Raw genomic sequence first — 102,035 nt, 5'->3', positions numbered from 1 at the left:
TTTCCACTTGTGCATGACCTGGCTTTGGAATCCAACCTTATCATAGCAGTAAATCTCTTCCTTATGTAAATGCTGCTGCTCTGCTCATTCTGCCAAAGTGTGTGATGGTTTCCCAACGTGTGCAGCAGCCACTTCTGGCAGCACAGATAAATGCCATAGGATACCATGCAAGTCCTGGAGCAGAGCTTAAAACAGTCAATCCAGGTGCTGCTCTGCAAGTGCATTTATTCCCATTTTCCTTTTATAAAGGGATTAAAGCTGGCAGCCCAGATGTGTGTGTGTGTTTTATGTTAATGAAAGGAGACATGCACTGAGTTTTCTGAAGCCATTGCAGCTTTGCATTCATCTTATCCATAAGGTAAGCTGAGAATTTGGGTCCAGCCCTGACTGGTCTGGCAACTGACTACAGATGTTACTGTTCATCTTTTTAATAATAATAATAATAATAAATGTTATTATACCCAGTGCATTAAACAGCAGGGTTGAAAAGTTTATTTTTGGAGTGTTTGGAATTTTGTGTTAAAACTTAATTTCGAGGTGTCCTGATCTGAAGCTGCCAAATTTCTGCTCAGCATGGAGGTGTTTTATAGGCTGCTGTACGTTGCCTTCTGGTCTGGTTGGAGGTGTAGCTTGGATGAGCTATGAAGGAAGTGCTGTTTGAGGGAGCATTCTAACAACAGAAATCCTGCTCTCTCTGCAGCTGTAAAATTGTGGCAGTGCTTTTTTTTATGACTCAGATACTGAAAGTGGAAGCAATGGTTCCTGTGATGACTTTGGTTAATCGACTTGTGAGGTAAATTGTAAATTGCTGTGTGTCTCTGCAGGAATTCTGGGAAGGTAATACTAATGCTTTTTGCTGGAGGAAAGCCATTCAGTGCTGTCACCCTGCCTAAATGTTACTGTTTCAGGTTCTTTCTTCCTGAAGTGGGCCAGTGAGACCATTTCTGAGGCAAAGATCTTACGCCCTGCTCTTGGAAAAGATGATTTTGCAATTCAGTCCAGTGCATCACGATAGGCTACTGCTGCTTCATCCTGTACAGCTCCTCCTGGAGGAATCCTCCATTATAAATAGAAACCTTCTGCCTCTTCCATGTGCTGTCTTGAGTGAGTATCCCTTTGCCAGCTGCCCTAAGCCCACTGGGTGGCAGCAACAGTTTCTGACTGGCTGTGACCCAAAGCGGTCCATAACCAGGGCGGAGATGATGGGTTTCTTCTCTCCAGACAAAAATGCTTACAGCCTTTTGGACAGACGGAGCATTTAGCTCTGATTGCTTAACTCACTGGCACTGTTGAAGCTCAGTGTATGCTTTGGTGTGGAATTGTTGGCTTGGAAATCTTCAGCCTGTGAAAGAAGCTGCAGTAGCTCTGGGGTCTCGTAGGTGTGTCTCAGCACGGCTGAGTGTAGCATCCTCATCTGTGAGCTGCTGTCATCTGGGAGTCTTGAGTGGATGAGAGAGAAAAGCACACAGGATAAACTTTAAGGCAAGCAAACTTTAATAACAGCGACAACACCTCTGATAAAGACTTGTCAGAAAAACGTAGGAGGTGCTGCTCAGGCATTTATTTATTCATTCATGTAAAAGACTATAAAGTCTCAGCCAGCTTAATTTGGCAGCTGGAGGTTCTTAGGCCATCTCTCACTGACTGAAGTGAATGGCAAAAGGGGAGCAGGGCTCTGCAATGTTTTGGTTCCCCCTTGTGAGAGCTGTGGGTAATACAAGTTTTTTCATCAGCTGTTAATTGAGTGTGTAGGAGGGATAAAAAAATACTGATCTGTGACTGTACTGTTTGTGACTATATGAAAAGTAGAGGTGAAGTACTCTGCATTGCAAGTGGGATTTGGGCTTCAGCTGATCCTTGTTTGACTTTGGTAACTTGACCTGTTACCTGTTTAGGGGCTGGGGTGGATTGTTTTGTAGGATAACTTGATTGGCCTAAATGAATTACATAGGGAACAGAAATGGGCTGATTTGTTATATCAACCTCAAAGAGGAATGTGTGAGATTTAGAAACGTCGTACAATCGTAATGCAAGACAATTTCTTGACAGCATCAAATAGTTCAGGCTTGGAATCTCAGTAGATGTTACAAGGCACAAACTCAAAGGCAGCTTCATCAGCAAGAGATGGCCTGACTCAAACAAGAATTCAAGTGCCAAGACCTGAAAGCCTGCCCTGGTAGGTCAGGTTTGGCACTCTTGTTGCCCTTCGTCCCATCGAGGTTTTCTATTACTTGCTGCATGCACAGCTTTGAGCAGCTGCTCCATGGACCTGGGGGTTATGCAGCTGAATTCTTTGTCTCCATAAAGTTTGTGCCTATAAATACATGCTGAGATTCAGGTGGTTTTTATTACTAATTTTTTTTTTTGCTGTCTCATGAGCTGGTTGCCAAATGCAGACGGTTGGGTTTCTTTTTGTGAGGTAAGCTACTGCTGCTCTTTCTTGAGTGCCTCTGAAGATGCACATAAATACAGGGATGCAGTCTCCTGCAAGCCCAGAGATTGAGGGTCATTTTCTCTCCATCGTTCTGCATTGCAGGTCATTTCTCCCCCTACTCCCATGGAAACTGAATGGTTCATTTCTTCTCGAAGGTTTTTGAAACAGAAACAAAATAGGACATAACCTTGCTGAGTTTGCTGGCTGCAGTGTTTTTGCAGTAGAGATAAGTGGAGTAATCAGTGTATTGCCAGCCTGAAAGCAAGCCCTAGCTATGCAGGTGCAGGTGTGCTCAGCACCAGTGGTAAATGGCCCTACTTTGCTCATGTTGTAATAGTGCCTCCTGATTCACAAGTGCTGCTTGTTAAGAAATTGATACTCTAGTCATCATTACCTCTTTAATAAATAGGGTGCAATCCTAATCGTCTGTAATGCTGTACTGTTGAAAGCTCAGGTTGTACCTTTTGTCACCAGGATGGTGCTGTGCCATTGGCTGCACACAGGGAGCTGTGCATTGCAGGCCCTGCCTGAGCAGTGCTGCAGTCCTGCATTAGGAGCACTGTGGTCCTCTGATGTGCACTGGGATGGCAGCCAAGAAGATAAGTGTGTCTGCATTGCATATTAAGAAGGGCTTTGCAAGAGGGGATGGGGACAAATACAGCTTAAACACTAATTCAGTACAGATGTGTTCATTTCAGACTCTGAGCTATAAAGTGCTTTTTGAACTGGGAGCTCAGAGGCTGCTTGGTCCTTTCTTCACGCTGGTGATGAGTTTGTGTGCTCCTAAGATGTGATCTAAAACCAGGCTGTCAGGTTAGGAATGGGATCCCAGTTGCTCACATGAGCCCCAGTCCACGCCTGCCTTACAGTGGTGAAAGCTTCTCGTGCAAAAACCTTTTCTGAGTTAATAAATGTTCTCCAACACAGTGTGCAGGGAATGGTGGAGCTCTCTGTATCTGTGTAAAGCAGAAGAGGCATAAAGTGAGCAGCTGGAAGGTCTGCAGTTACAAACATTCAGGTCTTCGTTATAGAGGGAGTTTTCTTAACTGTTCAGAGCCCTTTATAAATGTTATATCTGTGCAAGGGAAGGAGTGGAGCATTTCTGCAGGAGGCAGGGATGTGGTTTTCAGTTCCCATCTTTAAATAAGGCACAGAGGTATTTCTGAACTCGATTCTCATGCTGGACTGTTTGTAAATGCCATTCCCTCCCTGTCCCAGGTTTCTGTGGCAGTTCCTGCTCACGAGGTTGAGGGAGAAGAGCACCTCCAGGTTAGTGGGAACTTGAATATGAGGGGTCAGAAATTAGGAAAGCTGATTCAGTTTGGAAGATGCTGTTCCAGAACATCTTGGAACATACATTTCTTTCCCAATAATGACCTGACGAAAGGGGAAGACTCATCAGGAGTTTGAGCTATTTTATTATCCACATCTGTGGAATGCCACAGCTGTGAGGCAGCATTTAATCCCAGCTTCCAAGCAGATACAAGATTTTACCCCCTGTGATCCCTCTAAAGGCCTAACAGTGAGAATGAATGGCAGCAGCTCAACAGAAGATTGCCACACGCAGACTGATGTTCAGAGACAAAGTTACACATAATGGAAGAAGCCCAAAGAAATGGCGTGGAAAATCTGACCCCCAAATAGGAAATTTGTTATGAGGACCTCTGCTTAGCAAGCTGGTAAGCTTTCTTTGAATTACAGCCTTGATAAATAGGTGTGCAGTTCCTGGCTAATACCAGCAGCCAGGCAGGGTTTTGGTTTTCTTTCAGCTTATTTTTCAAGTCCATGAATGAACTCATAACTGTAAGTTTGCAATGGGTGTTAAGAAATACGAACTGATGCTGAGTTCTGTCTTGCCACAGCAGAAGGTAAAAGGGGGAGGGGGGGTGGTAATGCATGTGTGCACAGACACAGCTGGACTTCAGCAGTTTTTGTTTTGCTTTTAAAGTTAAGAATGGGTTCTAAGTCCCCAGGGCATGCAGTCAGTTCTTGGTTCCTAAAGGTGCTGTAATAAAAGAAAGAAATCTTCAGCACCTCTTCAGGGGTGCAGGGTGAAGTTGGGTCTTCCCTATTATCAGACATGTAGTGGTTTGTAGCCCTTGAATTTTGTGTGCTGAGTTTCCCATTCATTTTCTTGCTGCCTCACCCTCACTAAAAGGGAATGTCTAACATTCTGACAGAGGAACAATCTCCATAATTAGGATTCTAAAACAAATTAAATGTCAGCCTAATAGAGTGTCAAGGAAAGAGTGTCTCCTTCTTCGCCTCCTCTGCTGTGCTCAAAACAGCAGTTGATGCTGCATGACCTGTTTTACATCAGCTGTTCAGCTTTTACCACATCATATGCACCCCCTCTTTGTTACCCTGCACTCTTACAGCAGCTGCTTACAGCTTCCCAGTCACATTTTGGAAGCAGCTCGAGGTTCATTACTGCATTGAAAACATGGCCTCCTGAAACTCAGGGATGTGTCATTTTCTGTTAGTGAAGCAGTCATTAATATTGCTGTTTTTAACACTCCAAAAGGCCATTCTACTATATGAAATTTATTCCCCAATCTTAAAAACAGGACCCAAAGGCTTAATAAACATCATGACGCCAACTGGGATGGCAGCAGACAGAGGCTGCCTGACCCACTCACCTCAATGCAGCACATTTGCAGTCTTTGAAACACAGCAGGAGAAAATCAGTTGCATTCTTTTTATTTCAAATGCAGGAGAATTCCCTGAGTAAGCAGTTTTTTCCTTAAATAACACTTGGCCAGGACTTAAAATCAACCTGTGGAACAGGTTCCCACAGCCAATGCTGCTCTGGAGATGGCAGGTTCTTTGGCCCAGGGAAGCAAAGGCCTGGCAGAAGCTCCTGATTCACTTCCAAAGCTTCATGCTGCGCTGCCATCGGCCTCCTTGAGTACAGCAGCCTCCTCCCCGTCCACATCTCCTTTCTGACTGAGCTCTGGGCTTGTTCTTTGACTGCTCTGCCACAGAAGGGATTTTTCATATTTGGTCTTAAACAGTAATCCATGACCTAAAGAAGCAAGAATGATGGGGAAAAAAATTAAAAGCAAAGAACAAAGAAACTGAAAGGAAGGGAACACATTGGAAAATGGAGCAGATCGTTCCTTGTAGGTAGAACAAATGGGTCTGCAAAGAACCCATCCCAAAGCCTTGGAATAAAAAGAAATAATCCTGAATGTGCACTAGGTGCAGATGTTAACAGATGCAACCCACGATGTGAGATAAGGCATCTGCCCAGTGACCTCTAAGGACAGAACACAAACAGCCCTGCTTACCTGGACAGTCTGCTGTCTCTTTGAATGCTCTTTTCTTGCAGCAGCCTCGGCACATGTTGAACACACATTTATTGCCCTGGTGGGGGTGTAAAGAAGTTTATAGCATTACCAAAAATAAACATGCACACATATGTGAGTATAATTAGCAGCAACAATCCAGCTCTGCGCATTCAGACCTTTGGAAAAAGCCTCACTCTAATGAAGCTGACAGAGCTGATGTCATGCAGAGTGGGGAGGACAGCTATCAGCTGTGCACAGAGAAAACAACCCCACAAACCCACAACCAACCCACAACTTCAGTCCAATTCGGCACCAGCACCGGTCCATGGGCAGCCTGGGTCAGACACCACACACAGGAAATGCTGTGAGCACTTTGGAACACGAGTTATGATGTTTGTTACAGCTAAGCTTGCTGTTATTTCCCTATGGAAGTACCACATGAAACAAGGTGCTTGGCAGATGCTGGTAACTATGCCTCCAATCAATCAATCAATCTGACCACATCCAGTTCTTCCCTTTTTGCAGCTTCAAATATACCTAAGGATCCATTTTAATATAAAGCCAGACCTTTCTCCAGCAGAGAGCAGCAGTTCAATCTGCCTATTCTACAGCTTGGCTGGGTGCTCTGATGCTCACACCTCCATGAGCTTTCAGTGATTTCCCCCACCCTGATGAAAAACACCTTCCTGTCTGGGTTTTGCTTTGCTTTGTTCTTCCTGCTCCTTGTTAGTCCCTATACAACACAGCTTTGGAACACAGAATCTAGAAGAAAAACCATAGGCCCATTCTAAACACTTCAAGAGCTGCCTGCAACATTACAATGATGCGAATCCAACATGAACGTGAGAACAAGTCCCATTTTGAACAGTCCTGATTGAGGTCCCATGCTGTTAACTGGTCCAGCAATGAAACGGTGACCAGAACCAGACCACCCAAAAGCTCAGTGTTTTCCCATTAATGAACCCAGCAAGAAATCTTTCTGTTGCAGCAGCTCAGAACTGAGTCCCAGCTGAATGCTGTTCATAACAGTGCTCCAGAACAGAACACCCCCTGTCACCACCCCCAGAGCTTAGCATGCATGTACTGCTGGATGCTGACTGGCCCTCTATCACGAAAATGCTTTACTGGACACTGACTCACCTTGGGGTTTCCACACTGATCACACTTTGCATATTTAGCTGGAAAAGACAGAGAACTGACTTCAGCAATGGTGTTTCATATGGAAAGAGTCCATTTAAAAATTCAGTGCCCGACAAAGCACAGTGCTGCTTTAGTCAGAGGAGGGGCTCTTTTCCTAATTAAAATAGAGTACCACAATGAACAGTGCAGAGCAGGCAAAGATACATTGAGTTTTTCAGTGTGTTTAAGTTAGATGCACATATGAAAAGAAATATTTTCAATTCCAGTGCAAAAGAGGTGGAAATCTGCTTGGAACACATCTGAAATTTCAACTTCAAATACCAGTAACTGATGCTGCTTTGTTTGTAAAGCATTCTGAGCTTTAAATAGCTGCTTGTTGTGGACTACTGACCTTCTTTGGAGATAAGGTTCCTTTCCAAATGAACACAAATTGAATCGTGCTGCCTACTACCAAACTGCCCAACAATCCACCCTATTTTAAAGAAATTTCTACATCTACATAAAAGACCAAGAAAGAAGTGGCAGCTGATGCAGCAGCAACGCCAACAGATGGAACTCACGTTTTAAAGATGGGTCAAAGCTTTTATTTGGATTTCTTAACTTCTTTTTTTGCTTATTCTTTGACAGAAGCTCAGAATTTCCATCTTCTTCCTCTTCCAGACAACGTTTCCCCCTCACACCTTTTTCAATCCCCTTGGTTCCATTCTCCTTGCATCTCTCCTTCGGCCTGAAATGGTGAATATCAGCCTAAGTTGGCTGAAGGGAAGAAAAAGGTGCTCCCTGGGCACTGTCAGCCTATAGAGAACTGCAAAGATTTCTATCATAGCTAAATTACATGGAGATATTATTGCTTTTAGATGTGAAGGTACACCAGGTTCAGAAAGTGGAATTCTTGTTTTTTACTTTCTGAAGGGAGAATCTGAAGGAGACGATACATACAGAAAGCAACATCCCTATGAACACAACAATAACCAGGAAAACAGGAAGGAAAAACCCACAAGAAAAATAACCTGGAGTTTTCATTTGTTTTCAAATGCATGTAGGCTCCAAAACCAGGACTGAGTTACTCTGCAGTGACAGTAAGGGCAGGAAAAGCAGCTGGCTGCATTTAATGTAGGTAACTCACCCTGGCCTGATGTATGGCTGGCAGATCCAGTGGAAGAAAGGCAACCCCTCTTTTGGCTTCTCTCCTTCCTTCTGATTTGCTATTTCTTCCTGCAGCACAGGGTTACAGTCAGCTTTCCTGCAGTTCTCAGGAAATATTTCTACATAGTACTTAAAGCTCCAGGAAACCACTGAGTGTGATCTGAACTGATGGACACTTAAATACAGTGAAGCAAAACAAAAACCAAACAACGAAACACCTCTGAGAACACAGAAATGAAGCAGATTTCTAACTCCTAAATCAGCTTTTACTGATGCGAAGCCATTTGGGCTTCTCACAGTTGGTAAGCTACAAAATTCCAGGGAGGTGCCTAACAGATAGGAACCACACTGACATGTGGTGCATCCCCACCATGTGCACACAGGGCTGGTGGGGGAGCAGGGCCCACCGTGGTACCTGGCAGCGCAGTTTCAGCTCCCTGTTGACATCCACAATTCCCTCTAGAGTCTTCACTTTTGCTAATTCTTCACGCAGCTGCTGGTAAACTTGAAGCCTGAGGCAAAACCCAAACACCAAGTCATGTTTATTCGTTATTCATTATAAGGAGATCATCTAAAATATCTTTATAAAAGCCTTCCTTGGAGTTTTCTCACTGCGTTTGCCTGAGGTAGGAGTTCACCTTCTTTCTTTTAACTCTAGGCATCTGTTCCTCTTTCAGGTAAATGCTTGTGAATTTGGGCATGTAAACGTGGTACTCTGAGATGAGTGAACATGAGCAGGCCACACATCAGCTTCTGCTCAGGAACTGCTCATGAATGTGCTCTTACTCCATGATAAATGCAAGACAGATCGCTGCAAAGTGAACGAGGAGGCAGGCAGCTCATGTTTGCCATGAAGTGCATGAATGCACAGAGACCACTGCCACATCCCAGCCAGTGTGCTCTGATCTCACACCCTGATTTACCTCCTAGTAACTCCTTCATTCCCCAAACCCTGTTTTCCTGCACTGAAGGCTGAAGGCTTCAGCCCACATTCTCTCCAGGAAGGTTCAGGAAAGAAAACCTTATAACTGCCATCAAACAAATTCTTGTGTAGGAAAGTCAGACATTGCTAAGAAAATGAGCCCAGAAAACACCCAGAGTGTCCTGGAAATACTCACGTGTGATGCCAGAGCTTGAAGAGATGAGCCCTGACATAAGACAAGGGACAGGGGTACTTCTGCACTATCTCCAGATACTCCTCAGCCATCTCCCACACCAGTGGGTTTCGTCCCTCAAATAAAGCTGGGTTGTGAAGATTCCCTTCTAGGAAATGAAAAGAAACACACTTTCATTTCAGGATTGAAACAGACAACAAAATCTAGGCTCTGCAGTTTGACCAGCTTGTACCAGCCAGTCACAGATATTCACAAAGAAGAATGGAGTCTCCAGAAATGCTGGCCTGACCTCACAATACTTTATACATAATTCTTGATTGGGTTCAATAGCTCATATCTAATTAAAATCTTCACACAAAAAGTTAAAAAAAAAAAGAAGGAAAAAAAAGAAAAAGAAAAAGAAATCAATGCCAATGGTTAGATATTTAGCCAATGAGTGTCCATGCTAAGTTTACAGTCTTCTTTGTTTGGCTCAACTATGCAGGTACTGCTTCTTACTAAGCCACTCTCAACTGCTGTGACAAACCTTTGTTACCCAGTGCTTTCTTAAAAATAAGATTCTGCAATGTTCCACTGCTTTAGATGTGTGAGTGCTGGAAGCTTTTTCTGATGTCTATCCTGACTCTTGTAGCCAGTACAGCCAATTCTTTCTTGTCCAACTCAACACGAATCATCTGCAGGAACGTGTCATCAGTGGGACATTACTGCACCAAGAGCCATTCAGAAGCTCTTTCACTAATTAATAGATGCCACGAGAATATTCCAGGGTCACAGGAGAGTTTTTGCCCAGTAATTAGATGTGAGCCATCCACTGAATGGTACTGCAAGTCCTGATCCTGGGGACAAACAGCCCAATGGGGAGAGAAAGGCCACACAGCTTCCCATCAAAGTTGTTCAGCACACATCAACCCAATGCAGGCTTTATATAAATGCATATGGAGAGTAAGAAACAGTTTGTGGCCTCATCTGTTAACAGTAAAAGCTCTTTACCTGCACTCATGACCCCGTGCACTCCTGTCTTACGGATACATTCTTCCACATCACTGAGACACTGGATGTTTCCATTTGCAAACACAGGAATGCTCACAGCTTTTCTGCATCAGTGAATAAACCAGACGTACAACATTGAGAATTAGGAAAGGCTGCAGTTAATCCAGAACTTCTACTCCTGTCACACACACAGGTGCTTCAGTGCCACCCCGTGCAGAGATTAAAGTTTACCAGCTGCTAAAATGGGTACTGCTCACTAACCTGACAGCTTGAATGTGCTCCCAGGATGCCACGCCAGCAAGGGGCCCCTTCTGCTCTTTCGTACGGCCATGGACTGTCAGCAGCTGGAACACAAAGTCCTGTTTACTTCTGAAGCGTATGAAACACTGCAACAAATCCACTGACAAAAGACTGTCCTGAATCCAACACACTTCATGGACACTACTGAGATCCCAGGGCTTTTTAAAAAGCACAAGGATGCTGGTATAGCAGAAAGGTATCACCGGGTGCTCTGACACAGTCCTGGGTGTTGTTTGATTTCAGTATCTTGTCATGCCACGGAGCAGATCTAGGGAAAACCTACAGGAGCCAATGCAGTGGGAAATCTATCGATAATAGATTGATCTGCCCTGCCCCTCAGCAGAAGGTCCAAGTAGTGGGAGCACTGGCTCTGACCACAGACTGTCTCCTCTAATTTAACTTGGATCCTGGACAATCAGCCTACTTTTTAATTGGCGGTGGCCATACATATTTTGTTTGCTTTTTGGTAGCCCTGTGGATCTCATGCATTCACGCTGCCTCCTGCAGCTCTGTGTCAGATGGAGACTCTCACCCACGAGGAAAGATGCTACACTGTGCAGTGATTCCAAGAGAGACCCTGAAATCACGTTTCCTATCACAGCAACAACCCAATCCGCCACCTACAAATTCTTCCTGCCCGTAAAACAACGCAGCCCATCCATCTCCACAGCACACCGAGATCGTGAGATGCTGCACACAGAGATGTGCCCCACGCCCAAGGGCAGGGAGCAGCAGCTTCCTCACCTGGCAGCCGGCCTTCTCCAGCATCTGTGCGTATTTCACTGTCTTGTCAATCTCGGGGAAAACACGGATTTTGCACGTGATGGGAACAGAGAGCTTCTCGTTGGCCAGCAGAACTAGGAGAGATGGAGAAGGCAGTAAGTGGGCTGCACGAGGCTGTGGGAAGATCAGACACTGTGTGTGATACGGAAAAAGCCCCCCCTCCAAAATCACATCACGCAGTTCTCACAGATTAAACCATCAGCAATGTCCTCTGCAATCCTTACCACAGAGGTTCACCAACAACAGGTAGTAGAAAATACACAAAATGTGTGTGTTAATAAGGAGGCACAGCGTGCTCAGAATGTAACAACTTCCTCTCCCACCACGTTTAACGTTCACTTCCAAGGGCTTGTCCCATCACATCTTAACCACTGGCACACGGTTACTACTGTCACAGCACCCTGCATTCCTGCTGCTCTGCCAACAACAGTACTTGTTCACATTTCCTCTGCTTTGTTTCCAAATTATTACCCAAACAATCATGACAAGCAGAGTGTTGCTCACAGCAAGCAGAGCCTCAGTGACCAGACTGGGGCCACGTGGCTGCACAGCAGCTCTGTAGGAAAGGACCCACGAATTCTGGTGGGCTCCACATGCTCTTGCTGCTCTGAAGGCTAACAGTACTTATTTTTGGTTGCTTTAGGCAAAGCATTGCCAGCATGCCCAGGGAGGTTATCCTGCTTCTCTGCTCAGCGTTGGTGAGGCCACACCTGGAGCACTGCACTCAGTTCTGCCCCTCCAGGATAACAGACACAGATAGACTGGAAGGAGTGCAGCACAGGGCCACTAAGTGCCACTAAATCCAGGGACTGCAGTGCCTCTTCTGCAAGGAGAAGCTGAGCCCTGTGGCTGTGCAGCCTGGGTAAGGGAGGCTCAGCAGGATCTCATCAATCCCTAAACATATGAAGGAAGGAGGATGAAATGAAGAGAGTTGGGCTCCTTCCAACGATGCCCAGTGCTAGGACACGCCTGGAATCCTGCTCTATTCCAGAGGTTTGATGCACAGTGCAGAAAGGCACCTAGGATATGGATTAAGAGAAAACAGAAGTTCTAATGAAGAAGCAAGTAAGGTGTATAGAGGTCCAAGCAGAAAACAGCACTGTGTGGAGAAGCAAGAAGAGGCAGAAGCTTTGCCCATCTTGTATACAATAGCTTCACCAGGTAACTCTTCCAAACCAAATGGGCTGTGTGCTGTTCTCACCTCAAGGCTCTGCTGGCTTACAGCTCCCACTCCTAAGAGAAGTGCCCCAATGGCCACATGACAAGCTGGGCAGAAGCACTGTCTGTCTAAGTACTCTGCAGTGTCTTTTGCTGAACACCACAGAAGTAACATTCTGTAACTCTGCAGTTCAGGCACTGGATTTGAAACAAGGAGAAGAACATTCTTGGCTCTACACAAAGAACAAAACCTTCCTTAACAAGAAAGCAGTTCCCAATGTATTCCCTAAAAGAAACAAATATATATAATACTGATCACAACTGCTACGAATACCACTGAGGGCATATTACACACAGTTGGAGAAGAGAGGCATAGCTTGGTAAGGAGTGGGCAGAAAGAGAAGATTCACAAAGAAAAGGGCAACGGAGGCTCCAGACAGAAATGCTCTCCCTGGTAACGTGCTGGATGCTCTGCTTTTAGCAGCTGAGGAGCCACCAAGCCATCATCAGACTGGAACTTCAGTGACTCGCTTCAGGTGAGAGGTTTCTGAGGTCCTTCAGCAGATGTAAGATGAGCTGTGAGCGGGGTATCACGAAGTACCACACCGTGCAGCTGGAATAAAGGGATGCTAACAAAAGCACCAAACCTTACAGCCCTGCCCAGACAGCACTGCACCCCTTCCTCCCTCTGCCTCCTCTTACTGCTGAGTTCAACCCGTTCCCTCTCAAAGCAAGCCCCTCCAAACACTTACTCATTCTCTGAAGAAGATCCCATTCCTCTTGTAGAAATGCTCCATAGTGACCTATAACAAAACAGCACCAGATTGACTGTGCAGAAGAGAAAGGAGCTGCCACACAACTACATTTGTACACAAAGATCCAGACGCTCACTGACAGAAGCAGAACAAATCTATCCTCAGCATCCCAAGTTTTCAAACACAGGTCCTGGTGTTTGAAACACAGCTACGTTTGCAACACCATTAAGGGTTCAGCAGGTTTCATCCTCTATATGCCACTGTTAATTCATTCTGTGCAAGCATTAAGGAAACAGGGCACGCTGAGTGCCTGCACACTGGTACTTTTAAGTGTAGTTTTGTGAATGTAAGCTCTCTGATCAACTGAAATTGGGAAAGATAAATAAATAAATCAAGCTCTTGCAAAAAAAAAAAGACTTTTTTGGACATTCTAGACACAAGAGCTATCGCTCAAGAGAGAAATAGGAATTCTTAGCATCCCTAATTTTGCTTGAGGTACTACAAAGCTGTATCTGTTACAGTGGGTGTAATTAAGTCTGATTTCAACATTACTGATGCCACCCCCAAGTCTTAATTCTGTCATCTTAACGCCCCACTGCCAAAGCACACATTCAATACACGCCACATCTTTATTTATCCAGGGTTCAAATTTGCACATACCTCTCTTTGCAATCATCTGGGGGCAACCCAAATTCAGGTCTATGGCATCACAATAATCCTGAGCCAACAGCGCTGCTTGGACAAACACCTCAGGATCATTGGCACAGAACTGGGAAGGAGACAAAGACGAGCAGAATCAGACAAGCAGAATAAACAGGCAGCAGGGTTTTTTTTCCCCCACATACTGTCAAGAGATCACGACATGCTGTCAAAGCAACCCACTGCTACACAAAACAGGCACAGTTCCAAACAACCACGGCCATTTCTCAACTAAAATGATTCAAAACCAACAGATCTGTGACGCTGATCAGCTGAAGACCCCCAACCTCCTAACAAAAAAATGAAAAAAGATGAGCACTGAAGAGGCAAAGAAACATTTGTGGAGTTTTTCACATATGGTAAAAGGGGGCAGCCCCTCAGATCCGCTGTGGAGCAAACAGTGTTATCACAGGAGCACATCCAGGCAGTGCTGAGAAAATTCCAGCTTTATTGATGCTACACAACAATTTATTCAGAACAGGCTGGATGTGGCTCTGGGCAGCCTGGTCTGCACAGAGCAGGGGGGTTGAAATCCTTTTCAACCCAGACCATTCTGTGATTCTATGAATTAGGTTAACCCGAAGCTGTTTCATGGCAGAGCTGTGGCACAGGGGGCTGTGCCTGCTGCCCTGAGAGCTGCTCCATGCTCCCTGGGGTACAGCCTTTCCCTCACCTCCACCCGGTGCAGCTCAGTGCCAACATCATTCAGACTTTCACAGCCTGGGGAGATGATCCCCTTCTGCAGCAAAGAGTCCTCCTCATCCATTCTGCTGCTCTGTATGTGAGAACTGCCTGGCTTGAGCTGCCCATCCTTCCCTGTGCTGTGCTGCAGCCCCACAGACCCCTCTTTCTTTGGGACCTGAATGTAGCATGGTACTCAAGAAGCAGAATTAAGGCCCCAGCTGGAGTACTGCATCCACATCTGGGGCCCCCAGTACAAGAAAGACAGGGAAATGTTGGAGAGGGTCCTGAGAAGAGCTAAAAAGATGATCAGGAGGCTGGAGCACCTCCTCTATAAAGACAGGCTGTGGGAGCTGGGCTTGTTCAGCCTGGAGAACAGAAGGCTGCGGGGTGACCTCATTGCAGCCTTCAGTACCTAAAGGGAGCCTGCAAACAGGAGGGGAGTCGACTCTTTGGAAGGGTAGATAACTGCAGGACAAGGGGAAATGGTTTGAATTTGAGGGAGGGAAGATTGAGGTTGGATGTCACGGAGAAGTTCTTTCCTATGAAAGTGGTGAGGTGCTGGAACAGCTGCCCAGAGAGGCTGTGGATGCCCCGTCCATCCCTGGAGGTGTTCAAGGCCAGGTTGGATGGGGCCCTGGGCAGCCTGGTATTAAACGTGGAGGCTGGCAGCTCTGTCTGTGGTGGGGGGTTGGAGTTTGATGATCCTTGAGGTCCCTTCCAACCCAAGCCATTCTATGATTCTGCCATTCTGTGAAATACAGAAAGCTATGAAGCACGTCCTTCTTCCTTGCGTTTGCTTTTCTGTCCTTTTTACTATAGCCAAGCCCTGAGCTCGTGGTTTCAGACAGAACCCAGCGCTCCTCCCCACGGAACAGGGCGGGGCAGAAGCCGGGGCTGCAGGGCGAGGGGCCCGAATGCCACCAGCAGAACGGCTCAGGTCGGAGGGGACCTTAAAGGTCATCAAGCTCCAGCCCTACCGAGGGCTGTGCGCCCACAGCTCGGGCTGCCCAGGGCCCATCCACGGCCTCGGGCACCTCCGGGGCTGGGGCACCGCAGCTCCACGCAGAGCCTCACCGCCCTCCGAGCAAAGAATCTCCCCTCACATCTCACCCGCATCTCCCCTCTCTCCGTTTGAAGCCGTTCCCGCGGCCGTCCCGCTGTCGGTCCCCACGAACGCTCGCTCCCCACCTGCACGATGAGCGGGCGGTCCTCGGCACAGGCCTCGCCGTACAGGTTCTCGCGGCGGTAGTTGGCGTCCCTCAGGAAGACCTGGGCGTGCAGCATCGGCGTGTAGCAGAGCTGGGCGCCGTGCCGGCGGCTCAGCAGCCTCCAGGCCAGCTCGCTTTGGTCCACCATAGGAGCCACCACGTAGTGGGCGCCGCGCAGCGTCTCCCTCCAGAACGCCTCTCCGCGCAGCTTCGGCATCTCCCTCCCGCCGCACCCCGCCGCGGGGCCCGCAGCCGCCGCCTGAAGCCCGCAGGCTCGGCCCGGGCAGGGCAGCGCGGCGGCCGGACGGTGCAACCGCCATCTCCCTCCGGCCGCTCCCGCGGTGCCGCCGCGCGCCGTCCCGTCCGGAAACCGCAGCGCCGCTGACGGGGACCGCGCGCAGACGGGGCCGGGAGCAGAGCGGGGAGCGCCGTCCCGCGGCTGCACGGAGCCCGTCGGCCCTTCAGCACGCGGCCCACGGAGGAGCCTGCGAGGGCTTCTTCTACCTACTGTCTTCTCCCCCACTCCAGCTCATGGTTGGGATGGATCCCGCTCGGCATGAAGCACTTCCCGTTCTTTTCCACCATCTTCTATTGCTGTCAGAGGCCGAAGCGATCGATCAGCTCTGCTGTCTGACCTATGCAGCCTCTCTAACCTTCCCTTTCCCTTTCCTCTACTTAGAATCACGGGATGGTTGGAGCTGGAAGGGACCCTAAAGGCCATCTGGTGCCACCCCTGCCCTGAGCAGGGACACCCACAGCTCCATCAGTGCTCACAGCCCATCCCTGCCCTTGGCTGTCTGCAGGGATGGGGCACCACCGCCTCTCTGGGCAACCTGTGCCACTGCCTCACCGCCCACAGTGTAAAATCTTCCTCATATCCATTCTAAACCTCCCCTCTTTTAGTTTGAGACATTTCCCCCAGTCCCATCCCAACAGACCCACTGAAGAGTCTGTCCCCATCTTACAGCCCCTTTAGGGACTGAAGGCCGCCCTCAGCTCTCCCCAGAGCCCTCCCTTCTCCATGCTGCACAGCCCCAGCCCTCAGCCTGTCCTCATAGGGCTCTTCCACCCCTGCGAGCCATTTTTGTGGCCCTCCTCTGCTGTACCCCAACAGGTCCATGTCTCTCCTGCACTGAGGGCTCCACATCCACACACAGTGCTCCCTCATAGCACAGAGCAGAGGAGCAGGGCTGTGCTCTGTCCTTACAGCCTCAGCTTGTGCTGACAGCAGGGGCTGCCTTGCACTTGGCTTTGTTTTACCTCATGAGGTTTCCCTGAGCCCACTGCAGACCTGTGCAGGTCCCTCTGAATGGCATCCCATCCCTTGGGCACGTTGACCACACCACACGGTCATCCACAAACTGCTGAGGGGGCACTCGATGCCACTGTCAACATCACTGAGGACACTGAAGAATGCTTGTCCTGTTATTGGCCCCCAAACTCCACCCAGACATCAAGCCATGGACTCTGTGTACGATTTCACAACCAGTTCCTCGTCCAATGACCATCATCAAATCCCTGTCTTCCCAGGTTGGATAGAAGAACACTGTGGGCTATGTCAGAAGCCTTACTCCAGTGGCTCTTCCCTTGTTCCCTGACACAGTCACAGTATAATGGAAAGCCACATGGTTGGTCAGGCAGGATCTGCTCTCAGGGAAGCCATGCTGGTTGTCTGATCTCACTGAACTAACTGCAGGAGAAACCATTTTTATTTTTTAAAGTTGCTTTCTCTGGCAAAAGAGCACCACTCCCTTCAGGAAGCTGACAGGACAAAGGCAAAGTAATAGCTCTGCTACTGATGACCATAAACACGTTTTTCTTTTTGCATGATGTTAGGCTACATTGCAGGTTTCAGGTTTACTGCCCAGCATTTCATAACAGCAACGTGTTTTTTCCTGAGCCCAAGTCAGGCTGCAGAGCAGCATAGGGGCACAGTCTCAAGGAAGAGCAGCATGGCGCAGAGAAGATGAAGAGGAGGATGGAACTCGAACAGCAGTTGACAGGAGACTCCCACTTCAGTTTCCACAATGAAGGGTAAATGTGAAGGACTTCTACCTTTGACCTCTCAACAAGTGACTCTTTGATTCTGCACGATGCTGCTATCTTTCTACCCATCGAGAAATAACGAGCAGTACCAGCGCTAATAAGGTTTTTATTTTTGGCACACTGTATTCAGCAGCCAGTTACATAATGGGTTACAGGGCAGCAGCTCAGTATTAGACAATTAGGGGGAAAACAAAACAAAACAACAACCTCCTGCCTTTCAAATAACAACCACAAGAACATTGAGAGCATAGAGGCTATAAGTAATTCTTGAGGAATTTCTATTACTAAACCAGTATCTTCAAGCTTTGCCTAGAAGAGACCATGCACATTTATGTTTATACAGAGAACTTGTACGACTCCTGATCGGACAGCTGCAACAGCATCAGTCCTTGATCCCTCCACACAGCCCATTCAGAACTGCACTGCCTTCCTTCAGAGCTGAGATGCTGGGTCAGAATCGTTAACACTTCATTTTAGTGCAGGACTATTGTATCTATTTTGTTAGAAGTTTTAAGCACTCTTTTTCTTTCTGGATGTTCAGTACAACCAAGGCAGATAGGATTCTTTCCCTCTTTTCGGGCTCACTACAGCTGCCAGTGGTAAAAACAAGAAGGTAAACAAAACAAAAACATGAAAAAAAAGGAAAAAAAAAAAAAAAAAAAAGAAAGAAAAAGGAAAAGATACTGGTCCCTGGTTGTTTTATTGAATGTGGTGTCGTATGCTAGGATGTGCACAGATAGAGCACAGGAGATGGAATGAAGTCCCCTGTTACGCATGTATGCCCAGTCCCTATAGCTACTGTTCAGCATCACATTCTCTGCAGCTGTAAGGCACCTCCCTGCACACACTGCCTGCCTCCTTGCACTGCCTCCTAACGCCTGACCACCATCCCTCACAGGTTAATAGCATGTGTTCCCATTGCCTGCTCAGCACTCTCAACGACCTTGAGGTAGATGCTATTAGTCCCATTTTACAGATGGGGAAACTGAGGCGGTGACATGAACCACTTGTACAAAACCACAACGATGGAGCCAGAATCAGAATTTTGAGAGTTTTCACTTCAATCTTTTGGGTATGGATGTGATTTGGTTGCATCTAAGGTACCAAAAAGCACGGCGATGAGGAGCCATGCTCCAGGATTATCTCAATTCTTCTTTCTTAATGTTATTTCTACAGACTCCAATCTGGTATCTTAGCAGCAGCCTTGGCTTTATATCAAGAAATGAGAGATTCCGAATGAAACTTGAGGATTAAAAGGATAGCAGTAGAGAATGAGACAAAAAGCCAACCAGTGATCAATTCTGTTTAATTCTAGGAAAGCCAAAAGAGGAAGAGACACTCTTCAGATTAAAAAAAAAAAAAGTAAAAACAAAACAAAACTTCTTCTAGAAATGCTTTAAGCTGACATTATGTTGTTTGTATTTCAGATTTCACAAAAGAAATACTTTATAAAACTAAAACCAGTTAACCCAGCCACTATCCACAGAGGGTTGTATAAGCAAGAGACGCTAGGTCAGAACCTGCACGAGGAACCAGTTGTTCCTCTCACTGGAATGCTCCTGAACTAACAGGATGCTTCACCAGGGGATGAATACAGAAAGAACCAGGGTTTACAGGAGTTCTGAGAGGCAGTGAAATGCCTCCTGGTTGGTACTTCATTGCTATTCAGGTCTCCTCTGTATCATAGGTGTAGCAAGGATTTACTGATTTTGGAAAAGACAGATCCAACATAGCAAAAGTCAGTCATTTTTAAATTGGATTTTATGCAAGTTTCCTTTAAAAAGGTACTGTATCTTAAAATCATGCCAAACTGTTTACTTAGCTAACTTATGTGGGATCTCCAGTCTCACTGCCAGAGGAAAATGCATACTCAAGGCTTAAGCAAGCCCTGTGCTAAATAAGATACACCGGGGCACTGGGTGGATGCTTCTATGTTTGCATGAACTTTGGTTATGGGAGAGCAAGGGTAGGAGGATTTGTACCGTTACCAATGGAGAACTCTATTCCCCTGACATCCCAGATGGTTGGATGGAGCAGCTGGAGGTGGGAAGGAAAAAAGGTGAAGCAATAGCTGTAATGCTTTACTGTTTCTGGTAATGCAAAGCACAGAAGCTTGCACAGATATCAACTAAGTACATCCCTAGGGACAGCTCTGCCTGCTTGTCCAGCCCAAGCTAAGGCTGTTCAATACAGTGGCATCTGTTGAACCATTCCCACCCTGCCCTCCACACCTCCCTCCTCACAAGAGTGGGTGATGGCAAGAACCCTTCACTTCCACCCTTCTGAGCAAGGCAGGGTGGGGAGCGAAACAAAAACACACACAAAAATCACTGATCAAAATTAGAAACACCACAACAAAAAAAATAAAAGAAAACACAAACAAAAATAAACTAAAAAAAAAAAAAAAGAAATGGGCTGTTCCATAGATGCACTTTGGTTTAACAAATGGGCGACCTCCCCTTGTGGAATAAACCTATCCCTCCAAAATGGATGTTTCCTTTTCTGATACCCACGATAAATTAAAACCAAGCAAGAAGTCTCTGATTTGACACAATAAATACTTAGAATATATCAAATTAAAAAAATATAGTTACAAAAGCCTCAATGGAATTCTCTTTCTGACCTAACTACAGACAGATTCTTCACAGACAACAAGTATCTCCGAAATCAGCTGCAGCTCCCCTCTCTGCTCACTGGGCTTGGTCAACAAGTGCTATCACTTACCCTTTGGAATACTGTTAAGACAAAACAATATAGAGCACAAGTCGTCTACTCCTAAATTTGCTTTTCATACTGCCAAAGCTGTAGGAAGCAACCATCGCTGGGGAACCCTCACAGCAATGCAGTGACAGAGTCACAGCACCGCAGCAACACGGACAGGGATACTGGGGAAAAAAACCAAAGCATAGAAAGGGAAAGAGGAGAAAGAACACGTGAAAGTCAGGAATGATGACTGAGAGAGAGGAAACAAAGAGACCAATCAAGTTCAGCTGGACTTCCCAGCTCTGGCAGCAGAGCAGATGAGATGTTGTTCAACAGGAAGAGTTCCTTGGGGTCTGTCATAACTAGGAATGTTGTTGGCATCTTCTTCACCATTGACAGTAAGTGAGCAGATGTTAACCTTCTCTGACACTGACACGTGGTTCTGCCAGTGAGCCGTGGATGATCCCAATGATTGATTCAACACCATCTCCCTCCAATAAGGTGCGGTGATCTCCTTCAATGACGTGGACCGATACTTTTCCATCACATACCTGCACAGACACAGAACACATCCACAGTTTAAAGCCATGTAGCTGCCTGGGCTCTGCCAGTCTGAGTTATTCATATTTTGCATCATCTTTAACAAATGCTTCTGAAAAACACAACCAGGTACATTCTAATAGATGTTTTACAGTAGTTGTGCCCAATCCATGAGTTTTACGTTTTTGTTGCCTTCTTTATTTTAATGTTTTAATTAAAAAAGAGTTTTGTTGCTTCTATCCATTAACTACATCTTATATACAACCCAAGACTATTCCTCTTCACTCAGTGTAGCCCAGGCACACCAAAAGGTTGGACACCCATATGAGCATTCAAATGTAAGCTGGGCAGGAAAACAACACCAACATGATACTAACAGGATAATTTACCTACTTTATCTATGAATGACTGAAGTAGATACCTATGTGCCCCTAGGACAACTAAACAACCCTCCATCTATCTTCCTCCCACCACCGTAACTCTTCCTCTAAGGGCATTATGGAACTTTTATCACATCCAGCTTGGAAGCAAGAGTAAATACAAGTCATAAGTTAGAAGGGGTGGGAGGTGCCAATATAACAAAGGTAATTTAGAAAACTGCTTACTGCAGACAGCAGGAAAAAGGAATGTGAGACACTTCCCCTTTTATCTAAGCAGGAGCTACAGAACAGCGACCTTATCTGGATACAGGCCAACAACCTACTTTTCATTTTTCTGGCCCACAGGGTACCCACAGACTGACTTCTACATGGTCCACAAAACATAACTAAGGAAAGCTGCTGCTGCTGTCAGAGGGCTGATACTCATTCTTTTAGGTCTGAACAAGCTTTTGGGGTCTGCGCTCAAATACCAGAGGCTCAAAGTTACTTTTGTCAACTTACACTCTTAACATCTTTATTACCCAAAATCTACTTAGGGAGATGCAAGAATTAGCTATAGAAAACAGATCATCCAATATAGAGGCTAGATCTCCCCTTGGCCCCTTCCTGATGGAAACCATCAGCTTAAGAATTAACTTTCCAGAAACTATTATCAGTGTGTCATAGCTGCAGAACAGTTACTTCTTTAACTTCAGTTTCATTCTTCTTCTCTCCCTAAGAGTGGTTTCCATGCTTTTCTTCTATTCCCCCACCTATCAGGAGACCCTCATCAGTCACCAGCAGATCTCACACTGACCTCTGAGAGTCTGTAGTCGCCACCCAGACCTTCTTCATACTCATTGTGAGTCTTTGCCCTCATCAGTGTCACGTTCCCATGATACTTGGACTCTGGTATATACTTGTCAGCAGCCTTCAGCTTGTGGTAAAAGGAAGCAGCAGCAAAGCTGAGTGCTTCACGATTGATGTTTTTATGAATCTGAGTTATAAGGTCTGCAGCAGCATTGACACGAGCCTCCAGATCTTCCAAAGGCAGAAGAATCTCCAACAACTGGAAATATTGAAAAAAAAAATTCCCCTTTAGTCTCGATATCTGGGCGTTAATCTCCATCAAACACATAAAAACCAGCACCCACAACCACACCCTTCCTGTGCAATATAAGAAAGAAGCATTACCTTATTGTATTCAATGCCTGTAAACTGCTGAACAAAGGCACACAGTGCTTCTGTCTCCAACGCAGCCTCATTTCCTTGGGTCAGCTTTGCTCTGTAGCTCTAAAAAAGAGAACAGTAAAACACTGTTGTGGGAGGGATACAGCTGAGCTTGAGTGGTAGATAAAAACAATTCCAGAATAAAGGACTTCGAACCGGAAAAGAAGAGGGGAAAGTGGGGGGGGGAGGAAAATAAATAAAAATAGAAACTAAACCTTGGACAAGATCCCTTGAGGACAGATTAGAAAGCACATCTAACAGGTAGCGAATGCCCAAAGACCAGGATCCCTTGGGCAGCATAATGAAAATGGAAAGGGAAGACCTAAGGAGGGTTTTCTAGCACATCTACTTCAGGATTTTGTCTTGCAGGCTCAAAAGGTCTTCCAGAAGACATTATTATTATTATTTACAATTGCAAGAGCAGAATGTGTGGGCCAGCCCTAGCTAGTTAACAAATAACACCCCCCACATGCCTCCAACCCCCAAGGGATCTTTAAGTGCCCACTGTCTACAGCTCTGTCCCATCTCCCCTGGCAAGAAAGGTCTTAGCTTTTTAGATGGTTCATATCCAGAACAGTAAGCTCACAGTAAGCATCCCACCCTCCCTGATGACACAGAACATTTTCCAAATGGAAGGTTGTATTTTAATTTTTTTTTTTACCTGAGTGTATGCTGCCACAAAGGAATGAGACCCATCAAAGAGGAATAAACTGTTCAGTGCATGGGAAGCATTTTGTTGTGCTTGCAGCTGGGAGCACATTTCAAAGGCTACGCAGGCACCAAAAGAGTATCCAGCAATGCGATAAGGTCCTTCAGGCTGTATCTGCTTCATGCAGTCAATGTAATAGGATGCCAGGCTCTGTATGCTGTCCAAGGGAGCAGCTAGAACATGAAAGCAAATTAGTCAGGTGAAACAGACACTAGCAGCGACAACTGCTTTCTCAAGAGCTCAGAAACATCCACATTATTTTAGAAGTAAGCTTCTCAATTATTGTGAGCAACTTTTATTTTAGACAAGTAACAGTTCTGCTTCCAGTTTTCAAAGATAGGAAGAAGGCCATGCATTGTTTCTTTCCTAAATGCTTACCTGCTCGAGTTACTCAATCTGTTTGTTCCATTTCCCCATACATAAGCTCTTCAGTCTAACCTAACTCTTCTCATTACCTGGGGTTGTTTGCCACAACACTGTATGGGTTGTGAGCACTGATGCTTGGTCCTCTGCATTTAAGGGTCTAGAAACAAAACTCCTATAAAGGAACTGAAGTTCAGACTGTTAGATATACAAATTCAAGATGCTGAAGAACTGAGATACCTTTTGTGCACTGGAGTCCATAGCAGGGCATATGAAGTTTGGAGGCAAGAGTGTAGAAGACTGCAATGGATCCCTCAATGGGGTGCACAAGGAAAAGAGGGCGTTCTGTGCTCTGAACTTCATTGAGACGGGTGATCGTTGGCCCTTCTGGATTCACCAGCAAGTTATTCAAATCCAGTTTTGGAGGCTCACCTGGGCCCATCTTCAATACTTGGGATGGCTTCAGTTCTTTGAAGGAAAGCACAGCAGACACAGTTAGTCATATAGGATCAGAGACTTGGTCATGTTGCCATAGCCCTCCAAGAGGTGCTGAGGACTGCTCTGTATTAGCCCACTGGCTCACTAAATCAAGGCACTGTCAGTTGTTCTGTGGCAGCTGTCCATGCTTTTGGCTTGCAGTAAACATGTCTAGAGTAATGGCCATAACATCAAGTAGAAGGTCTCCAGTCTCCAGAAGGTCTCCTGCACACAGCTATGTAAGAATACTCATGTAGGCAGATGCTATCCAGGCAGCACAACAGCTTTCACAGCCTTTCTTATATTCTTTACTGGAACTGATAGGCCTAACTTAACGTCACTACATTTTAGCAGAATGTTTGTCATATAAAGAAGCCTTTCAGCTATCATCAGACATCATTTCACTACTTGATAAAGGCTTATGTCACCAGAGATGAAAGCAACGGGTTCAGAGCTCAGTTGTTTGGACTCAGCTGATGGTAGCAACCCTAATCCAGACATCTACCTTCTGCTGCCCCAGACTTGGAGGACAGTTCACGCAGTTTGTTGATTGTAAGCAGTCGGATTTCTCTCATGGTCATAACGATGTCATAGTCTCTCTCCAGCGTCTGGCGCACCTCCACACCCATCAAGGAATCCAGGCCCAAGTCTGCTAAGGAGCTCTCAGCATTCAGACTGCTCACATCACGAACACCTGAGGAAAAAACAGCACACAAGACTTTTCAGCTCTAGATCTCCCTACAGCAATCTTCTCAGCTGTTCACTTTTTCCTTAAACATGAATAAAGCACAGCTACAGAGCAGATTTTGCTATTCAAGATCATCTAATGCTTTCAAAAATCACCTCTTCTACAATCCACATCTGATTTAGTATTTAGACTGTATGTTATATGTGCACAGCTTTGTGACAGGCAATATATCAGTCACAGCTACGTAGCAGTGAACACTGGCACTTCAGCTCTAGAAGTTCAGAACATCCAACTGGAGAAGTTTCACCTAAAGAGGCTGTAACTGAAGGCACAGTCCTACACCTAACAAGGTTTACCCTTTAGGCTGAACCAGTTTCCCTTCCCAGACCTCTTCCCAAGCTACCCATCATTCAGAGAGGACAAAATGTCACTGGCTGCTGCCCAGTCCTCTTCTACCTGGCACATGGCATAATGAGGGAAACAAACTTTTGGTCACTACTGGACACAGAATACTGGAATAGACAAACCTCCAGTCACACCCTAACACACAGTTCTCAGGTTCTCATGCAAACTGCTAAGGAAATGATCATACCAGCAGTATCTCCATGAGTGCTAAGGCAAAGGATGCTTCCAGAAACAAGCAGAGGCTGAGGTATACATCAGTCCTCACTTTCCACCCAGTGCAGGTTGGAAACACAATTCCCCTCACACCATACTGGAGCAAGAGCCCTTCTAAAATGAACACCAACTATGCAATTGCTAGACTTTGCATTTACCAAGGATATGAGCAACAGCTTCTACAAGATCCCGTTGACTTCCTCCTTCACTTTTCACAGAGACCTTCTCTGCTAGGACAAAACTGGACATGACAGGATGAGGTTGATTCAGGAACATATCAAGCACCTCCAGGCATGAGCTGATTTGCTGGAGAACAGTTCCCCCAATCACAACTTCTCTGTTTGCCATTGCCTTCAGGATGCCCACATCACCAATGGCTCCCCACTGGACTGCCAGGCCTGGAGGAGAAATCACAAGGAAGAACAAACACTAGGCAACTAATTTAAGCACACAGCACCAACAAAAGGGAGCTAAAAACAGCTAAGCGAAAGCCCACATTCCTCTAATATTATTTAAATAATCAGTTTTCATTTGCATCTGAATGATTCAAGGTTAACAGCTGCAACAGGAAACAGCTGTCATCACTCCGGACACAGATTCCTGGTGAGCTGGTTCTCCTCTGAATGTTTGGTAGGATAAGATTTTTCCCTGCAGTGAATGAAGTCATCTTACCTGGGAGTCCATCGTGATGCCGCTGCTCACAGATACGCTCCATGGCAGAATTAGCAAAGCCATAATTACTTTGCCCAGCATTTCCTCTTCCACAGCTTACAGAGGAGAATACAACAAAGTAGTCCAGGTCTGGGCACTTCTTACGAGTCACCCTTGGAATAGAACAAGTGACAGAGAAACCCATCAGGAAAACTGGGAACCACTTGTTGCTGTGGAAAGCCAATAAGACTAAAATATCCAAGACTGGTCAACTCAGTGACCACAAATGCAGCTCATATTTGTCCCTTCCACAGATACCTACCGGTCCAAATGAAGGGTGCCTGAATACTTGGGCTTGTTGACCTCCCAGAATAATTCTGGGGTCTGATTTTCAATCATGGCATCTTTAAGGACCTATCAGATGGGTTTAAAACAAAGAAATTGTATGAGTATCTCAGTTTCTGTTTAAGTTTATTACAGATACAAGAGAATATCACTACAAAATGCACTTTTCCAGTTTTCCAGCACAGATATATCCTGGATGTCACGAAATACAAGAAGGCCAACTCATCTATTGGTAAGCCTGTTCAGTGCTGCCACTGCAGTCTTCAACTGGTAAACTTGTTATAGGATTCTTCTTGTTCCCAGAGGCCAAGGGTAACATTCACTTTAACCCAAAACTGAGCTAGCTGGTCACATACTGTTGCTACCCAGATTAAGGGGCCAGATCCAAAAGCCTTCAGTCATAACCTCAGGCCAAAGCAAAACATCCTTTGAAACAGAGACACAACCTAAAACTGTACAAAAGTGGTAAAAGCCACTTTAATGTCTGCTGTCTCTTGCAAGTTTCTAAGCCTTACTGGCACTTACCACAGCCAAATTAAAGATGCCTCCAACTGGTCCAAGCTTCAAAGCTTCTTCTATCAAAAGCTGTGTTCCTTCTAGAGTTCCAACATCACTGGTAGAAACCAACACTTGGATTCCCAGCGCCTTCCATTCTCTGACACATTTGGCCTGGTAGCCTTAACAAACAAATATACATGTGGGATGAAGCACTCAAACCATCTCAACTCAAACCAGGGTCTGAATAGCTAAACAATCCCCAGTTCAGCTACAAGAGGAACACTGGGCAAAATCTGAATGGTGACAGAAACCACTCAAGTCTCAGAGCATCCTAAACAGATCACAAAGAAGACAAGAGATTCAGGAGAACAGGGTGGGAGAGCATGAGTGAACTTAAGACTTTATATACCAAGACAAGTGGCAAGATTAGAGCAAGACAGCAGGCAACAGTAGGACAACCAGAACTTGAGAGAGAAAATGATTTGAACTACGTTTGCAGAAGTTGTGAAATTGTGAACTTGCTAAAAGAAAAAAGAAATTTGTGAAGACAGAAGTTTTGTTATGGCTGAATTTCACCAAGGGAGCACTTAAGACTACCATTGATAAGAAATCTCAGTGCTGAGACTGCAATACTCAAAACTGAGTAAAAAAGTTTCTGGTGTTAATAGATAGCAGGGTATAGCTTTTGCTCCTTCAGATGCCTCATGTAAAAAGTGAGCAACCACACTCAATTTAAGGGAAAGAGCATCTTTAGCAACTCACTGCCACTGAACCCAGCAGCGATGTAGCTGGATACAGACTTCATAGAAGGAATAAAACTAAAAATTAAGACTGCAGAAAAGTATCCTAGGCAAGGGAGAAAAAGGCAAACATGGTTTGATAGACTTAAGTTGCATTAAAAAAGAAGAAAGAAGTAGCTAGAAAAAAAGAGGCAGACTTCAAAGATACTTCATCCCTTAGACTAAAATGAATCACAACTTGTTTGAAGTGAGTGAACACACACGAGGAAGGGAAAAGAATTATGAAGACACTGATAAAACACTTAGAAATTGAGAGAAACAAACTGAGGTCAACTGAGGTTTTTGCTTACCAGTTCGTATGCCAGAACGGGATGTCAGTACAAGCTTCTGTGCTCCTCTCTCAATCAGCCACTGTGCCAACTCAAGCCCAAATCCTCCTAGGCCCCCTGTGATGATGTAGGACTTGGTAGGTGGGCAGGAAGTTCGGGAGATGGCAGAAAGCTTTACTGGTTCAGACCTTAAAGGATATTGCTTCTCCTCCTCTTGGATCTTCCAGAACAAAGCAAATAAACAAAAAACAACACCAAAAAACACATTAAAATTGGATGCACAAACACATCCTGTCTTCCCACATGCAGCTATGCTCCTCCAGTCAACAGGGGATCAAACTTGTTTCAGAGTGACAGACCTGACAACGCTATACATGCCACAGTGTCAGCAGCAAAAGCTGTAAGCCCATGCTGTTACACAACTTCAAGTTTAACTGGATCAAAACACCCAATACAGAGGATGACAGGCATCAGGGAATCAACACCCTTATCTCGTTACCTTGATCATAACTTTGCCAATATGTTTTCCTTGCGCCATGAACCTGAAGGCAGCTTCTACTTCTTCTTTACCAAAGACTGTGCTTTTCAGGGGCTTTACCACACCATCTTTTATGCCTTTTGTCAACAGCTCTGATACCACCTCCCACTCTTGGTTTCCTTCCTCAAAGATTGAATCCAGCAGGATTCCATGGAACGCCACATTCTTGAGGAAAAGAGCCATTCCTGGAAAAAGCAACATCATTACCACCTGGTGCTGCTGCCATCTCAAGACAGAATCCATCTTCTTTAGGAACATTTTTTGTACAAGTCAACAGTATAAAACTGAGGAGCAAAGCAGTTACTGCTTGCTAGACAACTCATTCTTGCATATACTCTCTAAAGGCTATATTAGTTAGGCTGCTCTCTTACGAGTGGACTAATTTAACAGCAACTCCACCTACAAGAACTTCGTCAACAGGACAAGCTATGACATGGTCATTTTGATATTAAAAAGGATGTTTTGCAATACAGTGACAGCTGAGTCAGAGGGACAGAGGAGCCAGAATCCCACGTACATCCTGTCCTTCTACACAAACTCTTCTTCACAAGAAACTTTTACTGATGCTAGACTTTTTTTTTTTTTTTTTTTTAATTTATTTACAATAAAAAGGGAGACTGTCAACATTTGGTGCATACAATCCTCCCACAAACTGTTGGTGATAAAAACAAATTTTTGCAACGATGCATTTAACACGCAGCTTTCACAAAACAAATGTTCCAGCTCTAAGATTTTCTCAATTTGAAGATTAGTCTGTATTATGATAGGTTGTGCTTTGCTGCTTGCTTAAGCATAAGGAGACTGATTTCCTGAAGCCCCATCTTACCAAGCTGACTGTTGTTTGATAGATCAAATTTGCCTATTTCCAAGAAGCGCCCATGTTGAGCAAGACAACGCAAACTGGCCTGGAGCTTCTCTTCTGCCAAGGAATTTAACACAAGGTTGACACCTGTAGTGAAAGGAGAAGAAACTGTTTAAGAAACTCACTCTTTTGAGAGCCAACCCATTTTCTATCAAGCCATTTTGTCATCAGGCATTACAACTGCATAACATGACGTAGCTGAGTAAGAAGGCAAAATACTCCTCCAACTAACCTTTCCCATTGGTAACTCGCAGTATATGTTGCTCAAAGGTTGTATTTCGGGAGCTGGCAAAGCTGTTAGCATCCAGCTGTGGGAACCTTGCTTGGAGATACTCACGTTTCTCAGCAGAGCCTGGAAGAGGAAGACATAAAATGACAGCTGAACAATGGCAGTACTCTCAAGTTAATTCTTCAGTGATAAAAACAACAGGGGAAGATGTGCAGCCTGAGCAACCACTTCATTCAAAGGTTTCAAGCTCTCAATGTGTCAAACCTCGGGACAAAGGGTGCTCATGTACAGGACAGAGGAATGACCAGAAATAATTAAGTCTTACAGTTGTAGATTAGATCCTCAGTACTCACCTACAGTAGCAAAAACACGGCAGCCCATGCTCAGAGCAATGGCAATGGCTGCTTGGCCCACGCCTCCTGAGCCAGAGTGAATGAGGACACTCTCCCCCTTCTTCATACCACCTCGAACCACCAAAGCATAATAAGCAGTGGCATAAACCACAGGCACTGAAGCTGCTTCTTCCAGAGTCCTAAGAAACAAAGCAAAGGGGAGAAGACATCTTCAGCCTTGGAAAACCTAACAGATTCCCTTGATAAAGTTTGCTTTTCAGAAATATGAAGGTTTAATCTGCCAAGATGGACCAGAAAGTATAAAGGGTTCTCAGTCATAGAGCTGACTGCCACAGTGGCCACATAGTGCTAAGGGCCTTTTCTTCTGCAGGAATATTTTACTAACACAGTAAATCAGTAACACATCCAACACAAAAACCTTTGCTTATCCAGAAAGAGCCAAAAGCACAAGAAATAGATGGAAAAAAACAGTGCAAATCATTGCACAAAACAACACAAAAAACAGTGCCGCAGTCAATCAGATGATTGAGCCAAATCTCACAGCTGCTCATGAGACCAAAGTTCATATAATTTCCCAGAGTGAGATCTTCACATCTTCACGTCAGACCAGGGTTGTCACCAGCCTCAAGCAGCAAGGCAAAACTTATCCACATACATAAAACAGAAGCTAACCTACCAGTTTTCAGGCACTTCCCATAGAAACCTCTTGTCACAGTCCACCACTGTAGCCAGCCCTTTTGCTGGCAGCAATCCCATCACTCTCCTTCCAGCCAGGTCCCGTCCTGAGAACTCCATGCCCAGCATGCACTGCTGCAACGTCCAGTTACCTACAAGAAGGTAAAGGTCTTTTATCAAGGAAAACTTCTCTTCTAAAATCCTTTGGACAAGAATTTCCTAAAATAACAGCCCTTGAAATCCAGAATCCTAGAGACAGAAAGAGCCAGAATTTATCTGTTATGTACAAAGATCATTAGTTACCACAGTTAATTTCTCATTAAAGAGAGCAGCAAAAAAGGACTGAATCTCTTACTCTCTACCCTTAACAACACTGCTTTAGTTTCCAGCTTTCATCTGAGAAATCCAATCGAAATATCCTGCTCCAGCATTTTTGTTGCTCTTTGGAAATACATAAATAAGCATTAACTAGAAAGGACAAACACAGAAAATAGCTTTACAGCAAAACCTTTTCTTCTGTGTTTTAAGTACAGCCTGATCTCACTCATGAAGGGAAACCCAGTCCTAATCAAGTAGCTCATATAAGAGTCTTACTTTTTTTGGCTTGTATTTAAACAAGCATTAAAACCATTAAACAAGGCTTAGAACCATTTTGCAGACACTACACAAATCCTTACAAGATCAGTCTCCAGTCTGCAGACAGGAGATCCTACACCTTGCCCTTTCTTTCCCTAAAAGCAAAGTATGTCCTGCAGATGCCAACTTCCTCAGCTCAGCACGTATCTCACCCATCACCGGAATTTCCATCAGGATGTTTCACCTCACACTTGATATCTATGCAATGGGGTTAATAATCTTTCCTCCCAGCAAACGTTCAATGACTCTGCCACGTGAGAGGTGGGGCCATAACTGAAGTAGCACTTGCAAGTCCTTGTGTGTGATCCTGAAGCAAAGCCTATATACTTCCTCTCCTAAAGTGTACTTTCTTGCTAAATAAAACCTGATAAATACTTTAGCCAGTGCATAATCAGAATTACTGAAGTTACATGAATGAATTCTTCCAGGCTAATCATAACCCACCAGGGATAGCATCTGGAGAAAGCTTTCCTGTTGCCAGCATAATGTCCCGGAAATTCAGAGATGCATAGTAAACTTTGCAGAGCTGAACATTCGGATTTGTGGTTTGGAAATGACGGAGTGGGGAAACAATCCAACGAAGGGAAGAGAGATCTCCACGAGTCAACACGTTTATATAAGCATATTCTGTCAGCTCCTGAGGCTGAGCTGCAGAAGGAAGAACAGGAAGAACTCAGACTTTGCACACATTGACACACGCGCACCCTTTCCAGAATTAATAATCTCCTTTCATCATTGCTACCCTCTCCTCTATTTGCTCTCCACAAATCCCATTCTTACCCTGCAATTCTACCCATATCCTAAGTACTTCACCCCTCCTCCTGGTACCAGAGCATGTTATTGTTCAGTCTGAGTCGGAACAGAAGAATTTCAAGTTATCCTTTATTATTAACGGTTGGACTGCATGATTTTTAGGTCTTTTCCAACCTTGGTGATTCTATGATCCTATGATTATTATTAACAGTTTAAAAATGTGAAACAATAGCTACTCATATCTAGAGTCTGTTCCTCTAGGCCCTGCAAGTGATCCTCAAAGAAGGTACCTTGCTGCAACGGGAGATGCCTGAAGGAACCCCACTTTCCATCACGATACACATTCATCACCAGATCTCTCTGAATCATCTTCTGCATCTCCAGGGAAGAAAGACTTGTGGGTGGGACAGCTGATGAAGGGCTCAAGTTGGAGACGAACACACACCTAGAGACCAAGAGTTGACATTTCACTTTGTTTTGTCGCGAGCCTGAAAAGAACCTAACAAAACATCTCGTCTCCAAGTGTGACCCGTGGGCATGATTTCATACCTGATTCTGTGGCCTTCTGCTTCCAGGCGAAGGCAGTTCACCATACCCAAAATTCCAGAGTTCCCACAGTTGGTGGCAGTCAACCACACAGGCTGCTCTGATGAGTTGGCCAAGATCTCCTACAGGACAAATTCCAGATTGTTTTACATGGAACCACAAAAGGAAATGTCCCTTGTATCCTCAAGACAGAGATGAAAAGGTTGTATTTCAAGCCAAAACAACTGAACAAACACAAACTCTTTTTCCTCCTTCCCTCCCACCATCTCCTTCTCTCCCCTCATAACACTGCTAAATTAAATCTCATTGAAGTGTAAAGATTTGGAAAGCCAAATATCCCAAACACACAAATTCTCACCTTTAAGGAGTCAACCCACTTATAATGAGTGTCATCTACTGGCAGAAAAATGGGTGTTTTGGCAGGGGATTGCCGTCGACACAGGAAAATAACTGAGCCAAAGAAAGATCTCTTCATTGCAACCAGATTCAGTGAGGCCTTGCTGAATAACTCCTCCCACTGTGCCTGTCAGATCAAGTACAACCCGAATTAACAGAAAAGTAAAAAACAGAATCAATTAAAACTACAAGTCACCACCTGTACTCCATGCTGAGTCTCCCCCAAAACCACTTCACCAAAAATAACAGGCCATCCAAACTTCTTCTACTTGCTGACATCCTGACATCAGTTTTGTTCTGCCTCAGCACAAATATGTATTTGATTTGCATTAGACTATTTTATGCTGTGTCTGAACTATTCCTTCCTCCCTGAAATATCCTCAGAATGCAGTAGAACTAGCATCCCTAAGTCCTGGCTAGAATACCAGTCTTACAAACAAGCAGATACTCAAAAAAACAGAATAGTAATCATTCTGTCAAACTCCACACAGGATTTGAATGTATTGCTTTCATATATTCCTACAGAGAGTCTCAAAGTAAAGCAACATCTTAACATCTATCAAAACAAAGCATGCAAGCAGTAGACTCCAGACTAAGCACTGAGAAAGTATTTGAGCTTGCAGGTCATTTACCTGTGACAGGAAGCCGTGCTTCTGCTGTAGGTCTGGACTTGTAAGAAAGCTGACAATTTCTCCAAGAGTTTCCTCTTTAAGAAGGGTGTGCAGCAAAACAAACCCTCCTTCTTTCACTGCAGCTGCTAAGTTAGAGATGATTTCAGTTGTGTTCTCTAGAACACTTGTTGAACAGTTGCATACTGCCAGGTCAGCATTGGTCAGATTTCCAGAGGGGAGGCTAGAGGGATCCCACTGGCTAAAGGAGATTCCAGCATCATGTAGCTCAGTTTCATTAGCTGAAAGAGCTTCAGGAGTGCAGTCAGTGGCAACATACTCCAGCTGCAACAGGGGCTGAGTATTCAGAATACTTGGGACACGAGAAAACAGACGTCCACTTCCTGCCAGAGCCTATGAGAAGGAAAAGATAGGGAGAGAGGAAATCAAGTTAAAAATGAACAGTATTCAGAATTATCACTGGAACAACAGAAGTAATATTAAGTTACTGGGAGGCCTGAAAACTTCAGGTGTGGTCCCATCCCAGGCTTTCAGCTAACCTCCACTATTTTCATCCTGTGACTGGTTGTGTTCTCCTTTGCCACGTCTAGGCAGGTCTTCAACTCTGAAGAATCCAGCAAGCCATTGAGAAGGGGATCATCCTGGAGGTGCATCTTCTCCTGAGTCACAATCTGTTCCAGCTCAGAATGTAGGTTTCCGTTCAGTTCCAGACGGCAGATTTCAGTAAGTATATGCTGAAGGCCCTTCTGTGTGGGTGGGGACCCTGCAGCAGCACCTTTGGTTTCTAGGCCATGGATAACCAGTTTGACACCATGCAGTGCCATCTTAGCTTGTAACTTCTGGATCAGGCCTGCAGAATAGAAGAAAATAAAGGAGGAGTCACATTTCAGACAATTCTTTACCTCTTCCCAAGGAGAGTGTCTCCCCCTGCTTTTGTTCAGCTGATAAGCAGCACAAGGCACAGCACCTTGTATCACCAGCCTAGCCACAAAGACACAGTGCATGTCTCTGCACCTTCTCATAATCACAGATCACACAGCAGCTGCAGCCCCCAGACAAGCAGGCTAATGCCAAGGCAATCTAAACTACACAAGAAAAGGCTCCATCTAAAAGAAAGCATCTAACAGAAAGTCTCTGATGGGTGAGAGCTTTAGGCAGCTGTGGAGGAAAATACCGAGTTTCCACAGATGCTAAAGTCAGAAGATGATTTCTGGCTTTATAAACAGATGAAAAAAACCAGCTCATATTGAATGAGATCAGCAACAAAGATACACTTCAGAAGGTGATAAGCAGGGAACAGCAGATGTTTCCCCATCCAAAGAGCACTGTTCTATGCTACTGGTTTCAGAACAGATTCAGAATCTTCGATTCTGTTCTTGTGGCAAACGCAACTTTCTTCAGCACGTCTCACCAGAACACTTTTCCTCCTGGGGTATACTCTTGTGCTTATAACTAAATGGGAACAGACATGTCATCTGAGCCATCTCTGCAAATAATAGGAAAAACAAACACAAAAGAAAGCCAAAAACTTGAGGAAATAGGCTTTCTTCACAACACTTGAAGTAAGACAGGATTTCTCCATAAAGGAGCTCCATAAAGGAACTGATTTCTGCCTCTCTGCTTATAGAGAGGGTTCTGCCATCTGACACACTGACTGATACAGAAGGGTGGATGCCCATGTGCATCAGCTTTACATTCCAGAGGTACCTGAGGCAGAAGCAACTTTTAAGTTTCCAGCAAGCATGCAGACATTGGGCTCTTCACGGAGTCTCATACAGAGATCAACACTATTTCTTAAGTGTTCTAAGTATTGAAATGATATGAACAGATTCTCTCAAATCTGGCAGGCTGGAAGATTCCCCTAGTGTGAAAACAAACCAACCCCATCCTACCTTTGCAGTGCTCCAGGTAGGCATGAAGCTGGGTACTGGAAGACAAGCAGTCACTCTCAATATAGGGAACAAAGGAGAATTTTTCCAGAGTGGGAGAGATCCGCTCCTGTTGTCGCCGTGGTGCCACAGAGGCATGAAGTCCATTGATCTGAACACCTCCTGCTTTGAGGCTATCAAGACAGCAGTCAACAACAACATCAAAAGCTGAAAGACAGGAAATAAAGGTAAGTTTGCATCAAACAGTCTAAGGACTTTATTCTGGGTGATCATATAAACAGCAGGTGCTACATCAGACTGTCGCAGAGGGATCTGTAGAAAAGGTTGGAGAAGAAGAGGGGCACCTACAGTCCATCCTACTTATTAGGAATTCATACATTCACACACAGCACTTGAAGCAATGGCTAAAAGCCCAAGCACAGAAGACATTACCCTCTATGTTGTCCTGGTACTGGTACACCTGCTCCTGATGAAGCACAGGGTCAATATACACCGAGCGAATCCTGGTGGGCAAGCGGAGGCTGCGCCCAGTCTCTGCTAAGACTATCAAGTGTAGCAGGGTGTCAAGGAAGGTGACCCAGTTTCCATTCCACAGAATCTTCCCTGCACTTCCTGCAGAAAAAGAAGGGGAAGCCTGTGATTTCATTATTCAATAGATGTGGGAAGCTACTGCTTAACTGCAGTCTGCTGTATGCACCCAGCTTCCCCTGAAAACTCCCATAATCAGTTCTACATTGGAAATAACAGCTTTCCTAATGCCCTGTCAAACATTTAACTGCTCTCCATTATCACACTAAAAATATAACTACTCCATGAAGCATAGTTAGGTGGATGATTAACACAAAAAGACCAAATATTCCTCGCTACACAGTAATCCTGTTCAATCCTTCTTCAACAAAAAGTAATTTCACCTTCACTGTTGCATTCCAAAACACCCTGAAAAGTTGGTCCATAGTTATATCCACGAAGATGCAGCTCTTGGTAAACATCTTCCATCAAGAGGCCAGACTTCTCAGTGACGTTTACTTGACTCTGAAAGTCAGCCAGCTGGTTATGAAAGTTCTTCAGAGCATCATTTTCCAGGAGGGAGATCTTCCCTGACGGGCACAGTAGCAAGAATAAGAATCAGTGTCCATACATAATGGATTTGAGCAGTCCAAAGCATGAACACACACTTCTTTCACTTACCACTCACAGCCAAGTTCCCGTTCCCTGACACTTCAAAGCTGTGAGAAGCAGGCATGATTCGTACTTCCAGCTGTGTCGATCCTGCAAGAAACATTGAGGAAGACAGTACTGTGAGGTCATTCACTTCCTCCATTCTCCAGCACCATTTCCAGACTCATTCCAGACAACAAGGAACAGAGATGGCCATAAGACCTGCTACTTGACTAAACAAAGTAGTGAATTCATACAGTCACTTTGCACTCTTCCTTTTATTCTTCCCCCTATGTTTCTCTTCACTTTCTCTTCGCATTTTCACCCTTCCTTCCTTCTATTCCTTTCATTAGTTTTGCAGTTGTGTCAGCATCTCCCACTTACCCTTTTTGGGAAGGATAGTTGCCTGATGGATTGTAACTTCTTCAAACATAACAGCTGTTTGCTCCATGACCATGCCAAGAGATCGTGCCAGAGTTCGCCAAGCCAGCACTAAGTACCCAGTGGCTGGGTACAGGACTCTGCCATCAATGCAATGACCAACCAAGTAATGGTCAGGAGAGTCAGGACTCACATCTGAGAAAGAAAAAAAACATCAGTGTAAAAACAGAAAAAAAATCTTGTAAACAAGGAGATCATTCACCCTCAACTTCTGTAAGAGATTGCTTGTTTCCCAAACAATCCTGCTTGAAAACATTAACCTCTTAAAACTGTCAGTCCAAAACAGGACAGTTTCCCTCTCTGTTCGTATTCATTTATCCCACTTCAGAAGTAGATCCAGTCTTTTTGAAATTATATAAATAAAAATACATTCTGCTTCAGAATATGGCAAGCATGCTGAGTACCCCTGAGGTATCCTTCCCCTAATTTTATAAAAGCACCGAACCATGAAGGTTGGAAAAAAACCTCAAAAATCAAACTGTTAACCCACTGCCACCACCATTAATTGAGGTCTTTAAGTGCCCCATTTCCATATTCTTTGAACCCCCCTCCCCCCCAAGATTGTGACTCCAACACCTCCTCTCTGGCAGCCTGCTCCAATACATCACCTCTCTTTCTGACAAAAACTTTTTCCTAATATCCAATCCTGAATCTCTTCTGGTGCAACTTGAGGCCGCTATCTTTTCTCCTCTGAGAATTAAAGCAGGAAAAACAAGAACTACAGCTACAGACAAACATACCAATATTGTAGACTGAAGCAGATGCAGAGCCTTTGGAACCTGAGGGAAAGTCTTCAGCTTTTGGAACATCCCAGTCCTGACTGTGGTCCCATTTGATATATGGAGAAATAAGGGGTGTTCCCACAGGGACAGGGTACTCCGCAGGTGGGAACAAGTTATTTCCAAGAACATTTATTCTACAAAGACAAAAAGGATTGAGACACTCGGAAGGAAAAAAAAAGAATTTAAAAAAGTTTGGTTGTGTTACTTAAAGGTCAGACAGCACCCATTCTTGGGCTCCTCATCTGAGACATCGCCAGGAGCTCCACAAGCATTTACTGCAGCCAGATCTGTAATTCTAACTGCTTATGAGATGCAAAGTTTATTCATAAGAGCCAGTTTCAGGTTTTCAGATCCCTGGAATGGAACTTTGAAAGGTACCCAGCCCTAGCAGCCTCTAACCCAGGGCAATGTTTCTTAAGTGAGCATATAAAATACATGAAGCATAGGTGTAAAAGCTGGTTTTTTTTCCACCAAGTTAATTGAAGGAGTATTTCAATACTTGTGAGGACACATACACTAAAGAGTAGACTTGAATTCTGATACCCTACTCACCCCTGTTCCCTCAGTCTCCTTACCCAGTTAAATGAATCTTTCCAGTCTGTGTTAGGAAGAATTCCAAGTTATTTTTGTGGTCCTTCTTCATCAAAGGTAGAATAGTGCAAGTTGGCTTCAAAGTTCTCCTCAAGATAGCCTGGTCAGAAGTTCAGCAGTCATCATCAGAAGGCATTATTAATTTGTTTCTGTTTTCCCCCCTCCTCCACTAAAGAAAAACTGCTTTCTCACACTACTTCTGCAGTAAGAGTTCTGAGACAAGTGCTAGAATATGCACATTTTAACAGGGAAGAACCAGCACAGCACAATACCCTTCCAGCCACCCAAGAAACTGCATGTCTTGCAAGGAAGAAATTTAGCAGAACATCATGAATATTACATACAAGTCTCTCTTTCCCAAACAAATTGCCACTCAGATTCCACACAGAGGGCCTGTCAGTCCTGATTTTTTCCCCTCCGCCCTGCTTTACACACACACTCACTCAATTTGGTCTAATTATGCATTTTCCTTACTGCAGTTTGGAGAGCTAACTGTCAGCTATCTAAAACACATGACAATGAAAGATGACCACAAACTGAGTGCGTGGATGGGGAAGCGAGAGTGTGTTGGGATCCATTTATTTATTGTTAAACAAAAACCTCTACAACTGGGGAAGATTTCAGGTACTGGAGGAAGAAGATTCTCAGAACTGGAAAAACCAACCACAAAACCAAACCAAAACAGTATTCCTTAATTCTTACACCTCCCATCCCCTTCCTTGCAGCAGGACTGATATGGTACAACACTGCCATAATCAAATACAGTACCTGCAGAAGAGCATGTGGAGCAATCTCCACCACAACAGCGTTCTCTGGAATATGCTTCAGGCCTTCATGGAACAGCACAGGATTCACCAGGTTGTTCACGTGATACTCTGCAGAGGAATTCCTGGCAAGATCACTCTGCCACTGAGATTCAGGGATAGATGTACTGATCCACCGCGCTGAACGAGGTTTAGGGTGTGGAATGACCTGCAGACAGACAAGGAAGAGAGACAGAAGGAAGAGCCAGGTCACAGGTCAAGAGTAAGACAGGTAAGACTGAGCAGCTTCACTCCCTTCTTGTGGGTCATTTTTCTAATCTTGATTGTTGAGGTCATCCTTCAGCTTAAGGTGGTAAGACTTGACATCTGAGGTCTCATAGACGTTCTTCGAGAACGTTCCTTCCCCTCTTGAGGAAAGGACCCCACTTAACTCATTACAACCAATGCTGAAATGCAGGTACCCCAGCATAAGCACTCTGTGATTCAGCAGCATTACCTTTTTCAGTGCACTGAGCAGTGCTGGTGCAATGGATGCCATGTAATAGGAATGAAATGCAACTCCGGCGCTGCGCACCTCCTTTGCAAACACCCCATCTTTCTTCAGTTTGGTTACAAACTCAGTCACAGAGTCCTAAGAAGAATATAAGGTAACTAAAAAAACAGCTCACAACATTTTTGAGGTGTGCTTGAGTTGCTGTACTCCCTATATGCGCTTTAATACTTGCCACTTAAGGGCAGTTGTATCTGTAATGAGGTTATTGTCCTTCTCAGCACCATCATTCATCATTCATTATGCCCATGGCTACATGAATATTCAGCAATCTGTAATTACTACCTTACTGAAGCAATAACGTCACTTCCCTTCAGAGAAACTTGGGGTGTTTAAGCACCACGTCCCCTCCCACCACTTTAACCCTGCTTCTCTTTCCAGGCAGCTGAACCTTAGCTCAGCTTCATGTTTCCTCCAAGCTAGAACTTCCAAGGTTCCACTCATAGATGTGGTATGCACTGTATCAGTTCCTTGCTTACCAGAGGCCCTGAGACAGTGACAGTGTCCTCAGAGTTGTGACATGCTGGTACCACGTTTGGAGGACAGCGCTGCTTACATTCCTCCCATGTCAGACCTACAGAAGAAGAGTTGGGGTCAAAACAGGGATTTCAAGCAGTGAGCCTCATGAGAGGAGGCAATCTTAACTGCACTTAACTCAGACATCCTCCTTCTACCCAGAAGTGACTCTGCCAAAGCAAAGGACGTTAACCTCATGGCTTTAACACTCTTTATCAGTGGGATATTGAGCACAAGAGAAGGAGAATCTTTGGGCCATCCTGTGGCTGAGAAGAATCTAGCTAGAGACCACCTAGGCAAACTCACTCACAAATCCACAGGCCCTGATGGGATGCACTCTCAAGTGCTGAGGAAGTTGGCAGCAGTGATGGCCAGCCAGCTCTAAACCGGCTTAAGTCAGCTTAACATATGCAGGATCTGGCCATACATTTTTCCATAGGAACAAGTCACAGCAGGAGCTTGAGTCCAAAGCCTGATTATGAAAACCATCATGTGCGTACAGCACTCTAAAATCTGTGATATAAATGTATTTGACACTGAGCAAAATAAAGCTGAGTTAGATACATAGTCCTTTATAGCATCAGTTAAAATAAGAAACCAAGGATTCCAACAGGTAACATAGACAAATCCACTGCATTAGACCTGCAACAGCTTTCATCTGAAGTGCTTTACTGCTTTTAATTGACTACTGCAGCGCTACTGTTCTCTATTTTTATGATACCAATAGCCATCTTATTTTCAAACACTTAGGTCACCATAAAGCCACAGAGGACAAACTGATGGGATCAAAGCTCAGAACATCCCTGAGTAGTGGAACAAACAGATTTACAGAAACACTGAGTACAGCTTGACCAGGAGAAAGCTTCTTCCTAAGCATTAGGAGGCAGAAACAAGTGCTAAGGGTGCACCTACCAACAGCAGCCATCCCTCCTGGGGGCAATTTGGCCTCTTTCACACATCGGCCCCGCCAGTAAGCAGCAAGAACAGCTTCTTCATGACTTAAGGAATTATCTGCATAGCCACAAGCTAGTTCACCCACTGAGTGACCCAAAATCCCATCAGGTTGCAGACCTGCAGCCTTTAGCACATCGATTTGGGCAATCTGCAGGGAAAAGCAGATCAGTGATTCAAAGCAGGTGTAAGGATACAGAACTCTGGACAGACTTTCTCCCTGGCCTCATTGCTTCTCCTCCCCCCCAGCAGCACCTCCAGCCTCAATTTCAAAGCATCTCAAGATTCATTGTTTGAGTCTTTCCACTAGGAAGCTGTTTCAAACAACAGGAGGTTGCCAAGAGCACGTTCACGCAAAGCAAGAGCCAAGCCCAGCTTTTCAGTTCACTTTAAAAGCTTTACCCCTGGTTTACTATGAGACAATGAATCCCGCTTTGACACTCATCCAGAATTAAAGAGACTTCACTGGACATCATTTAGCTCGTTTTTAGAGCAAATTTTAGAAGGCATTCTATAGAACCTTGCTCCTTGGCAGACATTTACACAGAAATTCAGACATTCTTCAGTCTCCTGGAAAAACTACCCCACATCACACACACAGATCTGTTTACATCAACATTTCTGCAAGCATCTTGGAAGCAGCAGCTCCCAAGGGTACAACTCACTCTCCTTGAGATCTCCAACAATTATCTACCGTTTGCTGAGTGCAAAACACAAACTTCCATTAAGTGGTACAAAGCACTACCAATCAGACACAATAGCAGAACGTGCTCCTGTGCCCATAACCCCTCTCCTTCCTCCACTCATTTCAGTCTTACCTGTATAGCAGCTAGCCCAACAAATGCATGGACAGTGTCATCAAAAGTGTTCTCATCTGCAGACAGAAGCAGGTCTGAGACTTTCAGTCCTGTGCTCTTCAAAGCCTCATCAGAGCGCAATATAGACTGGCGAAACAGATCCAATTTCATAAGGCTCAGGCCCATACCTTTCCACTGTGTTCCCATACCTGCAGGATAAAGCATGAAGAAGGTGTGCTTTGGGAACACTCCACAAGATGGGGTGGACCTCACACACTTGCTTTGGCAGTGAAAGAATCCTAATAATGTACTGCACATTTCCAAACCCCTCTAAGTTACGCAGTGCTTTTCCATTCTCCTGGACTTTCATCAGAAGACAAATAGGAAGCATTAGCTACAACATAGGAAACACAATTCTCCTATGCATATCACAAGAGTGTGTGACAGTTCCTCATGCCAAAGAGCAGAAAACAAGATTAGTGCACAAAATCCAATGTACAAGCTTCATTACTACAGAAGAATGCAGAAACTGTGGCCCCACCTGAGCAGATGTACCAGAGAGGTCTACCAGATGCTTGGACTTGCTGAATCTCTGTTATGTCACTCTCAGTGCCAACTAGCGTGTAGCCCCTGTAGGGCATGGAAGATACAGGAATTGCAGAGATATCACTGAGCAGGCTTAAAAATGAGCTGCATCCTCCATGTTTCCTGCTTTCTTCAATTAGTATTTCCACAGCTTCCTGTGTTCTGCCACAAACTTGAACCAGCCTTGGCAAGTTACAAGTCTCTTGAGGCTGGCATTTCTTCTCATTTGGCCTCAGAATAACATGAGCATTAGAACCTCCAAAGCCAAAAGAATTGATGCTGACAAGGCCACCTTTCACTGGTGTTGGTTTGCAAACCACTTTCAAGGAGCCATCGTGTAAAGCAGGAATATCTGGATTTGGATCATTGAAATGAAGATTTGGAGCCCACAGCCCGTGTTCCAGAGAAAGAATGACCTGAAAGACAAAACAGAATACTCTGTGTTCCACATTTTCTTGCAACAAATGTTCTTTTGCTGTTAGTGTTCTTCTATAAATGATCTATAAATGACCATGTAGCATGCAACAAAACATTTCCACTTAAGTTTGTAGAGAGACCCTTCACAGTTCAACACTAAATTCATAGTGGTACTATCCACTACACCTAGGCAAGGTTTAAGGCCATGCCTTAAAGTAAGTGGTTTTAAGCTTAGCTTACAGATCCTTCCTAACTGAAAAGCTACGCTAGGCCTGGCTGCTAAAAATATCTTATCTTCTTTCTCCTCTTTCAGATAACACTGCTGTCAATAAAAAGCTATCAAACAAGCAGGGACAGTAGCTAGCTCTCTGCTAAGCAGTTTGGCAGCTATGGCTGAGATGACTGCCTGCTTTCAGCAGCAGTTAGTAGGTTGGTTGGTGGCAATCAGTTTATTCAAGCTGGTAGCCTTATCCCACTTGGCTCCTCACCAACACAAGAGATGGAGGAGACAAACAGCCCAAAGGATTAGCTACTCTTTTGGCACTGAAAACCCCAAACTTTTATCTTTGCTTGTGGCAACCTCCCACCTAAGTCCCTTAGCCCTCTGTACTTTCCCTCACCAGCCATGCGTTGTTACCTTGGCTAATGCAGCAAGCCCAGAAGCTGGCTCTGGATGACCCATGTTTGACTTTGTTGATCCAATTAACAGAGGCTCTCTCTCACACTGGCAGAAGACATTTACAATGCCATTTACTTCCTGCGGATCTCCAACCTAGCAAGAAAACAATCAGAACAATTAATACTTTCAGAACACAGCAGAAAAGAAAAATCTAAGGAGACTGTAAAATCCAGAAGTAAAAGAAAGAAGTGCAAGTCCTTCATCTTCACTTTGAAAGAAGAACAGAATAATCTCATGGGAAAGCGTGGTAAAGAGATGCAGGGGAAGAAAGACCCCAAAACCAAAAAGCCCATGCTGACCTTGGTGCCCGTCCCATGAGCTTCAACATACTCCACATCTCCAGGCTTGATACCACATTCTCTGTACAGAGAACCAACCAGCTGCTGCTGCATCTCTCCAGATGGGAATGTCACACCTAGGACCAAAACCATCATCAATTCCTCTCCCCCACCAGAAGCTTCCTGTTCTGACTCAGCACCATTCAAAAGGTTGGAGCTACAGAAGAAAGCAACATTTTTTTCAAGGCTTTGCAACAAACACAGGCAGCTCCTTGGACCCTTTGGAATAAGAGCCAAAGAACCAGAAGTTGAACTAAACCAATGACTTAGGAGTGCCACAGGAAGATACCCATCAACAGAACATGCTGTGTTTATGGTGAGCAACACTTGTGAGACTCGGCATCTCCAGGAGTGAGAGAAGCAGGACAGTAGCAGAAAAAGAGCCTTCCAGTCACAGTATTTGTATTTCTACTATCTGGTCAGATATACCCTGAGGAAGACTATGCTAGCAACAGGACTCTCCTGTTACTCACCACTTTCATTCCTTTCCCAAATAGGGTCCTGAACTTTGTATTATCAAAGTTGAAAACAAACAAAAAATCCAAGCAAATTAAGAACACACACATCTAATAACAGAAAACCCACAGCATCCCTTTTTTGATGAGAGACTGCAGACTCAACAGTTCTGCAGGTACCTCACTTTTCAGAGACGAAGACTTACCCTGCTCCTTAAAGCCATCAGTGTTACTCCCAGCATTCACTATGGTGGCATAGATGCGTTTAGCCATGGATTTCTTGGTCAAGAGCACAACAACAACAGCTTCAGAGCGACAATATCCATTTCCTGAGAACAGGGACAGAACGTGTCACGAGTCTGTTCAGCATCAAAGCCACCGCACACTAAGGTCACTCTGCTTCTGACCTACTGCTTCAAGTACATTGCTTTGGAATACAATAGATATGTCTGCTTAAAGAATTATGTCCTAGATTAATGTCCACCTCTCATCACAAGTGATGAAAGAAAGCCTCCATCTCCGGATGGAAACTCTCTCCCCCCGGCACAGAAATAAATCATACAATTTCTTTCCCACAGGTAATTTTCTAGGCTTAAGGGAGCATGCAACACAGATAAAGCCCATTCATGTCCCAAGCAGAGCACCTAAGAACAACTGGCCGAGTTACCTGCACTGTTACTACAGCATTACATCACAGACCAATAAGTTCATCTCCTACTGCAAGGTAATTCTCCATGGTAATGCCTTACCTGAAACATCAAAAGCCTTGCAGGCACCATCAGGACTAAGCATGCCCAGCTTCATGAACTGCACAGAAGTGTTGGGCTTCAGCAGAATGTTGACCCCTCCTACCAGGGCTGCACTGCACTGCCCGTGACGAATTGCTTTATAAGCATTTTCTAGAGCCATGAGACTGGAGGAGCAGGCTGTGTCAATAGTCAAGCTTGGTCCTTAGGAAATAAAGAGGGAGGAAAAGGGTGGTTGTTGTTTGTTTGTTTAAATATACTGCTAGTTTTCTAGAATTAATCTCCAAAGACTACAGGATAGGATCGCAGGACAAATGCATTAAAAAAATATTAAGTAACCAGAACATTACAGGTAATCTTTATACGCCAGGGGACAAGATTTACCACTTCTCCTGCTTGCCAGTTAGTAAGAGATTTGTAGGAGATAAAAAATACAACAAACCCACACAGTTTGGCTTTAGGGATACCTCTCAAACTTTCTTCTTTATCTCCATCAACTAAAAAGACGTGACAGCATCACGTAGGCAAATAACACCCCTTCCCTACTCCCAGCAGTAGGAAAAAAAAATAATAACAATAATAATAAAAATAAATCACTCCTCCTTCCTCATGCTATTCTTGCCATGATCTCTGCTCTCTGGAGTGATTCCCATCCCTCTGTCTTCAAATCCAGACACAATTCAAGCCACATCTACACCTTTAGTCAATTTCAGGCTGGTGCCTCCCCCATTTCTCTCACTTTATTCAAAAAGAGTCACCTCTTCCAGCCAGTTTGCCTCTGGGCTTGCTGAATTCTACAGTTCAATAGCAAATAGCAGCCTAAAGGCAGATAGAAGATCTCCTGAGATCTTTCAGATGAATCCCAGCTACAGCCATCTTCAACAGCTGAAGCACAAAGCCTCATAATGGTTCTCAATACACAATTACATCACAGTTTTCACTACTCACATGCCACCTTACAGCAGTTGCAGGCTGGCTTCTCATCCTAAAGGAATCTCTGTCACCATATCCCTGCCACTCCCCCAGAGAAACAGTTGTACAACCAAGCTGAAATTGCACTTGCTGATCAGCAAGTATTGACAGGTCTGGGGGCACTTACCTGTAAAATCATAAAAGTATGAAATCCTGTTGGCAAGCATAGCACGCTGGCAGCCAGTCATACTGTATCCCAAAAGCTCTTCTGGATCTTGGCTAAGGGCTTCAGCAGCTTCTGAGCCACTTGCACCAATCCATACACCCGTGTCTGTGCCACGGAGGGCAGTTGGATTAATGCCTGCAGGGATATTGGAAAGTAGGTTACAGCTGACAAACTCATCATGAGAGGAAAACCAGGAAAGTATCAGGTACAGGTGGCACCAAGTAACCAAACACAGCTTTATACTGTCCCTTCCAGGCAGGCCTGCAGCATTGCTCTCATGCTCATAGGTGCCGCCTTTCTACCTGCTTCAGTAACAGACCTTCTGCAGAGCTCCTGCTTGTTCAAGCTGTTTTTCTTACAACAGTTCACCAGAACTCTGCTATTGCCCAAAACATACCGTGCTCTGTATGTGAATATACACACAGAAACACAGACACGTGTGTGTATAAGAGATAGACAGCTTTTCAACTTAGATGGGCATGGCTAGAGTCTTATGTAGAAGTGCACAACTATGAAATCAGATAGCTAAAAATCAAACTTCTAGCATGAAGAAAAGCAGACAGAAAGTTAGACAGCTGCAGCACATGGGATGTCTTGAGCATACAATACCTCACTCTGTACACAAGTAAAGCCCAGATATGAAGTATAAGAAAGAAAAGAAAAATTCCTGGGCACAAAAGCCAACAAGTTGGAACAAGAAATAACTATGCTCTAAAAAACTGCACGGAAAACTCAACTTGCACTACTCTCTGCTGTTCCTTCCTTGTGCTGCAGGAGTTCTGGAGACAAGCAGATTATTCAAGCCTTGGAACTGAGGCTCAGCAGCAGAGCAGGAAGCGTTAATTTGTTGTTAATGGTGAGCCAGTTACAACTTTTTCCATGTCTTCTTATATTCAGACATGAAATTAATTAACACAAAGAAAGAACTTCTTGGCTGTGTGGGCACGTAACTAAAAAACGTAAGGCTTTAAGTGAGAGAAAGGAGGTTCCTGCTTCTGGAAGTACAATCTCCACCATACCTTCTGCAGACCAGGGATAAGAATTCTCAGGGAGTCATCTTTCCTCTGCCCTACAGTTATTCCTGAGCAGGGATCTGTTACAGAATATTACAGTAAAGCCAGAGTGTAGGGATTGTAGGGACATCAACATACAAAAAGCTCTCATGCTGTTACTGTTTAAATGTTTCTGTAGTAATGGTTCCACCGTGTGAGACCAGTGGAGATTCTCTGGCAGTCGATGCACATTTCCTAGTTCAAGCTCTGGAGAAAATGGCTTTTATTCTAACCCTTGTACCAGCTCTTTGGTCTCCTGTCTATCGTGAGGGCTCGCTCATTAGTGATCACACAGGTGCATGTCTGCTGCCTGGAAGCAATACAGCAGACATTTCCCTCTTCAGTCATCCACCCATAGCTCACCTCCATCCAAAATAGCTTCATAAGAAACTTCCAACAACAAGCGAAGCTGAGGATCCATTGTATGAGCTTGTTTGGGGTGGACTCCAAAGAAGGAGGCATCAAATTTTTTTATGTCCTTGAGCTTTCCATTTCTTTTGGGCAGTCCATAAATTCCTGAGAAGAAAAATGTGACAAAATATCACAGATTGCATCAGTTTAGAGGCAGCTACCAGCTGAGACAGAGCACAGGATGACCACAGCTGATTCTCAATTACACATGAAACATTACTTTCCAACTGCAGCACTTGGAGTGCTGCATAAAACCTATCTACTTGTCTCTCTTAATCTCATCTGGAAATTGAAACTCTGCATTAACAAAAACAATTGTGATTTTTAAAGACTGTTCTGGATATGGCAGCAAAAGGTACCTGTCTGATACTAAGCATCTGAACTTGATAAGATGTGCCAAGCACACAGACTGACTCGGAGGTTCCAGTTAGAATAAAAACAAAATCTACTTTCCACTTCTGCATATCACTAGCTTGAATTCAGAAGGATAATCAGACAGAAAAGAATGTTTTTAAGAAGCCACAAGTCCCAGACATGGAGTCTCCCAGCTACTTCTGAGCCCAGAAAAAGAGCAGACAAGTCTTATTGCCACAGCTACCAGTAGCAGGTCCAGGACTCACACTGCACAGCTGCTCTGCCAGAAGCATGCTTTTCCCTGGAAGCAAACTACATATTATTTACTAGCCATGACTGTGGGATATGACTATAAAATGCATTACTTAAAACCTCCATAGAAGCATTTTGTTCCTGGATTCTTCAGTCACATATCTGAAATTAATTACAACTCCTTAGCAGGGTTTTGCATCTGATTCATCTTTTCCTTCCATGGGCAAATTCCTCTGAGCTCCAAAAGGAAAGGCAGTAAGTGCTCACCTGGTTTCCACCTCCGATCGTCCTCTGTGACCATATCAACTCCATTCAGCAGGTTCTCCCAAAACTCCTGCAAGTTCTCAGATTCCGGCAGCTTTCCTGCTATGCCTGCAATCACCACGTCTTCCATCTCCAAACTTCTCTCTGTTACTGAGATCCAAGAAAGCAGTAAGACTTGTAGGACTTCACGCAGAAGAACAGCTTTCCTGCCTTCCTAACATGTTGTGACAAACAAGTGGATTGCTGGGAGGAAACACCCACACAGAAATAGCCTGTGGAGCCTCCAGAACAAAAAGATATCCCAAATAATCAAAAGGACTGCAGGATTTGTGGAGACTGTGGGGATGAGAACTGAAGGAGTGCTGGGCCCTGAGAACCTGCAGCTCCTACAGGAACAGGTCTACCTCTAAAGGAGCAGCTCTGCCTTTGGTAAAGTCAGCAGAGAAGAAAGATTAACATGCTGGAGCGGAGGTGGGTGGGGAAATTATGAAATACATATAGTAAAATACATAATTACAAGGCAAACCTTGCAAGCAGCAAAACAAGTTCTGCGATCATTCCAAAGCGAAATGCTAACTTAAAAATCAATAATCAAAAAGCCTGGTGGAGGAAACAGGAAAAAAAAAAAAAGAAAAAAAAATAAAAATAAAAAAAAATCAGATGGAAAAACACACAAAGATTCCAATGCAGCTTAGTGCTGTTTTAAATACCTGACATGAGAAGTTTTATATGCAAAACATTTCATAGAGCACTGAACTCTTTGCTGCTGTATTCAGGAGAGTGGGAAGGAGGAACCAAGTGCCTGGGACAGAGAGGGCAGCTTTAAAACAAGGGTTGGCAGAAAGGACCTGGATTGTGTATAGGGGAATACCTTAGTGATAGTCCCAAGGAACAAGCATTCTGAATGCCCATCCTTTACAACACAAGAGAGCACCATTACACACAGCACAACCAGCCATCTACAGTATGGTTTGAGTTGGAAGGGACCCCTAAAGGCCAACTGGTCCAACCTCCCTGCAGTGAGCAGGGATACACCCAGCTCCATCAGTGCTCAGAGCCCCATCCAGCTCACAGCACCAACTGAGAGCTCATAGCACAGTCAACGCACACAACTTCTTCTGCATTACATTAAAAAAGCATTAACTAAGCAGAAAGGAGGCGAGTTAACCTGATGTTCCAGTTAAGCTCACATTATAGTTAGCAGACCCTGCGTAGACAAGTGAGATGCATATCTGTTTTTCTCCTCTATGTACACGCGTGGTTGCATGAGCAAAAGACATAAGGAAGTATTGTGAATGCTAACTAAATCCTTCTGCTAAGTAGAGGAAAATATCCTCCAGAATTGACATGTGGGATTCTTAAGAAATTAAAAAAATTAAAAAATCACAATGAAAACTGGGTGCTGTAAGTCTGCTTTAATAGTCTTGAAGGAAATGCTTTGAGATGGAAGACCTGATGTGGGTTTCTGGTGCAGATCATGCTCCACAGGCCACGTGGGCTCTTCCCAGAAGCACTGCTGGGGCTTGATCTCCTCCCTGTAGAACAGCATCACTGGGTACTCCGAGATAAGTGCTTGGATGGATAGCTGCTTTTCCAACCCAAGCAGTTTCATTTGGGAATGTTTTCACAGCCTCTTTCAGATACTGCTGGATTTTCTGAGCAAGAAATAGGCCTCGACTGGCTCCCAGCATCACACCTGCCTGGCGACAGCACAGCCCTCTGCTTCGCCCAGTTTTTAGGCAGTACAGCACACACACACCATCCTTGGGATCCCTCATACTCCTCTTCCCTTCGGCGCGTATCTCCATTCAGATCTGTGCAGTAACTGTGGAATTATGCAACGCTCTGAGGCAGAAGAGCTGTTACCTCACCCAGCCCACTCCTCCTGGGAGCAAAACCCAAAGTGCTTTCCAAAGGACATCTGGGATTTCTCAGCCTTGCGTCAAATACTGCAGACAACACAATTTCCATCCCACACTAAGCATTCACTTAAGAAGGGAAACAGTAAGGCTCAAGTGTTTAAGGCCTGAATGGGAAAATACACCCCAAAAGCAAAGCCAGCGGTACCAGGCCCAGCCTGCTCTGCTCTCCCCTCACAAAGCTCTATTGGGTCAGTGCTAACTGTTGGGGTCCCCATCATGCTTGGAGGACTCAACAGAAGCCCACAGCTCTGCTATGCACCCAGCAGTTCTGCAGAGAAAGAATGGATCTGGAGCTCACAGGCCAGGTGTGATACAAGAGCCGCACAGCGATGCTCGGTTCTACGCCTCACCTTCCCAAGCGCTGATCTCTAAGGGAAGAAAAGCTGCGTGTCAGAAGCCTGAAACCTCACATCTGAGATTGCCCCTGCCTCCAGAGCATCAGAAGAGCTCCAGGTATGGCCAAGCCCAGCACAGCGCTGCTCTGACACAGACAAGAAGCGGAACCGATCGTCAAAGCCCTTTTTGCCAGCGTGGTATCAGCACAGTTGAGCAAAACTGTGCCAAAGGCAGCAAAAAATAAGATGCTGTGGTAATCGAAAATGCCGAATAAAGGCCAAGAAGTTAATTTTAGCTGGGTAAGTGGACAATAAGAGCCACAACGTAAGGATTTACATGCACAGAGAACTGGATGAAGAGCTCCAGATGCCTGGTTATGGAGCCAGCAGCACACACAGCTGAGGTGGTTTACTGCAGAAAACCAGTGGGAAGAGAAGGAATCGTGAATGAAGCAATCCTTGATTAAACAGTGATTCAATCAGATGTTACAGCTACCCATGATGTCCTTGGACATCTTTCATGAACAGGTGTGCTATGTTAACGTCTGACATTGCCCCCAATGGCACATTCCAGTGCTTCCATACAGCCAATGCTCACTCTTCTCTGTAGATCCCTTTTAAAGTATTGAAGTATTTGAAGTCACTGACAGTGCTGGGAAAGAAAATTCTTTCTACAGCTGTTTTAGAGGTGATCTGATATCAGGAAGTATACATAGGGAATCATTCTCATTACATTTGATAAGCAAGGCAAACAGCAATGGGTCAGGGAAGGAGATCAAGAAAGATGGAGTGATAGATGGGATTCTCCAGTTCCTTAAGGCTGCGTTTTGTTGGATCCAACCAGACATCCAGTACCCATTTTCTCCTGTTTTCCCTGTGATTTTCATAGATAAAACACCAAAGCCTTGAATGTACCAGCAGCAACCTCGTTTAGGCATAAACTATCACCTCAATGGATTTACACAATATCTTTTCTTGCAATGATATTGCGTTGCTGACTCATTCCATTTGAGACTAGTAATAACTAACCATCCCTTCTGGTGTTATTGACTAGTAACAGCTTTCATCATTTTACACTCGTGCTCTGGTTATCTGCCTCCCACATTGGCTGTCTGACAAGGTGGGCTTGTTCCAGTACTCTAAACCAAGAAGAAAAGAATCATTCTGTTACCACCGTTTCTAGCGGCTCAACAGCTGAGATTATAGGAGAGGAAAGAGGAGAGGACAGTTCAATTTCCCACGTGTATCCAACTCACCAATCTCCAAGAGAACAGTTTTCTTACTCTGCTCTACCTCCATTCACTTGAGGTTAAGCGAGTGTTGTTGGAAGAGAGGAAGAAAGCACAGAGACAACGAAAGAAGAGCTCCCAAATCCTGTTTTGCTTTCACTATGGTGGAACAGAATCCTCAGCATCACCCCTGTGCTACTGACTCCAGGCAGCCCCGACCTGCTGGGATCTCCCAACTGCTCCTTCAGCACAGACTGCAACCGAAGGTTTGTTTCCTTAGCTCACAAATCTGACTGCATCCTAGCCCAGCTTTCCTAATCTCCAATTATCATTCACAAAAGGGACAATTAAAACTACCATTTCACAGGAGCATCTCTTGTAGGGAGCTGCAAGGCCCGTCTCCAAAAATAAAACTCCACAGAACAGAAGCAAACAGGGAATGCTTTTCATTTCGTTGGGCTGATGTCAATCTGTGCATCACAGCTTCAACTTCACAAAGACCTTTTCACTGTCCCTTCCTGCTTGCAGGCAGGATCTGTACCATCGGCCACGACACAAATGGCAAAGCAGCGGTGCATTTTAGTATTCAAAACAGCACTTCTTATCTGGAAACACAGCCGGGTTCAGGACTGCTGTGCGAGAAAGGCAGGTAAGGTTACACTCACAGAACCAATGCAGCCCTGTTGATTTTCCAGCGATCAGATCTGAGTGATACCAACTGCAGTCCCCAGTATACCTCTTTATAACCGCTCTCCATGTAGAGCCTTTGTCCTCCAAACTCACTCACTAAACGCGGCCTTCCAATGCCTGCCATGATTTCCAGTTTGCCTCAAGAAGCGCAGAGCTCAGGATGTTCACCTTTTGTTCCAGTGGATCAAGATTTTTTTTTTCCCCCCTTTCGTTTTTAAAGCCTCCGAATTATTAATATAAATGGGTGCAACGCAGCTCCTTATAATAAAGCTCTGAGCCAGGTAAAACCCGTGCTCTGTAGCTGGAGGAGTACAGCGGGTTGCTCCCCCTATGCCAGGAGAGGAAAATGAAATCCGAGCGGGGACAGAAGGGAGAAGACAGCAACCACGACCCGGATGGAATCACAGCATCCAAAGCAGAGCGGGGTACAATCAATGGGTTATAAATAATAATAATTAAAAGAAAAAAAAGTGCGCGTGCGGAGATGCTGCAGCTATCGGCCCTCCCGAGAGCCGCACGCATCGCTCCCCGCTCCTCCCGTGGCCTGCAGTCGCACCGCTCCGCGTCCGCTCAGCACCGCCGGCCGCTCCGCACCGCCGGCTCTCGGCAGAAAAGCGAGCGGCCCTCACCGCCCGCGGCCCTCCGAGGCTCTCAGCCCGCCGCCAAGATGGCCGTGCGCCGGCAGCACAATGCACGGCTCGGCCCACAACCGCACCGCCCCGCCGGCGGGGAGCGGCCTCGGCGCCGCCGAGTTGTGCCGCGGGAGAAAGGGAACGAAGGGAACGAACGAAACCGGGAGACGCGAGGCGGCCGCGCGGAACCTTCTCGTTCTCCGGGGGGAGGGAACCGCACGGGGCCAGCGCGGCCGCGGGGCGCCGAGAAAGGAGCGGATGCCGCGGCGATCCCGGCCGCCGGTACCTGCGTGGCGCGGAGGTTCGTGCCGGGAGGATCCGGGCGGGGCGGGGCGGCTCTCCGCGAGGATTCAGGCGCTGCGGCGGCCGCCGGTGCCGGGCTGCGCACGGCCGATGCTCCGCGCTCTCCTCACTGTCTCCCTCTAGCTCCCACCGCTATTTAAGCAGCCACCACCTCCGGCGGCCACGCCACATGGGCTGACGGTTTACTCCTCGCCGCAGTCCAATGAGAGCCGGGGCAGCGCCGCCCTGAGCCGGCCCCGGGGTGATGCCAGCCCCTGCCCGCCGGAGCCGTTCCGAGGGAGGGGGAAGGGAGGGGAGGAAAAGGAGGAAAAGAAGGGAAAGGAGGAGGGGGTCCCGAGCGCACCGGGGCGGACCCGGGAGGGCGAAGAGCCGAGCCCCGCCCCGCCCCCCGGCCGCGTTCCGCCGTTCCCGAGCGCTCCGCCGCCCCGATCCTCGCACCGAGGGGGGCTGGGGGAGGCGCACAAAGGGAAAGGGACGCGCAGTGCCGGGCCGGCACCCAACGCGGAGGCGGGGAAGAGTGGGCGAGGGCGCGGCCGTGCCAATGGCGGAGCCCGTGGGGGTGTTGCTAGGCGATAAGGCGATGTGGTGACTGCGGAGGGGACGGCCGAGGCCGCCGGCGGCGGAGCGAGCGGCGCTGGGCCGCTTTCCGGCGGTCGTTCACCCCGGCGGAGCGCGGCGCCGAGGTTACCGCAGGTCAGCGGGCGCGGCGGCCGGGGATGCGCTGCCCCGTGTTGCCCCGGGCCGCTCCGGGCCCGCCGCCCCGCTCCGTACTGACGCCGCGGTGGAGGAGGGGCCGCGGCGCGGATCTCTGTGCTTTTCGGTCGGCAGAAGCGGTGCGGAGCTGCGGGATGCGGGAGGCGCCAACCTGCCGGCAGGGCATCGCTGCGGGTGGGCTGTGAGGGTCCCGGCGAGTTCTGCCTTCCTATTGATCAGCTGGAATCATTTTGTATAGGCTCTCGTTTCTTCGGTCGCAGCCGAGGTGCCGCCTCTCCACGCTTCTTTCCCATCTGGTTTTTAGATCAGTGACCGATTTGTGAAGTATTTTGGTCATAATAGAAAGCTATGAGAATTTCCCCCCTCTATTTAGTGCACAGCTCAACCTCCCCACAGGATCCAAGTGTTATTGTCTTCTTATTTATTGTTATTATGCTTGTTGTTAATGTTCAGCACACTTAGAATCACGGGATGGTTGGAGCTGGAAGGGACCCTAAAGGCCATCTGGTGCCACCCCTGCCCTGAGCAGGGACACCCACAGCTCCATCAGTGCTCACAGCCCATCCCTGCCCTTGGCTGTCTGCAGGGATGGGGCACCACCGCCTCTCTGGGCAACCTGTGCCACTGCCTCACCACCCACAGTGTAAAATCTTCCTCATATCCATTCTAAACCTCCCCTCTTTTAGTTTGATACATTTCCCCCAATCCCATCCCAACAGACCCACTGAAGAGTCTGTCCCCATCTTACAGCCCCTTTAGGGACTGAAGGCCGCTCTCAGCTCTCCCCAGAGCCCTCCCTTCTCCATGCTGCACAGCCCCAGCCCTCAGCCTGTCCTCATAGGGCTGTTCCACCCCTGCGAGCATTTCTGTGGCCTACACTTGTAGATGGTGTCCTTACACTTACCCTACAACAAATGTGCAACAACTGAACTCTTTTCCCAAGAAATTAGATTGTTTCAATCAAGAGGTATCAACAGTTGCCTCAAGGAAAGTTGTTTCTCAGGGAACCAAATAGATTAAATTTGCCCTCCCGGGAAGAGCTCTGCAGGACCAGGCATGCTAGGTGACATAAAGGGGAAAAACAAAACAGAACACCCCCAAACAAACAAACAAACAAACACAAACAAATCCCACAAGGAAAACGACAACTGCATTTTTGAAGCATGTCGTCTATGAGCTTATCTCTGCCATGGAGGGAATGTAAGTCATGATTTCCAGTCTCAGATGCTCTGTTGCAAAGGTTGTGGAACAAACTGCTCCTTTTCTAACAGCACGTTGCTTCCAGTGCCAGCTGCAAACGCACAGCATTCATTGCACTGCGCAGCTCCATGCACAAAAAATGTGACAGTGGGGGAAAAAATAAATAAAGTGTAACCTGCAACTGTTAAAACCTTTGGAATTTACACATGGTGCTGTAGGAATAACCAGTGAGAGCTGAAACTGTGGTGTGATCTGGGCCAAAATTCTTGTCCTTGTTAGAAACCGCTCTGCTTTGAGCTACAGAAAGAGCTCATTCAGGGCCTGGTTCAGGGGAATGCACCGTGTTGTTCCAGCTCTGAACAATGTCAAACCTTGAGTGCAGTGATGGGGTTTTCAACAATTCAATGATTTAGGAAAAAGCTCATGAGGTCCCTCAGCTCTCACAGTGCCTCAGTAACTCCTCAGTGACGTAAACTGCAGGTTTAGGTTTATGACTGTGATGTTGTAGCATTTGGGTATGAAAGCAGAGTGTTTTCAGCAGGAAGTAAAATAATAAATAATGGTTCAGGTTGTTCTCAGGTCGGTTACTGCTGCAGGTGTGAGAGGGCACGGCTGTTTGCAAACAGCACAGGGAAAGAAGTGCTAAAAGGAAAAGAAACAAACAAACGCTCTTCCTTTGTTAATCCTGTTCAGATTTCACACCTTTAGCTGTAACTGAGAAGTTATTCATTTAAGTGGCACTGAGTCCACTCCTCACAGCCCCTCCTGGTGCATGGCTGCCTGCAGTGCATTGCCCAGCACCGTGGGCAGATGGATTTCAGACATCTCCATGGGGAGACACTCTGTAACCTCTCAGGCCAATCTGCTGCAGTACTTATCCATTCAAAAGGCTTTTTCCCCACTTCCCTTCCCTTCCCTTCCCTTCCCTTCCCTTCCCTTCCCTTCCCTTCCCTTCCCTTCCCTTCCCTTCCCTTCCCTTCCCTTCCCTTCCCTTCCCTTCCCTTCCCTTCCCTTCCCTTCCCTTCCCTTCCCTTCCCTTCCCTTCCCTTCCCTTCCCTTCCCTTCCCTTCCCTCCCCTCCCCTCCCCTCCCCTCCCCTCCCCTCCCCTCCCCTCGCCTCCAATCCTTTCCCCTTCCCCTTCCCCTTCCCCTTCCCCTTCCCCTTCCCCTTCCCCTTCCCCTTCCCCTTCCCCTTCCCTTCCAATACCTATTTCTTCTACTCATAGTTCAACACTGGAATACCCCAAGGGAGTTCAGCATTGCTGAGAATGTGAGAAGAACACACTGATTACATTTTAAGCATCCTGGAATGTTCCTAACCACACAGATATCCCCCATTACATCACAACCCACTCGGGTTTCTTTTGGTTTCATCTGTTCTAAGACTTATTTCTCACAACACTTCTGCAAGATTCTAAGAGTCGCTGAGGAACGTTTTTCACTGCTCTCAACTGTATGAAATCTCTTGCTGAACAAAAATATTATGTCTGGTGTGAGGACAGCGGTTCCATTTTACGCTCTCTCGTGCTCTCTGAACAAGGAAAGGAAGGCAGAAGATGAGCAAGAATACAGGGGAAGGTGTGATCTTTTCAACCCCCGTTCTGTAAGTGCTCAGGTAGCTGCACGGGATTAACGGTTGCGTCGCTAATTGTAAGAAAACAAGCAGGTTGGTGCATCCCACTGCTGAGCTTAAATCGCATCTGCGATTTCTCAACAAATATTTCCTAAAGACCTGGAAGCCCTGCCTAAAGGCACAACGATTTACATATGTATTAAGTGGGCATTTCCAAATCCATGATGCAAGCAATATTGAACGTGTATAATTAAAATAAACCTGTATTAACAGTGAAGACTATAATCTCAGCACTTGTGCAGATTAACCCCTTATGTCGGCTGACAGCACGGGACAAAGTACTTGTTTTCTCTTCTGACCTCAAACACCCCAACCTGACACACAAAAATGAACACCAAGGCAATATTTAGATCACATTTACATATCTTAACGCGACCGAATAGCTGACACAGGACTTGCAACAAGTAAATCAGTCTTTGATATTGTAGTTGCGGATTTTTGCCACGGTAGGAGAGATTTTTTGTTTTATGGGGTATGTGCAAGGTGAACTCCTGGATTTTAGCTTCTGCTGAACCTCCAGCTTGGTACCTCTGACTGCCAGACGTGCTGTGGGCATTTCAGGCTGACTCGTGGCACTGCTGTGCTCCTGACGTTTTCCAGCTCGCTCGGTTGAATGCATGATTTCAAATTCCACTGCTCAAATATATAAACAAACAAACAAATCGATAGGAGCATTCTGTGCTAATGTTTGCATTTAATCATAAGGCGCAACTGAAGCCCCACCTGCCTGTTCAGCTGTTTTTAAACATCGAGTTTTACATGTTTTCTCTCCCCTGTGAGAGAAGACACAATGCCTACATTGAATAACGCCAGGCAAAGTTAGCCCTGCCTACTCCCATATTGTGAAATGGTGATGAAGGAGTTGGCTGCAATCATTTGATCTCTTTCAAGAAACCACCAGGAGCCATGAGAGCTGTAGTAAAATGTGTTGGGAGAAGCCCGATCCAAAGGGCTCAAAGGCAGCTCTGTGGGCTTGGCAAAGCCGCCTTAACTGCTATTATCATGTGGGCTTTGTTTGTTTTCCTTCTCTTTCACACAGGAAGGCATTTGCAGTGGAAACCTTTATTTTCTGTGTGCTAGAGGACTAAAAATGTCCCTCTGGTTGGGAAGCAGAGACGGATCTTAGTACTGATGGGAGCCCATCCTGTGGTCTCTCACGTAATTCCACTATCTGCCTTCAATGAAATGAACTGCAGCCTTATCACAACTTTTACTACATAAGATAAGTGGAATTGGTCAATCACAGCATTCATTGTAAGCTGTAAGTAATGTTTACAGGTGCTTGGCTCCAACTACTTAATCCTTATTTTTCAGTGCACTGAGATTTTAACTTTAGATTTATAGAGAACCAAAGCAGACAGCAGTTGGCAGAATAATACACGCTGCAGCACTCTGTACAAGTTGGAAATGTTTAAGATTGATGGCTTCCAGACCCAGGTACAGCATGAGAAAGGTATGAAATTCATCACACAGAGGTTATTAGCAGAACGTAAATTCTCATAGTCATCAGAACAGGATTGAAAGTCCAAACAAAACTGGATGTGGACAAAAAGAAAACAAATTCTTTGATGTTTGGAATGAATTCATCTATTGGGGGTGTATAGCTCTATGTGTAGCTCTGTGCAAAACATGATGCTGTGGCCAGTGTCAAAACACGATGCCTGAAATCGTGTTCAGGCTCAGACTGAAGCAGTTGTTCACTTACAGGTGTGCAACATCTGTGCTGGGTTGGCCTGCTGCCATTTGTTATTACAGGTGGGCTCTTGTGCCATCGTTGTGAAACGTTCAGCTTGCCTCCTTGTGGCTACCCACAGAGCAGGAGGCTTTGAACAGAACTGATGCTTGAGCACTTGGAAAAGCTTAGGATGCATCGCCCTTCCTGGAAAAAAGACCTGAATGGTCTATCAGACAATAAAACAGAATTTCACAGAAACATCAATGCTTCGGAACAAAGCAGGAGACACTGCTTGGAAAGTAATGGATGCAGCTTCAGAATCTTGAACAGGGGCCATAGCAGAATGAGAATATCACTTGTGGTCTGAAGAAGCAGCAGTGGGTATCTCCATCAGCATCGCCCTGCCAGCACTGCTTACCAGTTGTCTGGTTCTGAAAGGTTCTCTCAGTTCTGAAGGACTTTTTGAATCCAAACCAGGGCATGGCTTTCAGACACCTTGTGGGAGGCCCTGCTGCTATAGATTCAAAAGCAAAGCAACCAAGCACCAATGCACCGCATACATCCCTTCCTCTGAGGTCTTCTCTGTGCTTCTCCTGGCACTAAAGATGTTACAGCTGTAACTATTAAAGACTGCTTCGGTATTTGGAACAACAGCATTTCATGTGGCTATTGACTGGGCAGACAAAAATCTGTGTTAATACAGAAATCTAAACAATTTAAACTGCAACTGGCAAGTTCTACAAAGCAGAAGAAGACAAAGAACCAGTGCCCCAGAAAGAGAAATGCCATTTGAGTTGAAATGTCCCAAGCAAACTCTGAATAAAGACCTTCATCTGGTTCTGGTTCTGCTTGGCAATGCTCACATGCTCAAAGGACCTTCAATAAAATCAGCAGGGATATGCACAGTGGCAAGAAATTTAAATGCAGTATCTTCATTTCCGCAAGCAAACAATCAGATAAGGAAGATACACGCCTCACTTCAAGCCTATAAATCACTTCCAGAAGTGACCTCGCTAACAAGAGCCACTGTGAGCACAGCTAGGAGCCCAAGCTGCTTTTGAAAACAGACCTAAAAATGTGTTGTTGAAATGCTGAACTTCTACTTGATTTGTGCTTACAGTCAGAGATCAATATTCCCTGATTTTTATTTATGTTGTTACTGTTCAGATCTAGAAAGATGCAGGCATTTCCCCAAGTGGAAAATGTTATTTAAAAAAGGAGTCCCTCGCTATTTGCTCATGTCTGACCATGCTTTGGAAAGAACACCAACTCAAACAAGTTCCCATTGAGCAGAATGTTGAAGTGAAGAAAACGTAACCAGGGGATTAGTTAATATTTGTGAAGCACTTCAAAGATGAAAAGTTTTATGCAACAGAAATCAGGATTTCTTTTGCTCTTAGAGTTAGAATGAAGCAAGAGCCAGAGCCCGAGCACCCGTTCTGTTTGTTAATATTTGACCAGACTCTTTCTCTGGCCAGCTTTTTACCCACATGGATTGCTCTTAGAGCTGTCAGTGATGTCAAAGCTGTTGAAATTCTGTCTAGTGTGGAAACACTTAAGATAACTTTTGATCCATAAAGTGTAGAATTTCAGAGCAGGGAGCTCTGCAAGTAGCAGCAACAATGAGAACAGTGGTTGAAAGAAACCCCAAGTTCAAGTAGTAAACCAGAAAAGTGACTTTGTTTTGAAACATCTCATTCTCTTTCTTTGTTAGGCTACAATGTAAACACAACTAATTACCCCAGGACCTCTGCTGGGAATGGCTGCGGAGGTGAGGGTTCTCAAAAGCACAGATGGACCATCCACAAAAACTGGAGTCCAACTTTGGCGTGGAAAATGCCAAGTTTCACCTACTCCAAAAGCATATAAAGCAAATGGGGACGTTCTAAGTGCAGACACATATTGCCTTACGTTCTCTTTGCACTGACTGACCTCTGCCTGCTGACCCAAAAACGCAGCTGATCAGGAGCAATTCACATGGTAACACAAAGCACCTCTCATGCTACTGGCTATACTATGTGGTCTCATGGTCAAACTCTACTAGGTGACACTTGGCTCTGTAAAACTTGCAGCTTGTACAGAAGCTAATCACACTACTGTCTATGTGTGCCATGATTTTGAGAGGCAAGCATACAGCTTTTTTGACAAGTAACTTTCTTTAGAGGATGGCTGTTGAGAAGCTCCAGGAAACTACAGGCCAGTGAGCATCTCATCTGTGCCTGGGAAGACCATGGAACAGGTCCTTCTGGGTGTTATGTGTGACAATGAGGTGAGCACAGCTTCACCAAGGGCAGACTGTGCCTCATCGATGCGATAGCCTTCTGTGATGGAGCAATGGCATCAGTAGACACAAGAAGAGCAACTGATGTTATCTACCTTAACTTCTGGCCTTCGATATGGTCCCACAACATATTCTTAATTCTAAGCTGGAAATAGATGGAGTTGAAAGGTGGACTATTTAGTGGATAAAGTGGTTGTATGGTTGTGGCCAGAGGCTTGTTGGTCAATGGCTTTGTGTCCAGCTGGGGGCCAGTCAGGAGGGCTGTTCCCCAGGGGTCTGTCTTGGGACGGAGCTCTTCAACATCTTTATCAGTGAAACAGACAGTGGGATCGAGTGCACACTCAGTAAGTTTGCAGATGACACCAAACTGAGTGCTGCAGTTGATACAACAGAAAGAAGGAACACCATCCACGGGAACGTGGGTGAGCTCAGAAGGTGGGCCCACGTGAATGTAAGGGGATTCAAAAAGAGAAAATACTGCACTTGAGTCGAGGCAATCCCAAACACATGCATGGACTGGGAGAAGAACTGGTGAGCAGCCCAGTGTGGAAGGATGTGGGGGTCCTGGTGGAAGGAAAGTGGGACATGAGCCAGCAGTGTGTGCTTTCAGCCTGTAAGGCCAACAGTATCCTGGGCTGCATCAAAGGAGGGGTGGCAGCAGGGAGAGGGAGGGGATTGTCCCGGGCTACTCTGCCCTTTTGAGGTCCCATCTGGAGAACTGCATCCTGAGGGGCCCCCAGTACAAGAAAGATGCGGAGTTGTTGGATTGGGTCCAGAGGAAAACCATAAAGATGATCAAAGGGCTGGAATATCTCTCCTATGAAGAAAGGTTGAGGCCGCTGGTCTTGTTCAGTCTAGAGAAGAGAAGGCTCCAAGGAGACCTCATTATGGCTTTCCAATACTTAAAGGGAATTTAGAAGGGGAACAAACTGTATACAAATGGGCAGATAGTGGTGGAACAAAGGGGAACAGTTTTAAACTAGAAGAGAGGAGATGTAGATTAGATGATATTGAGAGCAAATTTCTTACTCACAAGGTGGTGAGGCTCTGGCACAAGCTGCCCAGGGAAGCTTTGGATGCTCTGTCCCTGGAGTCGTTCAAGCCCAAGCCCAAGCCCTGGGCAGCCCAATCTATAGGGGGAGACAGCCCTGCTCACAGCAGTGGGTTGGAACTGCATATCTTTAAGGTCCCTTCCAGCCCATGCAGTTCTGTGATTCTGTGGACTGCCATCAGCCTTCAAGACTCATTTGCTATGGACAACCTACCAAAGTCTCCCAGGTGCTCTCAGGAATATACAGAAAAGAAAGAAAGAGTTAAGTACAGTCTTACTAGTACAGCCTGTATACAACAGTGATGCTTTTGATACCACTGTGAATTGTGTCCATCAATTTCTGTTGCAACATCTTTTCAATAATGCAGGATCAAGAAAAAACCCGAATCATAGAATCATAGGAGCCTGTGCTCCTTCTAACCCCCTTATTTCTACTTACCTTCAGAATTAACACATGAAACAAATGTTTAAACCACCTCATTCCTAGAGTACAAACTAAAAATTAGCAGGTAGAGTAAGGAGAGAGAAATTGAGCATATTTTTTAGTCTGTGACTTCCTTGAGAGTTTCCATAAGCTCAGAATTTGATGGTGAAATGAGCAAAGTACATAACAGTCCACTCAGCATTAACATGTGTGTCATCAGCACCCCAAAATATAGAGTCACTAAATTGTGTCACATGCTGCAAGTATAGCAAACTGTGGGGCTTATTTGATATGCCAACCTGCTGGCACATACATGAAAAATGCAGAAGGATCAGAAAACAATTATCACACTACATCTTGTGCTGTTCCACAAGGAATGCCCATAAAACATAGTTACTGCTTTGCCAGATCTGTACAGCACTGGACTTGTAAAACAGATGTTTGAATAAGCAAGCAGACACACTTGCCTTTGTTTAAATCATCTTCTGTTACTCAGCTTGCAAGCCTGTGTGTGCATCACTTATATCTGAAGCACACCTAGCAAGCTGCTCTGTTTCAGTAATGGTTCTAGTCACTGTGACCACGTTTGATGGACATAATAAAGTGAATGGCCTGAAACAACAAAACTCAGCCCTGTTTGGTTTGGTTTGGTTTGTTTTCTAAAATGTAGGATTCCAGCTGGTAGAACTAAGGATACCATTTGGGTAATTTCCCAGTGGAGAAAGCTAAGCAGAATATATATTTTTTATTTGTATTTCATTGAAGTTCCATTCTTGCAATGCAGTGTTTCAGGGCCTGCATGCAGTGAATAAGCTCTGCTCTTAAACCTTCTCGGGGTAAATCTGGATGCAGAGATCAAATTAAGGTTGTTCTCCCTTACTGATGTTACACTTGGTTTGTTTGGCAGTATCATCTTTCCCTCTCACTGTTCTCTGGATCTTCAAAAATCTACAGTAAGTTTTGCAATGATGGCTGGAAATTTCTAGACATTAAGAAATTGATGTCCTTGTAAGGCTGCCAGTTGTGTTGCATCAGACACAAAGCAGCATGAAACTGCATGGCACTATCAGTGTTTCAAAGACATCCTTTTGCTTATCCTGCCAATAGAGGCCTGACCTGAAATACTCTGCCTCTTTCAGCCCCAGCCCCACAAGAACAGCACATGAACAGTGATCTCAGCACCACATCGTTCTAGTCCTACACTTCTATCAGTGCACATGAGTTTGGCACTGTGCTGCACTGCTGTTGTTAACAACTGCTCTTATAGTCCATTTTTCATTTTGAAAGCCCAGTTAGGCATTACATGTTTTTATGTAAAAGCAGCTCTCAGACCTTCCACTGACTTTTCCAGACAGAACAACCCAGCTCTTTCAATCCATTTTAGTGTATCATGTGCTCCAGTGCCCTAGCCCTCATAGAGTCTCTCTGTTGAGCTCAAGTCAAGTTGGTCAATCCCTTCTGGACCAAAGAGTCCAAATACAGGTATGTAACACAGGTTATAACCACACACAGGTATCTACATCATGGTTACAGATCACTGTTCATATAAAGGCCACATGGCTGCCACATCATTCCATGGCTGCCACTAAATCACAATAATAATAATGACAATGATGACAACAAAACTGACTTTAAAAAATCCACACAAGCCCCCAAGCCTTCTAAGAAACAATTTGTGATGTCTATGCCTCATATTAAGAAATAAAAATCGTGCTGACTTGAAACATTCTGAAAAAATGTTTGTCTCTGCTTACAAAGACCTTCAATAAAGAAGAGTCAACACCTCTCCAGAGCACTATACTCCATTATTAGCCACCGTTAGGGTTTCTCTAGTGTTATAATTTAAAGCCAGTATGTTTTCTTCCATCCCTGGCAAAAGTTAAAACAGTTTTCCATGGTTTTTCAGTTAAGGATTACTTCATGAACAGCCCAATAGTTTGAGAGACACATAACGTTCATCTGCAACACAATGCAGGGACACCCACAGCTCCATCAGTGCTCATAGCCCACCCTCTGACCTTGGCTGTCTGCAGGGATGGGGCACCACAGCCCTTCTGGGCAACCTGTGCCACTGCCTCACTGCCCACAGTGTAAAAAACTTTCCCATATTCAATCTAAATCTGCCCTCTTTTACTTTGAAATCATTCCCCCATGTCCCATCCCTGCAGACCTGCTAAAGAATCTGTCCCCTTCTTTCCTACAACCCCCCTTTAGATACTGAAATGCTGTTATCAGGTACCCCTGGTGCCTTCCCTTCTCCAGGCTGAACAACTGGTTGCACTGGGCTACAAAATACTGAGAAATAACAAGCCTTAGTTCATGTGCCTGCATCACATATTGTGCTGCAGCCATGATCTCACTTCTAGGCTTTTGGTCTCAGTGCATTAAGCAGTATTATAGCCATTACACTGCCATAAGGATAATCATTAGGTGAGGATTTATAGCTTTACAATTTGATCTAACAGGTCCTTGGCAACACATGAACTGTGCAGCTTTCAGATAGATACTTTCATATGGGCCTCAAATAAAGTTTAGATTATGCCAGTGCAGAAGGGTATCTGCATTTTCCACAAATGTTTTTAAGATTAGGAATACAAGAAGTCTTTGGAGCAGTGGCATTAACAGCAGAGAGCTGTACCCTCTGAATGGTTGGATAACTCTGAAGCAAGAGTAAAAGCACCTCGAAGTAACTGATTATTAGATCATTAGATTCAGACCACAGGGCTGTAACACTAGGAGTGCTGATGTAAAAAAGTCGGTGGAAAGGGGCAGAATTCACAACTGCACTTGGCTTCTTCTAGAAGAATTAATATTACTGTGATTATTTGCAAAGCATGCTCACAGTGTTTAGCATTGTTTTGAGGACTGAGAGAAGAAGAGCTTGATTTCTAAAGTTTGCCAAATACCTTGGCACGGACTGTGTGCTCCAGATGAAGAAATCCAGACCTGCTGGGCTTGACCAGGGCTCTCCTTGGGTGGCTGACTTTGAACCTTTGAGGGTACAGCAGCCGCCTTTTGTTGCTTTGGCCCATAATTTCCAGCTGAGGAATTGAGCTGAACCTGTGCAAGTTCAAACACCATCTTATAAAGATTGATACTTTTCACTCTGAAGACATCTGAGAACAGTTTAACACTCGTGGTCTTAGAAACATAGAAGTATTTCAGCACAGAGGCAAGATCAGAAAATGAAAATTATTGGTTTAGATTTGGAGATGTTGCATAAGAAGATGAACATCATAGGAGTGATTGAGATAGCCTGGTTAATAAGTGTTAGAATAAAGCTCTCCTACAAGCACTATTTTGTACAGGAGCAAAGCATCCCTTATTAAATGTATATGTCTCTTAGTAAACCATAGTTGAGGGACTCCAGTTGGAAAATCCAACTGAAGGCAAATCAGAGTGAAGATAAAATTGCACTGTACCTCAGCAGACAGCAGTTCTGTTTCTTCTCCACAGCTGCTTGGAGCTTTTTCTCCCTTTAAGATGGGGCAGGCAATTAAAGAAGAGATCCTGGAGAGATGCTGTTGCTTTGCACATTGCAGCTCCTAACACAAAATATTCCATTAACACAAATCACTCACAGCCTCTAGAAATAACACATCTATAGCTCACTTTGCTGTCATGCTGCCATATGTAAAACAATCAGGTATAAATAATACTAAATAAAAACATATCCCCTTCAGATCAACAGGGCCAAACTATCCTCCAAACTCCTTATTAATTTTTGTTCACGATCTTCATTTCTTATTATTGCTGTTATTATCATCCTGCCTGTTAATCAACTTCATGTTGTCGGGGTCATCCTTCACTTTTGTCTTGTCCCACAACTAAGTTACAGAAGAAAAAACTACCAAAGTATGGTGGGAAAAGAGGAAAAAATGAAAATGAACAACAGCCATAGAAAGGTGCTTTCACAGTAAGTTAAAACAAAACGAAACTAATTATCCCCCAATCCCATCAACTTTCAGCCTGTAGCAATTAAAGTGAGATCTGATAAAAAGTCAACTGCTCCAGCCCTGGGAAGAGAAATGAAATGAAACACTGACTATAACCTGATCTTTTGGGCTATCTTTAAGACCAAAGAAACACGTGCCCACCGTATAAAATAACTAAGACTAAAATTCCTGTAGGTGTGACGTCTATAGTTGATAGTAAGAAATTGTCTCTGTTTTTGGTAAGGATGATGATACTGAACACAGGAATGGAGGTATTATGGGTATTAGTAAGGGTGGTAAGAGTTTCCTTCACCTAGAAGAAAAGGGACAAATGAACAAAACGAGAACAGCAGTGCCTGGAAGCTCAGCCTGGAGATCAACCTCAGCTGAGGGGTTGGATTCTCAGGGGGTACATTTTGGGTTAAAATATGGGGATACTGGAGATGAACAGCTTCAAAGTAAGAAGGGAGATCCTTGCTTCTAGTTTGGACACAATCCTGCACGTCTGTCACAGACATTACCCCAAACATCTCCAGAGCTGGAATAGCCTCAGGGATACCACGACCTCAAAGCAATCCTGCAGTGGGAAAGGTAGGACTGCTTCTGGAGCTCATCACACCAGCTGGAAGCACACAGTCAAACACTAACCCTCACAAACCATGGATTTTCAAAAGGTGTTTGTTTTTATGAAAGCAAGATAAAATTGTATGACTTTTAAAAGAACATGGGAGACATGAGAGGTCAGAATAGTAGAAACTGTAGTAGAAGGAATGCAGCCATACTGGAGCAAGTGCAGCAAACAGCCAAAAAGATGATGGATGGATTGAAGCAATTGCTGTGCACACAGGAAGCTGGGGAATCTTGCCTTGTTTAGTTTCCAGAAGGGATATGTCAGGAGGGATCTTATAAACCTGCCTGAATATCTGGTGAAGAAGGTGGGAGAAGGAGGAGAAGACAATTGAAGCATACACTTCTGAGCAGTATGTAGTGGAAGAACGAAAGGAAGTAGAAGATGAAATACAGGACACTCCACTTGACCACAAGAGAAAACCAAACCAAAGCAACAACAAAATCACTACCAAATCCCACTCTTCTGTACTCAGTGATGGCTCACTGAAACAAGTAACCCAGAGAGGTTCCCAGAGGAAGTATTTCCCCAGCTGAACTTGGTTAATAATTCTACTGGAGTTCCATGCCTCAGAGCAACAACCTCACCCTTTCTGACAGAACATTGTTTGCTGCCCTCAAAACCACGACAATCAGCTGCACTGACACAATCCTCACAGGAACAAATCTGCTGATCAATTGAGTAAAGTACATAATGAAATCCTGTCTCTGGTGAAGTCATTGGGAAGTTTGCCACTAACTGCTGGGAGAGCCAGGTTTGATCCACTTGTCTCTCTCAGGAAAGCAACTATTCAACTATTAGAAGTTATTTTGTAGTTAGAAAAGACTACAGACATGTTTATTATACATTCTGCCTTCATAAAAGGGAAATGTTTTGGTGCAATAATTTGGACAAGGGAGATTGAATACTTGGAAGTATGCTCACTGATCAACCACTTTCAAGTCTATCTTAGAACATGCTGCAAATCCTTCAGCTGACCTTATTTTACTCATTTAACACCAAGCTTTATGAAACTCACACTTGTAGTTCAGTGCTGCAGTTATACTGCATCAACACAAGTGTTCCTCAAGTTCATTAGATGAAAACAGTGATTTAAAACAGTGAAGTTCCAGATAGAAGCCCACAGCTACAAATCCTCCCAAGTGCCAAAAAAGGACTTGAGCTGAAGTCAGTGAAAGGTATTTTGATGTAGAATTTTAAAGGAAAATGATATCAATTGCCTTAACTCTTCATGATCACCTCATTCCTGTGGCTGTGTGATTACCTTTGTAATGAGCTTGTGTTGCAGATGCCTTAAAGCTGAAAGCTGACACTGTGTTCTTTTGACAAGTTGTTTTGGAGAAAGGCCACCAGAGCCTATACAAACTGTGCAGAGCTTTGGGCTAACAGGATGCCCAAGTCCTATAAGAGAGAAAAAAAAAAGCAGGAATGCATTCTCTGTTGTTATTATCAATATAACATTTCCAGCAAGGATCGACTTCTCGCTGGAGATTCAATAGCATGTGAAAATGGCCTAGCATTGTTCTCCTTTTTCCTCTGCTTTACTGACAGAGTAACGATTGCATGGAATTTAAATGCTCACAGTAACGTTTTCTCACTTACTCTTACACACTCCTTATTTACTCTTGACTCTGCTTGCTTTGTTTTCCTTTCCCCTATCATAAAGAACTCATGTTCTGCACAAGAGATAAACCATCGCTTCTCTGCTCTTCAAAGCAGGAGTTCACCTTCCATTTCCCACACTGACATCTGAGCACCAAGGAGCCCTACACCAAAGCCTGCCATTACTCTGTGTTAGCAGCCCCTGGTACAAGTTATGCTGGCAGCAACAGTTAGCGCTGCAGTCTCACCCAAGCTATGCAGCTCAAGGATCAGCCATATGCAGCATCTTTTTTGTGTGTGTATTAAAATCTACTTCTCTCCAGCTCAGAGAATGGACAGATTGGTGGGTTTTATTTTACACGGGTAAGCAACCGCTAGAATACATCTATTACCTTCCTTTAATATCATTCCAAGATCTGTCCTGAGTCTGTTTGCCATTTCAATCAGCTGCTGCTTCTCTTGGCTCAGAACTGACATTGTTCTCACTGCTTCCTTCTGTTTATTTGGTGTTCCTTGCGGCGTGCAGCTGACACCATGCTGAATACCACCACCAGGACAACAGTTATCTGAGGCAGAGCCAAAATCTATCACCTCTTTGCCCATAACTCTGTTATTTGACCCCTGAGAAAACAGATGAGACTCATAAAAATATTTTGAAAACATGTTGCCTGGATGTTTAAGAGTTTGGTACAAGCATGCCTTAGAAAGGAGCTGAAAGCAAAGTGTAAACTGAAGGCTACAGTCTGTTTTTGAGAGCCCATATTCAAGATTTTGTCAGCCATGTGGGGCACATTAAACCACGGAAGAAATCACCAGCACAGGTTGCCCAGAGAGGCGGTGGTGCCCCATCCCTGCAGACAGCCAAGGGCAGGGGGTGGGCTGTGATCACTGATGGAGCTGTGGGTGTCCCTGCTCAGGGCAGAGGTGGCACCAGATGGCCTTTAGGGTCCCTTCCAGCTCCAACCATCCCGTGATTCTACGAAATCCCCTCGTCACAGGTAGCACAGAACACTGAGCCGCTCGTTGCTGGGCACCGCGCGTTCCTCCCGGCTGTCCCGCTGCTCCGTGCTCCAGTGCCGCGCTGCCCCCTAGCGGCCATCTGGGGGAACGCAGCGCCGTGACGCACAAGAACCGGGATGGAGCCACGGGATGGCTGGAGTGGGAAAGGACCCTAAAGGCCCTAAAGGCCATCTGGTGCCAGCCCTGCCCTGAGCAGGGACACCCACAGCTCCATCAGTGCTCACAGCCCATCCCTGCCCTTGGCTGTCTGCAGGGATGGGGCACCACCGCCTCTCTGGGCAACCTGTGCCACTGCCTCACCACCCACAGTGTAAAATCTTCCTCATATCCATTCTAAACCTCCCCTCTTTTAGTTTGATACATTTCCCCCAATCCCATCCCAACAGACCCACTGAAGAGTCTGTCCCCATCTTACAGCCCCTTTAGGGACTGAAGGCCGCCCTCAGCTCTCCCCAGAGCCCTCCCTTCTCCATGCTGCACAGCCCCAGCCCTCAGCCTGTCCTCATAGGGATATTCCACCCCTGCGAGCATTTTTGGCTGTGCCCCACCAGGTCCGTGTCTCTCCTGCACTGAGGGCTCCACATCTGCACACAGTGCTCCCAGTGAGGTCTCAGAGCACAGAGCAGAGGAGCAGATCTGCTGGTCACACTGCTTTCAGTGCAGCCCAGGATCTCATCGCCTTTTGTGCTGAAGGAGCACAGTGCTGGCACCACCAGTACCCCCAGGTCCCTTTCAGCTCCATCCCTACATCCCTAACCTTGTGCCAGTAGTGAGGGTTGCCAGGATTATATGTACAGCATCATCTCTAGCCACCTCATTACAAGCACATCAAAAGATTTTAGGTATTATATATACATATATCAAAAAAAGGTTGAGTAACAGGGCTGGTCAGTCAAAATTTATTCCCTCAAAAGAATTACCATGTTTGATTGAAAGAAAAAAAACTTTGCTGGCTGATTTCTGACTACATGACAGCATGTAAGTTGCATTTTTAAGATTTGTTCAGGCAAAATTACACACAGCCCTATTTAAACTGGTTGAAACCTCTTCTTACCTTTTCTGTGCCTGGGTTTAACACACAGCCCAAGCTAGCTGAGCTGACATTCATATCACTCGACACGGTTCTCCCTGAAACTTGGTCTGTGCAGAGTGAACCTAAATAAATAGAGAGGAGTACAATGTGAATACACGTATTTCTGTCTAGTTTATGTTTTCATAGCAACCTTTTCTTGCTATTGTACATCTATGCCACTTCAGTAGTTGCAGCATAAACAGAGCTGAAGAAATAGAAGAAGCTGTGCGATCTCACAGTGTGCAAACATCAATCAGCTACACAACATGGATGTGTCTGTAGATGAGATATTAGAAAACTCAGTTTGTGGGCAAGGAGCACACAGACAGAAGTTTTTTCTTCTTCCAGCAGTGAATTGCTTAACTGTTGAGCAACTGGCAATATCAGTATAACAAGAATAGCCAAGATGTACAGTGGGAACAAAATCATCAATAAATTGAAATTAATCCTAAAAAATGCTTCCTTTACTTCCAGTAAAAATGGCAGTCTGAACATTCTGATTAATGTGGACAAAGCAGGGAAAAGAAAGAGGATTTCTCCAAACCAGAAGTAGCCCTCTGGGATACCCTCTCATCTTAAACAGTATGGATTGAACATCATAATCCCTATTAGAGATCTCCACATATTTTCAAAGAGATAGAAGTAGTATCATTTTAGTTGAATAAAGAATTTCAGCAGTAGAAAAAAATAAGTTAGTAATTAATTTCTGAAAACTCCTATTCATCAGCTGACAAAAATTACTGGTTATCTTAGAGACTGTTGAACTGCAGCAGCCATCAGTCTTCTCTCCTTCAGACTCCATCTTTCAAAACCAAGGATCAGCTTTCACTAATTTCTGTATGACAGAACTATTCTTGTTTATTTTTCTTTTTAATTTATAATCAAAATAGTTTTTGCTTTAATTGTTTCTTAAACATCCTTTTTAGCTAAGCTATTAAGCAGAATGTAGGTATATTCACTCAGAATGCCCACACACTCCATTTGTTCATTATGTCCCATTTTTTGTGTCCATGACACAATAAAGTCTGTTTAAAATGAACTCTGCAAATGGTAAGGATAAATGAGAGAAGGGTAAATTAGTTACATTAAAAGAGAGAAGGGTAATGAGGGCACAATATTTGGTACAACAGGACAGCTTTCAACAAACCCCTGAAATACAGAAAATGATTCATAGTGGCTCTGGAATAGCTTAAATCAATCAGAGGCTCAATGCTTTGATAAATGGGGCACAGACAGGTACCACAGCTTTTCACCTGCCTTTACATCATTGTAGAAGGTCCTACAGAACAGGGCTGCCTCTGCCACGTGAGTCCTTGAGGATGTGACACCTCGCCTATTTATTTTTCAGATGAAAACAAACCAGAGCTGAATATTCCATCCTCAAGTCAGAGTTGATTCAGTCCCTATTTTCTCCATAGTTCCAAAAGCCACAAGAATGTTTATGAGAAAAAAAAGCCATTTTCCCACCTGTGCTGGTGCCAAACAAAACCAAACTTCACGAACGTTCATCAGTTTACTACGAAATATATCTGACTGCAGCAGATGTACCTTCTGTAGTTCCTTTCTTTGTGCTGTCAGCCTTGACCTCCCCAGAGGGAAAACAAACAAAGTAAAAAAAGTTGGAGGTTTGTAGTTAGTGATACAATAAATGCTTCCAAGGAAAGCCAACAAAACCTATTGGTCACCTGGCACTTTGTGACAAGGTTTGGTAGAACGCGATGCAGCTCAAAGCATTTTTTAACACTGAGATGTTTTAAACTCCTGCTGTTACCAAAGAAAAAAGACAATTACACAGCCAGCAGTGTGACAGCACCTTCAGCCCTTCCCATCAGGACAGCAGCAGTGAGTGGTGGGATGCCTGCAGTGTGGCCAGGGGCACTTTGCTCTCCCCGAGGCACTGAGGATGCTGTTTGCTCATCGAGGCTCTCCATTTCTTTCCTCATCTGTGCAATAACAGCCCGCAGGTTGGCATTTTGCTGCTGCAGCTTTTGTATCTCCGAGCCAGGAATATCTTTCCTGAGGTAACTTTTATCATCAGATTGAAACGTCTGTGAAATAAAAGTGGAGCATGGTAAAAACCTCCATTCCTGAGCAACACTCCCTGTAAGACATCTTCCCTTATGTGTGCCATTGTGTGGCACCACACGTTCCTGTCAGGCACACACGATCCTTGCCATATTCAAAATTAATTATAAGCAAAAAATCCCCATTTTTGTCTGGTGTATTTCACATCTCTGGTGCTAAATTAGAGCCCAAGAATGATTAGCACAAGATTTCTCATGGAGTTTCAGAGCACACAGAAGAAAGGACATGTATGATAACCATATGGTACTATATGGTACCAGTAATTAATATTCCTTGCTTTAGTAGTCTGAAAAGATGCCAGCCAACACACTATTGCTTCTTTGGGAAGAATCACTGATTCAAATCCAATCATTTTTGCCATGTAGCTTAAAAGTCACTTTGTACAGAAAAAAAAAAAAAAGTTGTTCTTGTTCAGAATACTGAACATTTGCTATTCTTCATTTGGTTTTGAAGCATCAACCCTTCATGGAAATCAGAGATTAATTTGGGTTTGCTGAGGTGTGTATGGTTTGTCCTACAGGCCAAAAATGTCAAACAGAAAAATGTAACAGTGAAAAGCAAGTTTTGCAGCAGCACTAAGAGGCTGCAGTGGGACAGCACAATGCAAATGGACAGTGAAAGCAGGTCCTTCACCTGGACCTTGATTCTCTCTGTATTGGAATGATCAGTTTGCAGATCAGCACAGGGTCAGATGGAAAACGTGCTGTGAAAGAAGTTTGTGCTCTCCACCCACCTGTGTGTATTTTATTATAGAAACTGTTCTCATGAACTATCTTCCTGAATTCAACACTTCCTGGAGTTAGAAGACATGAGGTGTGCTTTACACTGCTTTGTTTTCTCATTGAGGTCTGATGAAAAACTCCTGTTGGGTTACTGCTGAGCATCTGTAACTGCCGAGCAGGATGCACTGCAGCAAACTCATTACATTCATTCTATCCCAAAAGACACTTTTCTGCTCCTAGCAGTGCACAACCCTTCAGCACACCTTCAAACCAGCGCTATGCTTGCAATTTTGAATAGTATTTCTTTTTTAACCTGTGTATTTTAGTAGGTAGGAATGAAAGGAAACAAAATATAAATGAAATGAAACAAAATATGTTATTTTAAATGGTCAGAAAACGGATATTTTGAAGATCTGTCTTAAAATCCTGACTTCCCAACTTCAAAGTCTAGCCTGAATTGCAACAAAGTGCCTCAGGACCTTTGTGTCAGAATTACAGCACACTGTCTTGATTTGGACTGGCTTTCTGCATACAGCTTGCTGCTTTTCCCAGTGGTTATGGGATCCAGCCATGACAAAGCCTGTGACATCTAACCTCTGTGCATTCCAGCCTACACATGTCTACATCTTGAATTAAACAGGTGCCTCAGGTGAATTCTTGACAAGTCCAATGGAAACAAGCCCCATGAAACTGTCATCTCAAGATGAAGTGAGCCAAGATAGATGAGAGTGTTGTCTAACCTGCTGCTCTCCTTCAGGAAGGACACCACAATTTGACAATGGTGACTGTATGAACTGTTGTCTCTTAACAGGGAAAGCAGAAGGAGCAGACTCCACTTCATGCAAGCCGTAATCAGTCTTCTGTAGACCCACTTCAGCCTAGGAGGGAAGGGAAGGAGAAGGCAACAAAGTAGATGAGTATCTCAAGTACAAAGAGAGTAGAGATTAGAAAAAGAGAAAAGGAATATATGGACAAAGATTGGGACTCAACTCACATTCCTTTTGACTCCATCAAAAACTGCCTACATGGCAAAATAATTTGGTTTCATTATCACACCATCTTAGTGTGAGACGAACAAGGATCTTCCAGGTCTCAGATGTATTCCTAGGCTACCCCTATCAATACAGAATCACTCAGACTCACAGAATTGGAGGGGTTGGAAGGGACCTGCAGAGATCATCAAGTCCAGACCCCCTAATAAGAAGAAATACTTACTATTAATTTATGGGAAAATGGTAAAATAAAACACCAGAGTAAATGTCCGTGTTCCAAAGTTCAGAAACAACTGCTTTCTCTGTACCTATGGATTTATTTGGCAGCTGGCCATCGAGAATTACTGTCAGCACACTGTGCAACTCTCCCCAAGCAATAAACATTCTAATACTGTATTTCATTTCTCAGAAGCAGCAGCTTGTACACTTCACAAAATACAGGTGCTTTTTTTTCCCCCCATACAAAAACCTCTGAGTTTTTCAGGTCTAATATCGTTCCCTTGACAGAACTGAAGCTGTACTGTGATCTGGTGCTGCTCTGAGAAGACTCCTTTCTGCTTTAATGCCAAAAGAAATGCATTCCCATCTCCCAGCCTGTTCTGACTACATTACAAAGTACATCAGGCAGCTGTCAGAGATCATCCATGGCAGCTATTCTGGTAATGCTTCACCCAAGGAATACTACAATGCAATATATTCCATAGATCTCTGTGCAACAAACAGTTCCTCCATAGCTAATGGGAATGTCTCACCTGCTCTCGTGCTAAAGACACACTTGGAGTTAGTTCCTCTGATTTCTGATCCTGGTGATTTTCAGCATTCCCACAGAGCTGCCAGTCCAGTTCTGCGTGGGTTTTACTCTGTTCCAGAAGCTGTTCTTGCTCAGCTGCCACTGACAGTTGTTGTTTATACCTGTGATACACAGAGCAAAATCTGCTGACTTCAGAAGATGAAAGTATTTAATTTTTTTTTTTTTTTCTGGTGTTGTGTTGGTTTGTTTTTAAAGCCTTGGCCTTCCTTTCTGCCTTCTTTTTTCCTTTTTCAACATATGTATTTTGTTATATGCATTCTCTAAACATTTCCCTGTACCAGATACCTGTTGTCTTTCCTTGAGCTGAGCCAGAAAATCAGTGGGAAGCTGCATGGGGCTGATGTTCTGCAAACTTGAGAACCTGCACTGTGCTTCTAGCATGCTCTCATGCTAGAAGCATTCCATCCCACGATCTTAAATAGCCTATATCTTTCTTAAGTGACAGGTCATATCAACACAGAATGCCATTATCTTGAGCCTGCTGTGCAGTGAGCAGGATGTGTTAGGAATTAATTACTAAGGCAATAAACAATATGTTTTGGTGTGACCAAATTGCAACGAAACGCAAGCAGACAGCTTGGCAGAAGAAAGAATTTACATTTTGAGAGCTTACAAATCAAGGAATTACAGTCACATTTCCATTCATACATTTGTTATCATGACAAAATAGCACAAAGGCATCATATTAACCATAGAATGACAGAATCATAGCATGGCCTGGGTGGAAAAGAAGCTCAGAGATCAGCTTGTTTCACTCCCCCAGCTGTGTGCAGGGTTGCCAACCACCAGACCAGGGTGCCCAGAGCCACATCCAGCCTGACCTTGAATGCCTCCATGGCTTCTAACTTGAAACAACTTAATTATTTTAAGGAACTGAAATGTTTTATTCCCCTGCAATCTGCTACTGCTCCTTTTTGAACACAGAATTACTCCTGATTAGTATCCCTACCTTTAATGCTTTCCACCAGATTCCCAGCATTGTTTTCAGTCATGCAGGACAGCTTTTCAACCACATCATTTTCAAGCTCCTATCTAACAATTTCAATAGCATTTCCCTCTTTTGTAAATGGCTTTTTGCATTTACATATGGTACCATATATGACCGTGAGCTTTTCCTTTAAACAATTTGAGTCCAAATCTGCTAAGTCTGATATTCTGAATTTCTTTCTTCACAACTTACGAAACCAGAAAAATCACAGGCTCACTTTTTAATAAGGGCATCTTTCTCTCTTACACAAGCACTGTGATTCCTTTCTTTCCTGTGCAGCTTCACTTCCAGACTTTTCTGTCTCATCTGTAGTTCTCTGATCTGTTTCTTCAGCTTTTTAAACTGTTTGGTCAGAGCTTCTTCCAATGAAGCTGACAATGCATCCTTTTTCTTATCAGCATGAGATGCCTCTTTCTCCCTGGAATGTGCAAAGAGAGAAAGTGAGGTTTCATGTAACACAAGGGACATTCATTTTTGCACTGTTGATTTACTTTATCAATTTCATTTGAACGAATTCCAAAAATCATTGTGGGAAGTGGCAGAAACAGAAGAGATCTTAACTCCAATTTCCCACAGGACGCTGTGTTTGTGATTAGCACAAAGATTAGCTGTGGGATTTGATGAATAAAAAAATAGAATAAAAGCAACAACCATCTGTGATTTGAAGAAGCTGCTTTCTGTCACAGCACTCGCAGTCTATCCAGCTCCTTAGCAAAAGTATAAAGCTGTGGCTGAACACAACTGGACTCCATAGATTCAACTCAAGTGAGAAGAACATTGGACACTGAAACTAACTACAGTCTAGAAGTGGGAAGAAAAGTTTTTGCTTTATATCCTTTGCTTGGTAGAAGTACTCTTTTTTCATGTAAAGGCAGAAGACACCACTGAGCCATTAGAACTTCAAAGTTAAATATTGTTCTTAAAGTGAGACAGGTTACATTCAGAGGGAACACAACAGGATTAACCTGACATACAGGCTGATATCTCACACAAAGGGCTAATTCTTCCTCTTACAACCATATCTATTAACAGATCAATTAATTCAGGCACACCATCTGAAGCTGCTGCAAATATATATATAAAATATACATATATGTATGTGAAGAGCAAGTTGCAAACCAGTTTACTCTGATGGTGATCAAGATTGTACAATACCAGGCATTTCTCACAGCTACAGAATCATTTAATTCCTAATTCTTGTACTCATCCTCTTTCTCCAGTTGCAAATTAACCAATTCTGCTGCTAGTGGTGATTCTGATGCTTTCATTCCAGTCTCTCTGAGGGCCTCAAGTTCTCTGGTCAGCAGTTTCACCTAAGAAAGACAATAAGCTTAAGAACTCTAATTAAATCACTATTTAAATTAATTTTTAAGAGTTCCAGAACCCTTACACAGCTGAAATTTTAGCATCAGCTATGGAAACAAAGAGGACAGTATAGGAGGTGGCTTTTTGTTCAACAAGGGCAAGTGTAGAGTCCTATACCTGGGGAGGAATAACTGCATGCATCAGAGCAGGCTGGGGGCTGAGCTGCTAGAAAGGAGCTCTGTGGAACAGCACCTACACGTCCTGGTGGCCAACAGGTCGGCCATGAGCCAGCAGTGTGCCGTGAGGCCAAGAAGACCAATGGTTCTCCAGTGTGCATTGCACTGAGTGCAGGCAGCAGGGCAGGGAGGTGCTCCCCTCTGCTCTGCCCTGGGAGGGCACATCTGGAGCACTGAGCACAGTGCTGGGCTCCCCAGTTCAAGAAGGACAGGGATCTCCTAGAAAGAGGCCAGCAGAGAGCTGCGAAGATGATTACAGGCCTGGAGCATCTCCTGTATGAGGAAAGGCAGAGAGCTCTGGGGCTGTTCAGCATGGAGAAGAGAAGGCTGAGAGGGGATATTGATATCAATGCTTAATAGCTAAAGGGCAGGAGCCAAGCAGAAGGGGCCAGGCTCTTTTTGTTGGTGCCCAGTGACAGGATGAGGGGCAATGGACACAAACTGGAACATAAGGAGTTCCATATGAATGTGAGGATAAACTGTACTGTGAAGAATCAGAATCATTAAGGTTGGAAAAGACCTCTGAGATCATCTAGTCCAACCATCACCTATCACCAATATTGCCCACTAAGAAAAACGTATCCAAATGGTAACAGAGCACAGTGAGAGAGGCTGTGGGGTCTCTTTCTCTGGAGATATTCAAAGCTCAGCTGGATGCATTCCTGTGCAATCTACTCTGGGAAACCTGTGTTAGCAGGGGTTTGGACTTGGGGATCTCCAGAGATCCCTTCCAGTTCTGTGATTCCTTCACCTATTACCCATGCCAACACTAGCCCTGTATCTCTCCTTTCCTATCTCTATCTAAAGCTCCATTCACATTAAATGTTATTCAGTGTCTTCTTGGTTTCATATAATCAACAACAGAACGGCTTGGGTTGGCAGGGACCTTAAAGATCATCCAGTTCCACCCCCTACTGTGGGCAGGGCTGCCCCCACCAGATCAGATTCCCAGGGCCCCATCCAACCTGACCTTGAACACCTCCAGGATGAGGCTTCCACAGTGCTTCTGGGCTGCCTGTTCCAGAGCCTCACCGCCCTCAGACAGGTTATTTTAGCAGATATCCCATAATGAAGGCAAGGAGAATAGAATGGGAGGCTACTCAAGCTGTAATCCCCTAACAATCCCTTTTACCACTTTCATTTATATAATATACTGGTTTGGATGACAGGCTAAAAATTAACCTCTTTTGACATCCCTGTAGTATCGTTTCAATACAGAAATAAGGAAGGTATTGTTTTATGTTTTTTAAATGTACAAAGGGGAGAAAAATGGCACCCCATCCCTGAAGTATCACAGTTGAAGGTCAAATTCCATTGCCAGTTAGCAAGACAATTATTTTATGATGAAATGATAGCAATAAAAGAGGCAGAATGGGGTGAAAGCCTCATAATTGAGAGTATGATAAGCAGTATACATTACCCATCCTGCCTAAAGCTGCTTCTGCTTTCCAGAGGCCGACCTTTTCTGCAGTTTCAAGGTTAACAAATTTAGCAGTGTGCAGCCCACATCAAGCAATCTTACACAATCTCAGATTACTAAACACATTCCCAGCAGCTCCTCACAAGGGGCAGCTGCCAGACAAGTCAGGCCACAGCTACTAAACAAGTAGTGCATATAACCTGTCATTATGCATCTCACCAATGTCACAGCGGCAACAGAAAGAAGGCAAAACCAACAACAACCTTACAAAAATACAGCAGTGTTCCATCAGAACGTAACGAACAAATGTCTGCTGGGTGTTACTGCTCTGTGTTTACCTGTTTCTGACAAGCGAGCTCTCCTTGCAGCTCCTGGAGTTTCCTCTCCATGTGATGTCTCAGGCTCACACACCCCTCATGTTGATGATTTGTGTGACCGCTCTTTGACCTGTAAATAAAAATAAAATAAACTTAGAGAGCATCTCTGCTGACCTCATGTGGCGCACACAGAGTTGGAAGGGATCTCTGGAAAGCACCTGGTGAACAATAACACAACTGGAAATACAAGAGGCAGTAATTTCCTAAAGGAACCCTCACCACTGACTTTTTTTTACCTTCCTCCCGCTGCTCATAATCAGCAGTCACTTTTTAAAATCATCTTGCACATGAGAAGTGAATGAACCTTTCCAAGTAACACGATCCACAGCGGGCATACTGTTTGATCTCCTTTTTAAAGTGATACAAGTTCTTCCCAGATATCCAGTTTCAATTTGAAAAGGTCACACAATGCAGAGCACATTGTATGGTTCGCTAAGTTCAGCGTTTGTTTTCCTCATGTAAAATATCAGAATCGTTTCAGCAGCTCTCAGCTACCAAACAGCATGAGGATTTGAACAGCATTCTTTAAAAAGCAGATGTCCTCTTTCATACACTGCCAGATATCCTCCCCTCGAGCCCTTCATAGAGAATACTCACTGGTGAAGCTCCCTGAGGATAATTCAAGCAGATCATTTTTCCATGATTTCAGTTACCCCCCACTCTCCTGTCTCCCCCTGCTCCCCTTCTTTGCAGTTTTCAGACCAGTAGATGTTGCCACTTAAGCAAATTCAAATGACACCAGTTTGTCTTCAGTCCACTGCCCTTCCCTTGGTGATACTTCAAAAGATCCCATCAGACATATCAGCCTGTTTCAATGCCTAACCATCCTTCTTGTGAAGAAATTCTTCTTGATTTCCAATCTAAGCCTCCACTGGTGCAATTAGAGGACATTTCCTTACCTCCTCTCATTTGCTCACTCGTCACCTGAGATAAGAGGCTGACATTCTCCTTGCTGCAGCCTCCTTTCAGGTTCTTGTAGAAAGCAATGACATCTTCCCTCACCACAACAACTGCAGTTACCTCAGCCACTTCTTTTAAGCCTTGTTTCCCCCAGCTTTGTTGCTCTTCTCTGAATGCATTCCTACAGCTCAGTGTCTTTCTGGTAGTGGAGGGCACAAACCCGAATGTAGTGTTTGAGGTGTACTTCCATCAGTACTGAGTGTGGAGGGGCAATCACTTTTCTAGTCCTACTGGCCATACTACTGCGATACAAGCCAGGATGCAATTGGCCTTCTTGGCCACCAGGGCACACTGCTGGCTCGTGTTCAACCACGTACTTTTCTGAAAGACAAACGTTCAGCCACCCTCCCCAAGCCTGCACTGCTGCATAGGGTTGTTATGGCCCAAGTGCAGGGCCTGGTATTTAGCCTTGCTGAATGTCATAAATCATAAAATGGTTGGAGTTGGAAGGGACCCTAAAGGCCATCTGGTGCCACCCCTGCCCTGAGCAGGGACACCCACAGCTCCATCAGTGCTCACAGCCCATCCCTGCCCTTGGCTGTCTGCAGGGATGGGGCACCACTGCCTCTCTGGGCAACCTGTGCCACTGTAAAAAATTCCCTATATCCAATCTAAATCTGCCTTCTTATAGCTGGAAACCATTTCCCCTTGTCCTTTCCCAACAGACCTTGCTGAAGAGTCTGTCCCCTTATTTCTTATATACCCCCTCTAGGTACTGAAAGGCCACCCCCAACTATCCCCAGAGCCTTCTCTTCTCCAGGCAATATCATGTGAATGTCACGCAATTGGATTTGGCACACAGATCTCTCCCATCCATATCCCTCTGCAGAGCCTTCCTACCCTCAAGCAGATCAACCATTCCGCTCAACTTGGTGTCATCTGCAATCTGAGACTGCATTTAATCCCCTCATCATGATCACTGATAAAAATGATAAACAAAACTGCTGCAATGCTGAGCCCTGGGAAACACCCCTTGTGAGCAGCCACCAGCCAAAGGTAACTCCATTCACAATGACCCCTTGCACCCATCCATCCAGTTTTTATCCAGGGGATAGTACATCTGTTCAGCCCACGAGCAGTCAGTTTCTGCAGGAGAATGCTGTGGGGAACAGTATCAAATGCTTTGCTGAAGTCCAAGTAAACACTCACAGCCTCTCTCTTGTCCGCTAAGCCAGTCATCTTATCCTAGAAGGAAACTGGGTTAGTCAAGCAGGAGGTGCCTTTCATAAACCCGTGCTAACTGACTGGGTCTGCTCACATGGTTGTCCTGCACACTCCATGTGATGGCACTTACAGGGATCTGCATCTCACCTGCAAAACTGTTCCAGCTCTAACCTGTGTTCTGCGAGGTTTTGTTGATAGTGATAATGAAGTTCAGCTCTTTTCCTTCTTTCCTTGACAAGAAGTTGCTCCAGTTTATCCAGCTGTATTTTAAGGTTGCTAATCTCTGCCTGCTTAGCATTTTCAGACGTTTTCAGATGACTGAATGTGACATCATAGGATTCCAACTCTTTATCTCTTTCTTCCAAAATTCTGAGGTTATAGACAAAGTCTTCTTTTAGTTTGTTGTAATTTTCATGCATGTCATGCAGTTGCTTTACAGCAATGTCTAGCATCTCCTTTTGAGCAGGGAACTGCCAGTTATGTCGCTCTTTCCTTTCTTTCTCTTTCCACTGAAGGAGCTCTTTCCATTCTTTCTCCATTTGTAGCACTGGAATAAATCTGAAGCAGAAGGTGGTAGAAAACAATTAAGACTGATAACTAAGAAAAACCAGCTATCTAATCACTCCCCATCTACTAGGTACATAATAATTATAATTGAATTTTAAATCTAAGCTGTAAACTTCTCTACACCAACTGGCGTTGGTCACTTTTAGACACAGAGTTTGCTTTTATGGTCACTGAGTCCTGAAGGGATAATATTTCACAATCTAATTACCACACACGGTTATGTTTTGATGCAGGAAAATATTTCTTTTCCCTTTGTACAGATGGGGCACAGAGGCACAAAAAGATTCAGCGGCTCAAAGGAACTCTGCACTTCTAGTTGAGCACTGAAGAGCAGTAGAACAGCAGAAGAAGAGCTGCAAAGTGTCTTTAAGAAAAAAGGCACTTCTGACAGACAAATCAAACCACACCAGCCTTCTCATGTAATGCACTGTTGGACCTTTCCATCCATCAGCAATACAACTGCAGTGTTGCATCTGTCTTCTCTTCCTACCGTTATCTTGATATCCTTCCTGTGCCCCTATTCCCATCTGGTTTGATCCTTTATCTGCTTCACTTCTATCTCTTCCTATCATTTGTTCTCCATATTCGCCTTATACACAAACACAAACTCAGCAGAAGAGAAACCATCCACTCCCAGAGGTACCACCTACATCACGGTTCAGTAATAAGGACAATCATGAAGTAATATCTGCTCAGATCTCTGGAGATTTACCCCAGCCCCGCGGGGTCATTGCAGCTTCTCTGCCTGTGCTGCAGCGCTCTGTGTCAGGGGTTCCAGATAATCTCGGATGGATAAGCAGGGCTGCAGGGAACAACAGATCAGACAAGCACGCCTTTCAAATGGTGCCTCTTTAATCTCCTTAAAAGAAAGAGATTTCCAGATCAGCAAAAGCGACGCTAAAGCACACCACAATCTGAATATCGTTGTTTCCTCACCAATACACCCAGCAGTGACACGGTGATCTGACGGTCTTCTAATTCTGCTGGCCTAGAATTTATGTTTATCCTTAAGGCAATTAAAAGGAAATTGCATTTTCTCCTTTTTGTTAGCAATCTCCAAGCTGTGCCACAGCCTGCAGCAGAGTACAAGTGGTAGCTTTTTCCTTTTTGTCAGCAGAAATAGATGGTGGTTGTAAAAGACACAGAAGTGGACACTCATGAGCAATGCTTCTTTGCCTCTAACATGCAGTGCTACACAAAAATCTGTTCTTTTTATATCTTCCTCTCAGCTCCCGTTGCTCCAAACACATCTGATGTCTGCCACAATTAAAAACATCCATCATTAAAAAACATCAACATCCATCCAACATCCATTAAAAACATCCAACATTAAAACTCCATCCTTCTTTTCCTCCATCCCTGACCATCAGAACATTAAAGATGAAATACACCAACAAGATGCCTTCTGGACTCCGAAGGCACTGAAAGAAATTGTGCTCAGTCTGTAGCTGATGAAATATCACAACACTTTTGTAAAGGTCTTTAAAACCAGTGCATGCTTTGTTAGCTAACCTTAGCCACACGCTAAGATGTCTGTGCATCAGGAATAAAAATAAGACTGCAACTCCGGTCTATTAATTCATTGAGATGATCAAACTGAAGTCAGAGGTTGTTTTGGAAAGAGAGGGTTGAGAAGAATGGCCTGGGTTGAACAGGACCACAGTGCTCATCCAGTTCCACCCCCTGCTGTGTGCAGGTCGCCAACCAGCAGCCCAGGCTGCACAGAACCACATCCAGCCTGGCCTGGAATGCCTGCAGGGATGGGGCATCCACAGCCTCCTTGGGCAACCTGTGCCAGTGAGCAATGCTTATTTTACAAAAGATTGCTACGACTGCCCCAGAATTAAAAGGCAACACACGGCGTCACCTGAAACACGGGAATAAAACATGAATGACAGTGGTTTCCTACAAAAATAGCTCTCCTATGAAAATGACCTCCCCCCACTGCCATGCATGGAACTGATGGCGCTTGTGAATGGACAGAGGTACCCTGAGGTGTGTGTGTGTCACCTTGAACACAAGAAATGGTGGTTTCATAGCAAAATACGAAAGAGTGAAGGTGAAAATATGTCCTTATTGCAAGATGAGACACAGGATCTATGCCCATCTCCACTGACTGCCCCATAAACAGGCAGGATACACTTCTGTAGTTTCAGAGTATTGCTTTTCACTGCAGAGTCCTGTATTTCTTGGAAATGTGTTTTAGGAGGGGAGCAGAGAGCATTTTGCCATTAAAAGCAGCAGTGTTTCTAACTGCCAACTAGTTTTGGTAATGACCATAATAGAGCTCACAGTGCAATTTTAAGTATAAATTGCATCAGTTGCCTGGATGCAGGACAGGCAAAAGAACAGTAAAAATATATCTGATGCCATTAGAAGATGGCCAAGGAGACAGCCCAGATGTGAGACAACATCTTACAGCAAGCACAGCTTAGCCATGCAGCGCAAATAGCAAAAATGACCATTAAAATCTAATAATACAGAGCACATCCAGGAAGAACCGATGATAGATACCCCTGTCAGCCCTTATCTCAGCACAGTGAGATTTCTATCAGCCTCTTTTAGCAAAGGAAAATGGTGGCTTGATGGTAAATCAGTCACAGCTGTTACTCATCAGGTGTCAGTCTGGCAGCACGGCACTGCATTCCACATTTGAGCAAATCACTTCCCAACCCAAGGAGAGCACGGTGATGCTGGAGAACAATTCAGAGTGAATGGTGAGAAGCTTCAGAACTCCACAGAAGCCCCCACCTGTCCCCCATCCTTATAGCTGTGCTCAAAGCAGGAGGAATGCACACTCTCTTATCCTTCCAGTGCTCCAGGAGTAATGGCTGTAACAATTCCAGCAGAGCTGGTGCAGCATCGCCTGCATTCCTTACGAAACCACCAAAAAAGAGGGTGAGCAAGAAAACTACCACCCAGAATCATGCATTCGTTGGGGTTGGGAGGGATCCTTAATGTCACCTGGTCCACCTCCCCTGCACAGCTGGTTTGCTCCACAGAGCAGTAATGCACACGCTGAGTCTCCGTCAGGCACATCACAGCTGTTCCACAGCAGGGGTGGAGTGAAGGGGGGATGGGGTTCAGAGGGAGAATGGGGAATAAAAGCGGGAAGAAGAGAAAGTGGGGGAGGAGGTGGGGATCGGCTTGCGGGATGGAGGGTGAGAGGGCCTGGGAGGCAGGAGAGCAGCTGGCAGGCGCAGTGCGGGGTCGGGACAAGGCAGATGGAGGCAATGAGCGGCTGCAAGAGTGCGGGAAGACAGCGGGGAGAGAGCAGGGAGCAAGATGCACGGCTGCCATACCCGTTACCCGTACCCGCCAACCTTCACGTCCTCCCGCCCGCAGCCGCGGGCCGCGTCTCCATGGCAACCGCTGCGGGCTACGCCTGGCCGAGGCGGCTCGTCGCCATGGCAACCGCAGCGCTGACGCCCCGCCCACCTCCAGCCCCGGGCCGGCCTCTGGCGAGCCCCGCCGGCAGCCAATCAGCGCGCTGCCTCCCTCCCCGCCCTGCCCCCCGCCGTCCCGCTCCCCCCGCCCTCGCCCTTCCTTCCCCACACGGCCGCGTTTCTCGGTCTCTTTCACGGCTTTCGCGCTCAGTCACTGCCGTCATTTTTTGCTCGTGTTTTCCCCAGCTCATCCCCTCTGTTGACATCCAGCAGTCCTTCTTCCGGGCTGTACAAATGCGTTCTCCTCGTTAAACCCACGTCTCTTCCTCCACGAGCACCATCGCCCCTCTGCCCTCCCCTCCTGATCCCCCAGTCCAGAGCACAGATCCCAGCCTCACGGATCGGCTCAGATGGAGAGGACCTTAAACACCATCTACAGTTCCAACCCTTTGATAGGGCTGCTCAGAGCCCCATCCAAGCTGGAAAAGCAATAAATAATAGATAAAGTTCTGCCCTCAAGACATTAATCCATCCTTCATGGCAGAGTGCATCGCTTAAGTGACGCAGAGGAAGCTGCAGTGCACGAAGCACTGTGTGATTTTCCTTGAGTCACTGCTGATGACTCGCATGTCTGGAAGCCACGAGGCAGACTTCCTGTAATGCTGTCATGTCCTGAATTATACAAACTGCTGTGTCAAGGAGGGGAATCATAGAATCATAGAATCATAGAACGGCCTGGGTTGCAAAGGACCACAACGATCATCCGGTTCCAACCCCCTGGCCTTGAATGCCTGCAGGGCTGGGGCATCCACAGCCTCCTTGGGCAACCTGTTCCAGGGCGTCACCATGCTTTCGTGTGGCTACATGAAGTCTATCTATATATCACATCAGAATGCTGCCATTACTGAAGGGATTTGGTTCATTTGTTTGTATAAATCACTTCCGGTTCGAAGCACACCGTGAGATTTGGCATTAAATGATTTTCAAAACCTTCTGGGCACTCCAAAATTACACTGTAAGGCCCAGCATAAGGTACGTCTTGCTTTTCTGCTCTCAAAGCATGGTGACGCCCTGGCACAGGTTGCCCAAGGAGGCTGTGATGCCCCAGCCCTGCATGCATTCAAGGCCAGGCTGGATGTGGCTCTGGGCAGCCTGGTCTGCTGGTTGGCGACCTGCACACAGCAGGGGGTTGGAACCGGATGATCATTGCGGTCCTTTGCAACCCAGGCCCTTCTATGATTCTATGATTCTATGGTTCTATGGTTCTATGATTCTATGATTCTATGAATATATTGTTGGTGAGTATTTAAATCTCTACCTGCCACCTCTCCCCTTCATTCAAATTCACCATCATCCTCCCCCTGGTATCCCCAGACAGTCACAACAATAGCACACACTGGTTCCCCAGATGAGGCTCTGCTCACAGCCCCACTTCATAAGACAAAACCCACTTGGGCTGCTGATCCCACTGCCCTCACCCTCATTTAAGCTCATGGCACAGGAAGACTGTGGCACATGCTGATGCTCCCCTGGGCTGCTCTGTGAGCCACGCTGGGGGCTCAGCAGTGAGCACAGCTGTGGGATGGAGCGTTAAAACATGATCCAGGAAAAGCCTTCTTTTTGAGCGAGCTCTCCTTCCAATGAATGAACTTCTTGTTTCGACAGAACCCTGAGGAATGTGTTTGACAAACAGTAAATATATGTATATAAGAAAATCAAAATGAACGTTTTAAAGATGATCGCATAAATAAAAGTGGCCGAGCTTGCAGAAGAACTTCTGATCCCCAGTATCTCTGAAGCATGGGTGCTGTACATTAGAAACATTTACATGTGTATTTAGGATGTATTTAAATTCCACTTCCATCCAGGCTTGAAGAATTTGATTTCCATGTCTCTCTTTCCCATACCTGTGTAACTGTAGCTTCATACTCGTTAAGTCTATGCACCTCTTTGTAGGTGCTCTTCAAGTTCCTCAAGTGCACACTAAGAACCACACAGAAAGCCTTTATTTTCAGCCTTGCTTTAGGAACAAACTACAAATTGTTGAAACCTCAACGCTGAACGTTTCTTCAATAGCCATCCTACAAGGGCTCTTTGTGCAACACGCTCTGCCATGTTTCCCTTTGAAGCAAAGGGTTGTGCTGGCTGCTCTTGAAACCATCTGAAATGTCCAGGATTACGGTTCAAACTCTTAAAAATGTTGCAGTATAAATCTGTAATTCACATCCTGTGCGTAGTTCAACTGTAAATAAGGAAAATGCCTCAGAAGTCAAATATCTACAAAAATTCAAAGGGAACGAATAGATGCAGATACTGTCAAGGTAATACTTGGGACTCTCCCGCAAATAGCAGGAACAGCAAAGAGTGCAGTTGGAATTTGGAATGGGTGACCATGCTGAAAAATATTCCTTTGTAGCTCTATCACAGAGTGTTATTGTGGTTGTTGCACCTCCTATCATTTCCACGGCATGAAACAGGAGGCATTACTTTCGGAGCAACCCAGGTATATTCTTATCACTACTGCCATAGAAACAATGGAGCGTGGAAGTAAGGAACACGGCAGGATCTGCATTCATTTGGAAACCTGTAAGGAATTATGGAGTGAAGGGCATTTTAGTGGAGCTGTGGTGCAGCCTGAGCTCCGTCAGTACACACAAATGACATTCTCTCCTATTAAGGATCTTCATCAGTGAGAAGCTAATTGAGTGTCACAGCGTATCGTGGATACATTTCCTAGTCAAAGGCTCCTCACGAGGTTGTGTTAATGACAGTTTGAGAACACCTGTAACATGTATGCTTAGAGATAAACAGCAAGGTGCAGAAAATTGCGGGTTCTTTTTTAATTACAACCATAAAGAAGATTTTTTTTTCCAAAAGCTGAGTTCAGAGATCGATGCTTTAAGTCACTGTGTTTGAGTTCTCTTTGCCGTGCATTAATATTCCATTCCTTTGGCCATAGAACCATGACACCTTTACTCACAATGTCACACATTTATTGCTTAAACAGATGCTATTTAGCCCCACTTAGCAAATATGGATTCGATGCCTTCAGCTCAGTTTCAAATATTTCAGATTTGAATTCGGATATTTCGGATGCTGCAGGCACAGCAGCCCTGAGCTCTGCTCACTCACACTGGAGCCTTGTTGAGCACAGAATTAAATGCAGTGATCTGGGTGCCCGTGTTGAGGGCTGTCATTTATCCTGGCACGCCGTCCCCGATGAGCGCATCGCTTTCTTCAAAAACAATGGGAGGAATCAGCTCCAAAAGTGACACCACGGAGCACTGGATGCAGTTTCCTCAGCAGCTGGTCTGTGGCTAAAGATGTGCGCTGCTGAAAAATAGAATCACGGGATGGTTGGAGCTGGAAGGGGCCCTAAAGGCCATCTGGTGCCATCCCTGCCCTGAGCAGGGACACCCACAGCTCCATCAGTGCTCACAGCCCATCCCTGCCCTTGGCTGTCTGCAGAGATGGGGCATCACCGCCTCTCTGGGCAACCTGTGCCACTGCCTCACTGCCTGTAGTATTAAAATTTCTTCCTTATATCTAAAACTCCCCTCTTTCAATCTGAAACCATTTCCCCGTGTTCCATCCCAACTGCTACAGACTGTCCCATTTTAGCAGTAGGTGCTCCAGGTCTCAGTGCACTTACAGCACACAACCTGGTTTATGTTTGGAGCACTCTTATCAGCGCTGTGCACATACACAGGTGTTGGGCTGTGACTTGTAGGGGAGGGGATGTGGTTGCAGTGTTGCACAAACTGGTACCTTCCACTGGCTGAGGAGCTGCTTCATGAAATGGAGGTGCAGAGTGAAGATCACAGAATCCCAGAAACACCAAGGTTGGAAAAGACCTACAGGATCACCCGGCCCAACCATCCACCTATCGCCAGTAATTCTCACCAAACCACGTCCCTCAACACCAAATCCAGATGTTCCTTGAACACCTCCACGGTCGGTGACTCCACCACCTCCCTGTGCAGCCCATTGCACTGCCTGACCACTCTTTCAGAGAAGCAGTATTTCCTAACGTCCGGCCTGAATCTCCCCTGGTGCAGCTTGAAGCCATTCCCTCTGGTTCTATCACTGTTACAGGAGAGAAGAGGCCGACCCCCAGCTCACCACAACCTCCCTTCAGGTGGCTACAGAGAGCAGCGAGGTCTCCCTGAGCTCCTCTTCTCCACGCTGAACAATCCCGACTGCTCTGGAGTTCAGCAGAAGTGATGGAGGCTGTGATAAGGATCTGTGATCTCTACTGCCCCAAAGGGCCGGAAAGCAGTTACAGTTCCTGACAAACCAAACATTGCCACAGACCTGAGCATCGTTGCTTAAGGAGGAGGGACAGTTCCATCCTTCAGAAAGTTTCGTTATTCCCCCTTATTTGAGTTACTGCTTGATAGCAATGCACAGCCCCATAGAAGATCTTTTAATTGAAACCTTAGAGATCTGTGGTGTGTAAGTATGCAGGGTGGACAGAGGTGCCTAGGAATGGAGAGCTGGGAAGCGAGAAAAGGGAAGCTGGGAAATAGCTGCCAATATGTCACCTGTATCCTATAGGTACACCTACATTTTGAATTGCTTCTGAACCACCAGTAGCTCTTACAGGCACTCACATGAGAGAAGCAGCTAGATAAGGAAAGGGATGTTCGCAGACACATTGAAGAGACCGGGCCTGGAGTATCTCCCATAAGAAAGGCTGAGATCCCTGGGGCTGTTCTGTTGAAGAGAAGGAGGCTGAGAGAGATCAGATCGCCGTATATAAATATCTAAAACACAGGAGTCAACCCGATGGAGCAAACTCTTTTTGGGGGTGTGCAGCGATGGAACAGGGGGCAGTGGGCACAAACTGCGGGGCTCTCCTTCTCTGCAGACGTTCGAGACCCGTCCGGGCGCCTACCCGCCCGACCTGCCCTAGGGCAGCGCTCCGCACTGCGGCCGCACGCCGGCATTTCCCAGCGGAGCTCCCGACCCGCTCGGCGGCTGCGGGCGGCGCCGTTTGCGGGCGATCCTCGGCGTTCCGGCGGGACGGCACCGAACGCGACCGCGTGCCTGCGGGCGGGCGAAGCCGCGGCGGCGGGAAGGGCCACGTGGCGGCGCTAGGACCCGGGCGCCACCGCGGGGACGTTGGAGGGAGGGGCGAGCGGACGCGACCCGCCGCGCCGAGGCGCTTGGCAGACGGACAGCGCCGGGTCGGACCGGAGAGCGCGCGGGGAGAGCGGGCGGCGGGGATCTCCGAGCCGAAGCGCGGGCCGTGACTCAGGTACCGTAACGAGGCGGAGCCGGCCCGCGCGATGCCGAGGAGCGCTCGGCGCGGAGGAGCGCGGTGGGTCCGAGCAGGGCGGGCGGGGGGCGCGAGCGGAGCTCCGTACGGCCGCATTCGACGGGTCGGGGCCGCGGGGCGGTGGGAGCGGCTCGGTCCGTCCCGGCTCCTCCGGGCGAGGGGCTCCGAACGCCCCTGCCGCGCTTCGGGAGATGCCCGCGGGCTGCGATGCTGCGGGCTGCCGGTCGGGCGCTGCCACGGGCGCGCGTTTCTTGCGCCTCGTCCGCTTATGTACCGGCCATGTTAATGGAAAACCCGTTCCCAAAGGCTGCTGCGGATTCCCGCTCCCCACAAAACCGTGGCCCTGTTTACCTCCCCCGTTCCCCGACCCCTCCTCCCCGCTGGGCCCCGCAGGGCTTTCCATTCTCTCTTTGTTCTGTCCAACAGTTTGCTGCCGCGTGCCCTTCCTTCGGGCCGTTCCATCTCCCACCCTCCGTCTCCCCACATCCAGCCGTCCATCCATCGCTGCAATGAGGGTTGATCAATCCATCCCCGCTTCGTGTTCCCACGGCTGTTACTCACAGCCCGGGGTGACACAGTCAGTTCCCGCTGTGGGTTTATCCATAGCATCGCGTCCCTTGCGTTCCCCGCTCCAGCTGCTCTGCGGGGGAAGCTGTTTGCCTTTACAATTAACGCGTTAGAACCGGGCTCTTCAAATTATCTGTGCTAGTCAGGTGACGCTTTGGTGCCTTTATTTCTCCTCGATGAGCACATCACCAGCGAGCGCCCCGAGCTTGGCTGGTGCGAAAGCAACGCCCTCGGGTTGGACGATGAGCTGTTCCTGCGGCTCTGTCCTTACCGAGAAGGAAGCAGCTCTTTTAATCTCGAGGTGAACGCTTTCCTTAATTACAAACACAGTCGGTGGCAGCCCGGTCTTCTCCGTTAGCACAGGGGCAGACACGCTCTGCTCTCACCCACCGCCCTACCAGCAATCGGTGCTCTTTACTGAGAAGTGAACGTGCTCCTCTGAAAGCCGTGGTTGTTTTTTTCCTTGCGCCACACCTATTGCTGTAAGTGCAGAAGTGTGGCTGTCAGCATCCCCCCGGGTGCCCTTTCCGAGCAGCAGTGCTGAGCGTGACTCCAGTTCTATGTGAGTTATCCCACTGCTTTCAGTGCACTTTCAAAAATAGAAGTTACAACGTTGGACCAAAGTGGAACCCTTGCGTCACAGCCATTCATTTCAGCCCTGTGCCCACGGTGCTGCTTTCACAAAGCTGCTGTGCCAATTGTTTCCTTATTTCAATCTCGCGTCAGATCAAACCGGTGCTGAGGTGTCTGCACGGTGTTTGCTTGTTCCTGTGCCACACAACGGCACTGCTCCGCTGTGCCAAGCTGTTGCATTCCTGTGCGGTGCCTCAGGTTGGCAGGTGTGGCTGGAATGGCTTCACACAGCGTGTGGAACCACACATGGTGCTCAGAAAGCCACGTACTTCTGTGTCTGTCATCCCTCCCCGGTTACATGCCCCCCTCCCGCTGCAGGTGTTGCTCTCACAGCTTCTGCTTTACGTTTGGGAACTGCTGAGCTCTGTGATTTAACAAAGCACCACTCCCTCGGGGGTAAATATTGCAAAATGAGGCACCCGCTTCCCTCTGTGGCAGCCTGAACCCCTTTGTGGCAGCCTGAACCGGGCGCTTTGCTCAACAAAAAGCCCTTGAAGCTGCTGTCTGTGACAGTGTTACCTCGCTGAGGAGTTCTGTCACTGCCTGTCTCCCATTTGGGTGCTTTTTCTTTCCTCCACCCTCAGAACAAGGTGAAGGAGAAAGCCTTTCCCTTTCAGCACAGCAGCTCCTCTGTGTGCAGCACTCAGCCTGGCTCCCACCACCTCTGCTGTCAGTGCTGCTGTTTCTCTTTTGGTCGGATGCTGTTCCTCCTTTGGTTTTAATGCCCGCAGGCAAAGGCAGAGGTTTGTGACCCCTATTGGTGCACTGGATGGAGCACTCTGTGCTTTTTTGTGTATCCATCCCCCCTCTAAATTGAGGATCGTTATTGTCTTTGTGGCAAGGATGGGTGTCAGCTCGGCTGTCTGCCCTTTAGCTGTGGGATTCTGCCTATTTCCAGTCCGATATGGAATCTCAGTGTGGAACGTTTTGCTTTCTCTCTGATGGCCGTTATTTATCTCTGGCTGAAGGCTCGGGGTGATGCACATATCTGGGTGTTTAAATGCATTCTTGAGGCATGTAGGTCAGCCTCCATACCCCACATCTCTCCCACCCACACCGCTGCCCCTGCAGCACTGCTGCGTGGCAGTAGGACAGTGGCTGAGCACCACTATGATGTTTTTCCCGTATCCACCTTCAGTTATTTATAATACAGATGCTGTCCTTCTGTGTACAACAAACCGTGGCACCAACCATCCCAAGAGCAATGCTACCTCCAATACTCCCAGTCCCTAAAGGTGCTGTATGAAGGGGACAGACTCTTTAGCAAGGTCTGTTGGGATGGAATGGGGGGAAATGGTTTCAAACTGAAGGCGTGGAGGTTTAGATTGGATATAGGGAAGTTTTTACACTACAAGCAGTGAGGCAGTGGCACGGTTTGCCCAGAGAGGCGGTGGTGCCCCATCCCTGCAGACAGCCAAGGGCAGGGATGGGCTGTGAGCACTGATGGAGCTGTGGGTGCCCCTGCTCAGGGCAGGGGTGGCACCAGATGGCCTTTAGGGTCCCTTCCAACCCCAACCATCCCGCGATTCCTCCTAACTGAGCCCGTATCGGTTTCCATGGCAACATGAGGATAATACCAGCAGCACGAAAACACGCGGATTTAACTCCATTCTCTGCCGTGTAAACACGTCCGTTACCAAAGGAAGCGCCCATCTGTGATGGAGGAATCCGGAACAGAACCCATCGCTGCCGTGCAGCGCTGCACGCAGCTCTCAGATCCTCCTCAGAGATGAACGGGGCGAATTTCAGCCACGTTTGCAGCGGGGCCGTTCATTTCGTGAGGGCTGTTCGGACGTTTGTTAAAAGCCATGAGCGATGCGCGAGGTGCCGGCCGGGGCGCGGGGTGTCGGAGCGCGGGGCGGGCGGAACGCAGCGGGCATCGCCGTCCCGCCCAGAGAGCGGCGCTCCGCCGAGCCCCGTCAGCCCCGCCCCGCCGCGCGCCGCCCGGTCACGTCCCTCACGTCTCAGTGCGGCGGCCGCCGGCTCGCACCCTGCCGGGCTGACTGGCAGCGCCGCACGTCGGCGCGGTGCGGTCACGCGGGGCCGCCCGGCGTAGCGGGCTTCTGCCGCCCTTCCCTTTTTGTGAGTGCGGAACCACGGAACGGCTCCGGTTGAAGGAGACCTGAGAAATCATCGAGCTCCGCCCCGTGCCGTGGGCGCCTCGCGCACCTCCAGGGATGGACGGCGCCGCTCTGCGCGGTGCCACCGCGCTCAGTAAAACTCGACGGTCCCTTCGTGCCTCACCGCCCCTCTGCCGGTGCAGCCAGAGGACCGCTGGCCTTTGAGCCCGCAGCGCACGCTGTGCCTCGCGTCCTGCGTCTCACCCATCAGAGCCCCTCCTCCTTCACAGCGCTGCTCTCGCTTTGTCTTGTATCTGCGATCGCCCCAACCCAGGCGCAGCGCTTTGTGCGGTGTTGTCTTAAACCTCGCTCGGCTCCCTTAGGCCCAATTTTTGAGCCAGGTCGCTCCGGATGCCGTCATCCCTTCCGCTCAGCTCAGCGCCATCAGCAGTGCCACTGTCAGTGATAAAGATGTCGAGTGATAAAGATGTTGAGCTGTCTGATCCCATGACAGAGCCCTGGGGGTCTCTGCTCATCACTGCCCTCCACCCACAGAGCCGCTGACCCCAAGCTCCGGCTGTGTCCATCCCACTGATTCCTTATCACCAAACACTCCAGCCATCAAATCCACATCGTTTCAGTTTAGAGATAAGGATGCAGGACCACGTCAAAGGCACAGGTCCAGGCAGACAACAGCACCGGCCCATCCTTTGTCCACCACTGCCATCACCCCACCACAGAAGGCCACCAGATGGGTCAGGCACGGTCTGCCCTTGGTGCAGCACATTGCTGTTGCTCAGTCGGTGAAGGGGACCGTCTACATCCTGTGCCGGCCTGCAGAACAGGAGCAATGGATGGCAGGAGCCATTCCTTCCTGGGGCTGAAGGTTGCTGTGTTCACTGCTGCTCGAGTGCTTACAGAGCTGCTGGCCTCATGAAGGTGTGACGTTCTGTATGCCTTCTCCTTGCTGCCTTCTTTTACTGCTTTAAAGAAATTAATATCTATCAAGAGCGTTTTATGCCTTGTATCATACAGATGTCATTAGGAAAAACGAACCATTCTGAAATTGGACAGGTCCCTGTGTTGGAGGTGCAGCTTCAGACTTTACCAGCCCCAGACTTGTGATAGGGCAGGAACTAAAAAGACAGGCATCTTTTCACATTGTTATGGCAGTCAGCACATCGGCCATCTGCGGTGCCAGACACCTGGAGTCGGGTAACAATCATATTTACTAACAATCATACATTCAGTGCTCACTTTTCTCGACAAGAAGTCTGTGCCAACCAGGCGGGGACAGTCTGGTTCTGAAATAGAGCTGTAAAATGGCATTGTTCCTGGTGACCCAAAGCATTGTTTAGTAATGAACATCCTAATCAACTGCACTTAAATTATCAAATTTTATACATCTAAGCTTTCCTGTTGGTTTGGGCCAGGACTTGTGATGTATGTACCAGGATTTTGTGTTCCGAGTAGCCCAAGAGCTTCCTCTACCAATGCCTTGTAACAAAAATCCCAGGCTTAAAAACTAGTTGTTTCTTTCTAAAATAGTCTGTAACTTCAACTGGAGTGCACAATCTGCCTGTTTGGGATAATTGTCCCAATATGTATCAACTGATTTTTGTCTTATTTCTTAGGGAACCCTCGCGAGCTGCATCATGGGAGCAGTGGTAGTTGATGATGGTCCGTCTGGCGTCAAAGCTCCTGATGGAGGCTGGGGCTGGGCTGTCCTTTTTGGCTGTTTTATCATCACAGGATTCTCCTATGCCTTTCCAAAGGCAGTCAGTGTCTTCTTCAAAGAACTTATCCGGGAATTTGGCATTGGATACAGTGACACTGCATGGATTTCCTCCATTCTGTTGGCCATGCTGTATGGAACAGGTAGGCTGCTCGGTTCTGAGGTGATTCTGCATCATGCAGTGGTGTCTGTAAATCGTACTGACATTTACAGTGTGAATCATGGTTGCTTATTATTGCTCATGTACAAGTAAGGCGTTCAAAAATTATCGTTAATGCATGTAAATCCAATAATTAGTTAAGTACATCCAATTTGCATATAAAATCCAACCTCTGTAACTCATTAGATGCTAAAGATGGTGAAAAACTGCAGAGCAGTACAAAGGAACAGAATATCTGACTGCAGAGGAAAGATCACCCTCTGGGATTGGCCTGATACAGGCAGGGTATGGGAAGAAATGTGAACTGGAAAGAAGCGTGAAGTGACATGAAACCATTGGTAAAACCTGGTTTAGCTTTGCAACTGTAACTTGCTCTCGTTGCCAGGTCCGCTGTGCAGCGTGTGCGTCAATCGCTTTGGCTGTCGCCCGGTCATGTTGGTAGGTGGCCTCTTTGCCTCCATGGGGATGGTGATAGCCTCCTTCTGCACCAGCATCGTTCAGATCTACCTCAGCGCAGGGGTGATCACTGGTAAGCTGCACATGTGGCTGCAATGGGCTCGGCCTGTTTCCTGGCAGTAGGCTGATGTGTCGTGCTACCAACATATCTAAGGGATCAGGATGATCCAAACAGGCTTTTAGTAAGACAGCAGATAAAATTAGAATGATTTTATGTATATATTCACCTATTAATTTATTACGAATGGCATCTCTTTCTGGTATGTTTAACAGCTACTGCTGTTATTGGTGAAGAATAACAGCTTTCTCTGCTCCCTCAGGGCATTAGGTGATATACATTGGTTTCTCCAAAAGTAATGCCTCCTATTTGTTTCCACGGAAATAAACACAATAGAAGAAAAAATATGAAAATGTTAAACTGAGCACTTTGTATTCAGACAGATAACTCTCCTAGAGAGAAGTATCTATAAATTACATCTAGAAATTACAGTGATTGCAAGTATTGGAGATACTCTACGTCTCATGGAGTGTAGCTCGTATTTTACACACTTGGAGTTCAGTGTCTTCTTTGGACAGGTTTATCCATGACCATGGGTGATACTTTTGACTAATATTTGGACATTATTGGATTATTTGACTAATATCTGGACATCAGGAAGTATTACTTTTCGGAAAGGGTGGTCAGGCACTGCAATGGATGCCCAGGGAGGTGGTGGAGTCACTGACCCTGGGGGTGTTCAAGGAAAGGCTGGATGTTGTGTTGAGGGACATGGTTTAGTGGGAGCACTTGGGAATAGGTGAACGGTTGGACTGGGTGAGCTTTGAGGTCTTTTCCAACCTTGGTGATTCTATGATTCTATCAAAATAATAGCGAAGTGGGGCTCTCTGACACCTGTTACCGTGGAACTCTTTTGCCCATTTGCAGTAAAACCAATCTTAAGTCATCAATCAGAAGAAATGCCACTGGTTTTTTCTTTTTTGACTAGCACTATTGGAGGGCCGTGTCAACTTCTTGTCCCTTCTGTTACAGGTTTGGGTCTGGCTCTCAACTTTCAGCCTTCGCTCATCATGTTAAACCGCTACTTTGACAAACGCCGACCTCTGGCCAACGGGCTGTCAGCTGCTGGGAGCCCAGTGTTCCTTTGTGCCCTTTCACCTCTGGGGCAGATACTTCAACACGAGTATGGTTGGAGAGGAGGATTCCTTATACTGGGTGGGATGCTGCTCAACTGTTGTGTTTGCGGAGCGCTAATGAGACCTCTGGAGCCGCCCAAAAAATCTGAAGCTACCAAAGAACCTGCTGAGAAGAAAGCAAAGAAAAAACTCCTGGATTTCAGCGTGTTTAAAGATGGTGGTTTTGTGATCTACACGCTAGCAGCATCTATCATGGTGCTCGGCCTCTTTGTACCCCCAGTTTTTGTTGTGAGTTATGCCAAGGATTTGGGGTATCAGGACACCAAAGCAGCTTTTCTTCTGACGATTCTGGGATTTATTGATATCTTTGCTCGTCCCATTTGCGGAATGGTAGCTGGTCTCAAGTGGGTTAGACCACGTTGTGTCTACCTCTTCAGTTTTGCTATGATTTTTAACGGCTTTACAGATCTCATGGGCTCCATGTCTGTTGATTACGGTGGCCTGGTGGTCTTCTGCATTTTCTTTGGCATTTCTTACGGAATGGTAGGTGCTCTTCAGTTCGAAGTTCTCATGGCTATTGTTGGCACTCAGAAGTTTTCCAGTGCTATTGGCTTGGTGCTCCTGGCAGAAGCGGTGGCGGTTCTGATCGGCCCGCCGTCAGCAGGTCAGTATCCCATTTAGTTGAGAATTCAACACCACTGACATTGCAGGCAGAAAAAAAGTCACTCACAGTGTGCATGCTGTCCTTGTCCTTGTGTTGCACATGCTTACATGACTTTGTGCAGCTAGAATCAGAAACAGCCCAAAACAGGGAAGGAGATTTTGTCCTTCTTGTATCTGTTTGCAAGGTCTGGTTGAGCTGCCATTTGGAGGTGCTGCCCTTTTTGCAACGAAAGCCTGAAGTGCATCTCCTGTTCAAAGCATTGTATGAGTTTCACACACAGTAAATGGGATAAATTCAAACCTCTTTGGAGTTGGAATTCAGAATGAATCCTCTCAGTTTTATCTGGAAGGTATTAGGGCAGATTCTCTGTACTCATGGTAGGTTTGAAGAATGAAAGACAAATTTGGAAGAGGAGGAAAAAAAACCAATCAACCTGACGAAAAGGGCTCTAAAGCATCAGGACTGTTCCAGGGAAAGCAGACTGATTGTGCTGCACGTGTCTTCAACCCTAAAGTATGGCAACACTGCAAAATATTCAGATTCCTGAATTTGTAATGGCAAGTTCACTAACAAAGTGCATCAGTTTAACAGGCTGCACCAAAAAAAAACCCCAACAAACAACTCTGCTGGCTCACAGTTTGATCTGAAGTAGAACAGCAGATCTCTTGCATCTGAAGGCTGCATTGCTTTTATTTCAGTTGAGCTCCTGTCAGTGTGTGCAGGGCAGGACATGTTCCAGGACGTGAAGTACTTCCAGTCAACGCTAAGCTGAAGTGAGATAACAGAAATACTTTGTTGTAAACTTATTGACCTGCATGTTGTCTTTTTCAGGAAAACTCTTGGACCTGACACGGCGGTACATGTTTGTCTTTATTATCGCTGGCATTGAAGTTACCACTTCAGCGCTGGTGCTGGCCTTGGGAAATTTCTTCTGCATTAAGAAAAAACCAGAAGAACCACACACAAAAGAAGCAGCAGCAGAAAGAGAGGAATTAAACAAATCTGAAGACAAAACTCCCGAGGATGCCAAGGTGGACTCTATTGAGGTGGAGCAGTTCCTAAAAGATGAGCCCGAAAAAAACGGCGAGGTCGTAACCAACCCAGAAACCTGTGTGTGAGCACAGCACAAAACCCACACGGCGTTCGGAAGAGGGTCAAGCAGAATTTCAACACTATTTATTTTAGAAATAGAACTAGCTTAGGGCTGGGCCGTCTGCTTTATTAACTGGAGGCCGGTCAGCTCATCGGGTCTCTCTGGAAGCTGATTTACTAGACAACCTTTCATCAGAAAATTAGCTTTATCATTGAAAGGTGAAACGTTGTGGTTATACTTTTTATGTAAACAAAAAAGCTTTTCCGAACACAAGTAGAGTTTTGCCATGCATCACCAGAAACTGCTCACTTGGCAGAGATTGAGGAAGGAATTATGTGTACGCTTTCAGATAATACGGGTGAAATTGCTGTGTTGTGTGGCTAAATGTAATTTCCCTTCCTGTGCTTTTTGGGAAGGGGAAAGAGGTTGAGATGGAGAAAAATCTCAGGAACTTAAAGGTCTCCATTAGGTCTTTGAATTTCTTACTTTTTTTAGACTTTCAGATGAATTGGCTCAGCCCTAGTCTAATTTTGATAATACCTGTTACTTTGGTTTATGCAAATGTATTTCTATGAGTTTTGTCTAAACCTGTAGTCTTTGTAATTGTCATCTGGAAACACTGTCCACAGAAAGGCACATTGCAGGCACTGTCCTCAGCTGATCACACAAGCCCTGATCCTAGGGAACGCTGAAAGGAAAATAAAATGAGTAGATTCGATCCCGACAGACAATAAACAAAGCTCATCTCCGCTCGTATACACTGCTCTCAGCTCAGCTTCTCTGCAACACTGAAAATTATTACAGGTATCATCCAGAAGATGGACAGGAGGCTTAGTAGAACCTTCTGAAAGTGTTTTTGTTCTGTACATACATTGTAATTGTCCAGATGACATCTATCAGGCACGTGGCCGTTGGATAACTTAGGGGCAAGGTTGGGACTGCTTTGAAACTTGTTACTGTTACATCTTTAATATGCAACATCAGCAACACATTCTTCCTTTAATGTTTAATTTACCCCACTTCCCTCTGCTTTATTAATCTATAGAAGTTCAGAGGGCCATTGTGGTTGCTTAAGATGGTGGAACTGCTGATCACATTTTTGACGGCTCTGAATGAGAGCTCACCAAGAGCTGGGCCTGCTCTGCTGCCTGTTTGCTGCACCAAGGCTCTGTGTATCCTTACACTGTGCTTGGCATCAGATGAGGAAGGGGAAGTAACACAAATGGACCTGACAAGACGGGCAGCACTGGAGAAATGCAGAAAGGGAAAAGATTCACTGTGAGGACTTCAAGTAGGAGAAGAAGGTAAAAGGAAGGCATTCTCTATTACATGTATAAAAAAATAGAGTATATTGTCTATACTACATTTTTTTCCCCACAAACACATTGAAAATATGTAATATTTTCTATACAATGATGCTATTTCAGCCCAGTTTTCAGATACATGTATAAAAAGCCCTGTGGGATTTATGAGTGCGGTAACGACCTTCAAAATAGACTTAATTGCAATGGATTCTATTTTCTTCTCAGTAGGGAATCTAAGGCAGTATACAAAAGAATTAGTTGCCCCACGTGATCATTTTAGGAGATACAGTGCAACCAAGGAAGGGCCAAAACCACAACCCAGGGGATTATTCTGGAAACCAGCTTCCACTCTGCTAATTCCTTCACAATGGTTTTGCATTGCTAGGACAAATTTAAATCTTAGGAACACCATTTTATTTTTCTGGTAGCAATTTTAAGCAGAAATGGATGCTGCACTCAATAAAGTGTTTATTTTTTATATTGGATACAGTGCAGTCCTCTTTCCTTTTCTCTCCACTGCCTTGACTTCCTTTGAAGGAAACCTCCACCTGTGCCAGCTGCTCTGCCTGCACAACCACGTCTGTGTTAAGCTGTGCTGGGGCTTCTGCCCAACTGCTTCTACAGCCATAGCAAAATAGGCCTTCACGTTCAGCTCCTCCTAATCCAAGGTGTAAAAAAAGAAAAGCCCCAAAAACCCAACTAACATCTACTGCATACTAGAAGGGAAGGATTGTATCTGAACCCTTTAGCAAGAGCAGCCTGCTTCTTACGAATCTCACTCTGCTTATTGCAAACTCATAAGGAATTGCCTTCAAACTCTTTCAGGACTTTTTGGTGCAGCATTG

General features: G+C 45.7%; 4 protein-coding genes across 5 annotated transcripts; 1 reads left to right on the top strand and 3 right to left on the bottom strand.

Moving 5' to 3' along the window:
* Positions 1–5,118: 5,118 nt before the first annotated feature.
* On the bottom strand, positions 5,119–16,009 carry DUS1L (dihydrouridine synthase 1 like). 2 transcript variants are annotated; one of them, XM_052688209.1, is made up of 13 exons: positions 15,605–16,009; positions 13,772–13,880; positions 13,109–13,159; positions 11,160–11,272; positions 10,377–10,459; positions 10,116–10,219; positions 9,129–9,273; positions 8,426–8,522; positions 7,991–8,079; positions 7,425–7,591; positions 6,865–6,902; positions 5,725–5,800; positions 5,119–5,459 (listed from the first exon to the last, which is right to left on the bottom strand). In XM_052688209.1, the coding sequence occupies exons 1-13, from the start codon at positions 15,917–15,919 to the stop codon at positions 5,314–5,316; spliced, it is 1,533 nt and encodes a 510-aa protein (XP_052544169.1). In that variant the 5' UTR covers positions 15,920–16,009; the 3' UTR covers positions 5,119–5,313. The 2 variants fall into 2 exon arrangements, with proteins under 2 accessions (XP_052544169.1, XP_052544170.1); XM_052688210.1 differs by having other exon boundaries at positions 15,683–16,008.
* Positions 16,010–17,837: 1,828 nt separating this feature from the next.
* Positions 17,838–53,978, bottom strand: FASN (fatty acid synthase). The gene is made up of 43 exons (XM_052687907.1): positions 53,840–53,978; positions 48,749–48,895; positions 47,828–47,980; positions 46,374–46,547; positions 45,278–45,478; positions 44,735–44,857; positions 44,035–44,150; positions 43,694–43,828; positions 42,596–43,055; positions 42,076–42,263; positions 41,219–41,408; positions 40,270–40,364; positions 39,737–39,871; positions 39,245–39,448; positions 38,461–38,576; positions 37,844–38,019; positions 37,047–37,238; positions 36,693–36,773; positions 36,416–36,601; positions 35,937–36,116; positions 35,508–35,711; positions 34,155–34,465; positions 33,619–34,008; positions 32,949–33,113; positions 32,594–32,712; positions 32,335–32,489; positions 31,736–31,939; positions 30,657–30,807; positions 29,981–30,159; positions 29,631–29,750; positions 29,363–29,485; positions 28,498–28,721; positions 28,020–28,218; positions 26,957–27,108; positions 26,409–26,500; positions 26,108–26,259; positions 25,594–25,833; positions 24,635–24,823; positions 23,893–24,120; positions 23,242–23,462; positions 22,545–22,643; positions 22,168–22,419; positions 17,838–21,002 (listed from the first exon to the last, which is right to left on the bottom strand). The coding sequence occupies exons 2-43, from the start codon at positions 48,873–48,875 to the stop codon at positions 20,865–20,867; spliced, it is 7,539 nt and encodes a 2,512-aa protein (XP_052543867.1). The 5' UTR covers positions 48,876–48,895; positions 53,840–53,978; the 3' UTR covers positions 17,838–20,864.
* Positions 53,979–57,589: 3,611 nt separating this feature from the next.
* Positions 57,590–86,122, bottom strand: CCDC57 (coiled-coil domain containing 57). The gene is given in 14 exon segments (XM_052688007.1): positions 57,590–58,035; positions 65,740–65,893; positions 66,256–66,378; positions 68,661–68,797; positions 69,391–69,619; positions 71,073–71,173; positions 72,904–73,138; positions 74,638–74,775; positions 75,642–75,801; positions 76,906–77,106; positions 77,844–78,001; positions 79,988–80,096; positions 82,298–82,708; positions 86,020–86,122. Coding segments are annotated over 13 exon segments (2,361 nt in total). The 5' UTR covers positions 82,690–82,708; positions 86,020–86,122; the 3' UTR covers positions 57,590–57,811.
* A 5,123-nt stretch (positions 86,123–91,245) lies between these two features.
* On the top strand, positions 91,246–101,675 carry SLC16A3 (solute carrier family 16 member 3). Its single transcript, XM_052688249.1, has 5 exons — positions 91,246–91,363; positions 96,279–96,522; positions 96,925–97,068; positions 98,026–98,793; positions 99,625–101,675. Exons 2-5 carry the CDS (start codon positions 96,300–96,302, stop codon positions 99,909–99,911), a joined length of 1,422 nt encoding a protein of 473 aa, XP_052544209.1. The 5' UTR covers positions 91,246–91,363; positions 96,279–96,299; the 3' UTR covers positions 99,912–101,675.
* Positions 101,676–102,035: the final 360 nt, after the last annotated feature.

Source organism: Tympanuchus pallidicinctus, unplaced genomic scaffold, assembly GCF_026119805.1.
Source record: "Tympanuchus pallidicinctus isolate F22 unplaced genomic scaffold, pur_lepc_1.0 scaffold23, whole genome shotgun sequence".
NCBI classification, from domain to species: domain Eukaryota; kingdom Metazoa; phylum Chordata; class Aves; order Galliformes; family Phasianidae; genus Tympanuchus; species Tympanuchus pallidicinctus.
The sequence above is the reverse complement of the archived record's forward strand: the minus strand, read 5'-3'. Positions and strand labels throughout refer to the sequence as shown.

What these genes read in the sequence shown, in the direction of transcription:
- DUS1L (XM_052688209.1), bottom strand. Translation starts at nt 15,919, where the DNA reads ATGCCGAAGCTGCGCGGAGAGGCGTTCTGGAGGGAGACGCTGCGCGGC. An exon ending in CGGAGAGAGGGGAGATGCGG is followed by an intron (nt 13,881 to 15,604) that starts GTGAGATGTGAG and finishes TCTCCTTCCCAG; the next exon opens with TTCTGTGCCAATGATCCTGA. An exon ending in GGATCTTCTTCAGAGAATGA is followed by an intron (nt 11,273 to 13,108) that starts GTAAGTGTTTGG and finishes CATCTCTCCTAG; the next exon opens with TTCTGCTGGCCAACGAGAAG.
- FASN (XM_052687907.1), bottom strand. Translation starts at nt 48,875, where the DNA reads ATGGAAGACGTGGTGATTGCAGGCATAGCAGGAAAGCTGCCGGAATCT. An exon ending in GGCTTGCTGCATTAGCCAAG is followed by an intron (nt 43,056 to 43,693) that starts GTAACAACGCAT and finishes TTTGTCTTTCAG; the next exon opens with GTCATTCTTTCTCTGGAACA. An exon ending in CTCCACATGCTCTTCTGCAG is followed by an intron (nt 38,577 to 39,244) that starts GTACTGTATTTG and finishes ACTTCTGACCAG; the next exon opens with GCTATCTTGAGGAGAACTTT.
- SLC16A3 (XM_052688249.1), top strand. Translation starts at nt 96,300, where the DNA reads ATGGGAGCAGTGGTAGTTGATGATGGTCCGTCTGGCGTCAAAGCTCCT. An exon ending in GGCCATGCTGTATGGAACAG is followed by an intron (nt 96,523 to 96,924) that starts GTAGGCTGCTCG and finishes TCTCGTTGCCAG; the next exon opens with GTCCGCTGTGCAGCGTGTGC. An exon ending in GATCGGCCCGCCGTCAGCAG is followed by an intron (nt 98,794 to 99,624) that starts GTCAGTATCCCA and finishes TGTCTTTTTCAG; the next exon opens with GAAAACTCTTGGACCTGACA.